This window comes from Oncorhynchus gorbuscha, linkage group LG09 (genome assembly GCF_021184085.1).
Source record: "Oncorhynchus gorbuscha isolate QuinsamMale2020 ecotype Even-year linkage group LG09, OgorEven_v1.0, whole genome shotgun sequence".
Classification (NCBI taxonomy): domain Eukaryota; kingdom Metazoa; phylum Chordata; class Actinopteri; order Salmoniformes; family Salmonidae; genus Oncorhynchus; species Oncorhynchus gorbuscha.
In genome coordinates, this window is record NC_060181.1 from 6,039,219 (window position 1) to 6,156,793 (window position 117,575).

General features: G+C 43.3%; 2 protein-coding genes across 2 annotated transcripts in view; one reads left to right on the forward strand and one right to left on the reverse strand.

The window, feature by feature from the left end:
• The window catches only part of LOC124042656 (stromal membrane-associated protein 2-like), a 37,424-nt gene extending 23,642 nt beyond the window's left edge, over window positions 1–13,782 (forward strand). Inside the window, exons 5-10 of the mRNA XM_046360736.1 lie at window positions 10,738–10,797; window positions 10,904–10,967; window positions 11,589–11,740; window positions 11,840–12,014; window positions 12,302–13,212; window positions 13,391–13,782. Coding sequence (XP_046216692.1) covers window positions 10,738–10,797; window positions 10,904–10,967; window positions 11,589–11,740; window positions 11,840–12,014; window positions 12,302–13,212; window positions 13,391–13,519 — 1,491 coding nt within the window. The 3' untranslated portion in view covers window positions 13,520–13,782. The remainder of the gene's footprint in view (window positions 1–10,737; window positions 10,798–10,903; window positions 10,968–11,588; window positions 11,741–11,839; window positions 12,015–12,301; window positions 13,213–13,390) is intronic.
• A 27,626-nt stretch (window positions 13,783–41,408) lies between these two features.
• LOC124042657 (regulating synaptic membrane exocytosis protein 3-like) lies at window positions 41,409–111,073 on the reverse strand. Its single transcript, XM_046360737.1, has 6 exons — window positions 110,769–111,073; window positions 52,417–52,558; window positions 51,049–51,161; window positions 47,822–47,923; window positions 43,093–43,232; window positions 41,409–41,699 (listed from the first exon to the last, which is right to left on the reverse strand). Exons 1-6 carry the CDS (start codon window positions 111,046–111,048, stop codon window positions 41,484–41,486), a joined length of 993 nt encoding a protein of 330 aa, XP_046216693.1. The 5' UTR covers window positions 111,049–111,073; the 3' UTR covers window positions 41,409–41,483.
• Window positions 111,074–117,575: the final 6,502 nt, after the last annotated feature.

The following is a 117,575-nucleotide window of genomic DNA, read 5'->3' on the forward strand; positions in this document are numbered from 1 at the left end:
CTCTCTCTCTCTCTCTTTCCCTCTCTCTATCCCTCTCTCTTTCCCTCTCTCTTTCCCCCACTCTCTCCCTCTCTCCCCCCCACTCTCTCCCTCTCTCTCCCAATTAATTTCAAATTCAATATAAGGGCTTTATTGGCATGGGAAACGTATGTTTATATTACCAAAGCAAGGGAAATAAATAATAAACAAAAGTGAAATAAACAATTAAAATTAACAGTAAACATTACACTCACAGAGGTTCCAAAATAATTTCAATTGTTATACTTTGTATTTAATATACAGTGTTGTAATTAATTGCAAATGGGTAAAGTACAAAAGGGAAAATAAATCAACATAAATATGTATTTACAATGGTGTTTGTTCTTCACTGGTTGCCCTTTTCTCGTGGCAACAGGTCACAAATCTTTCTGCTGTGATGGCACATTGTGTTATTTCACACAGTAGATATGAGAGTTTATCAAATTTGGGTTTGTTTTAAAATTCTTTGTGGGTCTGTGTAATCTGAGGGAAATATCTAATATGGTCATACATTTGGCAGGAGGTTAGGAAGTGCAGCTCAGTTTCCACCTCATTTTGTGGGCAGTGAGCACATAGCCTGTCTTCTCTTGAGAGCCATGTCTGCCTACGGCAGCCTTTCTCAACAGCAAGGCTATGCTCACTGAGTCTGTACATAGTCAAAGCTTTCCTTAAGTGTGGGTCAGTCACAGTGGTCAGGTATTCTGCCACTGTGTACTCTCTGTGTAGGGCCAAATAGCATTCAGGTTTGCATTCAGTTTTTTTTTTTGTAAATTCTTTCCAATGTGTCAAGTAATTATCTTTTTGTTTTCTTATGATTTTTCTGGGTCTAATTATGTTGCTGTCCTGGGGCTCTGTGGGGTGTGTTTGTGTTTGTGAACAGAGCCCCAGGACCAGCTTGCTTAGGGGACTCTTCTCCAGGTTCATCTCTCTGTAGGTGATGGCTTTGCTATGGAAGGTTTGTGAATCGCTTCCTTTTAGGTGGTTGTAGAATTTAACGTCTCTTTTCTGGATTTTGATAATTAGTGGGTATCGGCCTAATTCTGCTCTGCATGCATTATTTGGTGTTTTACGTTGTACACAGAGTATATTTTTGCAATATTCTGCATGCAGAGTCTCAATTTGGTGTTAGTCCCATTTTATGAATTCTTGGTTGGTGAGCGGACACCAGACCTCATAACCATAAAAGGGCAATGGGTTCTATAACTGAATCCAGTATTTTGATGTTATCCTCACTAATAATCCTGATAGGTATAGTAGTCTGGTGTTTCTGTTAATGGTGAAGATTCAGCTTGATGTCAAAGACGCTTCTCCTTTGATATTTTCAGTGGAATTGTTAACGTAAAGAAAAGTAGAATTAAAAACAGGTTCAACCATGATCTTGCACAGTTCCATTTGGTGAAAGGCTCGGTACACGCATACTCAGGCTGACTGGCTCTCGTTCAGGCACATGAGAAATACTGTAAGTGCACTCAAGCTATCCGGAAGGCCAAAGTTAGTTACTTCAAGGAGCAGTTCTCTCTCTGTAGGTCGAACTCCAAGAAGTTCTGGAAAACGGTTAAAGACCTGGAGAATAAACCATCCTCCTCACATCCTTAAGGTTTATAACGTTGTTTTTACTGACGTGAAACGGAGAACAAGGCTGACGTTTTATTTGTTCCTCAACAAATTGTGTTTTTTTGTTAGTTTCTTTGTGTTCTTCGTGTTATTTGTAACTTACTTTTTAACTTATTTTAACTTATTTTGCACATAATGTTGCCGCTATGACCGAAAATATCATCAGGTCTACGATTAATCACCACGAGTCTGATGAGCCCGAGGTGAATGATATACTGCTTTCCCGGGAACAGGCCCAAATCCCCGTGATTTGCGGGAAGAGGAGGCTTAGAAAAAGGGGCCGAAGGGCAGGCGGGCTTCTGAGAATTCGTAGGTGATCTAATAAACCCCCACTTATTTCCATTCTGGAAAATAAATAGATGACCTACGTGGAAGTTTAAACTACCAACGGGGCGGCAGGGTAGCCTAGTGGTTAGAGGGGGCGGCAGGGTAGCCTAGTGGTTAGAGGGGGTGGCAGGTAGACTAGTGGTTAGAGGGGGGTGGCAGGGTAGCCTAGTGGTTAGAGGGGGTGGCAGGTAGCCTAGTGGTTAGAGGGGGCGGCAGGGTAGCCTAGTGGTTAGAGGGGGTGGCAGGTAGACTAGTGGTTAGAGGGGGGTGGCAGGGTAGCCTAGTGGTTAGAGGGGGTGGCAGGTAGACTAGTGGTTAGAGGGGGGTGGCAGGGTAGCCTAGTGGTTAGAGGGGGGTGGCAGGTAGACTAGTGGTTAGAGGGGGGTGGCAGGTAGACTAGTGGTTAGAGGGGGGGGCGGCAGGGTAGCCTAGTGGTTAGAGGGGGGCGGCAGGTAAACTAGTGGTTAGAGCGTTGGACGAGTAACCAAATGTTGCAAGTTCAAACCCCCGAGCCTACAAGGTACAAATCTGTCGTTCTGCCCCTGAACAAGGCAGTTGACCCACTGTTCCTAGGCCGTCATTGAAAATAATAATTGGTTCTTAACTGACTTGCCTGGTTAAATAAAGGTAAACAAAAATAATAATAATTAAATACTGTAATATTTTGTGCCTCACGGAGTTGTGGCTGAATGACGACACTATCAACATCCAGCTTGTTTTACGCCGGCAGGATAGAACAGCGGGGCGGCAGACTATGTATTTTTGTAAATAACAGCTGGTGCACAATATCTAAGGAAGTGTATTGCTCGCCTGAGGTAGAGTATCTCATGTTAAATTGTAGACCACACTATCTACCTAGAGAGTTTTGATCTGTATTTTTTCGTAGCTGTTTACATACCATCACAGACTGAGGCTGGCACTAAGACAGCATTGAATGAGCTGCATTCTGTCATAAGTAAACAAGAAAACAAGAAAACGCTCACCCAGAAGCGGCGCTCCTAGTGGCCGGGGACTTTAATGCAGGGAAACTTAAATCCGTTTGACCAAATTTCTATTAGCATGTTAAATGCTTGCTTTCTTGATGTCTATAGTATTGTCTTTGGTATGCAATCTGGTTTCCACTCAGGTTATGTGTCACTGAGTATTGGGTGTCTCTGAAGGGTCTTTGGCGTGGATTGCTAACTACCTCTCTCAAAGAGTGCAGTGTATGAAGTCAGAACATCTGCTGTCTTAGCCACTGGCTAAGGGATTACCCCAAGGCTCGATCCTAGGCCCCACGCTCTTCTAAATTTACATCAACAACATAGCTCAGGCAATAGGAAGCTCTCATCCATTTATATGCAGATGATACAGTCTTATTCTCATTATTCTGGCCCCTCCCAGGATTATTATTCTTATTCTGGCCCCTCCCAGGATTTTGTGTTAAACTCTCTCCAATAAAACTTTCTTAGAGTCCAATAAGCTTTCTCTAACTTTAACCTTGTTCTGAACACCTCCAAAACAAAGGTTATGTGGTTTGGTAAGAAGAATGCCCCTCTCCCCACAGGTGTGATTACTACCTCTGAGGGTTAGAGTACTTCGGAGTATGGCGAGACGGTACACACGGTACACTGTCCTTCTCTCAGCACATATCAAACCTGCAGGCTAAGGTTAAATCTAGACTTGGTTTCCTCTATCGTAATCGCTCCTTCTTCACGCCAGCTGCCAGACTAACCCTGATTCAGATGACCGTCCTACACATGCTCGATTACGGATACATAATTTATAGATCGACAGGTAAGGGTGCTCTCGAGCGGCTAGATGTTCTTTACCATTCGGCCATCAGATTTGCCACCAATACTCCTTATACAGTGCCTTGCAAAAGTATTCATCCCCCTTGGCGTTTTTCCTATATTTTTGCATTACAACCTGTAATGTAAATGGATTTTTATTGGGATTTCATGTAATGGACACACATAAAATAGTACAAATTGGTGATGTGAAATTTTAAAAAGTAAAAAAATAAAATAAATAAAGAACGGAAAAGTGGTGTATGCATATGTATTCACCCCCTTTAATATGTATTCACCCCCTTTAATATGTATTCACCCCCTTTAATATGTATTCATCCCCTTTAATATGTATTCACCCCCTTTAATATGTATTCACCCCCTTTAATATGTATTCATCCCCTTTAATATGTATTCACCCCCTTTAATATGTATTCACCCCCTTTAATATGTATTCACCCCTTTAATATGTATTCACCCCTTTAATATGTATTCACCCCTTTAATATGTATTCACCCCTTTAATATGTATTCATCCCCTTTAATATGTATTCATCCCCTTTAATATGTATTCACCCCCTTTAATATGTATTCACCCCTTTAATATGTATTCACCCCTTTAATATGTATTCACCCCTTTAATATGTATTCACCCCCTTTAATATGTATTCACCCCTTTAATATGTATTCACCCCTTTAATATGTATTCATCCCCTTTAATATGTATTCATCCCCTTTAATATGTATTCATCCCCTTTAATATGTATTCATCCCCTTTAATATGTATTCATCCCCTTTAATATGTATTCATCCCCTTTAATATGTATTCATCCCCTTTAATATGTATTCACCCCTTTAATATGTATTCATCCCCTTTAATATGTATTCATCCCCTTTAATATGTATTCATCCCCTTTAATATGTATTCATCCCCTTTAATATGTATTCACCCCTTTAATATGTATTCATCCCCTTTAATATGTATTCATCCCCTTTAATATGTATTCATCCCCTTTAATATGTATTCATCCCCTTTAATATGTATTCACCCCTTTAATATGTATTCACCCCTTTAATATGTATTCATCCCCTTTAATATGTATTCATCCCCTTTAATATGTATTCATCCCCTTTAATATGTATTCATCCCCTTTAATATGTATTCATCCCCTTTAATATGTATTCATCCCCTTTAATATGTATTCATCCCCTTTAATATGTATTCATCCCCTTTGCTATGAATCCCCTAAATAAGATCTGGTGCAACCAATTACCTTCAGAAGTTATTTTTATTTATTTTTTATTTCACCTTTATTTAACCAGGTAGGCTAGTTGAGAACAAGTTCTCATTTGCAACTGCGACCTGGCCAAGATAAAGCATAGCAGTGTGAACAGACAACACAGAGTTACACATGGAATAAACAATTAACAAGTCAATAACACAGTAGAAAAAAAATGGGCAATCTATATACAATGTGTGCAAAAGGCATGAGGAGGTAGGCGAATAATACAGTTTTGCAGATTAACACTGGAGTGATAAATGATCAGATGGTCATGTACAGGTAGAGATATTGGTGTGCAAAAGAGCAGAAAAATAAATAAATAAAAACAGTATAAAAAACAGTATGGGAATGAGGTAGGTGAAAATGGGTGGGCTATTTTCCTATAGACTATGTACAGCTGCAGCGATCGGTTAGCTGCTCGGATAGCTGATGTTTGAAGTTGGTGAGGGAGATAAAAGTCTCCAACTTCAGCGATTTTTAATTGTTCCAGTCACAGGCAGCAGAGTACTGGAACGAAAGTCGGCCAAATGATGTGTTGGCTTTAGGGATGATCAGTGAGATACACCTGCTGGAGCGCGTGCTACGGATGGGTGTTGCCATCGTGACCAGTGAACTGAGATAAGGCGGAGCTTTACCTAGCATGGACTTGTAGATGACCTGGAGCCAGTGGGTCTGGCGACGAATATGTAGTGAGGGCCAGCCGACTAGAGCATACAAGTCGCAGTGGTGGGTGGTATAAGGTGCTTTAGTGACAAAACGGATGGCACTGTGATAGACTGCATCCAGTTTGCTGAGTAGAGTGTTGGAAGCCATTTTGTAGATGACATCGCCGAAGTCGAGGATCGGTAGGATCACATAATTAGTTAAATAAAGTCCACCTGTGTGCAATCTAAGAGCACTCAAGTTTTTTGTCTTGTTTCTTGTTTGTCACACACACAATAACAAATATTTTGCATCTTCAAAGTGGTAGGCATGTTGTGTAAATCAAATGATACAACCCCCCCCCCCCCCAAAATAGATTTTAATTCCAGGTTGTAAGGCAACAAAATAGGAAAAATGCCAAGAGGGGGTGAATACTTTCGCAGGACTCTCTACTCCTCTGTAAACTGGTCAGCTCGGTATACCTGTCGCAAGACCTCACTCCCCCCTATCTGAGATATCTACTGCAGCCCTCATCCTCCAACATACAACCCCCGTTCTGCCAGTCACATTCTGTTGAAGGTCCCCAAAGCTCACACATCCCTGGGCCTCTCCTCTTTTCAGTTCACTGCAGCCAGCAACTGGAACGAGCTGCAACAAACACTGAAACTGGACAGTTTCATCTGAATCTCTTCATTCAAAGACTCAATCATAGACACTCTACTGACAGTTGTGGGTCCTTTCTGTGATGTATTGGTCTCTACCTTCTTGCCTGTTGTGCTGTTGTCTGTGCCCAATAATGTTTGTACCATGTTGTGTTGCTACCATGTTGTGTTGCTACCATGTTGTGCTGCTACCATGTTGTGTTGCTACCATGTTGTGTTGCTACCATGTTGTGTTGCCACCATGTTGTGCTGCCACCATGTTGTGTTGCTACCATGTTGTACCATGTTGTGTTGCTACCATGCTGTGTTGCTACCATGCTGTGTTGCTACCATGCTGTGTTGCTACCATGCTGTGTTGCTACCATGTTGTGTTGTCTCTCTTTATGTAGTGTTGTGTTGTCTCTCTTTATGTAGTGTTGTGTTGTCTCTCTTTATGTTGTGTTGTGTTGTCTCTCTTTATGTAGTGGTGTGTTGTCTCTCTTTATGTAGTGGTGTGTTGTCTCTCTTTATGTAGTGTTGTGTTGTCTCTCTTTATGTAGTGTTGTGTTGTCTCTCTTTATGTTGTGTTGTCTCTCTTTATGTAAGAGCACTCTTTATGTAGTTTTTTGTCTTCTTTATTGTTTGTTGTCTCTCTTTATGTATTGTTGTCTCTCTTTATGTTGTGTTGTCTCTCTTTATGTAGTGTTGTGGTGTCTCTTTATGTAGAGTTGTGTTGTCTCTCTTTATGTTGTGTTGTGTTGTCTCTCTTTATGTAGTGTTGTGGTGTCTCTTTATGTATTGTTGTCTCTCTTTATGTAGTGTTGTGTTGTCTCTCTTTATGTAGTGTTGTGTTGTCTCTCTTTATGTAGTGTTGTGTTGTCTCTCTTTATGTAGTGTTGTGTTGTCTCTCTTTATGTAGTGTTGTGTTGTCTCTCTTGGACAAAATCTCTTCATTCAAAGACTATGTAGTGTTGTGTTGTCTCTCTTTTGTCTGTAGTGTTGTTTGTCTCTCTTTATGTTGTGTTGTGTTGTCTCTCTTTATGTGCTACCATGTTGTGTTGTCTCTCTTTATGTTGTGTTGTGTTGTCTCCATGTTGTGTTGTCTCTCTTTATGTAGTGTTGTGTTGTCTCTCTTTATGTAGTGTTGTCTCTCTTTATGTAGTGTTGTGTTGTCTCTCTTTATGTATGTTGTGTTGTCTCTGCTTGTAGTAGTGTTGTGTTGTCTCTCTTTATGTAGTGTTGTGTTGTCTCTCTTTATGTAGTGTTGTGTTGTCTCTCTTTATGTAGTGTTGTGTTGTCTCTCTTTATGTTGTGTTGTGTTGTCTCTCTTTATGTAGTGTTGTGTTGTCTCTCTTTATGTAGTGTTGTGTTGTCTCTCTTTATGTTGTGTTGTCTCTTTATGTAGAGTTGTGTTGTCTCTCTTTATGTAGTGTTGTCTCTCTTTATGTTGTGTTGTCTCTCTTTATGTAGTGTTGTGTTGTCTCTCTTTATGTAGTGTTGTGTTGTCTCTCTTTGTGTAGTGTTGTCTCTCTTTATGTTGTGTTGTGGTGTCTCTCTTTATGTAGTGTTGTCTCTCTTTATGTTGTGTTGTCTCTCTTTATGTTGTGTTGTGTTGTCTCTCTTTATGTAGTGTTGTGTTGTCTCTCTTTATGTAGTGTTGTGGTGTCTCTCTTTATGTAGTGTTGTGTTGTCTCTCTTTATGTAGTGTTGTGTTGTCTCTCTTTATGTAGTGTTGTGTTGTCTCTCTTTATGTAGTGTTGTGTTGTCTCTCTTTATGTAGTGTTGTGTTGTCTCTCTTTATGTAGTGTTGTGGTGTCTCTCTTTATGTAGTGTTGTGTTGTCTCTCTTTATGTAGTGTTGTGTTGTCTCTCTTTATGTAGTGTTGTGTTGTCTCTCTTTATGTAGTGTTGTGTTGTCTCTCTTTATGTTGTGTTGTCTCTCTTTATGTAGTGTTGTGTTGTCTCTCTTTATGTAGTGGTGTGTTGTCTCTCTTTATGTATTGTTGTCTCTCTTTATGTTGTGTTGTCTCTCTTTATGTAGTGTTGTGGTGTCTCTTTATGTAGAGTTGTGTTGTCTCTCTTTATGTTGTGTTGTGTTGTCTCTCTTTATGTAGTGTTGTGGTGTCTCTTTATGTATTGTTGTCTCTCTTTATGTTGTGTTGTGTTGTCTCTCTTTATGTAGTATTGTGTTGTCTCTCTTTATGTTGTGTTGTGTTGTCTCTCTTTATGTAGTGTTGTGTTGTCTCTCTTTATGTAGTGTTGTGTTGTCTCTCTTTATGTTGTGTTGTGTTGTCTCTCTTTATGTAGTGTTGTGTTGTCTCTCTTTATGTAGTGTTGTGTTGTCTCTCTTTATGTAGTGTTGTGGTGTCTCTTTATGTAGAGTTGTGTTGTCTCTCTTTATGTAGTGTTGTCTCTCTTTATGTTGTGTTGTCTCTCTTTATGTAGTGTTGTGTTGTCTCTCTTTATGTAGTGTTGTGTTGTCTCTCTTTATGTAGTGTTGTGGTGTCTCTCTTATGTAGTGTTGTCTCTCTTTATGTTGTGTTGTCTCTCTTTATGTTGTTGTTTGTCTCTCTTTATGTAGTGTTGTGTTGTCTCTCTTTATGTAGTGTTGTGGTGTCTCTCTTTATGTAGTGTTGTGTTGTCTCTCTTTATGTTTGTGTTGTCTCTCTTTATGTAGTGTTGTCTGTCTTTATGTTGTGTTGTCTCTTTTATGTAGTGTTGTGTGTCTCTCTTTATGTAGTGTTGTGTTGTCTCTCTTTATGTAGAGTTGTGTTGTCTCTCTTTATGTAGTGTTGTCTCTCTTTATGTTGTGTTGTCTCTCTTTATGTAGTGTTGTGTTGTCTCTCTTTATGTAGTGTTGTGTTGTCTCTCTTTATGTAGTGTTGTGGTGTCTCTCTTTATGAATATTTCTTTTATTTTGTTATCCAAGCCCAGATTTTCCAGATCCTAATTGGTATGTTGAATTATTATTATGTTCCTGTTGATGGCATAGAAGGCCCTTCCTTGCCTTGTCTCTCAGATCGTTCACAGCTTTGTGGAAGTTTCCTGTGGCACTGATATTTAGGCCGAGATATGTATAGTTTTATGTGTGCTCGAGGGCAACGGTGTCTAGATGGAATTTGTATGCGTTGTCCTGGCAACTGGACCTTTTTTGGAACATCATTATTTTGGTCTTACTGAGATTTACTGTGAGGGCCCAGGTCTGTCAGGGCCCAGGTCTGTCAGGGCCCAGGTCTGTCAGGGCCCAGGTCTGTCAGGGCCCAGGTCTGTCAGGGTCCAGGTCTGTCAGGGCCCAGGTCTGTCAGGGCCCAGGTCTGGCAGGGTCCAGGTCTGTCAGGGCCCAGGTCTGTCAGGGCCCAGGTCTGTCAGGGCCCAGGTCTGTCAGGGTCCAGGTCTGTCAGGGCCCAGGTCTGTCAGGGTCCAGGTCTGTCAGGGCCCAGGTCTGTCAGGGCCCAGGTCTGTCAGGGCCCAGGTCTGTCAGGACCCAGGTCTGTCAGGGCCCAGGTCTGTCAGGGCCCAGGTTTGTCAGGGCCCAGGTCTGTCAGGGCCCAGGTCTGGCAGAATCTGTGCAGAAGATCTAGGTGCTGCTGTAGGTCCTCCTTGGTTGGAGGTAGGAACACTAACATTTCGCTACACCCGAAATAACATCGGCTAAATATGTGTGTGACCAATAACATTTAATTTGATTTGATGGTGTGCAAGGTGAATACGTGGTCTGCCGTACTGTACTTTGGTAAAAAAAAAAAATTTAAAACCATCTGCTCAGTACATTGTTTTTACTGAGCAAATGTACGAGTCTGCTGTTAATGATAATGCAGAGGATTTTCCCAAGGTTGCTGTTGACGCATATCCCAGTAGTTATTGTTGGGGTCAAATTTTTCTCAAATTTAGTGGATTGGGGTGATCAGTCCTTGGTTCCAAATATTGGGGAAAACGCCAGACCTAAGGATGATGTTGAAGAGTTTAATTATAGCCAATTGGAATTAGTGGTCTGTATATTTCATCATTTCATTGAGGAAACCATCCCCATGTAGTTCATTCAATGTAATTTGAGAATCCAGTGGGATCTGGTCTTTAACAGTTGATTCTAAGATTTGTATTTGATCATGTATATGCTGTTGCTGTTTGTTATTTGTTATAGAGCCAAAAAGATTGGAGAAGTGATTTATCCACACATCTCTGTTTTGGATCGATAATTCTTCATGTTGTTGTTTGTTTAGTGTTTTCCAATTTTCCCAGAAGTGGGTAGATTCTACGGATTCTTCAATTGCATTGAGCTGATTTCTGACGTGCTGTTCCTTCTTTTTCCGTAGTGTATTTCTGTATTGTTTTAGTGATTCACCATAGTGAAGGCGTAGACTCAGGTTTTCTGGGTCTCTATGTTTTTGTTTTGGATAGGTTTCTCACTCTCTCTCTCTTCTGACCTCTGCTTCTCCCTCATTTAGAAAGAGAAGAGCTGTGAAAACATCCCCATGGAGCCAGTAGTGTTTGAGAAGATGAAGTTGGTGAGTTTGAATGTGTATACAGTATTCTACAAAATATCTTCTATTCTAGGTTTGGTATTTATTTGTCTTCAGTTATTCATGCTGTCTTTGTTGTTGACTCTTTCAGAAGAGAGAAACCAGCCCAAAGACACAGACCCAGTCTCCATCTATCTCAGACCTCCTAGGACTTGGTAACACCTCTCTACACATACAAATAGCTTTCAACAGAAATGGTCTGTAGCAACATTAGCCTGGTCCTATATCTGTTTGTGCTCTTGCCAACCCAATAATGAAAAGTCAAACACGACAAGGAGTTGACGCACAAACAGGTACTCAGTCTAAATAGTACTGACGTGTCCAAAAACTCACGCTCTTTCTCTGTCTCTCTCGATCTCTCACTCTGTCTCTCTGTCTCTCCCTCTCTCTTTCTCTGTATCTCCCTCTCTCTCTCTCTGTCTCTCTGTCTCTCTCTTTCTCTGTCTCTTTCGATCTCTCACTCTCTCCTCTCAATTTAATTCAATTCAAAAAGCTTTATTGGCATGGGAAAAATATGTGTTAACATCGCCAAAACAAGCAAAAAGTTCCAAAATAATAAATCTCTCTCTCTCTCTCTCTCTCTCTCTCTCTCTCTCTCTCTCTCTCTCTCTCTCTCTCTCTCTCTCTCTCTCTCTCTCTCTCTCTCTCTCTCTCTCTCTCTCTCTCTCTCTCTCTCTCTCTCTCTCTCTCTCTCTCTCTCTCTCTCTCTCTCTCTCTCTCTCTCTCTCTCTCTCTCTCTCTCTCTCTCTCTCTCTCTCTCTCTCTGTGTGTTTCAGACGCTCCTGCTCCTCATGCTGTTGTATCTAATGGTAGATCCAGCCCTGGAGAGAGAGGGTGTCCTGCGGTGGCTAACCCAGCTACGATGCACTCTGACCTGAATCTATTCAGCCCCCTGCCTGCCTCCTCCACCACCTCCACCAAGACCACAGTGAGATTCAGAGAGAGGGACCAGTTATACACAGACAGATAGACAAACAAACAGACAGACAGACACACTAACCTGTGTGACAATCTTTCCTCTCTCCAGCTGGTGGGTAGCTCCATGCCCAGGGGTTGTGTGGCTGCGTCGGTACCCGAGAACCTCAGCCTGTTCCTGGACTCAGCACCCAGACAGGAGGGCTCTAGGACAAAGATGTCTAAGGACTCCATCCTCTCCCTCTACGCAACCACACCCACATGGCACCAGAACCTGGCTGCACGAGGTAAGAGAAGTGGTGGTGACTGTGTCGATCATCTTTGATGTCCTTGGACTGTAAATGAACCTACGTTATGGTATTCTATGGCTACATTAGTGGCTCAACTGTGTTTCTTCTGTCAGTATAGGTTTGTACCTCCAGCTGATTTTGAGTAGAAGTGGTCACTATTGTTTTTTTCATAACTGTCCTTGACCAACGGTAATTTTTAATCAAGTCTAATGATAGTTCACAGAACATGCCAAGGCTACCAACCTTTACCCTTAAACAGTGGCACACATGTATTTTATCTCCAGCTGGCCTGTACATGAACCCAGCCCAGCTGGGCTACTACGGATCATACCATTCCCTGGCCACGCAGGGGGGAGCAATGGGAGGAGGCATGATCACATCACACTCCATGATGGCCCTGAGTGGTCAGCAGCAGAACGGTGTGATGGGAGGACAGCAGAACGGAATGGTACTAGCACAGCAGAATTGCTTTATGGCTCAACAGGGTGTCATGGGGCAAGCGGTCAACACATCCCCGTTCCTGGTAGGAGTGCCCCACAACATGATTGCTCAGCAGCAAAGCATCATGGGAGCTCAGCAGAACGGCATGATGGGAGCTCAGCAGCAAAGCATCATGGGAGCTCAGCAGAACGGCATGATGGGAGCTCAGCAGAACGGCATGATGGGAGCTCAGCAGAACGGCATGATGGGAGCTCAGCAGAACGGCATGATGGGAGCTCCGCAGAACGGCATGATGGGAGTTCCGCAGAACGGCATGATGGGAGCTCAGCAGAACGGTATGACGGGAGTTCAGCAGAACGACATGATGGGGGCTCAGCAGAACGGCATGATGGGGGCTCAGCAGAACGGCATGATGGGAGCTCAGCAGAACGGTATGACCGGAGCTCAGCAGAACGATATGATGGGAGCTCAGCAGAACGGTATGACGGGGGCTCAGCAGAACGGCATTATGGGAGCTCAGCAGAACGGTATGATGGGAGCTCCGCAGAACGGCATGACGGGGGCTCAGCAGAACGGCATTATGGGAGCTCAGCAGAACGATATGATGGGAGCTCCGCAGAACGGCATGACGGGGGCTCAGCAGAACGGCATTATGGGAGCTCAGCAGAACGGTATGAAGGGGGGAGTGGCGGCCGTGCCTCAGCAGGTGTACGGAGTACAGGAGTGTCAGCAGCAACAGTGGAACATCACTCAGGTGAGACACACACCTGGAATGTATTGCTATGCTTGTGAGGACCGTGTGTTTGATTGTGTTTCTATGAGGAAGTATGTGTGCAACAGGATATTTACATAAACGGAACAATTTGACTAAAGTATTTAACCCTGTGTTTGTGTTTGTCTTTGTGTTTGCACGCACGCGTTTCTCCCACCAGATGACCCAGCACATGGCAGGAGTGAACTTTTACGGAGCCAACGGCATGATGGGATACGGCGGTCAGCACATGGAAAGACCAACGACTCAAAGCTCCACCCACACGATGACATCACACATCTGGAAGTGATGTCATTATCTGAAGAGGAAGTGAAGTTGATGTCACTGGAGCAGCAGTGGTTCTTGGGAGGTTTCGATCTGGCCTCATGTACAGGCCAGCTTTTCTACTAAACTCTCCATCAGACAATTAACAGGGGAGGAGGAGGAGGGTGGAGAAGTTTATATAGGAGCTATTTCTAGCTCTCCTCTCCTCTCCTCTCGCCTCTCCTCCTCTTCACTCCTCTCCTCTTCACTCCTCTCTTCACTCCTCTCCTCCTCTTCACTCCTCTCCTCTCTCCTCTCTTCACTCCTCTCCTCCTCTTCACTCCTCTCCTCTCTCGTCTCTTCACTCCTCTCCTCCTCTTCACTCCTCTCCACTCCTCTCCTCTCTTCACTCCTCTCCTCCTCTTCACTCCTCTCCTCTCTCCTCCTCTTCACTCCTCTCCACTCCTCTCCTCTCTTCACTCCTCTCCACTCCTCTCCTCTCTTCACTCCTCTCCTCCTCTTCACTCCACTCCACTCCACTCCTCTCCTCTCCTCTCCTTTTTGCAGATGTCCATGCTTGCCTTCAGATCATTCTACGACCAATCAAAGGACAGGGCTCAGAGGTGAAGGGATCACACTGACCTGGGACCACAGCATATAATACATCTCATATCCAGTGTGTGTGTGTGTGTGTGTGTGTGTGTGTGTGTGTGTGTGTGTGTGTGTGTGGTTGTGTGTGCATGCTTAACTATCTCTGATGGGTAATCTGTATCAGCCTTTATTCCTGATGAACTCATCCCAACTGAACTATTCCTGATGAACTCATCCCAACTGAACTATTCCTGATGAACTCATCCCAACTGAACTATTCCTGATGAACTCATCCCAACTGAACTATTCCTGATGAACTCATCCCAACTGAACTATTCCTGATGAACTCATCCCAACTGAACTAATACTGATGAACTCATCCCAACTGAACTATTCCTGATGAACTCATCCCAACTGAACTATTCCTGATGAACTCATCCCAACTGAACTATTACTGATGAACTCATCCCAACTGAACTATTCCTGATGAACTCATCCAACTGAACTATTCCCAATTAACTTGTTGGGGTAGGTTCCGTGTTCCTTGTCAATCATCTGCTTATTGGTGAAATCCGCATTCAGACAATATCTTTAAGCAAATCAATCAAAAACCTTTATTTAATGCAATTGCAGACAGAAGTTGGCAACGGGAACATAGCACGCATGTTTCAGAGTAAGTTCTGCCGAATAGGAAAGGGGTCCAAGTTGTTTTATTATGTTTGCAGTCAACCCCTAGTGATGTCACTGCGTACGTCAACACCTTCTACTCATGAGACCAAGCCCATGCGCACACAGCTATACAAACAATAGTTCCATTGTTATCTAAAGGCTCAACAATAATTGTCCCCAAGTTGATTTATAGTGGTATTTCTCACTAGTCTCTTATCTCTTACACTCCCCTGCAGGGTTCTGTGTCTATGAATCTCTTTTAGCCTTGAGGCGGTTTCTCACAGACACCCTGTTTTGACTGCAATAACCCACACTTCTCTCAGACCGTTTCTTTATAATAGACAGAGACTAGAAAATAACTGTGGAACAATATTAAACCTTATAATGAATATATATATATATATATATATAGTTAATCTCTAGTCTAGGAACCTATAAATGTAGTGGGGGAGGGGTCGTATAGCCCCTCCCCTTCTATTAATACAACATAAGCATAATCAATTATTATAATACATCAATCATTTGGTGCAGCCCCAATCATGACCCCAAGGTGACCCCCATCAAATTTCTCCAAACTGAAATATTCCTGGTGAACTCATCCCAACTGAACTATTCCTGGTGAACTCATCCCAACTGAACTATTCCTGGTGAACTCATCCCAACTGAACTATTCCTGGTGAACTCATCCCAACTGAACTATTACTGGTGAACTCATCCCAACTGAACTATTCCTGGTGAACTCATCCAAACTGAACTATTCCTGGTGAACTCATCCCAACTGAACTATTACTGGTGAACTCATCCCAACTGAAATATTCCTGGTGAACTCATCCCAACTGAACTATTACTGGTGAACTCATCCCAACTGAACTATTCCTGGTGAACTCATCCCAACTGAACTATTCCTGGTTAACTCATCCAAACTGAAATATTACTGGTGAACTCATCCCAACTGAACTATTCCTGGTGAACTCATCCCAACTGAACTATTCCTGGTTAACTCATCCAAACTGAAATATTACTGGTGAACTCATCCAAACTGAAATACTACTGGTAAACTCATCCAAACTGAAATATTAATGGTTAACTCATCCAAACTGAAATATTACTGGTTAACTCATCCAAACTGAACTATTCCTGGTGAACTCGTCCCAACTGAAATATTACCGGTTTGAAACAGACTTCAGTTAGTTGGTGTCCACCCTAGTCTGTATCGATCTGGGATGCATTCCAAGTGGCACCCTAATCCCTTTATAGTGCACTACTTATGAATAGGGCCCTATGGGGATGCAGACCTGGTGTAAGTACTTGCTGTTGCTAAAGGCTCCATTACCTACCAGCGGACCCTTACCTCTCTCATCACAAGGGTCTTCAACACAACTCCTGGAGGGCTTTTTGGAAGAAAACAAACAAACAGAGGTGTACATACCAAATGGCAGCCTATTCTCTTTGAAGGGCACTACTTTTGACCAGGGTAATAGAATGCCGTTTGTGACACACCCTAGAGTATTCTCAATCAATTGTCGACCGGCTAATCAGAAACGAAAGATGACAGGAGAGCTTTATAATGGCTAGGTGAGATGTGTTGAATGGCACCTGTATCGCTGTTGAACTAAACAGTTAGCGTACTAGTGATTATACAATATTAGTTTCTTCCTATATCATAGGCTACATTCAAACTTGTAGAGGACATTTAAATTAGTGCAATACATATTGGATGGCTATAAAGGTTTGTGTTACAGGATAGAATTAGCAGGTATGCTAGTCTAGCTAATAGCCCCTACAGGATAGAATTAGCAGGTATGCTAGTCTAGCTAATAGCCCCTACAGGATAGAATTAGCAGGTATGCTAGTCTAGCTAATAACCCCTACAGGATAGCATTAGCAGGTATGCTAGTCTAGCTGATAGCCCCTACAGGATAGAATTAGCAGGTATGCTAGTCTCGCTAATATCCCCTACAGGATAGAATTAGCAGGTATGCTAGTCTAGCTAATAACCCTACAGGATAGCATTAGCAGGTATGCTAGTCTAGCTAATAACCCCTACAGGATAGCATTAGCAGGTATGCTAGTCTAACTGATAGCCCCTACATGATAAAATGAGCAGGTATGCTAGTCTAGCTATAATAACCCCTACAGGATAGAATTAGCAGGTATGCTAGTCTAGCTAATAGTCCATACAGGATAGAATTAGCAGGTATGCTAGTCTAGCTAATAGTCCATACAGGATAGAATTAGCAGATATGCTAGTCTAGCTAATAGTCCATACAGGATAGAATTAGCAGGTATGCTAGTATAGCTAATAACCCTACATGATAAAATGAGCAGGTATGCTAGTCTAGCTAATAACCCCTACAGGATAGAATTAGCAGGTATGCTAGTCTAGCTAATAGTCCATACAGGATAGAATTAGCGGGTATGCTAGTATAGCTAATAACCATACAGAAAAAAAAGAAAGTCAAGCATTTAAGAATTCAGGGATTTAATTGAAACCAAATTTCAACTTTTGAATTGACTGAATCGATAATTTAACTGAGCCCAATTCTGCGCTGACCCTGAATCTAAATGTGTCCTCCCTCAATCTCGGACCCAACACCTGTCGTTAGGACCCAACGCCTGTCGTTAGGACCCAACGCCTGTCGTTAGGACCCAACGCCTGTCGTTAGGACCCAACGCCTGTCGTTAGGACCCAACGCCTGTCGTTAGGACCCAACGCCTGTCGTTAGGACCCAACGCCTGTCGTTAGGACCCAACGCCCGTCGTTAGTTCAATCAACAACAACAAAAAGCTTCTCGATGTCATTGACTATGTTGTTCCTATGAATGTATTCAGGCTGTCTGTGTCTATGACTATACTATCGGTGTTATTGTCAATGAATGTAACTATTTGAATGTTATCTGACTGCCTGTCAATGAATGTAACTATTTGAATGTTTTCTGACAGTGTCTGAATGTATTTCAGTTTCCGTAGGACTACTCATGTTCTGAGTCCCACCAATATCAGACCTCTGAATATCAGAGTGCCCAAATGGCGGTCTCTTCCCTACATAGTGCACTACTTTTGACCAGAGCCATCAAAAGTAATGCACTAAGGGATATGGTGCAATTTGGGACTCCATTCAACCTGTTGATCAGCCTGTTGATCAGCCTGTTGATCAGCCTGTAAAACTGTTGGAGACGTTCAGGTTGAGGTTTTCAGTTCGGATTGTTGTGTTTTACTTGTTTAAAAAAAATAATTCTGTGAAACATATGAGACGATCAGCAATTGGCTACATGTCAATCATTCCTCAATCAGCCCCAGCCCCAGCGCTGTTTACTCACACACACACACACACACACACACACACACACACACACACACACACACACACACACACACACACACACACACACACACACACACACACACACACACACACACACACACACACACACACACACACACACACACACACACACACACACACACACACACACACACACACACACACCCTTTTATCTGTTTATTATTGTTATTACTAAGCTATTATTATGATTATTTTAATTGCATGATGAGGTCATAATGTAAATAGTTCATTCACAAAGACGTCTTTCCACATCTGAAGGACCACGTTCGACATCCGTACGAGGCTAGAAGAAAGTGTTTGAATAGAGAACACAGCATGTGGGCTAGTTATTAATATTATTTTGCAACTGTGAAAGAGAGAGAGGCAGATAGAGAGAGAGGCAGAGCGAGAGAGAGAGGCAGAGAGAGAGAGGCAGAGAGAGAAAGGCAGAGATAGAGAGAGGCAGTGAGAGAGAGAGAGAGAGAGAGAGAGGCAGAGCGAGAGAGAGAGAGAGAGGCAGAGAGAGAGAGGCAGAGAGAGAAAGGCAGAGATAGAGAGAGGCAGTGAGAGAGAGAGAGAGAGAGGCAGTGAGAGAGAGAGAAAGGCAGAGAGAGAAAGGCAGAGAGAGAAGGGCAGAGAGAGAAAGGCAGAGATAGAGAGGGGCAGGGAGAGAGAGAGAGAAAGGCAGAGAGAGAAAGGCAGAGATAGAGAGAGGCAGGGAGAGAGAGAGAGAGAGGCAGTGAGAGAGAGAGAGAGAGGCAGTGAGAGAGAGAGAGAGAGGCAGTGAGAGAGAGAGAGAGAGGCAGTGAGAGTGAGAGAGAGAGAGAGAGGCAGTGAGAGAGAGAGAGAGAGAGCAGTGAGAGAGAGAGAGAGAGAGAGAGAGAGAGAGAGAGAGGCAGTGAGAGAGAGAGAGAGAGAGAGAGAGAGGCAGTGAGAGAGAGAGAGAGAGAGAGAGAGGCAGTGAGAGAGAGAGAGAGAGAGAGAGAGAGAGAGAGAGAGAGGCAGTGAGAGAGAGAGAGAGAGGCAGTGAGAGAGAGAGAGAGAGGCAGTGAGAGAGAGAGAGAGAGAGAGGCAGTGAGAGAGAGAGAGGCAGTGAGAGAGAGAGAGAGAGAGGCAGTGAGAGAGAGAGAGAGAGAGGCAGTGAGAGAGAGAAAGGCAGAGAGAGAGAGAAAGGCAGAGAGAGAGGCAGAGAGAGAGAAGGGCAGCGATAGAGAGAGGCAGGGAGAGAGAGAGAGGCAGTGAGAGAGGCAGAGAGAGAGAGAGAGAGAAAGGCAGAGAGAGAGAGGCAGAGAGAGAAGGGCAGAGAGAAAGGAAGAGAGAGAGACAGAGAGAGAAAAGCAGAGAGAGAGAGAAAGGCAGAGAGAGAGAGGAAGAGAGAGAAAGGCAGAGAGAGAGAGGCAGAGAGAGAGAGAATAACATCTAACTACAACTAACTAGGTTATAAGTTTTACAGTAATCAGCACAGCACCTGTAGACCAGACCAGGCCCATAGTACTTTGTCCTTCAGTAAGCCACTCTAAATGGTGATTACATTTCTTAGATCCAACTCACAGTTTCTACGTGAAACAAACACACCCCTCAGCTCATGTCAATCAGAGTAACACCGAGGAGTAAGAGCGGGTGGGTTTATTTTGCGTTTAGAGAGTTATAGTAGTGTCTTCTTAGATCAGGGCTGCTGAAACCCTTTTCATGGAGAGCTACCCTCCTGTAGGTTGTTGCTCCAACCCTAAGCTAACATACCTGATTTAGCTAGGTAAGGTGTTGTTGAGCAGCTAGGGTTGGACGGACCCTGCAGGAGAAGAGCTCTCCGTGAACATGGTTGGGCAGCCTTTGTCTTGGATCAACACCAGGCAACAGCTGACTTGTTTGGATGGACAGCTGAAAAGCTTGAATGGAAAACAAATGATAAAATTTAGAATTTTGTGTCATTTGGCGTCAAAATGTCATTATGTTTTTTAAATTTTATTGACAAATTACTTAAAAATTAAAAGCTGAAATGTCGAGCATATACTCACTCACCCCACAATGAGCTGTAACGTCCTTCAGTTGAGCAATGCATTTCAAATACAGATTAAACCACAAAGACCAGGGAGGTTTTCCAATGCCTCACAAAGAGGGGCACCTATTGGTAGATGGCTCAAAATAAAAAAGGCAGACCTTGAATATCCCTTTGAGCTTGGTGAAGTTATTAATTATACTATGGATGGTGTATCAATACACCCAGTCACTACAAAGATATAGGCGTCCTTCCTAACTCAGGTGCCAGAGATGAAGGAATCCGCTGAAAGATTTCACCATGAGGCCAATGGTGACTTTAAAACAGTTACTAAGTTTAATGGCTGTGATAGGAGAAAACTGAGGATGGATCCACAACATTGTAGTTACTTCACAATACTAACGTAAATTACAGAGTGAAAAGAAGGAAGCCTGTACAGAATAACAATATTCCAAAACATGCATCCTGTTTGCAAGGCATTTAAGTAAAAAAAAAACTGAGTACCACTGCTCATATTTTCAAGCATGGTGGTGGCTGCATCATGTTATGGGTATGCTTGTCATCAGCAAGGACTAGGGAGTTTTTTAGGATAAACATAAACGGAATAGAGCTAGGAACAGGCAAATTCTTAGAGGAAAATCTGGTACAGTCTGCTTTCCCCCAGACACTGAGAGATACATTTACCTTTCAGCAGGACAATAACCTAAAACACAAGGCCAAATATACACAGCAGTTGGTTACCAAGACGACATTGAATGTTCCCGAGTGGCATAATTAAAATCAGCTTGATAATCTATGGCAAGAATTGAAAATGAAGCAATAATCAACAACCAACTTGACAGAGCTTGAAGAATTTCTTAAGAATAATGTGCAAATATTGTACAATTAGGTGCAAAGCTCTTTGGGACTTACCCAGAAAGACTCACAGGTGTAATCACTGCCAAAGGTGATTCTAACATGTATTGACTCAGGGGTGTGAATTCTTATGTAAATTAGAGATTTCTGTATTTCATTTTCAATAAATGTGTAGATATTTGTAAAAACATGTTTTCACTATGTCATTATGGGGTATGGTGTGTAGATGGATGACAAAAAAATATATTGAATCCATTTTAATTTCAGGCTGTAACTCAACAACATGCGGAATAAGTCAAGGTGCTGCAGATGTTCATGCCATCTCTGTAGATGAATATACAGTTGAAGTCGGAAGTTTACATAAACCTGAGCCAAATTCATTTAAAAGTTTAAGTTAACAATTCCTGATATTTAAATCTTGTAAAAATGCCCTGTTTTTAGGTCAGTTATGATCACCACTTTAATTTAAAAATTTGAAATGAAAATGTAAGGGATAATAGTAGAGAGAATTATTTATTTTAGCTTTTATTTCTTTCATCACATTTCTAGTGGGTCATAAGTTCACATACACTCAATTAGTATTTTGTAGCATTGCCTTTAAATTGTTTAACTTGGGTCAAACATTTCAGCTAGCCTTCCACAAACTTCACACAATAAGTTGGGTGAATTTTGGCCCATTCCTTCTGACAAAGCTGAGTCAGGTTTGTAGGCCTCCTTGCACACACGTCTTCAGTTCTGCCCACAATTTCTAACGATGGTCATTATGGCCAAACAGTTCTATTTTTCCTTCATCAGACCAGATCTGTCAGGACCCGGTTACGAACCCAGGTCTCCGGAGTGAGAAACAGTCACTTAACCAACTGAGCCACGAATAGTTGGCAGAACCCAGAAGATGAGGCAGACACAGCAGTACTTGAGACAGTGTATTTAATGAAGTAAAAAGTGAAGTTCTTCAGGAAAACATGTAACTCCACAACCTCAAAAGGAATTCCACAACCTCAAAAGGAATTCCACAAGAACAAAGGTAATCCTCCAAGACAAAAAGGTAAATCCACAAGGTGGAAGGTAAAGCACAAAAAGCCTCAAAAGATACTCAAAATCAAACAAACAAGAACAAAACAGAATTCCACAAGAGAGTCCACCGGGATCAACAAGAGTTCACAGAGTACTAGGGCTGGGTGCTAACATACAAACACAGAGCAAAGAACTGAGTAAAACAAAGGGTTTAAATACAATCAGGGGAAACGAGGCACAGTTGCAAATAATAATGGGGATCAAGGGAAAACAAAAGGTCAAAAGGCACAATGGGGGCATCTAGTGACCAAAAACCGGAACAACCCTGGCCAAATCCTGACGGATCAGCGTGGTCCCAAAGTGTTTATACTTGCGTACTATTGTTTGTACAGATGAACGTTGTACCTTCAGGGATTTGGAAATTGCTCCCAAGGATGAACCAGACTTGTGGAGGTCTGCATTCTTTTTCAGAGTTCTTGGCTGATTTATTTTTTTCTTCCCATAATGTCAAGCAAAGAGGCACTGAGTTTGGAGGTAGGACCTGAAATGCATCCACAGGTACACCTCCAATTGACTCAAATGATGTCAATTAGCCTATCAGAAGCTTCGAAAGCCATAACATAATTTTCTGGAATTTTTCCATGCTGTTTAAAGGCACAGTCAATTTAGTGTATGTAAGCCCACTCAGTACCATTGACTCAAATGTATATGTCACTAACATGTCTACCTATCACTGGAATTGTGATATAGTGAATTATAAGTGAAATAATCTATCTGTAAACAATTGTTGGAAAAATTACTTGTGTCGTGCACAAAGTAGATGTCCTAACCGACTTGCCAAAACTATAGTTTGTTAACAAGAAATTTGTGGAGTGGTTGAAAAACGAGTTTTAATTACTCCAACATAAGTGTATGTAAACTTCAGACTTCAACTGTATCACCTTTTATAGATGTGTTTGTATTTATTTTTTCAAGGATCCCCTGCCAAGTCAGCAGCTACTCTCAGTGGGGTCCAGCAGCATTAAGGCAGTTATCTACAATTTTAAAAAATCGTACATTTCATAACACTTTTCACAACTCATTAAGGCCACTACTCTATTATCACATAGCTGCAATGGGCAACATCTATGTGTACGTGTGTGTGTTGTTGTTTGAATGTGTAAGCATGTGTCTGTACCTGTGTGTGTGTGTGTGTGTGTGTGTGTGTGTGTGTGTGTGTGTGTGTGTGTGTGTGTGTGTGTGTGTGTGTGTGTGTGTGTGTGTGTGTGTGTGTGTGTGTGTGCCTCTTCACTGCTGTTCTATAAGGTGTATTTTTATCTGTTATTTTTTCCCCCCAATCTGATTCTACTGCTTTCATCAATTACCTGATGTGGAATAGAGTTCCATGTAGTCATGGCTCTATGTAGTACTGTGGAATAGAGTTCCATGTAGTCATGGCTCTATGTAGTACTGTGGAATAGAGTTCCATGTTGTCATGGCTCTATGTAGTACTGTGGAATAGAGTTCCATGTAGTCATGGCTCTATGTAGTACTGTGGAATAGAGTTCCATGTAGTCATGGCTCTATGTAGTACTGTGGAATAGAGTTCCATGTTGTCATGGCTCTATGTAGTACTGTGGAATAGAGTTCCATGTAGTCATGGCTCTATGTAGTACTGTGGAATAGAGTTCCATGTAGTCATGGCTCTATGTAGTACTGTGGAATAGAGTTCCATGTAGTCATGGCTCTATGTAGTACTGTGGAATAGAGTTCCATGTAGTCACGGCTCTATGTAGTACTGTGGAATAGAGTTCCATGTAGTCATGGCTCTATGTAGTACTGTGGAATAGAGTTCCATGTGGTCATGGCTCTATGTAGTACTGTGGAATAGAGTTCCATGTAGTCAGGGCTCTATGTAGTACTGTGCTCCTCCCATAGTCTGCTCTCTACTTGGGGACCGTGGTGGCATGTCTTGTGGGTTATGCATTGGTCTCAGAGCTGTGTGCCAGTAGTTTAGACAGACAGCTAGGTGCATCAACGTGTCAATACTTCTTACAAAAACAAGTAGTGATGAAGTCACTCTCTCCTCTACTTTAAACCAGGAGAGATTAACCTGCAGATTATTAACATTAGCTCTCTGTGTACATTTAAGGGCCAACTGTGCTGCCCTCTTCTGAGCCAATTGTAATTTCCCTAAGTCTCTCTTTGTGGCACCTGACCACATGACTGAACAGTAGTCCAGGTGTGACAAAACTAGGGCCTGTAGGACCTGCCTTGTTGATAGTGTTGTTAAGAAGGTAGAAACTAGGGCCTGTAGGACCTGCCTTGTTGATAGTGTTGTTAAGAAGGTAGAAACTAGGGCCTATAGGACCTGCCTTGTTGATAATGCTGTTAATAAGGTAGAAACTAAGGGTCTGTAGGACCTGCCTTGTTGATAATGCTGTTAAGAAGGTAGAAACTAAGGCATGTAGGACCTGCCTTGTTGATAGTGTCATTAAGAAGGCAGAGTGGCACTTTATTATGGACAGACTTCTCCCCATTTTAGCTACTGTTGCATCTAAATGTTTTGACCATTACAGTTTCCAATCCAGGGTTAATCCAAGCAGTTTAGTCAATTTCCACATTATTCATTACAATAGTTAGTTGAGGTTTAGGGTTTAGTGAATGATTTGTCCCAAATACAATGCTTTTAGTTTTAGAAATATTTAAAACTAACCTATTTCTGGCCACCAGCGCTTTAAGTGTTGCAGTAATTTCCTCGCTGTAGTATCTGCCATGTAGTGTTGAGTCATCCGCATACATAGACACACTGGCTTTACTCAATTAGTCATTAGTAAAGATTGAAAAAAAAACGGAAAAGTAAGGGGCCTAGACAGCTGCCCTGGGGAATTCCTGATTCTACCTGGGTTATGTTGGAGAGGCTTCCATCAAAGAACACCCTGTTAGACAGGTAACTCTGTTAGACAGGTAAACTCTTTGTCCACAATATAGAGGGGGATGTAAAGCCATAACACATATGTTTTTCCAGCAGCAGACTTTGATTGATAATGTCAAAAGCCACACTGAAGTCGAACAAAACAGCACCCACATTATTTTTTATCATCAATTTCTCTCAGCCAATCATCATTCATTTGTGTAAGTGCCAGTCATGTTGAATATCCTTCTCTATAATCGAGCTGAAAGTCTGTAAAATAGCATTGTATCTGGTCAAACACAATTCTTTCCAAAAGTTTACTAGTGGTTGGTAATAGGATGATTGGTCGGCTATTTGAGCCAGTAAAAGGGGGTTTACTATTCTTGGGTAGCGGAATGACTTTTGCTTCCCTCCAAGCCTGGAAGGAACACACTTTCTAGTAGGCTTAAATTGAAAATATGGTAAATAGAATATCATCCGCTATCATCCTCAGTAATTTACCATCCAAGTTGTCAGACCCAGGTGGCTTGTCATTGTTGATAGACAACAATAATTGTTGGTCAATAGTAATGACATCTCAGCTGAGTACATCACCTTCTAAAAGTGTGTTGGTCAGTGGGAATATTACACCTGTTTTTGAGGGAAACTCAAATTACCTAGTGGTTAGAGCGTTGGACTATTAACCGGAAGGTTGCAAGTTCAAATCCCTGAGCTGACAAGGTACAAATCTGGCGTTCTGCCTCTAAACAAGGCAGTTAAACCACTGTTCCTAGGCCGTCATTGAAAATAAGAATTTGTTCTTAACTGACTTGCTGAGTTAAATAAAAATATTTTTTCCTTCATTGCTTGTATTTTCTTTTTGTTGTAAAATATCAGCAAACACAATGAATGTAAATGTCAATAAGGATGTTACTGTGTATTTTATTGCTTATCAAACACACAGTACCAGTCATACGTTTGAACACACCTACTCATTACAGGGTTTTTCTATGTACTACATTGTAGAAAAATAGTGAAGACATCAAACTATGAAAACAAACATATGGAATCATATAGTAACCAAAAAAGTGTTAAATAAATCAAAATATATTTTATATTTGAGATTTTTCAAACTAGCCACCCTTTGCCTTGATGACAGCTTTGCACACCCTTGGCATTCTCTCAACCAGCTTCATGAGGTAGTCTGGAATGCATTTCAATTAACAGGCGTGCTTTGTTAAAATTTAATTTGTGGAATTTATTTCCTTCTTTATGCGTTTGAGCCAATCAGTTGTGTTGTGACAAGGTAGGGGTAGTAGCCCTATTTGGTAAAAGACCAAGTCCATATTATGGCAAGAACAGCTCAAATAATGAAAGAGAAAAAACAGTCCATCATTACTTTAAAACATGAAGGTCAGTCAATCCGGAACATTTCAAGAACTTTTAAAGTTTCTTCAATTGCAGTCGCAAAAACCATCAAGCGCTATGATGAAACTTGCTCCCACCACAGGAAAAGAAGAACCAGAGTTGCCTCTGCTGCTGAGGATAAGTTAATTAGAGTTACCAGCCTCAGATTGCAGCCCAAATAAATACATCAGAGTTTAAGTAACAGACATCTCAACATCAACTGTTCAGAGGAGACTGTGTGAATCAGTTCTTCATGGTCAAATTGCTGCAAAAAAAAATGCTACTAAAGGACACCAATAACAAGAAGAGACTTGCTTGGGACAAGAAACATGAGCGATGGACATTAGACTGACGGAAATCTGTCCTTTGGTCTGATGAGTTTCAAATTTGAGATTGTTGGTTCCAACCACTGTTTTTGTGAAATGCAGAATAGGTGAACGGATGATCTCTGCATGTGTGGTTCCCACCGTGAAGCATGGAGGAGGAGATGTGATGTTGTGGGGGTGGTTCGGAAGTGACACTGTCAGTGATTTATTTAGAATTCAAGGCACACTTAACAAGCATGGCTACTCCAGCATTCTGCAGCAATGCACCATCCCATCTGTTAGCGCTTAGTGGGAATATCATATGTTTTTCAACAGGACAATGTTGAAAACAAACAAACCTCCAGGCTGTGTAAGGGCTATTTGACCAAGAAGGAGAGTGATGGTGCTGCATTAGATGACCTGGCCTCCACAATCACCTGACCTCAACCCAATTGAGATGGTTTGGAATGAGCTGGACCGCAGAGTGAAGAAAAAGCTCAGCATATGTGCAAACTCCACTTCAAGACTGCTGAAAAAGCATTCCAGGTGAAGCTGGTTGAGAGAATGCCAAGAGTGTGCAAAGCTGTCATCAAGGCAAAGAGTGGCTACTTTGAGGAATCTCAAATATAAAATACATTTGGATTTGTTTAACAATTTTTTGGTTACTATATGATCCCGTATGTGGTATTTCATAGGTTTGATGTCTTCCCTATTATCCTACAGTGTAGGAAATAGTCCAAATATATAACACATTTAATGAGTAGGTGTGTTCAAACTTTTGACTCGTAATGTATATTTTTCCCCAAATATATTTAGTCTAATAGTCGATATGGATAACATGTTGTGTTTTATCTGCTTGTATTATTTTCAGATAATATAGAACGGGCTTGTGGGAAGAAAAATCAAGTAATTAAAAACAAAACTTTTTTTCATGTTCATATTTCTCTCCTCCATTGATTGACAAAAAAAGTGTAAACCACTTACACAATGACATAATGGGATGACAAAGTAGCGATTCGAATCCAACTTTATTAGATGTCAAAGGGCATGCAAATACAGGCTTCTGAACCCCAAAAATGTGGTAGATATTTTTTCTTGTTTTCCATCAGTTTGGTACTCTTTTTTTTTTTTTACAAAACTACGTGCACCTTAAGTACTCAATTCTGCAGCGTACAAACCACAAAAATACCAGTTTTACATGATCAAATACTGCACATAGAAAAGATTTCCATCAGGTATAAAATTACATTATCCTTCAAGATCCACAACACTTTCCTCTTTCAAACAGACCAGTAAGTAAAAACTGTTTATTACCAACACCAGCCTTAGACCCCAATATCCCCTTGTCCAATCAGGTGATCCATCGATGAGCCTTTACGTCCACGCAATTGGCCAAAGCCTCATCGATTAATCATTGTGTGCGTGAATAAGTGTTCAATCTAAATATCCAATAGATTATCAAAAACATTAAAGTTGCTGTGACATTTTTTCCAACATTTCTGCAATGTTACTGTGTTACATTGCTGCATGTTTGAGAGGAGGAGTTGTTCCCTGGCTAGGGATGACCACATCAAGGTGATCTTTAAAGGGGGAAGCTACTGGGGTCTACAACATGGCCTTGGGAGATTCTCATTTGTGTTTTGTGCCAGACTGTCAGAAGTCGACAGACAAAATGGAGGAACTTGTGTTGTGACTAATGGCGATTAGAAACGTGACTTAATGTTGACGAACAGCATTTTACAGCAGCATTAGTAAAATTAGCTCTGTGGAGTAAAAAAACCCGATATTAAACAATATTCTTATCCTTGCTAAAGGTTGCTAACGTAAAGACCGCACACTTTCTTGAATATTTTGTTTGTTTGTTTTTTCGTCATGGAAAACTTGGGGTTCACCGTAAAATGTTTATTTTTTTTGTTCTCAGTGCATTGAGTGCTTTGTGAGTCAATGGTGCTCAGCTCTGAAAACTGTTTGTCAATTTGATATGATCCTGCTGAACTAGATGATATCAACGTTTGAATGACACACTGACTAGCGGTACCCTCCAAATAGTTTACTAGTCCAATGTTTATTTCTTCAACACTATGGTGGTGCCTACGTTAACATTTTCAACATTTATGGGCTTTTCCCTGATTTGTGAAAGGAGAGCACAGCATTCCTGGGAACTCTCCCTGCCGTTCTAACTGTACTGATGTTTGTCCATATGGTGTAGTGGAAACCAGTCAGAGGTACTGTATCTAGGGGACTTAAGGCTGGCCCTACTAGTCATGTCCTAACTGACATAGCATAAGTACTCTGACACAAGAACATACATTGGTATTGTCAGAAGAATAACTCTGTATCAGCAGGATGGAAGGCTAAATTCATGCTACATAAGATACAATTGTTCACATTTCTTGCAATTTACAGATTTCCCGTGACACATTGCCGAGTATATTTCTAAATGGATTATATCGTCATTATCATCAACATATTGCAAATACAAGAAATCCTTCAAAGTAACCCATGCGGTAAAATATTTTAAGGTTTTTCTAAAGTACAAACGTGTATTAAATTACAGTTATAAGCTCCATAAATAAATTGGTTAATTCAGTTTCATTAATAAATCAATTCATTCAGCTTCATTAATAAATCAGTTTAATTCGGCTTCATTAATAAATTGGTTGATTCAGCTTAATTAATAAATTGGTTGATTCAGCTTCATTAATAAATTGGTTGATTCGGCTTCATTAATAAATTGGTTAATTCAGCTTAATTAACTAAATTGATTAATTCAGCTTCATTAATAAATTGGTTGATTCGGCTTCATTAATACATTGGTTAATTCAGCTTAATTAACAAAATTGATTAAATCAGCTTCATTAATAAATAGGTTGATTCAGCTTCATTAATAAATTGGTTAATTCAAATTCAGCTTAATTAATCAAATCCGTTAACTCAGCTTCATTAATATATTGTTTAATTCAGCTTCATTAATACATTTGTTAGGGGATCCGATATTATCTCAATTCAACATTGAATATATGAATCAATTTCATGACATCATGTGTCTTATTCATGCCTCAATTAAAAGGTCAACCATAGAGCCTATTGTTTAAGTAAATAACCAAAAGGTAAAGACACAGTATAACAGGAACCAATACAGGTCAGTCCACCTGGAGATAGGACATCAATGAAACAGTAGCAACAACAAGCTACACCCCAATACAGTGTAATGATGTAGAAATACATTCAGAAAACTACATATACAGAGAGATACTTATTTCATTACTTTTCAAAAAACTTGTTTTGTTCAAACTTTCAACCATGTACCAGTGCTACAACAGTAGAGCAATGTCTCCTTAAGAAAATAAGGCCACTGTAAACTGGACAAGCCCTCATTTAGAACGAGAATATAAAGACACATTTCCCTATTATCACTTTGCAGTCGTGACTCCACAACTCACTCCTCTCAAATGACTCTTCTCCCCTCGTTACAAAAATAAAATACAATTTTAGTATAATACTCATTAAAAGATCATTAATTTGCAGTTGGTTTCAGACATAATAACCCAGTTGCATGAAGAAAGTCTCTCAAAAACACTGAGAAAAGTTCTAGACGATTCTACAGGAGATTCTACTGGAGAATCTACAGGAGATTCCACATGAGATTCTACGGGAGATTCTACTGGAGGATCTACAGGAGATTCCACATGAGATTCTACGGGAGATTCTACTGGAGAATCTACAGGAGATTCCACATGAGATTCTATGGGAGATTCTGCAGGAGATTCCACAGGACATTATCCTGGAGAATCTACAGGAGATTCCACAGGAGATTCTGCAGGAGATTCTACAGGAGATTCCATAAGAGATTCTATAGGAGAGCAAGCTTGTGGACAGGGTTACATTTCAAGCAAAAAAATAAATAAAACGAAACAATGAAATTATTTCTATAAAACCGGCTCGTAATTCAACGATGACATGAGACATCGTCAGTGTGTGAGGATACATTCACCACTTCACTGTCTAGTATCTTAAAGCTGTGGCCAATGAGACGCAGGAGAACATAAACAGACTATTCAAAGCTGACTAAGCCATACCTGCAAATAGTCAATATGCCCCATTCATTCCAACTCCCTGTTTAGGAGCATCAACATACATGCCAGCAACGCAAGATAGTACACGATAGTACAAGATAGTACACGATAGTACAAGATAGTACACGATAGTACAAGATAGTACAAGATAGTACACGATAGTACAAGATAGTACATGATAGTACAAGATAGTACACGATAGTACAAGATAGTACACGATAGTACACGATAGTACAAGCAAACTACATGTTATTCCATCCACTTGATCCCTTTCTGATCATCAGCCTCTCTTCTGTCTCTCACACACTCAAACACATACTTCTTCTCACTAAATCACTCTCATCAAACCCTGTGCTGACATTCAATTAATAAGGCACCAACACTCTTAACCTTCCATCCAGCTCCGGGGCGAAGTTTCCCCTAGCTACAGATCTAGGATCAACTTCCCCGCTCTCAATCCTAACCTTAACCATTACTGGGGAAAATGCAAACATGACCTAAGATCTGTGTCTAAGAGCAACTTCACCCTACTCCATCAATCCATCTGGGGATGTGCTAGGGTCATCCTGCTGACAAGGACTCACCCAGACTCCACTGTCGTGACGTCACCCAGACTCCACTGTCGTGACGTCACCCATCTCCACTGTCGTGATGTCACCCATCTCCACTGTCGTGACGTCACCCAGCTCCACTGTCGTGACGTCCCCCACCCCCTTTCAGCAGAGCTACTCTACCTGATACATATACTGTAACACTTTCCTTTATAGTCCACTAGATTTCCTTTACAATCCTGTTGCTTTACTTTACAGTCCACTAGATTTCCTTTACAATCCTGTTGTTTTACTTTCCAGTCCACCAGATTTCCTTTACAATCCTGTTGTTTTACTTTACAGTCCAGTAGATTTCCTTTACAATCCTGTTGCTTTACTTTACAGTCCACTAGATTTCCTTTACAATCCTGTTGCTTTACTTTACAGTCCTGTGGATTTCCTTTACAATCCTGTTGTTTTACTTTACAGTCCAGTAGATTTCCTTTACAATCCTGTTGCTTTACTTTACAGTCCTGTGGATTTCCTTTACAATCCTGTTGTTTTACTTTACAGTTATGTTGCTTTACTTTACAGTTATGTTGTTTTACTTTACAGTCCTGTGGTTTTCCTTTAGAATAATGTTTCTTTACTTTACAGTCCTGTGGTTTTCCTTTAGAGTAATGTTTCTTTACTTTACAGTCATGTGGCTTTCCTTTAGAGTAATGTTTCTTTACTTTACAGTACTGTTTTACTTTACAGTCCTGTTTCCTTACTTTACAGTCATGTGGCTTTCCTTTAGAGTATTGTTTCTTTACTTTACAGTACTGTTTTACTTTACTGTTCTGTTTCTTTACTTTACAGTTATGTTGCTTTACTTTACAGTCCTGTGGTTTTCCTTTACAGTACTGTTTTACTTTACTGTCCTGTTTCTTTACTTTACAGTTATGTTGCTTTACTTTACAGTCCTGTGGTTTTCCTTTAGAGTAATGTTTCTTTACTTTACAGTACTGTTTTAATTTACTGTCCTGTTTCTTTACTTTACAGTCCTGTGGTTTTCCTTTAGAGTAATGTTTCTTTACTTTACAGTACTGTTTTAATTTACTGTCCTGTTTCTTTACTTTACAGTCCTGTTTCTTTACTTTACAGTTATGTTGCTTTACTTTACAGTCCTGTGGTTTTCCTTTAGAGTAATGTTTCTTTACATTACAGTTCTGTTTTACTTTACAATCCTGTGGCTTTCCTTTGCAGTACTGTTTTGCTTTACTGTCCTGTTTCTTTCCTTTACAGTCCTGTGGCTTTCCTTTCCTTTACAGTTCTGTTTTACTTTACAGTCCTGTGGCTTTCCTTTCCTTTACAGTTCTGTTTTACTTTACAGTCCTGTGGCTTTCCTTTACTGTCCTGTTTCTTTACTTTACTGTCCTGTTTCTTTACTTTACAGTACTGTTTTACTTTACTGTCCTGTTTCTTTCCTTTCCTTTACAGTACTGTTTTACTTTACTGTCCTGTTTCTTTCCTTTCCTTTACAGTACTGGTTTACTTTACTCTCCTGTTTCTTTCCTTTCCTTTACAGTACTGTTTTACTTTACAGTCCTGGTGCTTTAATTTACAGTGCTGGTGTTTTACTTTACAGTCCTGGTGCTTTAATTTACAGTCCTGGTGTTTTACTTTACAGTCCTGGTGCTTTAATTTACAGTCCTGGTGTTTTACTTTACAGTCCTGTTGTTTTACTTTACAGTCCTGGTGCTTTAATTTACAGTCCTGGTGTTTTACTTTACAGTCCTGGTGCTTTAATTTACAGTCCTGGTGTTTTACTTTACAGTCCTGGTGCTTTAATTTACAGTCCTGGTGTTTTACTTTACAGTCCTGGTGCTTTAATTTACAGTCCTGGTGTTTTACTTTACAGTCCTGTTGTTTTACTTTACAGTCCTGGTGTTTTACTTTACAGTCCTGTTGTTTTACTTTACAGTCCTGTTGCTTTAATTTACAGTCCTGTTGTTTTACTTTACAGTCCTGGTGCTTTAATTTACAGTCCTGGTGTTTTACTTTACAGTCCTTGTGCTTTCCTTTACAGTCCTTCTGTAGCTCAGTTGGTAGAGCATGGCGCTTGTAACGCCAGGGTAGTGGGTTCGATCCCCGGGACCACCCATACGTAGAATGTATGCACACATGACTGTAAGTCGCTTTGGATAAAAGCGTCTGCTAAATGGCATATATTATTATTATTATATTACTTTACAGTCCTGGTGCTTTACTTTACAGTCCTGGTGCTTTAATTTACAGTCCTGTTGTTTACTTTACAGTCCTGGTGTTTTACTTTACAGTCCTGTTGTTTTACTTTACAGTCCTGGTGCTTTACTTTACAGTCCTGGTGTTTTACTTTACAGTCCTGGTGCTTTAATTTACAGTCCTGTTTAAGCCCCCTTTTTCTGCTTGATACTTACTTCAAATAATTTAAAACATTGGTGTTACAGGAACCAAAGAAACCCTAAATTTGACCATGTAAACTCAAGAACATACAAGGTAAATAGTGGACTGTAAAGTGAACCAGCATTATAATACATGTCTGCAAGATTTCATAATATCAGGAAATTGTGCCACAGCTCAAGTGAAGTACAATTTACAAGTGGCCCTAATAACAAATAACTAAACATTCTTCAGTAGCTGACCTATGACCTTTGACGATTCTGTCTGCCCTTTGCTTTATTAACAAACATCACATAGTTCAAGTTAAAAAATACAAAAATCACCCCACTACTATACTTTTGGAGAAAGTCAATATGTCAACAATGTTCTGTTCCCTTTTGGTATATATTTGGAAAACCTATTGAATACTTGTGGGAAAAAGTTCCTTTACTTTTCGGGTACACATTCACATTCAGGCATTCACTCTCATCCTCTTTTCAAACTTCAAATTCTCAAGTTATGTTGGTTAACACTAGCATGTTAGAGTAGTTATTAGTAGCTAGAGTAGCCACTAGCTACTCAATATATACGGTCGATTGGGACACATGCAACCTCATACATATTCCCAAAACATGTCAATCACAAAATGTCAATACCTAGTTATCTTTTCAATAGCTTAATAGGACTAATGATCCAGCTGTCAACAGGGTACTTCTGGTTCTCAGTTATATTGAAATAATTAAAGTTCAGCTTAAATCAATTCTTTGTATTCTTTTTCTTCTTTCCAACAAACATATTGTTGTTTCTATCAGCATTCAGTCGCACATTTTGTTAAAGAAAACATGTGCAACTACAGAAAAAAACTAAAGCAGTCTTTTTTATATACTTCATGCCAACTGCCCACAAAAATAGATAAAAAAAAGTACATTTAAAATGACTTCATAAACATGAGCATATAGCAGTTCTCTCTGTGCTGCAAACATTAAAGGAAATTATTTCATATCCCTGACTAAATATACCAACGAACACAAAAAAAAAAAATCCAATTGTTATTTTTTAGAGTAAAGTATTGACAAAACTGCGGGATAAGAGATTGGCTAAAAATGTCAAATTCTATTCTAGAACAGAGTGTAAAGTATTCCGGAATGTCCTTTATGTCTGTGTCTCTCCACAGCAGGTTCTAATGAGTCAGTATCTACAAGAAACACACATGTATCATTCAATGCAATGATTATTAACAACATTTTTGTAGAAATATTTGTTGTAAGGAAAGTTTGGTCAGTGCAACTAACTAACAGCAACACAGAAACACTGAGTACGTGTTTACATGCACACTAGTAGTTAAACTGATTATGGCAGTAGGCCTTCAATCAGGTCTAAGATTAAAATCAAAGTAAGAATACGGCGATTAAAACACCTGGTTTTTCCGGCACAATCTTTCAAATTATTAGGACATTTAAATAGCATTGTATCTGCGCAAGCCACCCTCTTAATGCGCAAGTGGGGCGGCAGGTAGCCTAGAGGTTAGAGAGTTGGACTGATAAGGTTGCAAGATCCAGCTGACAAGGAAAAAAATCTGTCATTCTGCCCTGGAACAAGATAGTTAACCCACTGTTCCCCGGGCCCTGAACAAAGACAGTTAACCCACTGTTCCCCGGGCCCTGAACAAAGACAGTTAACCCACTGTTCCCCGGGCCCTGAACAAAGACAGTTAACCCACTGTTCCCCGGGCCCTGAACAAAGACAGTTAACCCACTGTTCCCCGGGCCCTGAACAAAGACAGTTAACCCACTGTTCCCCGGTAGGACGTCATTGAAAATAAGAATTTGTTCTTAATTAACTGACTTGCCTCGTTAAATACAAGTGAAGGGAGTTTGGAAAAACTCACCAAAAAAAGTATTCATTTTAGAAATGGTTTTCACATTCAGATTTTATATTTCCAAACTCAGAATCAAATATGCTTCCCTAAAATAACAAGGTCTCTGTGGTAGGATGTTTATTATGAATTTATTTATTTATTTATGTTGTTGTTGTTGTTGTTGTTGTTGTTGTTGTTGTTGTTGTTGCATTTATCAAAAGTTGATTTCATTTGAGTCCATGTAAACATGATTAGGGCAAACATTCTTCTTGCAAATCATGTAAACATTTAAAATCAAACTATGATATTAAATCGGAGTTTTCACACTAATTGTGTGCATGTAACCATACTCAACAAGGGGGCCCGATTCCAACCCGAGTTTAAGTAAATTAACGTAAATAGAATGGAATGTAATTCCCTTTTTATTAACTTTTCTCTCGATGCACATTCTAATCTTGAACTTTAAAAAAATGAGATTCGCATGTGAATCGTATGTTAATCGCATGTTAATCGCATGTGAATCGCATGTTAATCACATGTGAATCGCATGTTAATCGTATGTGAATCGCATGTTAATCGCATGTGAATCGTATGTGAATCGCATGTTAATCGCATGTGAATCGTATGTTAATCGCATGCTAATTGCATGAGAATCGCATGTGAATCGCATGTTAATTCACCTCATATTCGTTTTGGGGTTGAGATGGAATAAATGAGGGTACCGATAAATGAAGCTACCGATACCCTGTATTCTGACCTTGACTTAAATTCCCCTCATAATTCCACCACCTTTATACAATTTTTACAATTTGATGAGAGTTTTTGATAAGAGCTGGGTAAATGGATAAGGGGATTGTAAATATAAACGACACTTGTTTTAGATCTAGTTTACCATATAATTGCTAGAAACAAATATGGAAAGAAGTTATTTGGCAGCAAACTGAAGCATACCAACAAAACGTATCAACTTTCCCACGGTGACGTTGATGAAATGCTGTGCCGTTATGAAGAGTTAAAATTGTACAGCCTTTTAACTTGCAGCGATGGGCACCTTGTCTTAATTATAGGCTACCCCGACTTTCTCTGTTTCCTATTTCTATCATGTTAAACATTAGTCGTCAATATGGACTGTCAGTGAGCCTGAACCAGGGTCTGTAGTGACGCCTCTAGCACTGAGATGTCTTAGACCGCTGAACCAGGGTCTGTAGTGACGCCTCTAGCACTGAGATGCAGTGTCTTAGACCGCTGAACCAGGGTCTGTAGTGACGCCTCTAGCACTGAGATGCAGTGTCTTAGATCTCTGAACCAGGGTCTGTAGTGACGCCTCTAGCACTGAGATGCAGTGTCTTAGACCACTGAACCAGGGTCTGTAGTGACGCCTCTAGCACTGAGATGCAGTGTCTTAGACCGCTGAACCAGGGTCTGTAGTGACGCCTCTATCACTGAGATGTCTTAGACCTCTGAACCAGGGTCTGTAGTGACGCCTCTATCACTGAGATGTCTTAGACCTCTGAACCAGGGTCTGTAGTGATGCACTGAGATGCCTTAGACCTCTGAACCAGGGTCTGTAGTGACGCCTCTAGCACTGAGATGTCTTAGACCTCTGAACCAGGGTCTGTAGTGACTCCTCTAGCACTGAGATGCAGTGTCTTAGACCGCTGAACCAGGGTCTGTAGTGACGCCTCTATGACTGAGATGCAGTGTCTTAGACCGCTGAACCAGGGTCTGTAGTGACGCCTCTAGCACTGAGATGCAGTGTCTTAAACTGCTGCACCACTCGGGAGCCCAATGTACTGCTAGTTCCCTTCAGATGGTTCAGCCTACATTATCATTCCATGTAATTCCATTGTTTAGTTCACCTTACTTTGCCTCCTCTGTAAACGTCGCCACGGCCGTGTGGTTGTTGCTGAGGATCATTAGTGACAGGTGATAATACAAAACAGACATGTAGGATAATTACATGGTTATGGAGCGAAGCGCAGACCGAGCCGTAACAGGTTGAACTTGACGCATGGCGCAATACTTGACATGGTCAGTGCAGGTAATAGACGAGGGTATAGCCTACTATTGTACACCATTATCCCTATTATAATTCTGTGTACACTGATCTGTCAACATTACCACGGGTTAAAGAACTGTGTACACTGATCTGTCAACATTACCACGGGTTAAAGAACTGTGTACACTGATCTGTCAACATTACCACGGGTTAAAGAACTGTGTACACTGATCTGTCAACATTACCACGGGTTAAAGAACTGTGTACACTGATCTGTCAACATTACCACGGGTTAAAGAACTGTGTACACTGATCTGTCAACATTACCACGGGTTAAAGAACTGTGTACACTGATCTGTCAACATTACCACGGGTTAAAGAACTGTGTACACTGATCTGTCAACATTACCACGGGTTAAAGAACTGAATGTGGCATTTTTCAGAATGAATCAAACCACCGTTTTCATTATTAGGTGCTTAAAGTCCTTTATGATTCGGAACTACTTTCCTAAATAAGTAGATAATCTACAAGAGCAGAGGATTTTTAAATCTACCAATTGGTGCTGAAACGGAGAAGAATATGCATATATTTATATTATATTATATTTATTTATTTATGCATATATTTAGATTACTCCCCTGTCATTGATCCCTAATATCCAGATACCCGATCTCTCAATATATCCTAATGAGTCTATCGACAACATTTGAACTGAAAGGTACAGAGTATTTTAAAGGGATGGCTTTAAGATAAATGTACCGAAAACCCTGTTGAATGAAAACTCAGCGAGAAAATCTGTTGGCCAGCACACTGGAGAGTTTTCAGCGGTTTAATGAAATGTATTCAGAGCCGCACAAGTTAGCCACACCTGCAGTACGAGTCACGTGACTGAATAAGGTTAGTGACTGAATAAGGTTCGTGTAAATGCCAAATACTAAGAAGTGCATGCGTAGGAAAAATATGAATTCATTAATCGGAATCAGTCCCTAACAGATTAGAGCGATTTAAGAAGTCATCTAAGAGACCTGACCAACGTGTCCAGATTAGAGCCACGATGATTTGCAACACTGGTGATCAGGAGAAATGTCCAAGATACAATATCAGTAAACAAGATGACAATATGTTTTTGAGTTTGAGCACGTACAGGAACGAATCAGACGTCACCTACTGGTTGTACAGGAACGAATCAGACGTCACCTACTGGTTGTACAGGAACGAATCAGACGTCACCTACTGGTTGTACAGGAACGAATCAGACGCCATCTACTGGTTGTACAGGAACGAATCAGACGTCACCTACTGGTTGTACAGGAACGAATCAGACGTCACCTACTGGTTGTAAAGGAACGAATCAGACGCCATCTACTGGTTGTACAGGAACGAATCAGACGCCATCTACTGGTTGTACAGGAACGAATCAGACGCCATCTACTGGTTGTAAAGGAACGAATCAGACGCCATCTACTGGTTGTACAGGAACGAATCAGACGCCATCTACTGGTTGTAAAGGAACGAATCAGACGCCATCTACTGGTTGTAAAGGAACGAATCAGACGCCATCTACTGGTTGTAAAGGAACGAATCAGACGCCATCTACTGGTTGTAAAGGAACGAATCAGACGCCATCTACTGGTTGTAAAGGAACTAATCAGACGCCATCTACTGGTTGTAAAGGAACGAATCAGACGCCATCTACTGGTTGTTGAAGGTAATTGAGGATACAGTATATCTGTGCTGCTGGAGTTTACATTGCTGAGAGAGAGCAGTGACCTCACCACACAACCTCAGGAGTTAAAGGGTAAAGTTCACACAGGTGGCCATCAGTACCCAATCATAAGACTTAGTCCTATGTGTCTGGGGGGCATCCGTGTGTGTGTGTGTGTGTTCTGTGTGTGTGTGTTCTGTGTGTGTGTGTGTGTGTGTGTGTGTGTGTGTGTGTGTGTGTGTGTGTGTGTGTGTGTGTGTGTGTGTGTGTGTGTGTGTCTGTCTAGGGTGGGAGATCCCATCACAGACTTCTTTCTCACCAATGTTTCCCACCTCCTACTTTTGGTCAAAATCAGGAAGTGTAGACAAAAACTTCGGACAGGAAATCAAGTGGAAGTTGATCCAAAAGGTTCTGGTCTGTACAGTGGGGCAGAAGACAGGGTCTACAATGAACGACGACTACAGCCCAGACTACCCAGAAGCCTTTGTGTTGAACTGTCTTGAGGAAAATTTGAGGTCCATTCCTGTGAGGGTTCAGTTTTGTCAGTTGGTCCTCTTGTGTCCCACAATGCAGCTTGTTGACGAGGGATGCTGGTAGGTTGGGACTTTGTCCTCCGTGGAAACGATGCCCCTCCATCTCCCTAAACTCATTGTAGAGTGTTACGATCTTCATGTTATTTAGACAGTGTCTGATTAGCTAAATAAATAAATTACCATCTATATATCTTCCTTCTGTAGCTCAGTTGGTAGAGCATGGCGCTTGTAACGCCAGGGTAGTGGGTTCGATCCCCGGGACCACCCATACGTAGAATGTATGCACACATGACTGTAAGTCGCTTTGGATAAAAGCGTCTGCTAAATGGCATATATTATTATTATATCTGATTAGAATCTTAAAGGGCAAGCTAAAAATAGCACTTTAAAATGTCTCAATAAGAGTTGCAAGCAAACGTGTAGGATGCAACCGATACACACGTGAACACACATATCTATATATTATTATCTATACTATCTAATATCTATATACTTATTAACTCTGGTTTGTGGAAACGATAAGATTTGAGCTGCTACCTCACATAATAGTGATTATGTGAACATCCAAAAAGCCTGTTGATTTTTCTTCAATGTGACCCGTCTCTCTCCTCCACAGCTTGTGTGTGTGTGTGTGTGTGTGTGTGTGTGTGTGTGTGTGTGTGTGTGTGTGTGTGTGTGTGTGTGTGTGTGTGTGTGTGTGTGTGTGTGTGTGTGTGTGTGTGTGTGTGTGTGTGTGTGTGTGTGTGTGTGTGTGTGTGTGTGTGAGAGTGTGAGTGTGAGTGTGAGTGTGTGAGTGTGAGTGTGAGTGTGAGTGTGAGTGTGAGTGTGAGTGTGTGTGTGTGTGTGTGTGTGTGTGAGTGTGTGAGTGTGAGTGTGAGTGTGTGAGTGTGAGTGTGAGTGTGAGTGTGAGTGTGAGTGTGTGTGTGTGTGTTAGTGTGTGTTTAAAATATAGAATATTTTTTGCATTATATCTAAGTCATAGACTCTGCTACATATCCAGACGTATATACTGTATAACTAGCACGACTGATAGTAACAATAAAAATTGCTTTGGTTTTGAAAAATAAAGTTGTTTTTCTTCTTAGTTTGGCATAGAGTTTAAAAACTGTTTTCAGGAATGACCTGACCCTGGGATGAGAAGTAGTGCCTTGACCTGGGTCCCAAAATGGCTCCCTATTGCCTTAATAGTGAACCACTTTTGCCAGGATCTGGTCAATGGTATATTGGGAATAGGGTTCTATAGGGCCCTGGTCTAAAGTAGTGCACTATATAGGGAATAGGGTTCCATTTGGGATGCAAGCTTGGAATTCTGGGATCGTGGAATGTGGAACGGGGCAATCACTCAACGACCCAGGGATTCTGAGATGGGGCAGGAGGCAGGGATTCTGAGATGGGGCAGGAGGCAGGGATTCTGAGATGGGGCAGGGGACAGGGGATAGGGGGCAGGAGGCAGGGATTCTGAGATGGGGCAGGAGACAGGGATTCTGAGATGGGGCAGGAGGCAGGGATTCTGAGATGGGGCAGGAGGCAGGGATTCTGAGATGGGGCAGGAGGCAGGGATTCTGAGATGGGGGAGGAGGCAGGGATTCTGAGATGGGGCAGGAGGCAGGGATTCTGAGATGGGGCAGGAGGCAGGGACTCTGAGATGGGGCAGGGGACAGGGGATAGGGGGCAGGGGACAGGGGACAGGGATATTGGGCAGTAAGTAACGCTACTATAATGCTATGTTCTGGTAAATCATGTTATCTGACGTAGTTATGGGGATGGATCTGAGGATCAGCGTGTTGGAGTGTGTGTGTGTGTGTGTGTGTGTGTGTGTGTGTGTCTGTGTGTGAGTGTGAGTGTGAGTGTGAGTATATAGTTCTCTCTGTCTAGGTACAAGAGGGGCTGGTGGCACAGCTCTCCAGTGAGGACTGGGACAGTTGCCGTGTGAGGGGTCCGATGCTGGGGTCAGCCAGAGACGAGGTGGGGAACAGCTTGTACCATCCGCTCACCGTGGCACCAAGGTCCAACTCATCCAGCATGATCTGAGCCATGCCCATGAAACACTTGTGGTCCATCCTCCCATAGTCACCCCACACAATCACCTGGGAGAGAGAGAGGGGGGAGAGAGAGAGAGAGAGAGAGAGGGGGGGCAGAGAGAGAGAGAGAGGGGGAGATAGAGGTGGGGAGAGAGAGAGAGGAGAGAGAGAGAGAGAGAGAGAGAGAGAGAGAGAGAGAGAGAGGGGGGATAGATAGAGGTGGGGAGAGAGAGAGAGAGAGAGAGAGAGAGAGAGAGAGAGAGAGAGAGAGAGAGAGAGAGAGAGAGAGAGAGAGAGAGGGAGAGAGGGGGAGGTAGGATGAGAGAGGTGGGGAGAGAGAGAGAGAGAGAGAGAGAGAGAGAGAGAGAGAGAGAGAGAGAGAGAGAGAGAGAGAGAGAGGGAGGGAGGGGGGAGGGAGATAGAGGTGGGGAGAGAGAGAGAGAGAGAGAGAGAGAGAGAGAGAGAGAGAGAGAGAGAGAGAGAGAGAGAGAGAGAGAGAGAGAGAGAGAGAGAGAGAGAGAGAGAGAGGGGAGGGAGGGGAGGGAGGTGGGGAGAGAGAGTGAGAGAGGAGGGGAGGGAGGGGAGGGAGGTGGGGAGAGAGAGAGTGAGAGAGAAGGGGAGGGAGGATGAGAGAGGTAGGGAGAGAGAGAGAGAGAGAGGGGGAGGAGAGAGAGAGAGTGAGAGAGGGGAGGAGAGAGAGAAGAGGGGCGGGAAATGAAGTCAAGAAATACGAAATTTGGTGGAGAAGAAAACATGTATTTTCACTATCCGGCCATGCAAGACGAACATATAGGGTTCTGGAACCACAAAGACGAACATATGGGGTTCTGGAACCACAAAGACGAACATATATATGGTTCTGGAACCACAAAGACGAACATATAGGATTCTGGAACCACAAAGATGAACATATAGGGTTCTGGAACCACAAAGACAAACATATAGGGTTCTGGGACCACAAAGATGAACATATAGGGTTCTGGAACCACAAAGATTAACATATAGGGTTCTGGGACCACAAAGATGAACATATAGGGTTCTGGGACCACAAAGACGAACATATAGGGTTCTGGAACCACAAAGACAAACATATAGGGTTCTGGGACCACAAAGATGAACATATAGGGTTCTGGAACCACAAAGATGAACATATAGGGTTCTGGAACCACAAAGATGAACATATAGGGTTCTGGAACCACAAAGATGAACATATAGGGTTCTGGAACCACAAAGATGAACATATAGGGTTCTGGGACCACAAAGATGAACATATAGGGTTCTGGAACCACAAAGATGAACATATAGGGTTCTGGGACCACAAAGATGAACATATAGGGTTCTGGAACCACAAAGATGAACATATAGGGTTCTGGGACCACAAAGACGAACATATAGGGTTCTGGAACCACAAATCCTATTTCTACCACTTCAAGATTTCTAGATATAGCTAGGTATTTACCTGTAGGACTTTGGCCTGAGGACTCTCTTCAAACAGCAGGGCCTGTTGGTAGGAGGGGTCTAGAGTCTTCTTCACCACTCTGGTCTTCTTCTTAGCCAGACATGCCCCATTCTCCAACACATACACCTTTACATAGGTTGCTGCAGGAAATGAATAATACAGTTATTTAAATTCTGAGTGAAAGTGCAGGGCGCCAAATTCAAAACAACAGAAAGCCCATAATAAAATCTCCTCAAACATACAAGTATTTCACACCATTTTAAAGATAAACTTGTTGTAAATCCAGCCACAGTGTCCAATTTCAAAAATGCTTTACGACGAAAGCAAACCAAACGATTATGTTAGGTCAGTACCTAGTCACAGAAAAACACAGCCATTTTTCCAGCCAAAGTGAGGAGTCACAAAAATCAGAAATAGAGATACAATTAATTACTAACCTTTAATGATCTTCATCAGATGACACTCATAGGACTTAATGTATACATGGATGTTTTGTTCGGTAATGTTCATATTTGTATCCAAAAATCTCAGGTTACATTGGTGCGTTATGTTCAGTAGTTCCAAAACATCCGGTGATTTTGCAGAGAGCCACATCAATTTACAGAAATACTCATCATAAACACTGATAAAAGATACAAGTGTTATGCATGGAATTTTAGATCCACTTCTCCTTAATGCAACCGCTGTGTCAGATTTCAAATAAGCTTTACCGAAAAAGCAAACCATGCAATAATCTGAGTACAGCACTCAGACAACAAATCAAGCCATACAGATATCCGCCATGTTGTGGAGTCAACAGAAGTCAGAAATAGCATTATAAATATTCACTTACCTTTGATGCTCTTCATCAGAATGCACTCCCAGGAATCTCAGTTCCACAAAAAAATGTTTGATTTGTTCAATAAAGTCCATCATTTATGTCCAAATACCTCCTTTTTGTTCTCGCGTTTAGTTCACAATCCAAACTCACGAGGTGCGGGCGAAAGTTCAGACAAAAAGTCATATTACAGTTCGTAGAAACATGTCAAATGAAGTATAGAATCAATCCTTATGAACATAAATCTTCAACAATGTTTCAACCAGAGAAATCCTTTGTCTGTAGAAATGTGATGGAACACAGGTCGCTCTCACGTGAGAGCGCGTGATCAGCTCATGCCACTCTGGCAGACCTCTGACTCATTCAGCGCCCATTCCCCCCTCCTTCACAGTAGAAGCATCAAGCAATGTTCTAAAGACTGTTGACATCTAGTGGAAGCCTTAGGAAGTGCAATATGACCCCATAGACACTGTATATTGGATAGGCAACGACTTGAAAAACTACAAACCTCAGATTTCCCACTTCCTGGTTGGATTCTTTCTAAGGTTTTTGCCTGCCATACGAGTTCTGTTAAACTCACAGACATCATTCAAACAGTTTTGGAAACTTCAGAGTGTCTTCTAACCAAATGTACTTATTATATGCATATTATAGCTTTTAGGACTGAGTAGCAGGCAGTTTACTCTGGGCACCATTTTATCCAAGCTACTCAATACTGCCTCCCAGTCCCAAAGAAGTGAAGGAGCCTTCTAGACTCGGTGCTCTGGTACCGCTTGTAGCTTGTATCGACTTGGGTCACTGGAGTCTTTGACAATTTCTTGGGCCTTCCTCTGACACCGCCTAGTATATATGTCCTGGATGGCAGGAAGCTTGGCCCCAGTGATGTACTGGGCTGTATGCACTACCTTCTGTAGCTCCTTACGGTCGGATGCCGAGCAGTTGCCGTACCAGGCGGTGAAGCAGGATACTGTCGATGGTGCGGCTGTAGAACTTTGAGGATCGGGACCCATGCCAAATCTTTTTAGTCTCCTGAGGGGGAAACGGCATTCCAGTGCCTTTTTCACGACTGTCTTGGTGTGTTTGGACAATGATAGTTTGTTGGTGATGTGGACACCAAGGAACTTAAAACTCTCGACCCGCTACACTACAGCCCCGTCGATGTGAATGGGGGCGTGTTCGGCCCTCCTTTTCCTGTATTCCACGATCATCTCCTTTGTCTCGCTCACATTGACGGAGAGGTTGTTGTCCTGGCACAACACTGCCAAGTCTCTGACCTCCTCCCTACAAGGGCGGTCTCGTTGTTGTCGGTGATCAAGCCTACTGCCGATGTGTCATCGGCAAACTTAATTATGGTGTTGGAGTCGTGCCTGGCCACGCAGTCGTGGGTGAACAAGGAGTACAGGAGGGGACTAAGCAAGCACCCCTGAGGGGCCCCCGTGTTCAGGATCAGAGTGGCAGATGTGTTGTTGCTTACCCTTACCACCTGGGGTCGGCGCATCAGGAAGTTCAGGATCCAGTTGCAGAGGGAGGTGTTTAGTCCCAGGGTCTTTAGCTTAGTATTGAGCTTTGTGGGCACTATGGTGTTGAACGCGGAGCTGTAGTAAATGAATAGAATTCTCACATAGGTGTGCGATTGAGATTGCATCATCTGTGAATCAGTTGGGGTGGTATGCGAATTGGAGTGGGTCTAGATATGATGGTGTTAGGTATTACAGACTTGGACAGGGAGAAGTTGAAATTGTTAGTGAAGACACTTGCCAGTTGGTCCGTGCATGCTCTGAGTACACGTCCTGGTAATCCGTCTGGCCCCACGGCCTTGTGAATATTGACCTGTTTAAAGGTCTTGCTCACATTGGCTACGGAAAGCGCAATCACACAGCCGTCCAGAACAGCTGGTTCTCTCATGCATGCTTCAGTGTTTTTTGCCTAGAAGCGAGCATAAAATGCATTTAGCCCATCTGGTAGGCTTGCGTCACTGGGCAGCTCACGGCTAGGTTTTTCTTTGTAGTCCGTAATAGTTTGCAAGCATTGCCACAGCCGACGAGCGTCAGAGCCTGTATAATAGGATTCAATCTTAGTTCTGTATTGACGCTTTGCCTGTTTGATGGTTCGTCCGAGGGCATGAACACCTACAGCACCCAATGTCACAGGAAGGCCAAAAAAATCATCAAGGACATAACGGCCTGTTCACCCCGCTATCATCCAAAAGGAGAGGTCAGTACAGGTGCATCAAAGCTGGGACCGAGAAACTGAAAAACAACTTCTATCTCAAGGCCGTCAGACTATTAAGTTGCCATCACTAGCCGGCTTCCACCCAGTTACGCAACCCTGCACCTTAGAGGCTGCTGCCCTATATACAGACTTGGAATCACTGGTCACTTTAATAATGGAACACTAGTCACCTTAATAATGTTTACATACTGCTTTACTCATCTCATATGTATATACTGTATTCTATTCTACTGTATTTACTAACTAGTCACCTTAATAATGTTTACATACTGCTGTACTCATCTCATATGTAAATACTGTATTCTATTCTACTGTATTTACTAACTAGTCACCTTAATAATGTTTACATACTGCTGTACTCATCTCATATGTAAATACTGTATTCTATTCTACTGTATTTACTAACTAGTCACCTTAATAATGTTTGCATACTGCTGTACTCATCTCATATGTTAATACTGTATTCTATTCTACTGTATTTACTAATTAGTCACCTTAATAATGTTTACATACTGCTGTACTCATCTCATATATATATACTGTATTCTATTCTACTGTATTTTAGTCTATGCTTTACTCATCTCATATGTATATACTGTATTCTATTCTACTGTATTTTAGTCTATGCTTTACTCATCTCATATGTATATACTGTATTCTATTATACTGTATTTACTAACTAGTCACCTTAATAATGTTTACATACTGTATTCTATTCTACTGTATTTTAGTCAATGCCACTCTGACATTTTTCAATCTAATATTTATATATTTCTTAATTGCATTCTTTGACTTCTAGATTTGTGTGTATTGTTGTGTATTGTTAGATACTACTGCACTGTTGGAGCTAGGAACACAAGCATTTCAATACACTCTCAATAACACGTGCTAAATATGCGTATGTGATTAACAGCATTTAATTTGATTTGACCTGGGATGAATAAATGAACAACAAAGGTACATAGGTTTGTATTGTACCTGGGATGAACAATAAAGTTGGGTAGGTTTGTATTGTACCTGGGATGAACAATAAAGTTGGGTAGGTTTGTATTGTATCTGGGATGAACAATAAAGTTGGGTAGGTTTGTATTGTACCTGGGATGAACAATAAAGTTGGGTAGGTTTGTATTGTACCTGGGATGAACAATAAAGTTGGGTAGGTTTGTATTGTACCTGGGATGAACAATAAAGTTGGGTAGGTTTGTATTGTACCTGGGATGAACAATAAAGTTGGGTAGGTTTGTATTGTACCTGGGATGAACAATAAAGTTGGGTAGGTTTGTATTGTACCTGGGATGAACAATAAAGTTGGGTAGGTTTGTATTGTACCTGGGATGAACAATAAAGTTGGGTAGGTTTGTATTGTACCTGGGACAAACAATAAAGTTGGGTAGGTTTGTATTGTATCTGGGATGAACAATAAAGTTGGGTAGGTTTGTATTGTACCTGGGAAGAACAATAAAGTTGGGTAGGTTTGTATTGTACCTGGGACAAACAATAAAGTTGGGTAGGTTTGTTTTGTACCTGGGACAAACAATAAAGTTGGGTAGGTTTGTATTGTACCTGGGATGAACAATAAAGTTGGGTAGGTTTGTATTGTACCTGGGATGAACAATACAGTTTGGTAGGTTTGTATTGTACCTGGGATGAACAATACAGTTCTGTAGTTATGTATTGTACCTGGGATGTTCTTTGACCCTGGTTTAGGGGTCAGTCCTCTGGCCTGGTTGATCTCCACCTCTAGCTGGCCTCCTCTGTCCACCATACCCACATGGACGTCACCTACAGGAGGAAAACACACACTTGTTAAACACACTTGCTACACACACTCTTCACGTTTAGGGGCAGAGGATTTGACATGTAACTTGGCCAGGAGAAGCTCTGGGCCTAGTTATAGCCCAGAACTGAGACCCTTTTCCAGGTCAGATCAGGTCACATTCTGCCCCTATTACATATATTATTATTATTATTATTATATCTGATCACTGTTGTTTCAACTTGCAGTACCAGTGTTGATCAGCAGGGAGAGACAGAACGCTTCCAGTCTGTTATAACGTCTGTTCCACTGTCCTCACAATGATTTACCAAGTGATTGTGGCATAGAATTCTCATAATTTATTTTTAACTCATAAAAGAAAGAAAAAAACACATCGGAAGGATATGCGGAGTCATCCCCCTATTCATACACCATCTGGTATCTAATGTAGAGTCATCCCCCTATTCATACACCATCTGGTATCTAATGTAGAGTCATCCCCCTATTCATACACCATCTGGTATCTAATGTAGAGTCATCCCCCTATTCATACACCATCTGGTATCTAATGTAGAGTCATCCCCCTATTCATACACCATCTGGTATCTAATGTAGAGTCATCCCCCTATTCATACACCATCTGGTATCTAATGTAGAGTCATCCCCCTATTCATACACCATCTGGTATCTAATGTAGAGCCATCCTTCTATTCTATTCATACACCATCTGGTATCTAATGTAGAGTCATCCCCCTATTCATACACCATCTGGTATCTAATGTAGAGTCATCCCCCTATTCATACACCATCTGGTATCTAATGTAGAGTCATCCCCCTATTCATACACCATCTGGTATCTAATGTAGAGTCATCCCCCTATTCATACACCATCTGGTATCTAATGTAGAGTCATCCCCCTATTCATACACCATCTGGTATCTAATGTAGAGTCATCCCCCTATTCATACACCATCTGGTATCTAATGTAGAGCCATCCTTCTATTCTATTCATACACCATCTGGCATCTAATGTAGAGCCCTCCTTCTATTCTATTCATACACCATCTGGCATCTAATGTAGAGCCATCCTTCTATTCTATTCATACACCATCTGGCATCTAATGTAGAGCCATCCTTCTATTCTATTCATACACCATCTGGCATCTAATGTAGAGCCATCCTTCTATTCTGTTCATACACCATCTGGCATCTAATGTAGAGCCCTCCTCCTATTCAAACACCATCTGGTATATTTAGATCAGCAAACACTGAAGGGGGAGGAGCTAGACAGTGCATTCGGGAAAGTTTTCAGAGCCCTTGACTTGTTCCACATTTTGTTACGTTACAGCCTTATTCTAAAATGGATAACATTTATTGAATTAGTGAACACAATACCCCATAATGACAACACAAAAAAACATTTATTTATTTATTTATTTATTTACACAGAAACACCTTATTTCGTAAGTATTCAAAACCCTTCGCTATTGTACGAATATTTTAAAATAATACACGAAGCAGAGGACGAGAGGTCGAGAGGGAATTAACGATCGATGGGTCAGAGACATGGACGGAATGTGTTTAGGCATTGAGCCTGAAACAGGATACTTGTTATTTGGCCATTGGCCCAGTTTTATTGCAAGGAATTCAAAATGGTCAACCACATGCTAGGGTTGGGTTATAAAACTACATGCTCTCCCTTTGTTCTGTGGAGAGAATCACTGAGGACAGGGGAGAATAAACATCTACCTCTCAGTATAAGATCTATGATTTATCCTCTTAGAATATATCTACCCCCCCCCCCTGATTTGCTTTGGGGTCTGTGTTATTGAAGAGTAACATCAACTGCTAACACAACGAGTTTCGAAATTGAGATGTTTCTACAACTTGACTGGAGTCCCCCTGTGGTAAAAACAATTGTTTGGACATGATTTGGATCTGGGGAAGGGTAACAAAACATTTCTGCAGCATTGAAGGTTCCCAAGAACACAGGGGTCTCCATCATTCGTAAATGGAAGAAGTTTGGAACCACCAAGACTCTTTCTAGAGCTGACCGCTCGGCCAAACTGAGCAAATGGGGAAGAAGGGCGTAGGTCAGGGAGAGTTCCTCTGTGGTGATGGAGGTCCTCTGTGAGAACCTTCCAGAATGACAACCATCTCTGCAGATGGTTGTCCACCAATCAGGACTTTGTGGTAGAGTGGCCAGACGGAAACCACTCTTTAATAAAAGTCACATGACAGCCGGCTTGGAGTTTGCCAAAAGGCACCTAAAGGACTCTCAGTCCATGAGAAACAAGATTCTCTGGTCTGATGAAACAAAGATTGTACTCTATGGCCTGAATGCCAAGAGTCAAGTCTGGAGGAAACCTGGCACCATCCCTACGGTGAAGCCTGGTGGTGGCAGCATCATGCTGTGGGGATGTTTTTCAGCGGAAGGTACTGGGAAAGATGAACGGATGGTGGGAAAGATGAATGGAGCAAAGTACAGAGAGATCCTTGATGAAAACCTGCTCCAGAGCACTCAGCACCTCAGACTGGGGTGAAATTTCACCTCCAACAGGACAACGACCCGAAGCACACAGCCAAGACAACGCAGGACAAGTCTCTGAATGTCCTTGTGGCCCAGCCAAAGCCTGGACTTGAACCCGATCGAACATCTCTGGAGAGACCTGAAAATAGCTGTGTAGCGACGATCCCCATCCAACCTGACAGAGCTTTAGAGGATCTGCAGAGAAGAATGGGAGAAACTCCCCAAATACAGGTGTGCCAAGCTTGTAGCGTCATACCCAAGAAGACTAGAAGCTGTAATCGTTGCCAAAGATGCTTCAACAAAGTACTGAGCAAAGTGTCTGAATACTTATGTAAATATGATATCAGTTTTTTTATTTATAATAAATTAGCAAAAATAACAAAAAAACTGTTTTTGCTTTGTCATTTTGGTGTATTGTGAGTAGATTGATGAGGGAATTTTTTTTTTAGAATGAAATGAATGAAAATGTGGGAAAAGTCAAGGGGTCTGAATACTTTCCGAAAGCTAGAGTAAGGTTAGAGTAAAGCTAAAGTAAAGCTAGAGTAAAGCCATAATTGCATATATTATACTATCACATCACAGAAGCTGTTTTCAGACAGAGACTCCAATGATCTGATTTACCCATGGAGGGAGTGGCTAGTGTCTGTCGGCCTACGATCTGGGCGGGGCCTAGTCCATCCAGGAAGTCACTAAACTGGCTCTCTGGACCCATACGAGTAGGGGGGAAGATAAACCTAGAGGAGGGAGAGAATGAACGAGTGATGGTTAGATGGTGGTTTCATTAATGACATGTAGCAGGAGACAGTGAGGGCTACAACATGGGCTGAACCACAGGTCCAGTGGTGGAGAGCTGGGCCGTTGAGAACAGGCAGAACAACGCTCCCGTACAACAGTTACAGAACTAGTAATATATGAGTAACATAAGTTATGTCTGCGTTGTTGGAGTTGATGCTGCCGTGGGTGGAAACATGGCATATGTAGTATTATTTAGTATTGTCTAGAACTAAGGTAGTATTTATAACGTACATTCTGTCAAAGCTGTCAGAGTTGGTGCTGGATGGACAGATGGATGGTAATATAATGACAGATGGATGGAAACATAATGATGGAAGGATGGATGGAAATATAATGATAGATGGATGGTAATATAATGATAGATGGATGGAAATATAATGATAGATGGATGGTAATATAATGACAGATGGATGGAAACATAATGATGGAAGGATGGATGGAAATATAATGATAGATGGATGGTAATATAATGATAGATGGATGGTGATATAATGATAGATGGATGGTAATATAATGATAGATGGATGGTAATATAATGATAGATGGATGGTAATATAATGATGGATGGATGGTAATGGATGGTAATATAATGATAGATGGATGGTAATATAATGATAGATGGATGGTGATATAATGATAGATGGATGGTAATATAATGATAGATGGATGAAAATATAATGATAGATGGATGAAAATATAATGATAGATGGATGGTAATATAATGATGGATGGATGGTAATATAATGATAGATGGATGGATGGAAATATAATGATAGATGGATGGTAATATAATGATAGATGGATGGATGGTAATATAATGATAGATGGATGGTAATATAATGATAGATGGATGGTAATATAATGATAGATGGATGGTGATATAATGATAGATGGATGGTAATATAATGATAGATGGATGAAAATATAATGATAGATGGATGGTAATATAATGATGGATGGATGGTAATATAATGATAGATGGATGGATGGAAATATAATGATAAATGGATGGTGATATAATGATGGATGGATGGTGATATAATGATGGATGGATGGTAATATAATGATAGATGGATGGTGATATAATGATGGATGGATGGTGATATAATGATAGATGGATGGTGATATAATGATGGATGGATGGTGATATAATGATAGATGGATGGTGATATCATTACAGTATTAGTAACGTACGTTCCGTCTGAGCTGTTGGAGTTGGTGCTATCGTCGGTGGACTCCTTGCTACCCTGTCGCGTGACTCGGTTTCTCATCTCCACAGCGATGCCCGTCTCCGTGCTCCGTCTGATCGTACTGCGTAACTTCTTCGCTCGTTCTTCTGGAGATAAGATGTCAGAGGTCAGGGGTTAGAGGTTAAAGTTTAGGGGTTTAAAGGACCGCTCAAGACCATTCAGAATACTTCTTGTATCTAGCATCGAAGTAGTGTATCTGACAACAATGAGTCAAGATTTCAAGGTACCCTATGCAGAAATCGCTCCGCCATTTCATGTTTGCTAAAATACAAATAGTTAACCTCATATTTCTGTTTATGTGACAAAACAAAGCATAGAGAATGTAGATAATCATTGAAACATCTAAAACGCTGTGAAATATATTTTCAATTACCAAAAATATTGTATTTTTAGCTGTTTGAGGGTGGTGTACAAAACTTCAAGTAAAAAATGCAAAATCTAAAATTAAGAACAGGAACCATAGAAATATAGGACATATAACAGGCCTGTCCTCTACACTGAAACATTCACACTAGTTTCCCATCAGTTCCACCAGAGGCCTGTCCTCTAGTCTCAAGCATTCACACTAGTTTCTCACACTCTCTCATTCTCTTTCTCACCAAATCTCTCTCTCTTTACTCTCTATCTCCATCTCTCTCTCCACCCTCTCCCTCTATCTCACACCATAGTAAATCAGCAATGGAAAGGATGGATGTATGAAGAAGGGAACAAAGAAAGACTGTTTATGCTAAGAGAAAATCTCCACGGCTAGCTCTCTGCTGCATCTCCCCGGGCTAGCTCTCTGCTGCATCTCCCCGGGCTAGCTCTCTGCTGCATCTCCCCGGGCTAGCTCTCTGCTGCATCTCCCTGGGCTAGCTCTCTGCTGCATCTCCCTGGGCTAGCTCTCTGCTGCATCTCCCCGGGCTAGCTCTCTGCTGCATCTCCCCGGGCTAGCTCTCTGCTGCATCTCCCCGGGCTAGCTCTCTGCTGCATCTCCCCGGGCTAGCTCTCTGCTGCATCTCCCCGGGCTAGCTCTCTGCTGCATCTCCCCGGGCTAGCTCTCTGCTGCATCTCCCCGGGCTAGCTCTCTGCTGCATCTCCCCGGGCTAGCTCTCTGCTGCATCTCCCCGGGCTAGCTCTCTGCTGAAAAAAATACACTAATCTCCTCACATGCACACAAACACACACACACAAAAACACACACGCGGACAAACACAGCGATCGATGTGGGGATATTAATGGAGTTAGTATGTGGGAGGTCTAGGGGGGAGACAGTGGACCCTGGTGATTTAGAGTATGGGGAGCTAAATATATATATATTTTTTTTTACATATATTTTTCTTTATTATTTTCCCTAACCCTACCATCCCTTCTCTAATTGCAGTAAACTAATGGACAACAACACTTAGGCTTCTACTTCCAGTTTATACATACTATATACATGTTACGGACACAGTATATTTTACATTAGTTATCTATTGTTTGTTTTTAATCACATCCTTCAGCTCAACCCCTCCCATCTATCTCTGACCACCATCCAGTCCGACCCTTCAGATCCCCTTAACCCCTTCCATCTATCTCTGACCACCATCCAGTCCGACCCTTCAGCTCCCCTTAACCCCTCCCATCTATCTCTGACCACCATCCAGTCCGACCCTTCAGCTCCCCTCAACCCCTCCCATCTATCTCTGACCACCATCCAGTCCAATCCTTCAGCTCCACTCAACCCTCCCATCTATCTCTGAACACCATCCAGTCCTTCAGCTCCACTCAACCCCTCCCATCTATCTCTGACCACCATCCAGTCCCATCCTTCAGCTCCACTCAACCCCTCCCATCTATCTCTGAACACCATCCAGTCCTTCAGCTCCACTCAACCCCTCCCATCTATCTCTGAACACCATCCAGTCCCATCCTTCAGCTCCACTCAACCCCTCCCATCTATCTCTGAACACCATCCAGTCCTTCAGCTCCACTCAACCCCTCCCATCTATCTCTGAACACCATCCAGTCCCATCCTTCAGCTCCACTCAACCCCTCCCATCTATCTCTGAACACCATCCACTCCTTCAGCTCCACTCAACCCCTCCCATCTATCTCTGAACACCATCCACTCCTTCAGCTCCACTCAACCCCTCCCATCTATCTCTGAACACCATCCAGTTTCTATTTTCCATATATTTTTCAACGTTGCTGTTTCACTAAAGTTCCGAACCTTTTTATTCTCATAGAATTAAAGATAAACCGTTTTGAGTCCAGCGTTGTTTTGTGAATTCATAAACCATGTGCCATGGAATCAGTACATCCAAAATCTCTTCCCAACTATTTTGCAATCTTTATGGCACAGCTGTCAATTCGTTGGTCCTGAAATGAAACTGGTATACTTTTTTATTTATTACAATTTTCTTTAGCCAATGATGGTCTCTAATGCAGACAAGTTCCTTACGTTCTTCCCCTTCCCCTTCCACTACCACCTCCACTTCCCCTTCCCCTTCCACTACCACCTCCACTTCCACTTCCCCTTCCCCTTCCCCTTCCACTACCACCTCCCCTTCCCCTTCCCCCCCTTCCACTACCACCTCCACTTCCCCTTCCCCTTCCCCTTCCCCTTCCACTACCACCTCCACTTCCCCTTCTCCCTTCCACTTCTCCTTCCACTACCACCTCCCCTTCCCCTTCCACTACCACCTCCCCTTCCCCTTCCACTACCACCTCCCCTTCCCCTTCCACTACCACCTCCCCTTCCCCTTCCCCTTCCCCTTCCCCTTCCACTACCACTTCCCCTTCCCCCCCTTCCCCTTCCCCTTCCACTACCACCTCCACTTCCCCTTCTCCCTTCCACTTCTCCTTCCACTACCACCTCCACTTCCCCTTCCCCTTCCCCTTCCACTACCACCTCCCCTTCCCCTTCCCCTTCCACTACCACCTCCCCTTCCCCTTCCCCTTCCCCTTCTCCTTCCACTACCACCTCCACTTCCCCTTCCCCTTCCCCTTCCACTACCACCTCCCCTTCCCCTTCCACTTCTCCTTCCACTACCACCTCCACTTCCCCTTCCACTTCCCCTTCCACTACCACCTCCACTTCCCCTTCCCCTTCCACTACCACCTCCCCTTCCCCTTCCACTTCTCCTTCCACTACCACCTCCACTTCCCCTTCCCCTTCCACTACCACCTCCACTTCCCCTTCTCCCTTCCACTTCTCCTTCCACTACCACCTCCACTTCCCCTTCCCCTTCCCCTTCCACTACCACTTCCCCTTCCCCCCCTTCCACTACCACCTCCACTTCCCCTTCTCCCTTCCACTTCTCCTTCCACTACCACCTCCACTTCCCCTTCCCCTTCCACTACCACCTCCACTTCCCCTTCCACTTCTCCTTCCACTACCACCTCCACTTCCCCTTCCCCTTCCACTACCACCCCTCCCCTTCCCCTTCCACTTCTCCTTCCACTACCACCTCCCCTTCCCCTTCCACTACCACCTCCCCTTCCCCTTCCACTTCTCCTTCCACTACCACCTCCACTTCCCCTTCCCCTTCCACTACCACCTCCCCTTCCCCTTCCACTTCTCCTTCCACTACCACCTCCACTTCCCCTTCCCCTTCCACTACCACCTCCACTTCCCCTTCCACCTCCACTTCCCCTTCCCCTTCCACTACCACCTCCCCTCCCCTTCCACTTCTCCTTCCACTACCACCTCCACTTCCCCTTCCCCTTCCACTACCACTCCCCCCCTTCCACTTCTCCTTCCACTACCACCTCCACTTCCCCTTCCCCTTCCCCTTCCACTACCATTTCCACTTCCCCTTCCCCTTCCACTTCCCCTTCCACTACCACCTCCACTTCCACCTCCCCTTCCCCTTCCACTTCTCCTTCCACTACCACCTCCCCTTCCCCTTCCCCTTCCACTTCCCCTTCCCCTTCCACTACCACCTCCCCTTCCCCTTCCACTACCACCTCCACCTCCCCTTCCACTTCCCCTTCCACTTCTCCTTCCACTACAACCTCCACTTCCCCTTCCACTTCCACTACCACTTCCACTACCACCTCCACCTCCCTCCCCTTCCACTACCACCTCCACCTCCCCTTCCACTTCCCTCCCCTTCCACTACAACCTCCACTTCCCCTTCCACTTCCCCTTCCACTAACACTTTCCCTTCCCCTTCCACTTCCACCTCCCCTTCCCCTTCCACTTCCCCTTCCACTACCACCTCCCCTTCCCCTTCCACCTCCACTTCCCCTTCTCCTTCCACTTCCCATTCCCCTTCCACTACCACCTCCCCTTCCCTTCTCCTTCCACTTCCCCTTCTCCTTCCACTACCACCTCCACTTCCCCTTCCACTTCTCCTTCCACTACCACCTCCACTTCCCCTACCACCTCCACTTCCCCTTCCACTACCACCTCCCCTTCCCCTTCTCCTTCCACTTCCACTTCTCCTTCCACTACCACCTCCACTTCCCCTTCCACTTCTACTTCCACTAGCACCTCCCATTCCACTTCTCCTTCCACTACCAACTCCACTTCCCCTTCCCCTTCCACCTCCACTTCCCCTTCCACTTCTCCTTCCACTACCACCTCCCCTTCCACTTCCACCGCCACCTCCACTACACCTTCTCCTTCCACTTCCCCTTCTCCTTCCACTTCTCCTTCCACTACCACCTCCACTTCCCCTTCCACCTCCCCTTGCCCTTCCCCTTCCACTACCACCTCCCATTCCCCTTCCCATTCCACCTCCACCTCCACTACCACCTCTACTTCCCCTTCCACTTCCCCTTCCACTTCCCCTTCCACTACCATCTCCCCTTCCCCTTCCACTACCATCTCCACTTCCCCTTCCACTACCACCTCCCCTTCCCCTTCCACTACCACCTCCACTTCCCCTTCCCCTTCCACCTCCACTTCCCCTAGCCCTTCCCCTTTCACTACCACCTCCACTTCCCCTTCCCCTACCACCTCCCCTTCCCCTTCCCCTTCCACCTCCACTTCTCCTTCCCCTTCCCCTTCCACCTCCACTTCTCCTTCCCCTTCCACCTCCCCTTCCCCTTCCACCTCCCCTTCCACCTCCACTTCCCCTTCCACCTCCCCTTCCCCCTCCCCTTCCCCTTCCATCTCCCCTTCCCCTTCCACCTCCACTTCTCCTTCCCCTTCCACCTCCCCTTCCCCTTCCCCTCCCCTTCCCCTTCCACCTCCACTTCTCCTTCCCTTTCCCCTTCCACCTCCCCTTCCCCTTCCACCTCCACTTCTCCTTCCCCTTCCACCTCCACTTCTCCTTCCACCTCCCCTTCCCCTTCCCCTTCCACCTCCACCTCCCCTTCCCCTTCCACCTCCACTTCTCCTTCCCCTTCCACCTCCCCTCCCCCTTCCACCTCCCCTTCCCCTTCCCCTTCCACCTCCACTTCTCCTTCCCCTTCCCCTTCCAACTCCCCTTCCCCTTCCACCTCCCCTTCCCCTTCCCCTTCCACCTCCACTTCTCCTTCCCCTTCCCCTTCCACCTCCCCTTCCCCCTCCACTTCTCCTTCCCCTTCCCCTTCTACCTCCACTTCTCCCTCCCCTTCCACTTCCCCTTCCCCTTCCACCTCCACTTCTCCTTCCCCTTCCCCTTCCACCTCCACTTCTCCCTCCCCTTCCACTTCCACTTCTCCCTCCCCTTCCACTTCCCCGTTTTCTGGTACAGACTTCTACAGGTCCCAGGTCTGTTATATCAGTGTTACATCACTATAGACCCAAACAGTTCCACTGGTGATTCTACAGGTCCCAGGTCTGTTATATCAGTGTTGCATCACTATAGACCCAAACAGTTCCACTGGTGTTTCTACAGGTCCCAGGTCTGTTATATCAGTGTTGCATCACTATAGATCCAAACAGTTCCACTGGTGATTCTACAGGTCCCAGGTCTGTTATATCAGTGTTGCATCATTATAGATGGTCTAAGTATCACACCCAGGCCATCATCATCATCACCATGGTGATGAGCAGATACCAGCCCTTAACAACGTCCAATGACGAGAGAGAGGGGGGAGGAGACAGAGAAAGATAGAGACAGAGAAAAACAGAGACAGACAGAAACAGAGACAGAGACAGACAAGAGACAGAGATAGAGACTGAGACCAAGACAGAGACAGAGACAGACAGAGAGAGAGACATAGAGAAAGAAAGAGAGAGAGAGATAGATAGAGACAGATATAGAGACTGAGACCAAGACAGAGACAGACAGAGAGAGAGACATAGAGAAAGAAAGAGAGAGATAGATAGAGACAGATATAGACCGAGACAGAGAAAGAGACAGAGAGACAGAGACAGACAGAGAGAGACACAGAGAGAGAGAGAGACACAGAAAGAGACAGAGACAAACAGAGAGAGACAGAGAGAGAGATACACAGAGAGAGACAGAGAGAGAGACAGAGAGAGAGAGAGAGAGAGAGAGAGAGAGAGAGAGAGAGACACAGAGAGAGAGACAGAGAGAGAGAGAGAAGAGACAGGGAGACAGAGAGAGAGAGACAGAGAGAGAGAGAAGAGACAGGGAGACAGAGAGAGAGAGACAGAGAGAGAGACAGAGAAGAGACAGGGAGACAGAGAGAGAGAGAGAGAGAGACGGTTTGGAGGAAACAGAAAGAAGAAAGGAAAAATAAGAGAGTAAAGTTAACGATCAAGTGAGAGAAAGACAGGTGGAAAGGAGGTAGGGCAGGAAAGGAGATAACAGGAGACCAGCTGAATAGAGAGAGGAGGGAGGGCAGGAAAGGAGAGGAGATAACAGGAGACCAGCTGTATAGAGAGAGGAGGGAGGGCAGGAAAGGAGAGGAGACAGCAGGAGACCAGCTGTATAGAGAGAGGAGGGAGGGCAGGAAAGGAGACAGCAGGAGACCAGCTGTATAGAGAGAGGAGGGAGGGCAGGAAAGGAGACGAGACAGCAGGGGACCAGCTGTATAGAGAGAGGAGGGAGGGCAGGAAAGGAGACGAGACAGCAGGGGACCAGCTGTATAGAGAGAGGAGGGAGGGCAGGAAAGGAGAGGAGACAGCAGGAGACCAGCTGTATAGAGAGAGGAGGGAGGGCAGGAAAGGAGACGAGACAGCAGGGGACCAGCTGTATAGAGAGAGGAGGGAGGGCAGGAAAGGAGAGGAGACAGCAGGATACCAGCTGTATAGAGAGAGGAGGGAGGGCAGGAAAGGAGACAGCAGGAGACCAGCTGTATAGAGAGAGGAGGGAGGGCAGGAAAGGAGAGGAGATAGCAGGGGACCAGCTGTATAGAGAGAGGAGGGAGGGCAGGAAAGGAGAGGAGATAGCAGGGGACCAGCTGTATAGAGAGAGGAGGGAGGGCAGGAAAGGAGAGGAGATAGCAGGGGACCAGCTGTATAGAGAGAGGAGGGAGGGCAGGAAAGGAGACAGCAGGAGACCAGCTGTATAGAGAGAGGAGGGAGGGCAGGAAAGGAGAGGAGATAGCAGGGGACCAGCTGTATAGAGAGGAGGGAGGGCAGGAAAGGAGATAGCAGGGGACCAGCTGTATAGAGAGAGGAGGGAGGGCAGGAAAGGAGAGGAGATAGCAGGAGACCAGCTGTATAGAGAGAGGAGGGAGGGCAGGAAAGGAGAGGAGATAGCAGGGGACCAGCTGTATAGAGAGAGGAGGGAGGGCAGGAAAGGAGAGGAGACAGCAGGGGACCAGCTGTATAGAGAGAGGAGGGAGGGCAGGAAAGGAGAGGAGATAGCAGGATACCAGCTGTATAGAGAGAGGAGGGAGGGCAGGAAAGGAGACGAGACAGCAGGGGACCAGCTGTATAGAGAGAGGAGGGAGGGCAGGAAAGGAGAGGAGACAGCAGGAGACCAGCTGTATAGAGAGAGGAGGGAGGGCAGGAAAGGAGACGAGACAGCAGGGGACCAGCTGTATAGAGAGAGGAGGGAGGGCAGGAAAGGAGAGGAGACAGCAGGATACCAGCTGTATAGAGAGAGGAGGGAGGGCAGGAAAGGAGACAGCAGGAGACCAGCTGTATAGAGAGAGGAGGGAGGGCAGGAAAGGAGAGGAGATAGCAGGGGACCAGCTGTATAGAGAGGGAGGGAGGGCAGGAAAGGAGAGAGATAGCAGGGGACCAGCTGTATAGAGAGAGGAGGGAGGGCAGGAAAGGAGAGGAGATAGCAGGGGACCAGCTGTATAGAGAGAGGAGGGAGGGCAGGAAAGAGACAGCAGGAGACCAGCTGTATAGAGAGAGGAGGGAGGGCAGGAAAGGAGAGGAGATAGCAGGGGACCAGCTGTATAGAGAGGGAGGGAGGGCAGGAAAGGAGATAGCAGGGGACCAGCTGTATAGAGAGAGGAGGGAGGGCAGGAAAGGAGAGGAGATAGCAGGAGACCAGCTGTATAGAGAGAGGAGGGAGGGCAGGAAAGGAGAGGAGATAGCAGGGGACCAGCTGTATAGAGAGAGGAGGGAGGGCAGGAAAGGAGAGGAGATAGCAGGGGACCAGCTGTATAGAGAGAGGAGGGAGGGCAGGAAAGGAGAGGAGATAGCAGGGGACCAGCTGTATAGAGAGAGGAGGGAGGGCAGGAGAGGAGATAGCAGGAGACCAGCTGTATAGAGAGAGGAGGGAGGGCAGGAAAGGAGAGGAGATAGCAGGGGACCAACTGTATAGAGAGGAGGGAGGGCAGGAAAGGAGATAGCAGGGGACCAGCTGTATAGAGAGAGGAGGGAGGGCAGGAAAGGAGAGGAGATAGCAGGAGACCAGCTGTATAGAGAGAGGAGGGAGGGCAGGAGAGGAGAGGAGATAGCAGGGGACCAGCTGTATAGAGAGAGGAGGGAGGGCAGGAGAGGAGAGGAGACAGCAGGACATGATCAGCTGTATAGAGAGAGGAGGGAGGGCAGGAAAGGAGAGGAGACAGCAGGAGACCAGCTGTATAGAGAGAGGAGGGAGGGCAGGAGAGGAGAGGAGATAGCAGGGGACCAGCTGTATAGAGAGAGGAGGGAGGGCAGGAGAGGAGAGGAGATAGCAGGAGACCAGATGTATAGAGAGAGGAGGGAGGGCAGGAAAGGAGAGGAGATAGCAGGGGACCAGCTGTATAGAGAGAGGAGGGAGGGCAGGAAAGGAGAGGAGATAGCAGGGGACCAGCTGTATAGAGAGAGGAGGGAGGGCAGGAAAGGAGAGGAGATAGCAGGGGACCAGCTGTATAGAGAGAGGAGGGAGGGCAGGAGAGGAGAGGAGATAGCAGGAGACCAGCTGTATAGAGAGAGGAGGGAGGGCAGGAAAGGAGAGCAGGAGACCAGCTGTATAGAGAGAGGAGGGAGGGCAGGAAAGGAGAGGAGATAGCAGGGGACCAGCTGTATAGAGAGAGGAGGGAGGGCAGGAAAGGAGAGGAGATAGCAGGGGACCAGCTGTATAGAGAGAGGAGGGAGGGCAGGAAAGGAGAGGAGACAGCAGGAGACCAGCTGTATAGAGAGAGGAGGGAGGGCAGGAAAGGAGAGGAGATAGCAGGGGACCAGCTGTATAGAGAGAGGAGGGAGGGCAGGAAAGGAGAGGAGATAGCAGGGGACCAGCTGTATAGAGAGAGGAGGGAGGGCAGGAAAGGAGAGGAGATAGCAGGGGACCAGCTGTATAGAGAGAGGAGGGAGGGCAGGAGAGGAGATAGCAGGAGACCAGCTGTATAGAGAGAGGAGGGAGGGCAGGAAAGGAGAGGAGACAGCAGGAGACCAGCTGTATAGAGAGAGGAGGGAGGGCAGGAGAGGAGAGGAGATAGCAGGGGACCAGCTGTATAGAGAGAGGAGGGAGGGCAGGAGAGGAGATAGCAGGGGACCAGCTGTATAGAGAGAGGAGGGAGGGCAGGAGAGGAGAGGAGACAGCAGGACATGATCAGCTGTATAGAGAGAGGAGGGAGGGCAGGAGAGGAGAGGAGATAGCAGGGGACCAGCTGTATAGAGAGAGGAGGGAGGGCAGGAGAGGAGAGGAGACAGCAGGAGACCAGCTGTATAGAGAGAGGAGGGAGGGCAGGAGAGAGGAGACAGCTGTATATCTATTATAAGCCTGTAGCCAGGAATATCTCTCTCCAGCAATATGCTCAGACACTCCAAGCCCCCCGCTGCCATGACAACCCATGGTTGGTCACCTGTTGGTTATCCTACATCTACTAGTATTACATCTACTAGTACTACTTCTACTAGTACTACATCTACTAGTACTACTTCTACTAGTCCTACATCTACTAGTACTACTTCTACTAGTACTACATCTACTAGTACTACTTCTACTAGTACTACTTCTACTAGTACTACTTCTACTAGTACTACATCTACTAGTACTACTTCTACTAGTCCTACATCTACTAGTACTACTTCTACTAGTCCTACATCTACTAGTACTACTTCTACTAGTACTACATCTACTAGTACTACTTCTACTAGTACTACTTCTACAACAACTACTTCAACTACAACTAATTCTACTAGTACTACTTCTTCTAGTACTACTTCTACTAGTCCTACATCTACTAGTACTACTTCTTCTAGTACTACTTCTACAACAACTACTTCAACTACAACTAATTCTACTAGTACTACTTCTTCTAGTACTACTTCTACTAGTCCTACATCTACTAGTACTACTTCTACTAGTCCTACATCTACTAGTACTACTTCTTCTAGTACTACTTCTACAACAACTACTTCAACTACAACTAATTCTACTAGTACTACTTCTCCTAGTACTACTTCTTCGAGTACTACTTCTACAACAACTACTTCAACTACAACTAATTCTACTAGTACTACTTCTTCTAGTACTACTTCTTCGAGTACTACTTCTACAACAACTACTTCAACTACAACTAATTCTACTAGTACTACTTCTTCTAGTACTACTTCTTCTAGTACTACTTCTACAACAACTACTTCAACTACAACTAATTCTACTAGTACTACTTCTTCTAGTACTACTTCTACTAGTACTACTTCTACAACAACTACTTCTACAACAACTACTTCAACTACAACTAATTCTACTAGTACTACTTCTTCTAGTACTACTTCTACTACAACTACGTCTACCAGTACTTAGGGCCACCATGTTCCAACTTGAAATCCACACAGAGAGAGTGCCAGAAGGGGAAGGGTTTTGAAGAGGGCGATTCCTGTGGTGATCTGCGGTGATTCCTGTGGTGATCTGCGGTGATCTGCAGTGATTCCTGTGGTGATCTGCAGTGATTCCTGTGGTGATCTGCTGTGATTCCTGTGGTGATCTGCAGTGATTCCTGTGGTGATCTTAGTGATTCCTGTGTTGATCTGCTGTGATTACTGTGGTGATCTGCAGTGATTCCTGTGGTGATCTGCAGTGATTCCTGTGGTGATCTGCTGTGATTCCTGTGGTGATCTGCAGTGATTCCTGTGGTGATCTGCTGTGATTCCTGTGTTGATCTGCTGTGATTACTGTGGTGATCTGCAGTGATTCCTGTGGTGATCTGCAGTTATTCCTGTGGTGATCTGCAGTGATTCCTGTGGTGATCTGCAGTGATTCCTGTGGTGATCTGCAGTGATTCCTGTGGTGATCTGCATTGATTCCTGTGGTGATCTGCAGTGATTCCTGTGGTGATCTGCAGTGAACTCTTCCTTCCTCTCAAATCCCCCGCCTCGTCTGAGAGTTTTTTGCCATCGGTTTCCATGGCAATGCCGTCTGCATTGCACCAAGTTCCCCTACCGAGGCGCTCACCAGCCTTCCTCTCCCAATCTCTTTCGTCCCCTTTCTCTCTCTAAACAGTATCTCTCTCTCTATATACAGTATCTCTCTCTAAACAGTATCTCTCTCTCTCTATACAGTATCTCTCTCTCTCTCTCTCTCTCTCTCTCTCTCTCTCTCTCTCTCTCTCTCTCTCTCTCTCTCTCTCTCTCTCTCTCTCTCTCTATACAGTATCTATCTCTCTCTATACAGTATCTATCTCTCTCTATACAGTATCTCTCTCTCTCTATACAGTATCTATCTATCTCTCTCTATACAGTATCTCTCCCTCTCTATACAGTATCTCTCTCTATACAGTATCTATCTCTCTCTATACAGTATCTCCTCTCTCTATACAGTATCTATCTATCTCTCTCTATACAGTATCTCTCCCTCTCTATACAGTATCTCTCTCTATACAGTATCTATCTCTATACAGTATCTATCTCTCTCTCTCTCTCTCTCTCTCTCTCTCTCTCTCTCTCTCTCTCTCTCTCTCTCTCTCTCTCTCTCTCTCTCTCTCTCTCTCTATCTATCTCTCTCTATACAGTATCAGTGTATCTATCTCTCTCTATACAGTATCTATCTCTCTCTATATAGTATCTATCTCTCTCTATACAGTATCTATCTCTCTCTATACAGTATATATCTCTCTCTATACAGTATCTATCTCTCTCTATACAGTATCAGTGTATCTATCTCTCTCTATACAGTAATTATCGCTCGATAATACAGTATATATCTCTCTCTATACAGTATCTATCTCTCTCTATACAGTATCTATCTCTCTCTATACAGTATCAGTGTATCTATCTCTCTCTATACAGTATCTATCTCTCTCTATACAGTATCTATCTATCTCTATACAGTATCTATCTCTCTCTATACAGTATCTATCTCTCTCTATGCAGTATCTATCTCTCTCTATACAGTATCTATCTCTCTCTATACAGTATCTATCTCTCTCTATACAGTATCTATCTCTCTCTATGCAGTATCAGTGTATCTATCTCTCTCTATACAGTATCTATCTCTCTCTATACAGTATCTATCTCTCTTTATACAGTATCAGTGTATCTATCTCTCTCTATACAGTATCTCTCTCTATATATAGTATCTATCTCTCTCTATACAGTATATATCTCTCTCTATACAGTATCTATCTCTCTCTATACAGTATCTATCTCTCTCTATACAGTATATATCTCTCTCTATACAGTATCTATCTCTCTCTATACAGTATCTATCTCTCTCTATACAGTATCAGTGTATCTATCTCTCTCTATACAGTAGCTATCTCTCTCTATACAGTATCAGTGTATCTATCTCTCTCTATATATACAGTATCTATCTCTCTCTATACAGTATCTATCTCTCTCTATACAGTATCTATCTCTTTCTATACAGTATCAGTGTATATATCTCTCTCTATATATACAGTATCTATCTCTCTATATACAGTATCTATCTCTCTCTATACAGTATCTATCTCTCTCTCTATACAGTATCAGTGTATCTATCTCTCTCTATACAGTATCTCTCTCTCTCTCTACAGTATATATCTCTCTCTATACAGTATCTATCTCTCTCTATACAGTATCTATCTCTCTATACAGTATCTATCTCTCTCTATACAGTATCTCTCTCTATATACAGTATCTATCTCTCTCTATACAGTATCTATCTATCTCTATACAGTATCTATCTCTCTCTATCTCTCTATACAGTATCTATCTCTCTCTATACAGTATCTCTCTCTCTATATATAGTATCTATCTCTCTCTATACAGTATATATCTCTCTCTATACAGTATCTCTCTCTCTCTATACAGTATCTATCTCTCTCTATACAGTATCTATATCTCTCTATACAGTATCTATCTCTCTCTATACAGTATCTCTCTCTCTATACAGTATCTATCTCTCTCTATACAGTATCTCTCTCTCTATACAGTATATATCTCTCTCTATACAGTATCAGTGTATCTATCTCTCTCTATACAGTATCAGTGTGTCTATCTCTCTCTCTATACAGTATATATCTCTCTCTATACAGTATCTATCTCTCTCTATACAGTATCTATCTCTCTCTATACAGTATCTATCTCTCTCTATCTCTCTATACAGTATCTATCTCTCTCTATCTCTCTATACAGTATCTATCTCTCTCTATCTCTCTATACAGTATCTATCTCTCTCTCTCTATACAGTATCTATCTCTATCTCTCTATACAGTATCTATCTCTCTCTATCTCTCTCTCTATACAGTATCGATCTCTCTCTATACAGTATCTATCTCTCTCTATACAGTATCAGTGTATCTCTCTCTATACAGTATCTATCTCTCTCTATACAGTATCAGTGTATCTCTCTCTATACAGTATCTATCTCTCTCTATACAGTATCAGTGTATCTCTCTCTATACAGTATCTATCTCTCTCTATACAGTATATATCTCTCTATATACAGTATCTATCTCTCTCTATACAGTATCTATCTCTCTCTATACAGTATCAGTGTATCTCTCTCTATACAGTATATATCTCTCTCTATACAGTATCTATCTCTCTCTATACAGTATCTATCTCTCTCTATACAGTATATATCTCTCTCTATACAGTATCTATCTCTCTCTATACAGTATCAGTGTATCTCTCTCTATACAGTATATATCTCTCTCTATACAGTATATATCTCTCTCTATACAGTATCTATCTCTCTCTATATATAGTATCTATCTCTCTCTATACAGTATATATCTCTCTCTATACAGTATCTATCTCTCTCTATACAGTATATATCTCTCTCTATACAGTATCTATCTCTCTCTATACAGTATCTATCTCTCTCTATACAGTATCTATCTCTCTCTCTATACAGTATCAGTGTATCTATCTCTCTCTATACAGTATATATCTCTCTCTATTCAGTATCTATCTCTCTCTATACAGTATCAGTGTATCTATCTCTCTCTATACAGTATCAGTGTGTCTATCTCTCTCTCTATACAGTATATATCTCTCTCTATACAGTATCTATCTCTCTCTATACAGTATCTATCTCTCTCTATCTCTCTATACAGTATCTATCTCTCTCTATCTCTCTATACAGTATCTATCTCTCTCTATCTCTCTATACAGTATATATCTCTCTCTATCTCTCTATACAGTATCTATCTCTATCTCTCTATACAGTATCTATCTCTCTCTATCTCTCTCTCTATACAGTATCTATCTCTCTCTATACAGTATCAGTGTATCTCTCTCTATACAGTATCTATCTCTCTCTATACAGTATCGATCTCTCTCTATACAGTATCTATCTCTCTCTATACAGTATCAGTGTATCTCTCTCTATACAGTATCTATCTCTCTCTATACAGTATATATCTCTCTCTATACAGTATCTATCTCTCTCTATACAGTATCTATCTCTCTCTATACAGTATCAGTGTATCTCTCTCTATACAGTATATATCTCTCTCTATACAGTATCTATCTCTCTCTATACAGTATCTATCTCTCTCTATACAGTATCTATCTCTCTCTATACAGTATCAGTGTATCTATCTCTCTCTATTCAGTATCTATCTCTCTCTATTCAGTATCTATCTCTCTCTATACAGTATCAGTGTATCTCTCTCTATACAGTATCTCTCTCTCTATATAGTATCTATCTCTCTCTATACAGTATCTATCTCTCTCTCTATACAGTATCAGTGTATCTCTCTCTATACAGTATCTCTCTCTCTATATATAGTATCTATCTCTCTCTAAACAGTATCAGTGTATCTATCTCTCTCTATACAGTATCTATCTCTCTCTATACAGTATCTCTCTCTATATACAGTATCTATCTCTCTCTATACAGTATCTCTCTCTCTCTCTATACAGTATCGATCTCTCTCTATACAGTATCTATCTCTCTCTATACAGTATCGATCTCTCTCTATACAGTATCTATCTCTCTCTATACAGTATCAGTGTATCTATCTCTCTCTATACAGTATCTATCTCTCTCTCTATACAGTATATCTCTCTCTCTATCTATATACAGTATCTATCACTCTCAATACAGTATCAGTGTATCTCTCTCTATACAGTATCTCTCTCTATATATAGTATCTATCTCTCTCTATACAGTATCTATCTCTCTCTCTATACAGTATCAGTGTATCTCTCTCTATACAGTATCTCTCTCTATATATATAGTATCTATCTCTCTCTAAACAGTATCAGTGTATCTATCTCTCTCTATACAGTATCTATCTCTCTCTATACAGTATCTCTCTCTATATACAGTATCTATCTCTCTCTATACAGTATCTCTCTCTCTCTATACAGTATCGATCTCTCTCTATACAGTATCTATCTCTCTCTATACAGTATCTCTCTCTCTCTCTCTCTATACAGTATCTATCTCTCTCTATACAGTATCGATCTCTCTCTATACAGTATCTATCTCTCTCTCTATACAGTATCAGTGTATCTATCTCTCTCTATACAGTATCTATCTCTCTCTATACAGTATATCTCTCTCTCTATCTATATACAGTATCTATCTCTCTCTATATACAGTATCTATCTCTCTCTCTATATACAGTATCGATCTCTCTCTATATACAGTATCTATCTCTCTCTATACAGTATCTATCTCTCTCTATATACAGTATATATCTCTCTCTATACAGTATCTATCTCTCTCTATTCAGTATCTATCTCTCTCTATACAGTATCTATCTCTCTCTCTATACAGTATATACCTCTCTCTATATACAGTATATATCTCTCTCTATCTATATACAGTATCTATCTCTCTCTACATACAGTATCTATCTCTCTCTATATATAGTATCTATCTCTCTCTCTATACAGTATATATCTCTCTCTATCTCTATACAGTATCTCTCTCTCTCTATACAGTATCTATCTCTCTCTATCTCTATACAGTATCTCTCTCTCTCTATACAGTATCTATCTCTCTCTCTCTCTATACAGTATATATCTCTCTCTATCTCTATACAGTATCTCTCTCTCTCTATACAGTATCTATCTCTCTCTATCTCTATACAGTATCTCTCTCTCTCTATACAGTATCTATCTCTCTCTTTACAGTATCTATCTCTCTCTCTATACAGTATCTATCTCTCTCTCTATACAGTATCTATCTCTCTCTATCTCTCTCTCTATACAGTATCTATCTCTCTCTATCTCTCTCTATACAGTATCTATCTCTCTCTATCTCTCTATACAGTATCGATCTCTCTCTATCTCTCTATACAGTATCTATCTATCTATCTATCTATCTATCTATCTATCTATCTATCTATCTATCTATCTATCTATCTATCTCTCTCTCTCTCTCTCTCTCTCTCTCTCTCTCTCTCTCTCTCTACAGTATCTATCTCTCTCTATCTCTATCTCTATACAGTATATATCTCTCTCTCTATCTCTCTATACAGTATCTATTTTTCTCTTTACAGTATCTCTCTCTCTCTATCTCTCTGCACAACGCATCACCGGGGGCAAACTACCTGCCCTCCAGGACACCTACACCACACGATGTTACAGGAAGGCCATAAAGATCATCAAGGACATCAACCACCCGAACCACTGCCTGTTCACACCGCTATCATCCAGAAGGCGAGGTCAGTACAGGTGCATCAAAGCTGGGACCGAGAGACTGAAAAACAGCTTCTATCTCAAGGCCATCAGACTGTTAAACAGCCACCACTAACATTGAGTGGCTGCTGCCAACACACTGTCATTGACACTGACCCAACTCCAGCCACTTTAATAATGGGAATTGATGGGAAATGATGTAAATATATCACTAGCCACTTTAAACAATGCTACCTTATATAATGTTACTTACCCTACATTATTCATCTCATATGCATACGTATATACTGTACTCTACATCATCGACTGCATCCTTATGTAATACATGTATCACTAGCCACTTTAACTATGCCACTTTGTTTACTTTGTCTACATACTCATCTCATATGTATATACTGTACTCGATACCATCTACTGTATGCTGCCCTGTACCATCACTCATTCATATATCCTTATGTACATATTCTTTATCCCCTTACACTGTGTATAAGACAGTAGTTTTGGAATTGTAAGTTAGATTACTTGTTGGTTATCACTGCATTGTCGGAACTAGAAGCACAAGCATTTCGCTACACTCGCATTAACATCTGCTAACCATGTGTATGTGACAAATAAAATTTGATTTGATTTGATTTGATTTGATATACAGTATCTATCTCTCTCTATACAGTATCTATCTCTCTCTCTATACAGTATCTATCTCTCTCTCTATACAGTATCTATCTCTCTCTCTATACAGTATCTATCTCTCTCTATATACAGTATCTATCTCTCTCTCTATACAGTATCTATCTGTCTCTCTATACAGTATCTATCTCTCTCTATACAGTATCTATCTCTCTCTATACAGTATCTATCTCTCTCTATACAGAATCTATCTCTCTCTCTACACAGTATCTATCTCTCTCTATACAGTATCTATCTCTCTCTATACAGTATCTATCTCTCTCTATACAGTATCTATCTCTCTCTATACAGTATCTATCTCTCTCTCTATACAGTATCTATCTCTCTCTATACAGTATCTATCTCTCTCTCTATACAGTATCTATCTCTCTCCATACAGCATCTATCTCTCTCTATACATCATCTATCTCTCTCTATACAGTATCTATCTCTCTCTATACAGTATATATCTCTCTCTATACAGTATCTATCTCTCTCTATACAGTATCTATTTCTCTCTATACAGTATCTATCTCTCTCTATACAGCATCTATCTCTCTCTCTATACAGTATCTATCTCTCTCTATACAGCATCTATCTCTCTCTCTATACAGTATCTATCTCTCTCTATACAGTATATATCTCTCTCTATACAGTATCTATCTCTCTCTATACAGTATATATTTCTCTCTATACAGTATCTATCTCTCTCTATACAGCATCTATCTCTCTCTCTATACAGTATCTATCTCTCTCTATACAGTATCTATCTCTCTCTATACAGTATCTATTTCTCTCTATACAGTATCTATCTCTCTCTATACAGCATCTATCTCTCTCTCTATACAGTATCTATCTCTCTCTATACAGTATCTCTCTCTCTCTATACAGTATCTCTCTCTCTATACAGTATCTATCTCTCTCTATACAGTATCTATCTCTCTCTATACAGTATCTATCTCTCTCTATACAGTATCTATCTCTCTCTATACAGTATCTATCTCTCTCTCTATACAGTATCTATCTCTCTCTATACAGTATCTATCTCTCTCTCTATACAGTATCTATCTCTCTCTCTATACAGTATATCTCTCTCTCTATACAGTATCTATCTCTCTCTATACAGCATCTATCTCTCTCTCTATACAGTATCTATCTCTCTCTATACAGTATCTCTCTCTCTCTATACAGTATCTCTCTCTCTATACAGTATCTATCTCTCTCTATACAGTATCTATCTCTCTCTATACAGTATCAGTGTATCTCTCTCTCTCAATGGGCATTATTGGCATGGGAAACACATGTTTACATTGCAAAGCAATAGACATTCATCAAACTTGGATATGTTTTAGAATTCTTTATGTGTCTCTAATATTCTCAATAGCAAGTAAGAGTCTGTACAGAGTCAATGTGGAGGCTATATACAGGATATTACGGTACAGAGTCAATGTGGAGGCTATATACAGGGTGTTATGGTACAGAGTCAATATGGAGGCTATATACAGGGTGTTATGGTACAGAGTCAATATGGAGGCTATATACAGGGGGGTACTGGTACAACTATAAAGGACAATGGGCTCTATGACTGATTCCAGTATTTTTAGTCAGATCCTAATCTGTATGTTGAATTTGATGATCCTTTTGATGGCATAGAAGGCCCTTCTTGCCTTGTCTCTCAGATCGTTCACAGCTTTGTGGAAGTTACCTGTGGCACTGATGTTTAGGCCGAGGTTTTGTATCATTTTTTGTGTGCTCTAGGGCAACGGTGTCTAGATGGAATTTGTATGCGTTGTCCTGGCAACTGGGACTTTTTTGGAACACCCTTATTTTTGTCTTACTGAGATTGACTGTCAGGGCCCAGGTCTGTCAGGGCCCAGGTCTGTCAGGGCCCAGGTCTGTGAGCGCCCAGGTCTGTCAGGGCCCAGGTCTGTCAGGGCCCAGGTCTGTGAGGGCCCAGGTCTGTCAGGGCCCAGGTCTGTCAGGGCCCAGGTCTGTGAGGGCCCAGGTCTGGTAGGGCCCAGGTCTGTCAGGGCCCAGGTCTGTCAGGGCCCAGGTCTGGTAGGGCCCAGGTCTGTCAGGGCCCAGGTCTGTCAGGGCCCAGGTCTGGTAGGGCCCAGGTCTGTCAGGGCCCAGGTCTGTCAGGGCCCAGGTCTGTCAGGGCCCAGGTCTGTCAGGGCCCAGGTCTGGTAGGGCCCAGGTCTGTCAGGGCCCAGGTCTGTCAGGGCCCAGGTCTGTCAGGGCCCAGGTCTGGTAGGGCCCAGGTCTGTCAGGGCCCAGGTCTGGTAGGGCCCAGGTCTGGTAGGGCCCAGGTCTGTCAGGGCCCAGGTCTGGTAGGGCCCAGGTCTGTCAGGGCCCAAGTCTGTCAGGGCCCAGGTCTGTCAGGGCCCAGGTCTGGTAGGGCCCAGGTCTGTCAGGGCCCAGGTCTGACAGAATCTGTGCAGAAGATCTAGGTGCTGTTGTAGGCCAATTTTGTGGATTGGTGTGATCAGTTCTTGGTTCCAAATATTGGGGAATGTAACAGAGCTGAGGATGATGTTGTGGGAAATGTATGTGTTTGGGTGAAATGTTTTTAAATGTTTTGTTCTATAAACTTCTGACAACATTACTCCCACATTCCAAATACAAATACTGTCAAGAATAACAGAGTAACTACAGCCAATTGGAATTTGTGGTCTGTATATTTTATCATTTCATTGAGGAAACCATCAACACCACAGTTATTTTTGGGTTGGAGGGTTTGTATTTTGTCCCGTAGTTCATTCAATCCAGTGGGATCTGGTCTTTAACAGTTGATTCTAAGATTTATATTTGATCATGTATATGCTGTTGCTGTTTGTTCTTTGTTATAGAGCCAAAAAGATTGGAGAAGTGATTTATCCACACATCTCTGTTTTGGATCGATAATTCTTCATGTTGTTGTTTGTTTAGTGTTTTCCAATTTTCCCAGAAGTGGTTAGAGTCTATGGATTCTTCAATTACATTGAGCTGATTTCTGACGTGCTGTTCCATCTTTTTCCGTAGTGTATTTCTGTATTGTTTTAGTGATTCACCATAGTGAAGGTGTAGGCTCAGGTTTTCTGAGTCTCTATGTTTAAGGTTGGACAGGTTTCTCAATTTCTTTCTTAGGTTTTTGCATTCTTCATCAAACCATTTGTCATTGTTGTTAATTTTCTTAAGTTTTCTGCTTGACTTGATTTTTCGATTTGATAGGGAAGCTGAGAGGTCAAATATACTGTTTGGATTTGATGGAGGGAAGCTGAGAGGTCAAATATACTGTTTGGATTTGATGGAGGGAAGCTGAGAGGTCAAATATACTGTTTGGATTTGATGGAGGGAAGCTGAGAGGTCAAATATACTGTTTAGATTTGATGGAGGGAAGCTGAGAGGTCAAATATACTGTTTAGACTTGATGGAGCGAAGCTGAGAGGTCAAATATACTGTTTAGGTTTGATGGAGGGAAGCTGAGAGGTCAAATATACTGTTTAGATTAGATAGGGAAGCTGAGAGGTCAAATATACTGTTTAGATTAGATAGGGAAGCTGAGAGGTCAAATATACTGTTTAGATTTGATAGGGAAGCTGAGAGGTCAAATATACTGTTTAGATTTGATGGGGAAGCTGAGAGGTCAAATATACTGTTTAGATTAGATAGGGAAGCTGAGAGGTCAAATATACTGTTTAGATTTGATAGGGAAGCTGAGAGGTCAAATATACTGTTTAGATTTGATAGGGAAGCTGAGAGGTCAAATATACTGGTTTAGGTTTTCTACTGCCAAGTTTACACCTTCACTATTACAGTGGAATGTTTTGTCCAGGAAGTTGTCTAAAAGGGATTGAATTTGTTGTTGCCTAATTGTTTTTTTGGTAGGTTTCCACGCTACATTCCTTCCATCTATATCATTTCTTAATATTGCTCAGTTCCTTTGGCTTTGATGCCTCGTGATTGAGTATTGCTCTGTTTAAGTAGATGTGTGATTTTGCTGTGGTCTGATAGGGGTGTCAGTGGGCTGACTGTGAACGATCTGAGAGACTCTGGGTTGAGGTCAGTGATAAAGTAGTCTACAGTACTACTGCCTAGAGATGAGCTATAGATGTACCTACCCCTCGAAGCCTACCATTGACTATGTACATACCCAGCATGCGACAGAGCTGTAGGGGTTGTGACCTGGTTTTGTTGGTTATGTTGTCATAGTTGTGTCTAGGGGGGCATATGTGGGAGGGGATGCTGTCACCTCCAGGCAGGTGTTTGTCCCCCTGTGTGCTGAGGGTGTCAGGTTCTTGTCCGGTTCTGGCATTTAGGTCGCCACAAACTAGTACATGTCCCTGGGCCTGAAAATGATTGATTTCCCCATCCAGGATGGAGAAGCTGTCTTCATTAAAGTATGGGAGGGGGGGGGGTGTAGGTATGTTGAGATCATTTCCTTATGAGTTTTTAGCCAGGTGTAAAATGTTCCTGTTTTGACTAATTTAATAGAGTGAGTTAGATCTGCTATATACCAAATTAGCATACCCCTGAGTCTCTTCCCTGTTTCACACCTGGTAGTGTGGTGGATGGGACTACCAGCTCTCTGTAACCTAGAGGGCAACCAGTGGGTCCGTCTCCTCTATACCACCCACCTGGTAGTGTGGTGGATGGGACTCCCAGCTCTCTGTAATCTAGAGGGCAACCAGTGGGTCCGTCTCCTCTATACCACCCACCTGGTAGTTTGGTGGATGGGACTACCAGCTCTCTGTAACCTAGAGGACAACCAGTGGGTCCGTCTCCTCTATACCACCCACCTGGTAGTGTGGTGGATGGGACTCCCAGCTCTCGGTAACCTAGAGGGAAACCAGTGGGTCCATCTCCTCTATACCACCCACCTGGTAGTGTGGTGGATGGGACTCCCAGCTCTCGGTAACCTAGAGGGAAACCAGTGGGTCCATCTCCTCTATACCATGTTTCACACCTGGTAGTGTGGTGGATGGGACTACCAGCTCTCTGTAACCTAGAGGACAACCAGTGGGTCCATCTCCTCTATACCACCCACCTGGTAGTGTGGTGGATGGGACTCCCAGCTCTCGGTAACCTAGAGGGAAACCAGTGACTCCATCTCCTCTATACCTCCCACCTGGTAGTGTGGTGGATGGGACTCCCAGCTCTCGGTAACCTAGAGGGAAACCAGTGGGTCCATCTCCTCTATACCATGTTTCACACCTGGTAGTGTGGTGGATGGGACTACCAGCTCTCTGTAACCTAGAGGACAACCAGTGACTCCATCTCCTCTATACCTCCCACCTGGTAGTGTGGTGGATGGGACTCCCAGCTCTCGGTAACCTAGAGGGAAACCAGTGGGTCCATCTCCTCTATACCATGTTTCACACCTGGTAGTGTGGTGGATGGGACTACCAGCTCTCTGTAACCTAGAGGACAACCTGTAGCTCCATCTCCTCTATACCATGTTTCTTGTAGGATGACAAGGTCTGTGTTCCTGCTCTTTAAGGCCAAAGGTAGATGACCTCAGTCATTGGATATTCCAGCATGAGATAGTGAAGGCTTTGTGTACCATAGCGTGTTGAATGGTTTTAGTCGTGTGGTTTGGCCTCTATACACTATCAGTATCTCTTCTCCTCTCTCTATACAGTATCAATCAGTCTCGCTCGCTCTCTCTCTCTCTCTCTCTCTCTCTCTCTCTCTCTCTCTCTCTCTCTCTCTCTCTCTCTCTCTCTCTCTCTCTCTCTCTCTCTCTCTCTCTCTCTCTCTCTCTCTCTCTGTGGGGAGGAGGTGTCTGTTCTGTGGGGAGGAGGTGTCTGTTCTGTGGGGAGGAGGTGTCTGTTCTGTGGGGAGGTGTCTGTTCTGTGGGGAGGAGGTGTCTGTTCTGTGGGGAGGAGGTGTCTGTTCTGTGAGGAGGTGTCTGTTCTGTGGGGAGGAGGTGTCTGTTCTGTGGGGAGGTGTCTGTTCTGTGGGGAGGTGTCTGTTCTGTGAGGAGGTGTCTGTTCTGTGGGGAGGAGGTGTCTGTTCTGTGGGGAGGTGTCTGTTCTGTGGGGAGGTGTCTGTTCTGTGAGGAGGTGTCTGTTCTGTGGGGAGGAGGTGTCTGTTCTGTGGGGAGGTGTCTGTTCTGTGGGGAGGAGGTGTCTGTTCTGTGGGGAGGAGGTGTCTGTTCTGTGGGGAGGAGGTGTCTGTTCTGTGGGGAGGTGTCTGTTCTGTGGGGAGGAGGTGTCTGTTCTGTGGGGAGGAGGTGTCTGTTCTGTGAGGAGGTGTCTGTTCTGTGGGGAGGAGGTGTCTGTTCTGTGGGGAGGTGTCTGTTCTGTGGGGAGGTGTCTGTTCTGTGAGGAGGTGTCTGTTCTGTGGGGAGGAGGTGTCTGTTCTGTGAGGAGGTGTGTCTGTTCTGTGGGGAGGAGGTGTCTGTTCTGTGGGGAGGTAGTGTCTATTCTGTGGGGGAAGAAGAGACAGTTCAGCATCTGTTTATGTCTTGTTCCAGGCTGGTAGGGGTGCTCTCTGTCCTGGGTGGGTGGTGTACAGACCTAGGGTTGGGGCTGACTCGGAACATATTAATTATGAAGGACTGGATACTATCATTTCCATCCACTACAGATGAGTATCCCTCCTGTTCATCTCTATCACCTGCCCTGTAGCTACCCTCCTCCTCTCCATGCCTCTCTCCTTCTCTCCTTTCCTCTCCATGCTTCTCTCCTTCTCTCCTTTCCTCTCCATCCCCCTCTCCTCTCCTCTCCTCTCCTCTCCTCTCCTCTCCTCTCCTCTCCTCTCCACCCTCTCTCTCCTCTCCTCTCCTCTCCTCTCCTCTCCTCTCCCTCTCCTCTCCTCTCCACCCTCTCTCTCTCCTCTCTCCTCTCCTCTCCTCTCCTCTCCTCTCCTCTCTCCCTCTCCTCTCCTCTCCTCTCCTTTCCTCTCTCTCCACCCCTCTCCCCTTTCCTTTCCTCTCCATCCCCCTCCCCTTTCCTCTCCATCCCTCTCCCTTTCCTTTCCTCTCCATCCCTCTCTCCTCTCCTTTCCTCTCCATCCCTCTCCCCTTCCTCTCCATCCCTCTCCCCTTTCCTCTCCATCCCTCTCTCCTCTCCACACCTCTCTCCTTTCCTCTTCTCTCCATCCCTGTCTCCTTCTCTCCTTCCCCCTCCTATCATCTCTCTCTCCACTCCTCTTCTCTCCATCCATCCCTCTCTTCTCTCCTCTCCTCCTCTCCTTTTCTCTCCTCTCCTCCTCTCCTTTCCTCTCCATCCCTCTCTCCTTTCCTTTCCTCTCCTCTCCATCCCTCTCTCCTTTCCTCTCCTCTCCATTCCTCTCACCATTACGTTATACTACATTAGTTTCCTCTCCTCCTCTTATCCATCCTCCTCTCCTCCTTCCCCCTGTCACTATATAGGGAATAGGGCTCTGGTCTAAACCCCCCGCAAACGCATCACCGGGGGAAAACTACCTGCCCTCCAGGATACCTACAGCACCCGCTGTCACAGGAAGGCTAAAAAGATCATCAAGGACAACAACCACCCGAGCCACTGCCTGTTCACCCCGCTATCATCCAGAAAACGAAGGTCAGTACAGGTGCATCAAAGCTGGGGACAGAGAGACTGAAAAACAGCTTCTATCTCAGGGCCATCAGACTGTTATATATCCATCACTAGCCGGCTACCACCCGGTTGCTCAACCCTGCATCTTAGAGGCTGCTGCCCCATATACAAAGACATGGAATCACTGGTCACTTTAATAAAGGAACACTAGCGGAGATCTTTGTGGGCTATACTCAGCCTTGTCTCAGGATGGTAAGTTGGTGGTTGAAGATATCCCTCTAGTGGTGTGGGGCTGTGCTTTGGCAAAGTGGGTGGGGTTATATAATAATAATAATAATAATATATGCCATTTAACAGACGCTTTTATCCAAAGCGACTTACAGTCATGTGTGCATACATTCTACGTATGGGTGGTCCCGGGAATCGAAACCCACTAACCTGGCGTTACAAGCGCCATGCTCTACCAACTGAGCTACAGAAGGACCTTCCTTCCTGTTTTGCCCTGTCCGGGAGTGTCTTCAGATGGGGCCACAGTGTCTCGTGACCCCTGCTGACTCAGCCTCCAGTATTTATGCTGCAGTAGTTTATGTGTCGGGGGGCTCGGGTCAGTTTGTTATATCTGGAGTACTTCTCCTGTCCTATTCGGTGTCCTGTGTGAATTTAAGTGTGCTCTCTCTAATTCACTCTTTCTCTCTTTCTTTCTCTCTCTCGGAGGACCTGAGCCCTAGGACCATGCCTCAGGACAACCTGACATGATGACTCCTTGCTGTCCGCAGTCCACCTGGCCATGCTGCTGCTCCAGTTTCAACTGTTCTGCCTTACTGTGGGGTGGCCAGTCCAGAAGAGGACTGGCCACCCCACATAGACTGGTTCCTCTCTAGGTTTCTTCCTCGGTTTTGGCCTTTCTAGGGAGTTTTTCCTAGCCACCGTGCTTCTGCACCTGCATTGCTTGCTGTTTGGGGTTTAAAGGCTGGGTTTCTGTACAGCACTTTGAGATATCAGCTGATGTAAGAAGAGCTATTTAAATACATTTGATTTGATTCCCTGGGGTTATCAGAAAACACTCTTGGCCCTAGCGATGCCGAGCAGTTCAGATACAAATACATCCTGTCCTGTAGAACCCGTCTCATTGTGTATTTTGGTCTTTCAGAGTGTCGGTGCAGGAGCTAAAATTAACCATTACATAACCAGCGATAGTCTACTGTGAGAGGATGAGTGCCTATGGACTCTGGTCTAAAGTAGTGCACTATATAGGGTGCCATAGGGCTCTGGTCTAGAGTAGTGTACTATTTAGGGTGACATAGTGCTTTGGTCTAAAGTAGTGCAGTATATAGGGAATAGGGCCCTGGTCTAAAGTAGTGCACTATATAGGGAATAGGGCCCTGGTCTAAAGTAGTGCACTATATAGGGAATAGGGTTCCACAGGGCTCTGGTCTAAAGTAGTGCACTATATAGGGAATAGGGTTCCACAGGGCTCTGGTCTAAAGTAGTGTACTATATAGGGAATAGGGCTCTGGTCTATAGTAGTGTACTATATAGGGAATAGGGCTCTGGTCTATAGTAGTGTACTATATAGGGAATAGGGCTCTGGTCTATAGTAGTGTACTATATAGGGAATAGGGCTCTGGTCTATAGTAGTGCACTATATAGGGAATAGGGCTCTGGTCTATAGTAGTGCACTATATAGGGAATAGGGCTCTGGTCTAAAGTAGTGTACTATATAGGGAATAGGGCTCTGGTCTAAAGTAGTGTACTATATAGGGAATAGGGCTCTGGTCTATAGTAGTGTACTATATAGGGAATAGGGCTCTGGTCTATAGTAGTGCACTATATAGGGAATAGGGCTCTGGTCTAAAGTAGTGTACTATATAGGGAATAGGGTTTCATTTAGGATACATAAAGAGTTTCTGTTCTAAACACAGTTTGTTGGATTCAGGCTGGCTGAGTAATACTACAATCCCCAGTGGACACGCACACACACACACACACACACACACACACACACACACACACACACACACACACACACACACACACACACACACACACACACACACACACACACACACACACACACACACACACACACACACACACACACACACACACACGCACACGGACACACACACACACACGCACACGGACACGGACACACGGACACGGACACACACACACACATGAGGGAGCGTAATCATCGACTGACACGAATTAGCATAACGCAATGGACATAAATATTCCTAGAAAATATTCCTATTCATGAAAATCACAAGTGAAATATATTGTGACACAGCTTAGCCTTTTGTTAATCACCCTGTCATCTCAGATTTTGAAAATATGCTTTACAGTCAAAGCTAGACAAGCATTTGTGTAAGTTTATTGATAACCTAGCATAGCATTTTGTCCAGCTAGCAGCAGCATTGAAATCAGAAAAGCAATCCAATTAAATAGTTTACCTTCGATGAGCTTCGGATGTTTTCACTCACGAGACTCCCAGTTAGATAGCCAATGTTCCTTTTTTCAAAAAATATTATTTTTGTAGGCGAAATAGCTCCGTTTGTTTTTCACATTTGGCTGAGAAATCGCCCGGAAATTGCAGTCACGAAAATGCCGAAAAATATTCCAAACTAGCTCCATAATATCGACAGAAACATGGCAAACATTGTTTATAATCAATCCTCAAGGTGTTTTTCAAATATCTATTTGATAATATATCCACCGGGACAATTGGCTTTTCAGTAGGACCGATTGGAATAATGGCTATTTTACACGAGAATCACTCTGGGAGCCATCAGGTGACCAGTTGCGCAATGTAGCTGCTTACGGGTATTCTTCAACATAAATGCGTAAAACTACGTCACAATGCTGTAGACACCTTGGGGAATACGGAGAAAAAGTAATCTGGTTGATAGCCCATTCACTGCTCAATAGGGACGCATTGGAACGCAGCGCTTTCAAAACATGAGGCACTTCCGGATTGGATTTTTCTCAGGCTTTCGCCTGCAATATCAGTTCTGTTATACTCACAGACAATATTTTTACAGTTTTGGAAACTTTAGAGTGTTTTCTATTCTAAGCTGTCAATTATATGCATATTCTAGCATCTTGTCCTGGCAGAATATCCCGTTTACTACGGGAATATTTTTTTTTTCTCCAAAAATGAAAATACTGCCCCCCCAGTCACATTAGTTGATAACAAACTTGTATGAAATCTGTAAATACAAATAAAAGGGTTCAATTATGAGCTTAGTTGGTTTAGTCACGGAAAAAGGAAAATAACCTTCCCACTAGCCATGATTGGCTGAGATAATGAGTGGGCTGGACATGCCGAGGGATGAGTTTGGATTGGTCTGCCATGTAGCACGCTTCTGTCTATAACATGAGCTGGTCAGTATGTGCAGATAATCCTTGCTACCGCAGCTTTTTTGAAAGATATCATGTTAGCCATAAAAGAACTGCTGCTATTACTCTCAACAACATAGCCTGAATATAGCAGGCTCTATCAAAGATCAGTGAGAACAAGTGGTGATGTACTACTTTCTGCACATGGTCAGTGTGAACCTGAGTGTCTTGAGACAACGGACCAAACAAGCTGTAACTACAAAGAAAACGGAAACGACACGGCCGGATTTACTTATTTAAAGTGGTTCCAGTCTGCTGTGAAGCATTCATCCATAAGAGTCTAGCTCTAAAATGGCATATATTATTATTATTATTATTATATTATTATATATTATTATATTATAGCTACATTATCAGATAATATATGTTTTAAATTTAGTCAGAAAATTGTTTTCATTGCAAGTTAGAGCAAGCTGGCGAAGATTAGCTAGCTGGCTCGCTAGATAACAGGACGTGTCTGACGTGTCAGAAATTAATTCGCATTGCTAGTTATAGCTTAATTTTAGCTAGCTGGCTAATATCGAACCTAGTTGGTTAACTACCTGCAGATTCATACGACAGCATTTCATGCATGGTGGCTAGCTATGACAATCCATTTGTACTGTATGGGTTGGGATTATGGTTTATTGTTTAGCTAGCTAGCTAGCTACATGTCTAAACAAAATAATCCACTTCACCAGATGATTACATGACCCATCAAATTAGCCAGGTGTATATGGCGGTGACTATGGCCATATATTATTTATAAAATATTTATAAAATATTTTATCTGGACTTTTTTTTTTTGCACTTTACTAATCTCTACATTTCCATGAGTCCAAGGGCTAATTTCTGTTGCTCCCAATGTTGCCTTTAGTTCTAGCACTCAGTCGCATGTCTATGGAGCAGTAACAATCAACTCTTTAACTACTGCTTTTGGATTCGTCAGATGCTGCCCTGATGTCATAATGCTTTGAGATTATGAGCACATGCGTCTTTGTATATTAATCAACGTCCACAAGTAGAGGGTTTTCCACAAGTAGAGGGTTTTCCACAAGTAGAGGGTTTTCCACAAGCGCTTCCCACTTAAAGTCCATGGCTTTATTTAATTAGCTTGTGTTTTTATGCCACTTTTCTTACAAACCCCTCAGGGTGGATGTCATTCACAGAAACTCTACCACCACAAAGTGTATTTTCAACACTCAAATGTCGGGGCACGGCAGAGCTTCAGAGTAGGTGATTGGAGTGACTATCATAGGAACAATGTACCGGATGTGACCCCATTTTTGTTACGTTCCCCAGAAAGAAAACCAAATCGTATCACTCAACCAAAAAGAGGGAACAAACATAGAATTGGATAACAACAACCAAAATCAAACAGGTTTCAGGAGAAAGACACTCATGTCCACTGACTAGTAACAAATGGAACCTAAAACACACCCACTAAATTTGCCCACGAAGAGGCAAACAAAAGAAAAAACCTGAGAAACCAGGAAGCAAACCAAAAAGAGGGAACAAACATAGAATTGGATAACAACAACCAAAATCAAACAGGTTTCAGGAGAAAGACACTCATGTCCACTGACTAGTAACAACTGGAACCTAAAACACACCCACTAAATTTGCCCACGAAGAGGCAAACAAAAGAAAAACCTGAGAAACCAGGAAGCAAACCAAAAAGGTGGACCAAAACAAAAACACAGGGAAATCAGATAAAGGCCAGCACAGGTGAAACACCTTCCTACTATGGAGATGGCAACCAGCAGGTTTAACACATACTGACTACGAGGTGGCACAAATCAGTGCACCCTACGTGCTAACAAGCTATACACAAGCTATACATGCTAACGATCTATACATGCTAATGAGCTATACGTGCTAACAAGCTATACGTGCTAACAAGCTTGGGTTCGATCCCCGGGACCACCCATACGTAGAATGTATGCACACATGACTGTAAGTCGCTTTGGATAAAAGCGTCTGCTAAATGGCATATATTATTATTATTATATTAAGCTATACACAAGCTATACATGCTAACGATCTATACATGCTAATGAGCTATACGTGCTAACAAGCTATACGTGCTAACAAGCTATACGTGCTAACAAGCTGTACATGCTAAAGTCCAACCTCAAAACATAAATAAAAAACCAAAGCCTGTAACAATCTGTTGGTCACAGATACCTTTAAAAAAAGGTAAGGACGTGCATCAGAAAACCAGTCAGTATCTGGCGTGACCAGTGTTTGCCTCATGCACGACACATCTCCTTCACATAGAGTTGATCAGGCTGTTGACTGTGGTCTGTGGAATGTTGTCTCACTCCTTGTCAATGGCTGAACACGCTGTCCTACACATAGATCCAGAGCATCCCAAACATGCTGAATGGGTGACATGTCTGGTGAGTATGCAGGCCTTTGAAGAACTGGGACATTTTCAGCATCCAGGAATTGTGTACAGATCGTTGCGACATTGGGCAGTGGGCAGTGGATTATCATGCTGAAATATGAGGTGATGGCGGCGGATGAATGGCACGACAATGGGCCTCAGGGTCTCGTCACGGTTTCTCTGTGCATTGAAACTGCCATTGATAAAAATGCAATTGTGTCTGTTATCTGTAGCCTGTCCATACCATAACCCAGCCACCACCATGTGCCACTCTGTTCACAACGTTGACATCTGTCTGGTACAGTAGAAACCGAGATTCATCCGTGAAGAGCACACTTCTCCAGCGTATCAGTGGCCATCGAAGGTGAGCATTTGCCAACTGAAGTCGGTTATGGCGCAAAACTGAAGTCAAGACCCTGGTGAGGACGACGAGCAGATGAGCTTCCCTGAGACGGTTTCTGACAGTTTGTGCAGAAATTGTTTGGTTGTGAAAACCCACAGTTTTATCAGCTGTCCAGGTGGCTGGTCTCTGACAATCCTGCTGGTGAAGAAGCCAGATGTGGAGGTCCTGGGCTGGAATGGTTGCACGTGGTCTGCGGTTGTGAGGCCGGTTGGAAGTATCGCTAAATCCTCTAAAACGATGTTGAGGTGGCTTATGGTAGAGAAATTAACATTCAATTCTCTGGCAACAGTTCTGGTGGACAATTGTCAGCTTGCCAATTGTACACTCCCTCAACTTGAGACATGTGTGGCATTGTGTTGTGTGACAAAACTGCACATTTTTAGAGTGGCCTTTTATTGTCCCCAGCACAAGGTGCACCCGTGAAATGATCATGCTGTTTAATCAGCTTCTTGATATGCCACACCTGTCACGTGGATGGATTATCTTGACAAAGGAGAAATTCTGACTAACAGGGATGTAAACAAATTTGTGTACAACATTTGACAGAAATACGTTTCATGGGAAACATGGGACCAACCACTTTACATGTAGCATTTGTATTTTTTGTTCAGTGTAGAGTGAAGCATTCATTCAATCTATTTATGACATTATTTTGGTGAGCAAGGGTTTATTTAGTCTACTATAGGGCTGTATATAATGACAGAAGAGAAGCTGCATGTATCTAATTACAGACGAGTTGACTAACAAATGGTGAAGCATTCATTCTATCCATTTATGACATCAATCATTCTAACCATTTATGACATCATTCATTCTATCCATTTATGACATCATTCATTCTATCCATTTATGACATCATTCATTCTAACCATTTATGACATAATTCATTCTATCCATTTATGACATCATTCATTCTAACCATTTATGACATCATTCATTCTATCCATTTATGACATCATTCATTCTATCCATTTATGACATCATTCATTCTAACCATTTATAACATAATTCATTCTATCCATTTATGACATCATTAATTCTATCCATTTATGACATCATTCATTCTATCTGTTTATGACATCATTCATTCTATCCATTTATGACATCATTCATTCTATCCGTTTATGACATCATTCATTCTATCCATTTATGACATCATTCATTCTATCCATTTATGACATCATTCATTCTATCCGTTTATGACATCATTCATTCTATCCATTTATGACATCATTCATTCTATCCGTTTATGACATCATTCATTCTATCCATTTATGACATCATTCATTCTATCTATTTATGACATTATTTTGGTGAGCAAGGGTTTATTTAGTCTACTATAGGGCTGTATATAATGACAGAAGAGAAGCTGCATGTATCTAATTACAGACGAGTTGACTAACAAATGGCCAAAATGTTGGGAATTCTAAGCAGAAACAAATCTAAAATCAGACAAGAACAAAAGAAGCGCCCAGTGTATAAAAATAGTTCTGCTGCGTATGTTCTATATAAGGTCGGTTGCAGGCCTCCGATTATTTATTTATCAGATATAGTCGGTCGGATAGTGAGATAAAAGTGCAGACAATAGATGTTACAGAAACCTAATTAACACACACGCACGCACACACGCGCACACACACACACGCACACACGCACACACACACACACACGCACGCACGCACGCACGCACGCACGCACGCGCACACACACACACACACACACACACACACACACACACACACACACACACACACACACACACACACACACACACACACACACACACACACACACACACACACACACACACACACACACACACACACACACACACACACACACACACAGAAGCACATCCAATAACCAAAGTTAAAGTAACATGAAAACATAAGCCACAGATTGAGCTATATCATCCTCGGTGTGTTTGTGCGTTCCTGCATCTATATGAGAGTGTGTGTGTGCATATCAGTGTGTGGTACATCATTAAGCCAGGTCTGACATTAGGAGAGAACACTAATGAAGTCTGTCTCATTATGTGGTGTAATAGAATGCTGTTTTAGAATCCTGCCGTGGCTGGCTCTCTCCCGCATCCTCACTGGCTGCATCAGTGACGGCAACCTTCAACCACGCATAGCAACAGTAACCAAGCAGGGGTTAGCCAGTGGCGGCTATAGATGGGTTGAGGTCATTCAAAGATCCTCCTAATGAGAGAGAGTCAGGCCGGTTAGGAGAGTAGGGTGGGTATTTTTGTATCTTCAGGTAGGAGCGTGTGTGTGTGTGTTCATGTTTGTGTGTGTGTATGTGTGTTCGTGTGTGTATAGGCCTACGAATGCAAATCAAATCAAATAATTTTTTATTTGTCACATACGCATGGTTAGCAGATGTTAATGCGAGTGTAGCGAAATGCTTGTGCTTCTAGTTCCGACAATGCAGTGATGGACCAATTCAGTTTGTCTGTGATGTGTATGCCGAAGAACTTAAAACTTGCTACCCTCTCCACTACTGTCCCATCGATGTGGATAGGGGGGGTGTTCCCTCTGCTGTTTCCTGAAGTCCACAATCATCTCCTCAGTTTTGTTGACGTTGAGTGTGAGGTTATTTTCCTGACACCACACTCCGAGAGCCCTCACCTCCTCCCTGTAGGCCGTCTCGTCGTTGTTGGTAATCAAGCCTACCACTGTTGTGTCGTCCGCAAACTTGATGATTGAGTTGGAGGCGTGCGTGGCCACGCAGTCGTGGGTGAACAGGGAGTACAGTAGAGGGCTCAGAACGCACCCTTGTGGGGCCCCCGTGTTGAGGATCAGCGGGGAGGAGATGTTGTTGCCTACCCTCACCACCTGGGGGCGGCCCGTCAGGAAGCCCAGTACCCAGTTGCACAGGGCGGGGTCGAGACCCAGGGTCTCGAGCTTGATGACGAGCTTGGAGGGTACTATGGTGTTGAATGCCGAGCTGTAGTCGATGAACAGCATTCTCACATAGGTATTCCTCTTGTCCAGATGGGTTAGGGCAGTGTGCAGTGTGGTTGAGATTGCATCGTCTGTGGACCTATTTGGGCCGTAAGCAAATTGGAGTGGGTCTAGGGTGTCAGGTAGGGTGGAGGTGATATGGTCCTTGACTAGTCTCTCAAAGCACTTCATGATGACGGAAGTGAGTGCTACGGGGCGGTAGTCGTTTAGCTCAGTTACCTTAGCTTTCTTGGGAACAGGAACAAGGGTGGCCCTCTTGAAGCATGTGGGAACAGCAGACTGGTATAGGGATTGATTGAATATGTCCGTAAACACACCGGCCAGCTGGTCTGCGCATGCTCTGAGGGCGAGGCTGGGGATGCCGTCTGGGCCTGCAGCCTTGCGAGGGTTAACACGTTTAAATGTCTTACTCACCTCGGCTGCAGTGAAGGAGAGACCGCATGTTTTCGTTGCAGGCCGTGTCAGTGGCACTGTATTGTCCTCAAAGCGGGCAAAAAAGTTATTTAGTCTGCCTGGGAGCAAGACATCCTGGTCCGTGACTGGGCTGGGTTTCTTCTTGTAGTCCGTGATTGACTGTAGACCCTGCCACATGCCTCTTGTGTCTGAGCCGTTGAATTGAGATTCTACTTTGTCTCTGTACTGACGCTTAGCTTGTTTAATAGCCTTGCGGAGGGAATAGCTGCACTGTTTGTATTCGGTCATGTTGCCAGACACCTTGCCCTGATTAAAAGCAGTGGAATGCTGCCATCAATCCACGGTTTCTGGTTAGGGAATGTTTTTATCGTTGCTATGGGAACGACATCTTTTTTTGCATAAGTGTGTGTGTGTGTTTGTGCATGTGTGTGTGTGTGTGTTTGCGTGTGTGTTTACGTGTGTGTGTGCACGCACCAGTCTAAGGTACTGCATCTTCAATGCTAGAGGCGTCACTACAGACCCTGGTTCGATTCCAGGCTGTGTCACAACTGGCCGTGATTGGGAGTCCCCTAGGGGGGTGTACAGTTGGCCCAGCATCATCTGGTTTTGGCCGTCATTGTAAATAAGAATTGGTTCTTATCTGGACATGCCTAGTTAAATAAAGGTTAAAAAAATATCATTTATATATTTTTACAATTAGTGGTTTCACTTCTCTAGTCCGCTACATTAAGACCCCAAACAGAAAGTAAATCAAATTCCAATTCCACTTTTTCTAATTGAAAAGCATTTCCGGGTACTTCTTCAATTGTCTGGAATTGAAATAGAATTTAGCCAAAACTAAGAGGCCAGCCCGTAGGTAAGCATTTCACTGTAAGGTCTTCACCTGTTGTATTCAGCATTTCACTGTATAAAGCCTACACCTGTTGTATTCAGCATTTCACTGTATAAAGCCTACACCTGTTGTATTCAGCATTTCACTGTATAAAGCCTACACCTGTTGTATTCAGCATTTCACTGTATAAAGCCTACACCTGTTGTATTCAGCATTTCACTGTATAAAGCCTACACCTGTTGTATTCAGCATTTGACTGTATAAAGCCTACACCTGTTGTATTCAGCATTTGACTGTATAAAGCCTACACCTGTTGTATTCAGCATTTGACTGTATAAAGTCTACACCTGTTGTATTCAGCATTTGACTGTATAAAGCCTACACCTGTTGTATTCAGCATTTGACTGTATAAAGCCTACACCTGTTGTATTCAGCATTTGACTGTATAAAGTCTACACCTGTTGTATTCAGCATTTGACTGTATAAAGCCTACACCTGTTGTATTCAGCATTTGACTGTATAAAGCCTACACCTGTTGTATTCAGCATTTTATTTGTCTGATTAATGAATTAAGATTTAAAAACCAAGTGTACGAAACATTAAGAACACCTGCTCTTTCCATGACAGACTGACCAGGTGAATCCAGGTGAAAGATATGATCCCTTATTGATGTCACCTGTTAATTAAATCCACTTCAATCAGTGTAGATGAAGGAGAGGAGACAGATTAAAGGAGGTTTAAGTCTTCATGCAATTGAGACAAAGATTGTGTATGTGTGTCATTCAGAGGGTGAATTTAAGTGCCTCTGAACAGGGTTACGGTAGTTGGTGCCAGGCGCACCGGTTTGTGTCAAGAACTGCAACGCTGCTGGGTTTTTCACGCTCAACAGTTTTCAAGAATGGTCCACCAGCCAAAGGACATCTTTACACAACTGTGGGAAGCATTGGAGTCAACAAGGGCCCAGCATCCCTGTGGAACTCTGTTGATCTGTGGCTCCTTCAAGTCATCTGTGGGTCTTAATTACCTCATCAAACAGATCACTTAATAAAGCATTGGAAAAGCTCAGTTTATTGTATTTGGGTGTGTTACATATGGAAAGAAACACGGGTCAAATTATAATTTTTTTGAACAATAGATTGTTTGAAAGAACTGACGACTCTCTGTAGACCAGGATTTGCTGTTGTTTTCGGGGTCTTACTTATACCTATATATATACTTATATTTAGAAAGGAGCCCCTTACCTTTTCCCACATTTTGTTGTGATACAATTTGGGATTAAAATGTATTTAATTGTCTTTCTTTTGTTGTCAACGATCTACACAAAATACTCTGTCAAAGTGGAAGAAACATTTTGTAAAGTATTCTTGAAAAATAAAACACTTATACTCATTAGATACCGTAAGTATTCAACCCCCCCCCGAGTCTATACATGTCAGAATGACCTTTGGCAGTGATTATAGTTGTGAGTCTTTCTGGGTCTCTAAGAGTTTTCCACACCTGTATTGTGCAACATTTGCCCATTTATTATTTTCTAAATCCTTCAAGCTCAGTAAAATTGGACGTTGATCATTGCTAGACAACCATTTTCAGGTCTTGCTATAGATTTTAAAGAAGATTTAAGTCTTTATTGTAACTCGGCCACTCAGGAACATTCACTGTCTTCTTGGGAAGCCAGTCCAGTGTAGATTTGGCCTTGTGTTTTAGGTTATTGTCCTGCTGAAAGGTGAATTCATCTCCCAGTGTCTAGTGGAAAGCAGATTGAACCAGGCTTTCCTCTAGGATTTAGTTTCCTCTAGCATTCCGTTTATTTTTTATTCTGAAAAACTTCCCAGTCCTTAACGATTACAAGCATACCCATAACATGATGCAGCCATCACTATGCATGAAAATAATGGAGAGTGGTACTCAGTAATGTGTTATATTTGCCCCAAACATAACACTTTGTATTCAGGACAAAAAAAAAGTGAATTGCTTTGTCACATTGCCTTCTTTGCAAACAGGATGCATGTTGTGTAATATTTTTTATTCTGTAAAGGTTTCCGTCTTTTCACTCTGCCAATTAGGTTAGTATTGTGTACAATGTTGTTGATCCATCCTCACTTTTCACAGCTATTAAACTTTACATTTTAAATGTATCATTGGCCTCATGGTGAAATCCCTGAGCGGTATCTCTGTAGTGACTGGGTGTATTGATACAAAGTGTAATTAATAACGTCAACATGCTCAAAGGGATGTTCAATGTCTGCTTTATTTTTATCTACCAATAGGTGCCCTTCTTCGTGAGGCCTTGGAAAACCTCCCTGGTCTTTGTGGTTGAATATGTGTTTGAGATTCACTGCTCGACTGAAGGACCTTACAATTATCTGTATGTGTGGGGTACAGAGATGAGATTGTTATGAAAAAAATGATTTACTCAAGACATTTCAGGTAATATTTTTTTCAAACTAAATTTGTAAACATTTCAAAAAACCTTTGACATTGTCTTAGGCCAGTGACAAAAAAAAACTAAATTGATTTAGATTTTAAATTCAGACACAAAATGTGGAAAAAGTCAAGGGGTGTGAATACTTTCTGAAGGCTCTGTATACCAAACATTTCAAGGTCTATACACAGATGGGCTGCACACAATACATGACCAAAAGTAGGTGGAGATCTGCTCGTCGAACATCTCCTTCCTAAATCATGGGCATTAATAGGGAGTATGTCCCACCTTTTCTGCTATAACAGCCTCCAGTCTTCTGGGAAGGCTTTCCACTAGCTGTTGAAACATTGCTGTTATAACAGCCTCCACTCTTCTGGGAAGGCTTTCCACTAGATGTTGGAACATTGCTGCTCTAACAGCCTCCACTCTTCTGGGAAGGCTTTCCACTAGATGTAGGAACATTGCTGCTATAACAGCCTCCACTCTTCTGGGAAGGCTTTCCACTAGATGTTGTAACGTTGCTGTTATAACAGCCTCCACTCTTCTGGGAAGGCATCCACTAGATGTTGGAACATTGCTGAGGGGACCTGCTTCCATTCAGCCACAAGAGCATTAGTGAGGTCGGCACTGATGTTGGGGCGATTAGGCCTGGCTCACAATCGGCGTTCCGAATTCATCCCAAAAGTGTTCTATGGGGTTGAGGTCAGGGCGTGAAGTTATGATTACTTACAATTACTTCCATTTGTCAACCATCTTCCTGAAGTAACTTTAGATCCTTGGGTCACGGAGTTTCATGTGAGTTTTGATCAACCACTCGATAAGTTTGCTTCGTTTGGAGCGCCAATAGGGCTGAAAAGGCAGTACTCCTCGATCAAAGCTGAATTGGATCACCACTCCGACTCGATGCGGCTCGCAGGGGATTTGGGGCCCTACTCTGATGAGTAATATACATTTTCTCTTCCTTCTGTGTCTCTGTGTTTACTACCCTAATAAGGTAGTTGGTATTCAGAGCACTTCCTGTGTTTCAAATAGAAAACAACAAAAACACAAAGACCTAATAACTGTCATATGAAAGCTGTGTTGGTTTCTGAGTCAAGAGTAGATTATAAGCTTAGTTGGACACAACAACAAACCCGTTTCCATATAGCTTCAATGCTTCCTCTGGTGGAAGTACTGGACTCCCGAGTGGCAAAGCGGTCTACAGGCACTGCATCTCAGTGCTAGAGGCATTACAACAGACACCCTGGTTTGAATCCAGGCTGTATCACGGCCGTGATTGGGAATCCCACAGGGCGGCGCACAGTTGGCCCAGCGTCGTCCAGGTTTGGCCGGTGGAGGCCATCATTGTAAATAAGAATTTGTTCGTAACTGACTTGCCTAATTAAATTAAAAGGTTAAATAAAAATACTAATAAATACTAATAAAATAAAAATGGTGGACATAACAGTGTATGGAGGCTAGGGTTTGGGAGAGGATCGTGTTTCATATTTTAGCGTTTTAGAGAGTGAGACAGACAGACGTATCCCAGTTCTCACGTTTGACCTATTTCCTATAGAGTATTTACACCTGTGTTCCCTCTTATGGGCCCTTGTCGAAGGGCTCTGGTCGAAAGCAGTGACCTACATACGGAAAAGGGAGCCATTTCGGATAACGCCTAGGTCTGAGTGAACAGTGGAAACACTACCCACTGGGCACATCACGTCATTTCAACGTGGAAATGTGGGTAAAAATTCAGTTGAGACTTTCATCAATGAGATTTCAACATCTATTTGTCCATGAAGACAGCTGGAAATTCACAATGTGTCATCAATGTGCATTTAACCATTTAAAAACACAATCCAAGTGGAAAAAAACTATGTCAGATATGTTTTATTTATACAACAAGATGTGCTTGATCTAATAGCACAATCAAATGACCGGGAATGGGTTGATCAATGCTTTTCATGATTATTGTGGAAATCTCCACAGTGCTCAAATCAAAATTCAATTCACTCAAATTGTATTTGTCAAAACGCGACCAAATAAAACAGGTGTAGACTTTACTGTGAAACTCTTCCCATTGACGCAGTTTCTTTTATTATACAATTTAAAATAAAATAGTAAAACAAGACGAATAAAATACACAAGAATGGATCTATATACAGGAAGTACCAGATCAATGTGGAGCTATATACAGGAAGTACCAGTAAGAGATCAATGTGGATCAAAATACAGAACGTACCAGATCAATGTGGAGCTATATACAGGGAGTACCAGATCAATGTGGAGCTATATACAGGAAGTACCAGATCAATGTGGAGCTATATACAGGAAGTACCAGATCAATGTGGAGCCATATACAGGAAGTACCAGATCAATGTGGAGCTATGTACAGGAAGTACCAGATCAATGTGGAGCTATATAAAGGAAGTACCAGATCAATGTGGAGCTATATACAGGAAGTACCAGTACCAGATCAATGTGGAGCTATATACAGGAAGTACCAGATCAATGTGGAGTTAAAGCTTGGTCACAAATGGGTCTTCCAAATGTACATTGACCCCAAGCATACTTCCGAAGTTGTAGCAAAATGGCTTAAGGACAACATAGTCAAGGTATGGGAGTGGCCATCACAAATCCCTGACCTCAATCCTATAGAAAATGTTTGGGCAGAACTGAAAAAGCATGTGCGAGCAAGGAGGCCTACAAACCTGCCTCAGTTACACCAGCTCTGTCAGGAGGCCTACAAACCCGACTCAGTTACACCAGCTCTGTCAGGAGGCCTACAAACCTGACTCAGTTACACCAGCTCTGTCAGGAGGCCTACAAACCTGCCTCAGTTACACCAGCTCTGTCAGGAGGCCTACAAACCTGACTCAGTTACACCAGCTCTGTCAGGAGGCCTACAAACCTGACTCAGTTACACCAGCTCTGTCAGGAGGCCTACAAACCCGACTCAGTTACACCAGCTCTGTCAGGAGGCCTACAAACCTGACTCAGTTACACCAGCTCTGTCAGGAGGCCTACAAACCTGCCTCAGTTACACCAGCTCTGTCAGGAGGCCTACAAACCTGCCTCAGTTACACCAGCTCTGTCAGGAGGCCTACAAACCTGCCTCAGTTACACCAGCTCTGTCAGGAGGCCTACAAACCTGACTCAGTTACACCAGCTCTGTCAGGAGGCCTACAAACCTGACTCAGTTACACCAGCTCTGTCAGGAGGCCTACAAACCTGCCTCAGTTACACCAGCTCTGTCAGGAGGCCTACAAACCTGCCTCAGTTACACCAGCTCTGTCAGGAGGCCTACAAACCTGACTCAGTTACACCAGCTCTGTCAGGAGGCCTACAAACCTGCCTCAGTTACACCAGCTCTGTCAGGAGGCCTACAAACCTGACTCAGTTACACCAGCTCTGTCAGGAGGACTGGGCCAAAATTTACCCAACTTATTGTGGGAAGCTTGTGGAAGGCTACCCGAAATGTTTGACCCAAGGTAAACAATTTAAAGGCAATGTATGTAAACTTCTGACCCACTGGGAATGTGATGAAATAAATCATTCTCTCTACTATTATTCTGACATTTCACATTCTTAAAATAAAGTGGTGATCCTAACTGACCTAAGACAGGGAATTTTTTACAAGGCTTAAATGTCAGGAATTGTGAAAACTGAGTTTAAATGTATTTGGTTCAGGTGTATGTAAACTTCAACTGTGTATAACAGGCTGACTACACCGCTCGGGTCGCACAAGTGTTGCAAAATAAATGTAGAAATATGATTTAATTGATGCACCCACACTGCTCGCGAGCGTCTGCATTGCCAAGGGCTAAAAAAAAGAAGTAATTTCTATTTGTGATGTAGATCACACTGCAAGGCCTGCCTCTCCCGTCTCCTCATTGGTTTATAGAAGCAGGTACCCACGTGCCATCTCCTCAATGGTTTATAGAAGCAGGTACCCACGTGCCATCTCCTCAATGGTTTATAGAAGCAGGTACCCACGTGCCATCTCCTCATTGGTTTATAGAAGCAGGTACCCACGTGCCATCTCCTCATTGGTTTATAGAAGCAGGTACCCACGTGCCATCTCCTCATTGGTTTATAGAAGCAGGTACCCACGTGCCATCTCCTCATTGGTTTATAGAAGCAGGTACCCACGTGCCATCTCTTCATTGGTTTATAGAAGCAGGTACCCACGTGCCATCTTCTCGTTGGTTTACAGAAGCAGGTACCCACGTACCATCTTCTCGTTGGTTTACAGAAGCAGGTACCCACGTGCCATCTTCTCGTTGGTTTACAGAAGCAGGTACCCACGTGCCATCTCCTCATTGGTTTACAGAAGCAGGTACCCACGTGCCATCTCCTCATTGGTTTACAGAAGCAGGTACCCACGTGCCATCTCCTCATTGGTTTACAGAAGCAGGTACCCACGTGCCATCTCCTCATTGGTTTACAGAAGCAGGTACCCACGTGCCATCTCCTCATTGGTTTACAGAAGCAGGTACCCACGTGCCATCTCCTCATTGGTTTACAGAAGCAGGTACCCACGTGCCATCTCCTCATTGGTTTACAGAAGCAGGTACCCACGTGCCATCTCCTCATTGGTTTATAGAAGCAGGTACCCACGTGCCATCTCCTCATTGGTTTATAGAAGCAGGTACGTGGGTGACTGAAAGACGAACGAGTGGCGGTAATGCACCTAATTTATGAAAGTTGCCAATCGCAATATAAAGTCAAGAGAAGTAAAAGCCTGGAAGGAAGAGAGATGACTAGAAATTATTCAGTTAACCGTTTTATGTGTGGATTAATTGTCGGAGTAAAGAACCTTGTGCATTTCAGGTAAAATAACAACTCAATGTTTATATCCCAGGACAAATTAGCTAACAACAGCAAGCTAGCTAAATAGGACAAATTGGCTAGCAAGTGCAAGCTAGCTTGCTAAATTTCCATAAATGTTGAATGCTTTTCAACATATCAAATAAACATGTCATCTTTCAAATCAAGCTATTTGTCTCTAACTGGCTATTTCAGAATAGTGAGCTTCAATGGGAGACACAAAAATCTAGCAACTCTAACAGAGGTCCTCATACAACAGCTTCAATTAGGTGAAAACGTTAGCCTGTAATGGTGATTTAGTGTTGAGACGCTGACATACTCTCCCCACCTGGGACTTCTCTCTCCCCCCCTGGGACCTCTCCCATTGGGACTTCTCTCTCCCCCCCTGGGACCTCTCCCATTGGGACCTCTCTCTCCCCCCCTGGGACCTCTCCCATTGGGACCTCTCTCTCCCCCCTGGGACCTCTCTCTCCCCCCTGGGGCCTCTCTCTCCCCCCTGGGACCTCTCTCATTGGGACCTCTCTCCCCCCTGGGACTTCTCTCTCTCCCCTGGGACCTCTCTCTCTCTCTCTCTTCTCTTTCTCTCACCGTTTCTCTCTCTCTCTCTCTCTTTCCTTCTCTTCCCTGTTTCTGGGTAACAGTTCAACTGGCGGCTGATTGGTTATTAGCGAATCAGGAAACAGCACCAGTGTGATACCTGGTCTGACCTACCCCATCAACCAATCAATGGATCTGTCTCTGGGAATTTGTGCAGCAATGCCCACCCTGATTGGTTTCTCATTAACGACACACCTGAAGTCAGCCAGTCAGGGAGAAAAATACCAGGGCTTTAACAAAATAGCCTCACTAATGAAACACGATGGAGAAGAGTGGAAGTGGCCCTTGTGGGTTGTGTTTGTCTGTTTGTGTCTGTCTACATAGGCCTTCTACTAAAGAGAGCAGATAGGGAGAAGAGGCAGCAAATGAGAAAGAAAGCAGGAGGAGAGGGGAGGGGAGGGGAGGAGGAGGAGAGGAGAGGAGAGGAGGGGAGAGGAGGGGAGAGGGGAGGAGGAGAGGAGGGGAGAGGAGAGGAGGGGAGAGGAGGGGAGCGGAGGGGAGAGGGGAGGAGGAGAGGAGGGGAGAGGAGAGGCAGCAAATGGGAAAGAAAGCAGGATGAGAGGAGAGGAGGAGAGAGGAGAGGAGAGGAGAGGAGAGGAGAGGAGAGGAGAGGAGAGGAGAGGAGAGGAGAGGAGAGGAGAGGAGAGGAGAGGAGAGGAGAGGAGAGGAGAGGAGAGGAGAGGAGAGGAGAGGAGAAAAGAGGAGGATGATGCTATGATCTTGTTCCAGGGGCAAAGTGTTCCTCTGGCAGAACATCTAAATTTAGACTCTTCCTCCCTCCTCCTTGATCTCTTCATTAAAGAGAACATGAAAACTCCCTTTTGTGAAGATATCAGCTCCTTGATAACAGCTCCCTGAGCCAGCTGGGCAGAGAGACAGAGAGCGAGAATACCTGACCACTGTGACTGACCCAAACTTAAGGAAAGCTTTGACTATGTACAGACTCAGTGAGCATAGCCTTGCTATTGAGAAAGGCTGCCGTAGGCAGACCTGGCTCTCAAGAGAAGACAGTCTATGTGCACACTGCCCACAAAATGAGGTGGAAACTGAGCTGCACTTCCTAACCTCCTGTCCAACGTATGACCATATTAGAGACACATTTATTACAGATTACACAGATCCACAAATAATTCAAAAACAAACCCAATTTTCACAAACTCCTATATTTACTGGGTGAAATTCCAGTCTGCAATCACAGCAGCAAGATGTGTGACCTAACGCCAGGAGAAAAGAGCAACCAGTGATGAACAAACACCATTGTAAATACAACCCATATTTATGCTTATTTGTGTCCTTTAACCATTTGTACATTGTTAAAACACTATCTTTACATGATATGACATTTGTAATGTCTTTATTGTTTTGAAGATTCTGTATGTGTAATGTTTAATGTTAATTTTTACTTCACTTTTGTATATTATCTACCTCACTTGCTTTGGCAATGTTAACATATGTTTCCCATGCCAATAAAGCCTCTTGAATTGAGAGAGAGAGAGATAGAGAGGGAGAGAGAGAGAGAGACTGATGATATTGTATAGAGAGAGAGAGAGAGAGAGAGAGAGAGAGAGAGAGAGAGAGAGAGAGAGAGAGAGAGAGAGAGAGAGAGAGAGAGAGGGAGAAGATACTGATACTGTAGAGAGAGAGAGAGGGAGAGAGAGAGGGAGAGAGAGAGAGAGAGAGAGAGAGAGAGAGAGAGAGAGAGAGAGAGAGAGAGAGAGAGAGAGAGAGACATATTTCCCCCAGATTACACAGATCCACAAAGAATTCGAAAACAAATCCAATTTTGAAAAACTCCCATATCTTTTGGGTGAAATTCCACAGTGTGCCATCACAGCAGCAAGATTTGTGACCTGTTGCCACGAGAAAAGGGCAACCAGTGAAGAACAAACACCATTGTAAATACAACCCAAATTTATGCTTATTCATTTTATCTTGTGTCATTTAACTATTTGTAATGTCTTTACTGTTTTTAAACTTCTGTATGTGTAATGTTTACTGTTAATTTTTGTTGTTTTTCACTTTATATATTCACTTTGTATGTTGTCTACCTCACTTGCTTTGGCAAAGTTAACACATGTTTCCCATGCCAATAAAGCCCTTGAATTGAATTGAATTGAGAGAGAGAGAGAAGATACTGATACTGTATAGAGAGAGAGAGAGAGAGAGAGAGAGAGAGAGAGAGAGAGAGAGAGAGAGAGAGAGAGAGAAAGATACTGATACTCTATAGAGAGGGGGAGAGAGAGAGAGAGAGGAGATACTGATACTGTAGAGAGAGAGAGGAGAGAGAGAGAGAGAGAGAGAGAGAGAGAGAGAGAGGAGAGAGAGAGAGAGAGAGAGAGAGAGAGAGAGAGAGAGAGAGAGAGAGAGAGAGAGAGAGGGAGAGAGAGAGAGAGAAGATACTGATACTGTATAGAGAGAGGGGGAGAGAGAGAGAGAGAGAGAGAGAGAGAGAGAGAGAGAGAGAGAGAGAGAGAGAGAGAGAGAGAGAGAGAGAGAGAGAGAGAGGGAGAGAGAGAGAGAGAGAGAGAGAGAGAGAGAGAGAGAGAGAGAGAGAGAGAGAGAGAGAGAGAGGGAGAGAGAGAAGATACTGATACTGTATAGAGAGGGGGAGAGAGAGAGAGAGAGAGAGAGAGAGAGAGAGAGAGAGAGAGAGAGAGAGAGAGAGAGAGAGAGAGAGAGAGAGAGAGAGAGCGACAGGCAGGTTGATGTCTATTGCCCTGGAGGCAGAACTGAATGATTTCCGATAGATGGCGCAGCTCCAAAGTAAAAATTGACTAAATTGTAACAATTCATGAAAACAAAAGTTAACTTTTTAGTCATAATTGAAGGTTAGGGTTAGGCATTATAGTTAGCAGTGTGATTAAGGTTATGTTTAAAAATCTGATTTTTATGACTTTGTGTCTGTGCCAGTTAGTGTCCACTCTGCAGAGCTGCCTCCAGAACAACATTCATGGCAATAAATGCCTACGTGTCACAGACCAACCATCAGGAAGAGAATTAGTGCCAGGAACGAGTAGCAGGTTGAGAAGTGGAGAGGGGGAGGTAGGAGGCAGGAGGGAGAGTCGGTAGGGTAACAGTGAGCTCCTGCCCAAAAACAGCAGAGGTGTGTTTGTGTTACATATGGCCACTGTGTCAGAGCTGGCAGTCACAGAGGGGTGAGGTAAGCCTCTCTATAGTGTCAGAAGGGTGAGGTAAGCCTCTCTATAGTGTCAGAAGGGTGAGGTAAGCCTCTCTATAGTGTCAGAAGGGTGAGGTAAGCCTCTCTATAGTGTCAGAAGGGTGAGGTAAGCCTCTCTATAGTGTCAGAAGGGTGAGGTAAGCCTCTCTATAGTGTCAGAAGGGTGAGGTAAGCCTCTCTATAGTGTCAGAAGGGTGAGGTAAGCCTCTCTATAGTGTCAGAAGGGTGAGGTAAGCCTCTCTATAGTGTCAGAAGGGTGAGGTAAGCCTCTCTATAGTGTCAGAAGGGTGAGGTAAGCCTCTCTATAGTGTCAGAAGGGTGAGGTAAGCCTCTCTATAGTGTCAGAAGGGTGAGGTAAGCCTCTCTATAGTGTCAGAAGGGTGAGGTAAGCCTCTCTATAGTGTCAGAAGGGTGAGGTAAGCCTCTCTATAGTGTCAGAGTTGGCAGTCACAGGTGACCTTAACCATTCACAGTCAGAGAATATACAGTAACACATTAGATCTGGTAAAAGATAATGCAAAGAATAAAAACGTGTATTTTCTAAAAGCAAGAGGAAGGTCACAATGTATTATTCCCGTTAAGGCGCAATTTAGATTTTGGCCACTAGATGGCAGCAGTGTATGCGCAATGTTTTCGACTGATCCAATGAACCTGCATTTCTTTTCAACATTTTGTATCAAGACTGCCCAAATGTGCCTAATTTGGCTTATTAATACATTTTATATTTCGTAACTGTGACACTCTCCTCAAACAATAGCATGGAATTATTTCACTGTAACAGCTACTGAAGATTGGACAGTGACGTTAGATTAGCACAATGTTAAGCTTTCTGCCCATATCAGATATGTCTATGTCCTGGGAAATGTTCTTGTTTCTTACAACCTCATGATAATCACATTAGCGCATGTTAGCTCAACCGTCCCGCAGTGACGGGGGGGACCAATCCCGTAGAGTTAATGCCTAACTTTTAAGAATGTGGATTTAATGCCTGAACTTATTTTAATGCCTTAACTCACAGTTAATGCCTGAACGTAACCTTAAACACGAGAACAATTGATGAACGTCTAATTCTGACATGAGACTGTGAGACCTGGTTGCTATGGCATCTCATCTCCATCTAATCTCTCTCCCCTTCCTCCCCCTCCTCCTCCCTCCTCCCTCCTCCCTCTGTCCCTCCATCTACTTGTAGGACTAAATGAGTGTGAGCAGTGTGAAGATACTAGGAACAGTACAGTAGCTGTGTGGTCATGCTAGCTGTGCGGTCATGCTATCTGTGTTGTCATGCTATCTGTGCATTCATGCTATCTGTGTGGTCATGCTATCTGTGCATTCATGCTATCTGTGCATTCATGCTAGCTGTGTGGTGATGCTATCTGAGCAGTCATGCTATCTGTGTTGTCATGCTATCTGTGCATTCATGCTAGCTGTGTGGTGATGCTATCTGTGTTGTCATGCTATCTGTGTGGTGATGCTAGCTGTGCGGTCATGCTATCTGAGCAGTCATGCTATCTGTGTGGTCATGCTATCTGTGCATTCATGCTATCTGTGCATTCATGCTAGCTGTGTGGTGATGCTATCTGAGCAGTCATGCTATCTGTGTTGTCATGCTATCTGTGCATTCATGCTAGCTGTGTGGTGATGCTATCTGTGCAGTCATGCTATCTGTGTTGTCATGCTATCTGTGTGGTGATGCTATCTGTGCAGTCATGCTATCTGTGTTGTCATGCTATCTGTGCATTCATGCTATCTGTGTGGTGATGCTATCTGAGCAGTCATGCTATCTGTGTTGTCATGCTATCTGTGCATTCATGCTAGCTGTGTGGTGATGCTATCTGAGCAGTCATGCTATCTGTGTTGTCATGCTATCTGTGTGGTCATGCTAGCTGTGTGGTCATGCTATCTGTGTTGTCATGCTACCTGTATGGTCATGCTATCTGTGCGGTCATGCTATCTGTGCAGTCATGCTATCTGTGTTGTCATGCTATCTGTGCATTCATGCTAGCTGTGTGGTCATGCTATCTGTGTTGTCATGCTATCTGTGTGGTCATGCTAGCTGTGTGGTCATGCTATCTGTGCTGTCATGCTACCTGTATGGTCATGCTATCTGTGTGGTCATGCTATCAGTGTGGTGATGCTAGCTGTGCGGTCATGCTAGCTGTGTGGTGATGCTATCTGTGCAGTCATGCTATCTGTGCATTCATGCTAGCTGTGTGGTCATGCTATCTGTGTGGTCATGCTATCTGTGTGGTCATGCTAGCTGTGTGGTCATGCTATCTGTACTGTCATGCTATCTGTGTGGTCATGCTAGCTGTGTGGTCATGCTACCTGTATGGTCATGCTATCTGTGTGGTCATACTATCAGTGTGGTCATGCTATCTGCGTGGTCATGCTAGCTGCGTGGTCATGCTATCTGCGTGGTCATGCTAGCTGCGTGGTCATGCTATCTGCGTGGTCAAGCTATCTGCGTGGTCATGCTATCTGCGTGGTCATGCTATCTGTGTAGAGATGATACATGTACAATAGTTGGTAGGCTGACACTGTGGAGGTGCTATCAACAGTAGGTGATATTATATTGTCTCCTGTGAGGTATAATTATAATGTGTTGCTGTGGTAAAAGTGTTTCTACAAAGAGTTTTTCATCCTAGCCGGTGTCCTGTGTGAATTTAAGTATGCTCTTTCTAATTCTCTCTTTCTCTCTTTCTTTCTCTCTCTCGGGGGAACCTGAGCCCTAGGACCATGCCTCAGGACTACCTGACATGATGACTCCTTGCTGTCCGCAGTCCACCTGACTGTGCTGCTGCTCCAGTTTCAACTGTTCTGCCTATGATTATTATTATTTGACCCTGCTGGTCATTTATGAACATTTGAACATCTTGGCCATGTTCTGTTATAATAATAATAATAATAATAATAATAATAATAATAATATAATATATGCCATTTAGCAGACGCTTTTATCCAAAGCGACTTACAGTCATGTGTGCATACATTCTACGTATGGGTGGTCCCGGGAATCGAACCCACTACCCTGGCGTTACAAGCGCCATGCTCTACCAACTGAGCTATAATCTCCACCCGGCACAGCCAGAAGAGGACTGGCCACCCCACATAGCCTGGTTCCTCTCTAGGTTTCTTCCTAGGTTTTGGCCTTTCTAGGGAGTTTTTCCTAGCCACCGTGCTTTTACACCTGCATTGTTTGCTGTTTGGGGTTTTAGGCTGGGTTTCTGTACAGCACTTTGAGATATCAGCTGATGTACGAAGGGCTATATAAATACATTTGATTTGATTTGAAATGGCAACAGATTTTTCATGTAAATATTCTCAAATCTGCTTGAAGAAAAGATGCTTATTTTCCCACCAAACAGACGTGTTCCCACCAAACAGACGTGTTCCCACCAAACAGACGTGTTCCCACCAGTGACGTGTTCCCACCAAACAGACATGTTCCCACCAAACAGACGTGTTCCAACCAAACAGACGTGTTCCCACCAAACAGACGTGTTCCCACCAAACAGACGTGTTCCCACCAAACAAACGTGTTCCCACCAGTGACGTGTTCCCACCAAACAGACGTGTTCCCACCAAACAGACGTGTTCCAACCAAACAGACGTGTTCCCACCAAACAGACGTGTTCCAACCAAACAGACGTGTTCCCACCAAACAGACGTGTTCCCACCAAACAGACGTGTTCCCACCAGTGACGTGTTCCCAACAAACAGACATGTTCCCACCAGTGACGTGTTCCCACCGAACAGACGTGTTCCAACCAAACAGACGTGTTCCCACCAAACAGACGTGTTCCCACCAAACAGACATGTTCCCACCAAACAGACGTGTTCCCACCAGTGACGTGTTCCCAACAAACAGACATGTTCCCACCAGTGACGTGTTCCCACCAAACAGACGTGTTCCAACCAAACAGACGTGTTCCCAACAAACAGACGTGTTCCCACCAAACAGACGTGTTCCCACCAAATAGACGTGTTCCCACCAAACAGACGTGTTCCAGACGTGTTACAAAAATGTACTTTTTTTCACTTAAGTTTTCTTGTACCGAATACAAATCTAAAGTTCAATGTGTTTCCTTCGCATTTTCAACTGATAGTTGTATTATATACATAGTTAATGTGTGTTACATAGTAAATGTGCCCACACTGGTCTTGGCACGTGCTCTCTATTCGACAGCTCACAGATACAGTGAAGGTAGGCTAGTCTACAGGACTAGGCTAGTCTACAGGACTAGGCTAGTCTACAGGACAAGGCTAGTCTACAGGACTAGGCTAGTCTACAGGACCAGGCTAGTCTACGGGACTAGGCTAGTCTACAGGACTAGGCTAGTCTACAGGACCAGGCTAGTCTACGGGACTAGGCTAGTCTACAGGACTAGGCTAGTCTACAGAACTAGGCTAGTCTACAGGACCAGGCTAGTCTACAGGACTAGGCTAGTCTACAGGACTAGGCTAGTCTACAGGACTAGGCTTGTCTACAGGACTAGGCTAGTCTACAGGACTAGGCTAGTCTACAGGACTAGGCTAGTCTACAGGACCAGGCTAGTCTACGGGACTAGGCTAGTCTACAGGACTAGGCTAGTCTACAGGACAAGGCTAGTCTATAGGACCAGGCTAGACTACGGGACTAGGCTAGTCTACAGAACTAGGCTAGTCTACAGGACAAGGCTAGTCTATAGGACTAGGCTAGTCTACAGGACTAGGCTAGTCTACAGGACTAGGCTAGTCTACAGGACTAGGCTAGTCTACGGGACTAGGCTAGTCTACAGAACTAGGCTAGTCTACAGGACAAGGCTAGTCTATAGGACCAGGCTAGTCTACAGGACTAGGCTAGTCTACCGGACTAGGCTTGTCTACAGGACTAGGCTTGTCTACAGGACTAGGCTAGTCTACAGGACTAGGCTTGTCTACGGGACTAGGCTAGTGTACAGGACCAGGCTAGTCTACAGGACTAGGCTAGTCTACGGGACTAGGCTAGTCTACGGGACTAGGCTAGTCTACGGGACTAGGCTAGTCTACATGACTAGGCTAGTCTACAGGACTAGGCTAGTCTACGGGACTAGGCTTGTCTACGGGACTAGGCTAGTCTACGGGACTAGGCTAGTCTACATGACTAGGCTAGTCTACAGGACTAGGCTAGTCTACAGGACTAGGCTAGTCTACAGGACTAGGCTAGTCTACAGGACCAGGCTAGTCAAGCATCGATCATCATGTCTCCAGAATAAAACCAGCGATATTCATTGGAAAGGAGCATCAAGGTCACCACCCTGTGAAGTTCATCATCATTTATTTAATCTGAAGCCTCTGATTTCCAGAGTGGTAGTGGGAGGACCACACACCACACAGTATCACATCATACAGTATCACACCATACAGTATCATACCATACAGTATCACACCATACAGTATCATACCATACAGTATCACACCATATAGTATCACACCCTACAGTATCACACCACACAGTATCACACCATACAGTATCACACCACACAGTATCACACCATACAGTATCACACCACACAGTATCACACCATACAGTATCACACCATACAGTATCACACCCTACAGTATCACACCCTACAGTATCACACCATACAGTATCACACCCTACAGTATCACACCATACAGTATCACACCCTACAGTATCACACCCTACGGTATCACACCCTACAGTATCACACCTTACAGTATCACACCATACAGTATCACACCATACAGTATCACACCCTACAGTATCACACATCCAGTATCACACCCTACAGTATCACACCCTACAGTATCACACCCTACAGTATCACACCATACAGTATCACACCCTACAGTATCACACCATACAGTATCACACCATACAGTATCACACCCTACAGTATCACACCCTACAGTATCACACCATACAGTATCACACCCTACAGTATCATACCCTACAGTATCACACCATACAGTATCACACCCTACAGTATCACACCATACAGTATCACACCCTACAGTATCATACCATACAGTATCACACCCTACAGTATCATACCATACAGTATCACACCCTACAGTATCACACCACACAGTATCACACCCTACAGTATCACACCACACAGTATCACACCATACAGTATCACACCATACAGTATCACACCCTACAGTATCACACCCTACAGTATCACACCCCACAGTATCACACCACACAGTATCACACCATACAGTATCACCACACCCTACAGTATCACACCCTACAGTATCACACCACACAGTATCACACCCTACAGTATCACACCACACAGTATCACACCCTACAGTATCACACCATACAGTATCACACCCTACAGTATCATACCATACAGTATCACACCCTACAGTATCACACCACACAGTATCACACCCTACAGTATCACACCATACAGTATCACACCATACAGTATCACACCCTACAGTATCACACCCTACAGTATCACACCCTACAGTATCACACCACACAGTATCACACCCTACAGTATCACACCCTACAGTATCACACCATACAGTATCACACCATACAGTATCACACCATACAGTATCACCACACCCTACAGTATCACACCATACAGTATCACACCCTACAGTATCACACCCTACAGTATCACACCATACAGTATCACACCCTACAGTATCACACCCTACAGTATCACACCATACAGTATCACCACACCCTACAGTATCACACCATACAGTATCACACCCTACAGTATCACACCCTACAGTATCACACCCTACAGTATCATCGCACGACTCCAACTTTACTTCCATACGGTGTTTATTTGATCGATATTTGCGCATAAAGACGTTTACAACTCCATTTCTCGCATAATACATTTTACCGACAGGTAGAGGTTGGGGGTCCGTGGTTTACTGGTATGACAGACAGGTAGAGGTTGGGAGTCCGTGGTTTACTGGTATGACAGACAGGTAGAGGTTGGGAGTCTGTGGTTTACTGGTATGAAAGACAATCTCTCTCCCTCTAGTCTCAACAATCTCTCTCCCTCTAGTCTCAACAATCTCTCTCCCTCTAGTCTCAACAATCTCTCTCCCTCTAGTCTCGACAATCTCTCTCCCTCTAGTCTCAACAATCTCTCTCCCTCTAGTCTCAACAATCTCTCTCCCTCTAGTCTCAACAATCTCTCTCCCTCTAGTCTCAACAATCTCTCTCCCTCTAGTCTCAACAATCTCTCTCCCTCTAGTCTCACCCCCCTCTCTCTCCCCTCAGTCTCAACCCTCTCTCTCTCCGCCCAGTCTCACCCCCTCTCTCCCCCAGTCTCATCAACCCCGGTCTCAACCCTCCCCCGGTCTCAACCCCCCACGGACTCATCACCCCAAGTCTCAACCTTCCCCCCGTCTCAACCCTCTCCCCCAGTCTCAACCCTCCCCGCCACCCCAAGTCTCAACCATCTCTCTTCCTCCCCTAGTCTCAACCCCTCCCCCAGTCTCAACCCCCCCACGGACTCTCACCCCAAGTCTCAACCCTTTCTCTCTCCCCCCGGTCTAACCCCCCACGGACTCATCACCCCAAGTCTCAACCCTCTCTCTCTCCCCCTCGGTCTCAAGCCCCCCACGGACTCATCACCCCAAGTCTCAACGCTCTCCCACCCTGTCTCAGTCCTCTCTTATCACCCTATCTCAAAGCTTTCTCGTCCCCAGTCTGTCTCACCCCTGTCTGTCTCACCCCCAGTCTGTCTCGCCCCCAGTCAGTCTCGCCCCCAGTCTGTCTCGCCCCCAGTCTGTCTCGCCCCCAGTCTGTCTCACCCCCAGTCTGTCTCACCCCCAGTCTGTCTCACCCCAAGTCTGTCTCAACCCCAGTCTGTCTCAACCCCAGTCTGTCTCAACTCCAGTCTGTCTCACCCCCAGTCTGTCTCACCCCAAGTCTGTCTCACCCCCAGTCTGTCTCACCCCCAGTCTGTCTCACCCCCAGTGGCGTCGACCCCATGCAGGGATTTTATTCTCAGATTTGTGTGCGTGTGTGGCGGCAGGGTGTATTGTGAGGCCATTGGGTCGCTCTGTACCCTCCTGTCCTGTGGGGTGGCTTGGGAGTCACATGGGAGTCTGCGGTGGAGAAGAGAGATGTTGACCTAATCTCGCTAGGCTGCACTTCATTTCCGTTTCATCCCATCTTCTGGAGAACGTTGAGCAAAGAGCCACTGTCACACAAACACACGACCAGCTGAAGTGTATTGAAATGTCACACAAACACACGACCAGCTGAAGTGTATTGAAATGTCACACAAACACACGACCAGCTGAAGTGTATTGAAATGTCACACAAACACACGACCAGCTGAAGTGTATTGAAATGTCACACAAACACACGACCAGCTGAAGTGTATTGAAATGTCACACAAACACACGACCAGCTGAAGTGTATTGAAATGTCACACAAACACACGACCAGCTGAAGTGTATTGAAATGTCACACAAACACACGACCAGCTGAAGTCCACTACATAATATATACTGAACAAAAAATACAAATGCAATATGCAACAATTTCAATAATTTCACTAAGTCACAGTTCGTATACGGGAATCAGTCAATTGAAGAAAAAAATGAATAAGGCCCTAATTTATGGATTTCACATGACTGGAGAGGGGCACAGCCATAGGTGGGCCTGGGAGGGCATAGGCCCACCCACTGGGGAGCCAGGCCCAGCCAATCAGAATGAGTTTTTCCCCACGAAAGCTCTTTATTACAGACAGAAATACTCCTCAGTATCATAACCTGTCCGCGTGGCTGGGGTCACATCATCCCGCAGGTGAAGAAGCCGGATGTGGAGGTCCTGGGCTGGCGTGTTACACCTGGTCTGCGGTTGGACGTACTGCCAAACTCTTTAAAACGATTTTAGGAGGCGGCTTGTGGTACAGAAATTAGCATTAAATTATCTGGCAACAGCTCTGGTGGATATTCGCGCAGTCAGCATGCCAAATGCTCCATCAAAACTACAGACATCTGTAGCATTGTATTGTGTGACAAAACTGCACATTTTAGAGAGGCCTTTTATTGTCCCCCAGCACAAGGTGTACCTGTGTAATTATCATGCTGTTTAATCAGATTCTTGATATGCAAATTTGTGCACAAAATTGTATAGAAATCAGCTTTTTTGTGCATCTGGAACATTTCTAGGGTATTATAGTTCAGCTCATGAACTAGGTTTTCACAACCCTGTTCCTGGAGAGATACCTACCCTCCTGTAGGTTTTCATTCATGGGTTACCACGGTTTCCCTGTGGATTAGAGGCGCTGGCTGCCTTAACGGGCGGCAGCTAGTAGAGTGCTCATGGGTTACGACCGTGATAATATGAGTTACGACCGTGATAATAACGAGTGCTGACATGCAACTACACATAGACAATAACCCACAAAACCAAAATGGAAAAATGGCAAACTAAATAGGATCCCCAATCAGAGACAACGATAAACAGCTGCCTCTGATTGGGAACCAATTCAGGCCACCATAGACCTACAATTTACAGAGACAATCCCAAAACGCCATTAGGTATACAAAAAACTCTAGACAAGTCAAAAACACACATACCCACCCTCGTCACACCCTGACCTAACCAAAATAATAAAGAAAACAAAGATAACTAAGGTCAGGGCGTGACATGAATAGTAAAGTCGATCTGGTGTGATCTCGCTGGCTAGCTACTATGTCATCGTAGATAAGAATTTGTTCTTATCTGACCTGCTTGGTTAAATAAAGGGACCACTAAGCACTGCTAGCTAGCATTACCATACTGCTGCTAGTAATATGCTGGGTGATACTCTTACCACAGTATGAAATAGTCTGATTATTAGGTGTACAACAGACCTACAGCTAACCCACACTGTGAAGCTATGTAGTTTATAGCTACACAGCCAAAGCATCTTTCTGCTACGTTGAGGTCATCTCTGACGCTGGGTGAAAGAAAAATAAATGAATCAACACCCTTCTATGAGGCAGAGACAAAAGCATTTGAGAGATTAAATTCAAAACAAAAAGGTCCACTAACAGTAGCCAAAGGTGTCAGGGTGATTTAAAATGCTTAGCTATTACATTTCCAATCTTCATCTGAAAAATCAATATCGTATTAGACCATCATCTTCACACCAATAGATTAATATCCCCTCATATTTACACAGGCATTCAAACCGGGGGAGGGTGGGGAGAGGAGAGGACAGAGAGGAGAGTTAGGAGAGATATGAGAGAGGAGAGGAGAGAGAGTTAGGAGAGATATGAGAGAGGAGAGGGGAGAGGGGAGAGGAGAGAGGAGAGTCTGGAGAGAGGATAGAGGACAGAGAGGAGAGAGGAGAGGGGAGAGAGGAGAGTTAGGAGAGAGGAGAGGGGAGAGGAGAGGGGAGAGAGGAGAGAGGAGAGATATGAGAGAGGAGAGGGGAGAGGAGAGAAGAGAGGAGAGAGAAGGGAGAGGATAGTCTGGAGAGAGGATAGAGGACAGAGAGGAGAGAGGAGAGAGGAGAGAGGAGAGGGGAGAGAGGAGAGTTAGGAGAGGGGAGAGGAGAGAGAGAAGAGTTAGGAGAGATATGAGAGAGGAGAGGAGAGCGAGGAGAGCGAGGCCATAGGAAGCAAGGAGGAGATATTTCTAACTGGGCAGGTGAAAGAAAACGTGAGGATAGAGAAGAACAGCGATCATCAGGACTGGGAAAACAATTTTCATACTTGTTACTACTTCAGTAAAAGTCTAAAAGTATTTGGGTTTAATATACTTAATAAGTATCAAAATTACAGCGATGTTCTCTGTTTAGTGAGTCCTCCAGATCAGAGGCAGTAGGGATGACCAGGGATGTTCTCTGTTTAGTGAGTCCTCCAGATCAGAGGCAGTATGGATGACCAGGGATGTTCTCTGTTTAGTGAGTCCTCCAGATCAGAGGCAGTATGGATGACCAGGGATGTTCTCTGTTTAGTGAGTCCTCCAGATCAGAGGCAGTATGGATGACCAGGGATGTTCTCTGTTTAGTGAGTCATCCAGATCAGAGGCAGTAGAGATGTCCAGGAATGTTCTCTTGATAAGTGTGTGAATTTGACTATTTTGCTGTCCTACTAAGCATTCAAAATGTGACGAGTAGTTTTGGGTGTCAAGGAAAATGCACGTGGAGATCATCCGAGGTCGAGTACAAACAACAACCTCATCCATTAGAATAATGTATTGTGATGAACCTTGCTGGTTGAGCAACAGGATGCTCCTATTATCTCCACGGCTCCAAAAATGGCCGTCAACAACAACCCCATTTTCTTTTTTAACCAAAGTGAAACTGACCTTACTGGTTGAGCAACAGGATGCCCTAAAATGGCTGCTAACAACTAAAAACAACAACATCACATACAATTCAAATGAAACCAAAGTGAAACTGACCTTACTGGTTGAGCAACAGGGACTTAGCTCCACTGATCCAAAATGGCCGACAACAACTAAAATGCAACAACATGAAACTGACCTTGCTGATTGAGCTGCAGAGTGCTCTTGCTCCACTGCGACAGACCCACGATGGCCACCATCTTGGCTCCAAGGCTTGAGCGTCTCTTCTTGTTTCCGGCCAGCGTCCCCACCTCTCCCGGCCGACCGCCACTCCCGGGACTCTTCTCCAGGCTGTACATGGCTCCCGAGATACTGGAGGACCGGACGACGTTCCCCACCACTGCCACCCTCATCCCGGAGAGACCGGACATGCCACCGTGGACGGGACTGGGCACCTCGACAGAGCTGCTAAGCATCATGGCTACTGAGCAGGAGGACAGTCAATGGGCGGGAGGGGGTAGAGAGAGGGGAGAGGGGTTAGATTGAATAGGGAAAGATGAAGAAGAGGGGTTAGATTGAGTTGGGAGAGAAGAAGAAAAGGGGTTAGATTAAGTTGGGAGAGAAGAAGAAGAGGGGTTAGATTAAGTTGGGAGAGAATAAGAAGAGGGGTTAGATTGAGTTGGGAGAGAAGAAGAGGGGTTAGATTGAGTTGGGAGAGAAGAAGAGGAGGGGTTAGATTGAGTTGGGAGAGAAGAAGAGGGGTTAGATTGAGTTGGGAGAGAAGAAGAAGAGGGGTTAGATTGAGTTGGGAGAGAAGAAGAGGGGTTAGATTGAGTTGGGAGAGAAGAAGAAAAGGGGTTAGATTAAGTTGGGAGAGAAGAAGAAGAGGGGTTAGATTAAGTTGGGAGAGAAGAAGAAGAGGGGTTAGATTAAGTTGGGAGAGAAGAAGAAGAGGGGTTAGATTGAGTTGGGAGAGAAGAAGAGGGGTTAGATTGAGTTGGGAGAGAAGAAGAGGAGGGGTTAGATTGAGTTGGGAGAGAAGAAGAGGGGTTAGATTGAGTTGGGAGAGAAGAAGAAGAGGGGTTAGATTGAGTTGGGAGAGAAGAAGAGGGGTTAGATTGAGTTGGGAGAGAAGAAGAAGAGGGGTTAGATTAAGTTGGGAGAGAAGAAGAAGAGGGGTTAGATTGAGTTGGGAGACACACAAACACAGACACGTAAACACACATGAGGTTGGAGACCCATATGGAAAACTCTTGTATTATAATATATATATACATATATACAGTACCAGTCAAAAGTTTGGACACATGTACTGATTCAAGTTTTTATTTATTTTATTTTACTATTTTCTACATTGCAGAATAGTATATGCGCTGCCTCAGATGACCTCCACAATCACCTGACCTCAACCCAATTGAGATGGTTTGGGATGAGTTGGACCGCAGAGTGAAGGAAAAGCAGCCAACAAGTGCTCAGCATATGTGGGAACTCCTTCAAGACTGCTGGAAAAGCATTCCAGGTGAAGCTGGTTGAGAGAATGCCAAGAGTGTGTAACGCTGTCATCAAGGCAAAGGGTGGCTACTAAAATATATTTTGATTCGTTACTAACACTATTTATGGTTACTACATGATTCCAGATGTGTTATTTCATAGTTTTGACGTCTTCACTATTATTCTACAATGTAGAAAATATAAAGAAAAACCCTGGAATGAGTGGTACTACTACAGTACTACTAGTCTCAACTACAGTGATGAGTAGGTGTGTTCAAACATTTGACTGGTACTGTGTATGAATTGCACATGTATGTAAAATGCATACTAAAAAAACTATTCAATCAATTTTAGAAAAAGGCTATAAAGTAACAAAATGTGGAAAAAGTCAAGGGGTCTGAATACTTTCCAAAGGCGCTGTATGTGAGTAATACATGTATTTAGATATATTTCTGTATGTATCTGAACAACTTGCTCCCGAGTGGCGCAGCGGTCTAAGGCACTGCATCTTAGTGCAAGAGGTGACACTACAGTCCCTGGTTCGAATCCAGGCTGTATCACATCTGGCCGTGATTGGAAGTCTCATAGGGCAGGGCGCACAATTGGCCCAGTGTCGCCAGGGTAGGCCGTCATTGTAAATAATCATTTGTTCTTGCCTATTTAAATATATATATATACACATATATATCAATATATCAGGCTTTGGTATGGGGAGGCTGGAGCAGAGGGGAGTGGTTACGTGTTGGCCCTCAGTTGATATTTCAGCAGGTGATATTTCAGCAGGTGGTATTTCTGCAGGTGGTATTTCAGCAGGTGGTATTTCAGCAGGTGATATTTCAGCAGGTGATAATTCAGCAGGTGGTATTTCAGCAGGTGATAATTCAGCAGGTGATAATTCAGCAGGTGGTATTTCAGCAGGTGATAATTCAGCAGGTGGTATTTCAGCAGGTGGTATTTCAGCAGGTGATATTTCAGCAGGTGGTATTTCAGCAGGTGATATTTCAGCAGGTGATAATTCAGCAGGTGGTATTTCAGCAGGTGATAATTCAGCAGGTGATAATTCAGCAGGTGGTATTTCAGCAGGTGATAATTCAGCAGGTGGTATTTCAGCAGGTGGTATTTCGGCAGGTGGTATTTCGGCAGGTGGTATTTCGGCAGGTGATATTTCAGCAGGTGGTATTTCAGCAGGTGATAATTCAGCAGGTGGTATTTCAGCAGGTGGTATTTCAGCAGGTGGTATTTCAGCAGGTGGTATTTCAGCAGGTGATATTTCAGCAGGTGGTATTTCAGCAGGTGATATTTCAGCAGGTGATATTTCAGCAGGTGGTATTTCAGCAGGTGATATTTCAGCAGGTGGTATTTCAGCAGGTGATATTTCAGCAGGTGGTATTTCAGCAGGTGGTATTTCAGCAGGTGATATTTCTGCAGGTGATATTTCAGCAGGTGGTATTTCAGCAGGTGATATTTCAGCAGGTGGTATTTCAGCAGGTGATATTTCAGCAGGTGGTATTTCAGCAGGTGATATTTCAGCAGGTGATATTTCAGCAGGTGGTATTTCAGCAGGTGATATTTCAGCAGGTGTTATTTCAGCAGGTGATATTTCAGCAGGTGGTATTTCAGCAGGTGGTATTTCAGCAGGTGATATTTCTGCAGGTGATATTTCAGCAGGTGGTATTTCAGCAGGTGATATTTCAGCAGGTGGTATTTCAGCAGGTGGTATTTCAGCAGGTGGTATTTCAGCAGGTGGTATTTCAGCAGGTGATATTTCAGCAGGTGATATTTCAGCAGTTGTGTAATTGGAAAGGCTAGGGGCTAATATTTGAAGGATGAGGTGGTTTTACAAAGTCCACAAGACTACATTTATTTATTATGTTTGCTGTCATCAGAAATCATTTCGCTAATTCATCAATAATGTCCCAAACAAACAAACATGGACAGACACAGAGAATATCAATGCAAACTGTTCATATTAGTTAGTGTAGACACTGAGAGAACACACACACACACACACATCAGACTGGCGGTTTTTGAAATGTCAGGTCTGCTGCTGTGGGGTGACCCTGTTGGCTGGTATTTGTCTTCAGTGTTATTTTGAATACGTTTTGTCAGTTTGACCTTAAGAACTGACAGATGATAACCTATAGAGCCAACTGGCACAGTAGGGGGAAGTCCTAGCCTAGGACAAACACACAAGCACACACACACATGCACACAGATCAAAACTATAGGGTGTCGGCCGCATTCTCGCAGTAACTTTTAAAGATTTTTTTCATATTGTGGTGGTTGTAACGGCGTTCTTCGTTTGTGGAAAGAGAGTCGGACCGAAATGCAGCGTGGTGGTTATTCATGTCTTTAATGAAGAAAAACAAAAGCGATACATGAAATAACTAATTGAAATAAAAACAACAAACGGAACGAGAAACCTAAATACAGCCTATCTGGTGAAAACTACACTGAGACAGGAACAATCACCCACGAAATACAAAGCGAAACCAGGCTACCTAAATACGGTTCCCCATCAGAGACAACAAGAATCACCTGACTCTGATTGAGAATCGCCTCAGGCAGCCAAGCCTATACAACACCCCTAATCAGCCGCAATCCCAAATACTACAAACCCCAATACGAACATACAATATAACATAAACCCATGTCACACCCTGGCCTGATCAAATAATTAAAGAAAACACAAAATACTAAGACCAAGGCGTGACAGTGGTCGCCTGCAAAGTTATTTCCGTGGATCACAACAAACTAAATTAAGGCGACACGAGCTGAATGAAATGTAAAAAGGCTTTGAAAATATAAAAGCGGTGCTCCGTTGACATTTCAGAGAGAAACGTTTAGTTTTTCTGAGAAATCTTCAAAAACATAACAGGAATTTAGGGGATTCAATTAGATTTATTTCCTAGACATTTTCAAAGTGAAAGAAATTTATAGAAAACACTTTGCTGAAGCACCTTTGGCTGTCATTACTGTAAACTCTTACTGTAAAACCCTTACTGTAAAACCCTTACTGTAAACCCTTACTGTAAAACCATTACTGTAAACCCTTACTGTAAAACCCTTACTGTAAAACCCTTACTGTAAACCCATTACTGTAAACCCTTACTGTAAAACCCTTACTGTAAAACCCTTAATGTAAACCCTTACTGTAAAACCATTACTGTAAAACCTTACTGTAAAACCCTTACTGTAAAACCCATAATGTAATCCCTTACTGTAAAACCATTACTGTAAAACCTAACTGTAAAACCATTTTCAATAAGATTCTACCAACTTCTCATAGGGCAACATACACTGAGTGTAGAAAACATTAAAGACACCTGCCGTTTAAATGAAAGGCTGACCAGCTAAATCCAGGTGAAAAGTAATGGTTCTTAAGGTGTCCCTGAAGGTTGGTATACTCAGTGTATATCTTACCTCTATATTGTTATATTTCCTCTGGATTCTAGAAGAAAGATGACAAGCTCAACGGTGAGCCTGTCAGTAAAAACATTAATTCTCGCACAGCATCCAGCCTAGCTGACGCAATGCAATTTTCATGATTTTTTGGTCAACTTTTTTTTTTCTCCTCAGGTGGTATCTTCATGCGGTCCTTTTCTCATCCCGGGATTTACAGTATTACCGGTTTAGAACACAAGTGGGCACCAAAAAACATACACAAAAAAAATTAAAACATTGGGTGTCCTATTACCAGAAGTAATAAGGAACTGGCATGGAGTTCTGTTAGCTAAATATGCTAACGAGAGCAAACGAAAATCAACTAGGTATACAAAGACAGGCAGTCCAGCTCATGAAGAAATATCTTGCTGCGTTTTGAAAACACAGATCTAAAAAGGCTTTTTATTGTCATTTCTGCTTGGCATCAGACACATTTTATGCTTCATTTGCACTTCTAGCCTCGGATGAGAATTCACGAATGGCCAGACACTCCCTCAGACTGATGTGTAGCTGCTTTACTCCGGTACTTTTCTTGGTCTAGCCAGTCTATATTTCACCAGTAAAATGCAACATTAACTTTTAAACAAAACATTAGGAAATGTACTGTAGCTGGCTACATTCTTTCTATGAAAAGCCTAAACATTAGAACTATGACGGCCATGCATCGGGTTTTTCTTCCCCAAAACGTTTTCATTGTGAGCTCATTTACTTGTGTGGCTGCCAGCCAAATGGTGTTTCTGTCACGTTCTGACCATTATTTCCTTTGTTTTGTATTCATTATTTAGTATGGTCAGGGTGTGAGTTGGGGTGGGCAGTCTATGTTTGATTTTCTATGATTTGGGGATTTCTATGTTTCGGCCTAGTATGGTTCTCAATCAGAGGCAGGTGTCATTAGTTGTCTCTGATTGAGAATCATACTTAGGTAGCCTGGGTTGCACTGTTTGTTTGTGGGTGATTGTCTATGTTAGTTGCTTGTGTCAGCACAGGTCTCATTTATAGCTTCACGGTCTTTATTTGTTCATTGTTTTTGTATTCAGTGTTCAGTTCTTTCTTTAATTAAATATTCAACATGAACACACACCACGCCGCATTTTGGTCCTCTGATCCTTCTCGCCTCTCCTCTTCACATGAAGAGGAGGAAGATCGTGACAGTTTCACTTCTGTTGTCATCTGATAAACATGAAGCTGTTTCCTGCTGAATGTGTTTTCTGTGAAGGAAAACTAAAAAAGATGCACGTCCCTGATCACTCTTTGGAAGCAACAACAATAAACAACAACAAAAAACACGGTTGAATTTCAATATAAAATGTGACCCCTTGTCAACACACAGCTGGACTCACCTGCTCCTGTCTTTCCCCCTCTGTGCTATTAACAAACCAACACGTGACTGGTCCTGTCTTTCTCTATTAACAAACCAACACGTGACTGGTCCCTGTCTTTCTCTATTAACAAACCAACACGTGACTGGTCCTGTCTTTCTCTATTAACACTGCCCCTGTCTTTCTCTATTACCAACACGTGGACTGGTGACTGGTCCTGTCTTTCTCTATTAACAAACCAACACGTGACTGCCCCTGTCTTTCTCTATTAACAAACCAACACGTGACTGGTCCTGTCTTTCTCTATTAACACACCAACACGTGACTGCCCCTGTCTTTCTCTATTAACAAACCAACACGTGACTGGTCCTGTCTTTCTCTATTAACAAACCAACACGTGACTGGTCCTGTCTTTCTCTATTAACAAACCAACACGTGACTGGTCCTGTCTTTCTCTATTAACAAACCAACACGTGACTGGTCCTGTCTTTCTCTATTAACAAACCAACACGTGACTGGTCCTGTCTTTCTCTATTAACAAACCAAACAAACAACGTGACTGGTCCTGTCTTTCTCTATTAACAAACCAACACGTGACTGGTCCTGTCTTTCTCTAAACCAACACGTAACAAAACCAACACGTGACTGGTCCTGTCTTTCTCTATTAACAAACCAACACTGGTCCTGTCTTTCTCTATTAACAAACCAACACGTGACTGGTCCTGTCTTTCTCTATTAACAAACCAACACGT

Coding starts and splice junctions, on each gene's coding strand:
- LOC124042657 (XM_046360737.1), bottom strand. CDS start 111,048: ATGATGCTTAGCAGCTCTGTCGAGGTGCCCAGTCCCGTCCACGGTGGC. Junction 51,162..52,416: donor TCCAACAGCTCAGACGGAAC/GTACGTTACTAA, acceptor TCCCTCCTCTAG/GTTTATCTTCCCCCCTACTC. Junction 43,233..47,821: donor AGGGTCAAAGAACATCCCAG/GTACAATACATA, acceptor CATTTCCTGCAG/CAACCTATGTAAAGGTGTAT.